Source organism: Aphelocoma coerulescens, chromosome 5 (genome assembly GCF_041296385.1).
Source record: "Aphelocoma coerulescens isolate FSJ_1873_10779 chromosome 5, UR_Acoe_1.0, whole genome shotgun sequence".
Lineage (NCBI taxonomy): Eukaryota > Metazoa > Chordata > Aves > Passeriformes > Corvidae > Aphelocoma > Aphelocoma coerulescens.
In genome coordinates this window covers 29262873-29381560 of record NC_091019.1, presented here as the reverse complement: position 1 = coordinate 29381560, position 118688 = coordinate 29262873, and the positions used below count along the sequence as shown (strand labels likewise).

Here is a 118688-nt window from a genome sequence, read left to right as displayed (position 1 = left end):
GCTAATTTTTCTTTTTTTAATATATGTATCAAGTTCATTAACTTAGTATTCAAGTGCCAAATTCCCTCCAATGAGAGGAACATAAGAAGAATTCACCCTTCTTCTCGGGAAGACTCTTCACACAACTCCCTGCAGCACAGAGCGCCACAAACTTATTTGGTTATTACCCACTTACCCTACTGTACAGTCTTGCTAATGCAAGTTATTTACTATCACATGCAAAACAGTTATTGCTACTAAAGTTCTATTTTCTTATTAAATCATCTTATGGCTTTGTTTGCATCAGGGATTCTTCCCCCTACATACTGTGCTATTTTGCATTCCAGTTTCAGAGGTATTTTTCAATTGATTCTCCCAAGCACTAAACTACTTTATTCAATGGTACAGCTACGTCCATTTAGAATTGAACCTGACTGTTAGCACAGGTCCCCCAGAGCTCTGCTGTAAATGGCCCACCTGTCCAATTTTCTCAGAAATTTATTAGATGCAGAGGGTTGTTTGGTTGGTTTTGTTGGGGTTTTTTTTCCCTGTTACATACATTAACTCTGCCTGGATTACTGTCATTGCACGGAAGTACATGCTTCTTGATTAATTACTTTAAAGATATATCGTACCAAAATTACAAAACCAAGCTACCCATTCCCTCCCTCCCCCCTAATGGCCATTTACAGGCAGGTCTCAGGAAAAAAAGATGCAGTATCCTCTCTAAGCTGAAAGAGAGAAATGGGTGAAGAGCAGCACTGGCACCAAATAAAAGACTTATTCCTAGGAAATCAGAGGATGCCATCCACAGAGCAATGCACATCTCAAGAATCATACCAGTCTCCTATTTGACCAGTCCAAGCTGCCCATTGAGTGCTAAATCATTTTAACTTCCCCAGTCTAAACTTTCCTTCTGAAAAAAGCAGAGGGAGAGACAGAAATCATTAAAATTGAGCTTAGAGCTGGAAAGCAAAACTGGAAGTTACCTAAAATATAAGATATTGAATTCTCAATAATACAGGGGTGGGGAATCTCTGATCCGTTGGCTAGAGACAGCCTGCTGCACGGATACAGTCTGCAACATCATTTTTCAACAGCCTTTGACCTTATCATATTCTCTCTTATTAAGATGTATGTAAATGCAGGATCCACCAAAGTTATTCTAAGATTCGATAGGACTTCAGCTAAAAAAGGTTCCCCATTCCTGCAATAACGGATAAAAGTCTTCTACGCATAATTAGCACATCACATTTTGCAACTATTAACTTATCACACAATGAGGGCAATGTTTTACTAGCTATAATAATCATATAGTCAGATCTGAAAAAAGAAAAGATTACTTGACAGACTTTGTAAATGATCTAAGGTAACAGAGATGTGTACAGAATGCACACAAACTCCTTAGCATATTCATACTTTTTTGAGTATTATCACAGGACAGGTAATAAATGGTTCAATAAAATTGAAAATGAAAAAAATATCAACAAATATTAAAAAGAAAAGAATCCCACTGATAGAGATGAGAATTATGGATGCTTGCATACTCTAGCTTACTACTGCAGTTGGACAGACAGACAAATATCAAAAAGTCAACTATGATTCTATGAAGCTCATTAAGTGAATGAGTTCCATTTCTAAGGATAGCATTGCCATTGTCAAAGGGAGGATACTGCATGTTTAGACCATGTTTGTGACATTTCTATTGTATCCTTTCTAGTGTTAATTACATTATCATCACTGTTTACTAATAAATTTGTCACTCTGAAATTGTAAAAATACTACTAGGCTCATGCACTGATCCTAACATGGCACTACAGTTTGCTACAAAGCACTAATGCTTATGGAACTATACACATCTCAAAATGGAAGACATTGGTGATTTTGTTGTTTTCAAACAACTTGTAACATCATTTTGTCCACAAGTATTAAAATATATATATGTATATATATATATGATCTATTGCACATGCCCCTTTTTTTTGTAATCTTTCACATGGGAAGATTTCCAACCAACATAAAGAAAAAGCGGCGCAAGAAATAGTAAATGAGATGAAGCAGCATTTCCTAACACAGCAGCTCTTTAAAGGTGCTGGCCAGGAAGGTACAGCAATGGGGGTCTTCTGGGCATGCACTGTTGGAGTATCACTTCTGGGAAAGCCACAGATCCTTAACCTAATGAAATCCTGATGTTCTAAAATTAAACTTGAAAACTAATGCTGCTATGCTGTCATGAATAGGAGTCAAGAAAAAAAATCAGTAATTCTACTTTTTTTCTTACAATGCGGGGTTACAGAATATTAAGGATTATTCCTACAGAGAAAAAAATTAAAGGTCTTAGATAATCAGCTCTCTTGTCAGACAAATTCATAATTTTTGTACATGTCCACAGAAAACAAAAATACCTTCCTGTCTCTCATGTATTTTGTCATCAAGCTATGCAAGAAACAACTGCTACCTCTAACATCAGAAGTGTAAGTATGGGCAGAAGGAAGAAAAGAAAATTCCCAGATCTAAAATCAGACATTTCTTATACCACATACTTCCCAACCTCGTGTAATCTTATGACATTGACAGTATTTTCCATCACTTAGAGACGGATCCTGCTTCTACAGACATCTCCATTAAATCCTATTGGCTTCAACGTACAGAGGCCCTAAAAGGAAGTGTGCTTTTCTAGTTGCCTCCAATGCCAGAAAGTTCAGGCCATATTCAGCAAAGAAATCCTAAGTTCTTAAAAGAAGTCAGGCCAAGCTGGTGGTGCCTCATCAAGATCAATGTTGTCACACAAGCTCTTATCACACAGCTCATCACAATGTTACACGCAATTTTAGAGCACCTCTCTGCTCATTACAGTTGGCATTACTTTTATACACAGTGTCCTGCCCTTAAGCTTACGTGACTGCTCTCTGCTTCATGGAAACAAAAAAAGGGTAAAGCTGTCATTAAATCTTATTGTTACAAAACAGGTCTAAACACAGACATTACTTTGAGGATTAGGATCAACATCAGTACTTGGCCTCATTCCACTATGGAACTTGGTCTCATAAAATGCCACCACATTTTAGATATTAGAATGCTGCCCTGGCAATCTATCACTAAGATTTAAGAAGGATTTCAGTTGTTTGCTTTTTCAGCCATTTTCAGGCTGTCTGGCTCTCTCCAGCAGTTTTCTAAAAGGAAAAACAGAACAAAACAAGAAATCTAGAACTCCTCCCCAACCATTTTAGTATCTCCCATATTTTAAGCTAGCAAATCACATTTTCTAAATCACAAGCTTGGAATAAGGTGCAGTAAGAAGAGTTTCAGATTTGAGGTGGAATATAACACATATCCCAGTTCTGGTAGTTTTTTGCCAAAAAATCTTATTTGTTATAGATAATCCCATAGCAGGGAGCACACAAACAATATATACTTCTATCTCAGAATGACAGAAAACATCCTATATAATCACGAATTATGTAGACAAAGAACCTTGTGTAAACATAAGAACAACCAGATTGTGCCTTAGTTTGGGAAGGAATAAGAAGAGCCAGAAAAAGGACTGTACTAAGTACTTCTGCTCTCAACTCACCCCTCTTACATAGCTAACGTTCCATTCTCTTGGGCCTATTTCTACCTAGATGATGGAAACATACAGGTCCTCTCAGTTCTCAGTCATGAAAGAATCAAAAAGCTGACTCCATCAGCAGTAGGAAAAGCTGAATTTGTGTCGAGGAAGCCAGGTGGATAAACTGCAACTTTACAGCTCTGGTCTCTTCCATCCCATCAGAAGTTAATTTCTACAATAAAGAAGTTCTGCCCATCATCTCTTTGACTGTAGAATGGTCTTGTTCCTTTTGATGCTAAGGATTCATAAAAAGCCAAAGGAAGGGAATGATTCAATGCAAACCTAGTCATTATCCTGTTATCCCAGAGGCCTTCAAAGCTTACTTTTTCTTTGCTAAAAATGAAATGGTGCAGAGTAATTTCTTCTTCAGGTGAAAGCTCTTCATATCCTGCACTTACATAGGTTCACACATGCAAATACACATTTTGATCACAGACTGGGATACACAGTATAGACAAGGTGATTCTGCATTTGTTCTTGTGCATTAGCTGCTTTATGTGAGTTGACAACTATCTACAAAGTCAAGCCTGGGACCTGGACTAGAAAATATCTGTATGAGATGACCCTAGTTGTTTGGTAAGTTTCTTCCTCATGTCAGAGAAGAAAATGTTCTGGTTTTCCTGCTGCAACTTTTCATACACATCAGGTCAGTCTGACACAGCAATGCATGCAGACACTTTATCTGCTAGGAATTCCAATTTGACACAGCAAGTACTTAACCCTCCTAAAATTAAGAAGGAAATATCAGTGAAAAACACCAGCTTCCACTTGCATCTGATTACAAAGTATTTTTCATTTTATAACAGAATGCAGAAAGCTGAATGAAGAGCTGGCACAGAAGACATTTTTCAGAAAACAAATGCTGATTTCTGTCACTCTGCTTTTGAGTTTTGATATAACAGTGGGCTCCTTCTGTGGGGGAAGTCATCTGGTGAATCAAATGTTTGGTGAGACAATTCAAACAGGAAGTGGACAGATCGTTGTTCGTTCAGCTCCATGGAAGTGAAGGACGGATTTTGCTTGCTAGAAGGGAAACACTTTATAGCCTTTGAGCAAGTAAGAGGAGCACCTTCTTGAATGTCAGGAGAGGATCTGGAATCCCAAATTAAAAAAACAGGAAAGGTAGTTTAGGAATTAGAATTAAATACATTGAACATTAAAATGCCCACCACTTCACTACTTTAAAAGCCTGACTAATGGATAAAATTATCTGGTTTCACAAATTGCAGTAATCCCTTGGCCTGTAAGATTTTATATCTAACTTTAGATGTCCATAAGCTGGCTAAGGAAATACTTCAGAAATGCTGAACTATACACTTACTCAGAAGCGATGCATCTAAAAATACAGCACCGTTAATTAGCTGTGGGGTTTCAGCTGGGTCTCCACCACAGAGCACGACGACGACGAGGTAGCAGCGGAGTGCACATGGCAAAGAGAGTGGACCCTGCTCCAGCAGGTCACAGTTCAAAGAGACGTCATAAACTACCACCTAACTAATTATCAAACTGCCAGTGCTGTAGAGGAAAAGAGCACTTATGACAGTTTTAAGATCACATACATTTGGTTCCTACTTTTACTCATTTCTCCCCACTTATCCACAGCCTGGCCTTCCTTCAGTGACACTCGCCTGGTATTACCTAGTCAGAGCAGCTGTTAAGACATGATATTTTTGCATTAAGTTGGAAGCTAGCATGGGTGCACTCCTGCATAGCCAGTGCCAGAAGTGTTTATTACCATTCAAACAAAAATTTAAAAAAAAAAAAAAAAAATCTTTCTCATATATAAGAACATGAGAACAACTAACCTCTTCCTCTCTTTTCTCTGTCTGTATTTATCTTATTTTAATTACCTTAACCATTCAGTTGATCAAGTTCAGAAATAGTCTTTCAGTGACAATTTTCAGCTCCTTTGTTAGAAGCAGTGAGTAGACCACGAAAATGGAAATATAGTACATGTCACTACTGATATCTCTTGAGTCACTCAAGTATTTCAGTTGATCATTGGGTTGACCATCCATGCTCAGACTGTTGGAAAAGTCTTATTCTCATGAAGGTGTGGAAAAACAGACCTGAAGAGCTGCAATAAAACATGCCAAAGGTTTGTGACAGAGCTGAGAACAGAATATAGCCCTTTGCTGCACACCTTAACTACCAGAATATCTTTATTTTATTCACTGGGAAAAAATAAATCAAAACTACAGAAGTTTACTGTAGTCCTTAGAAATTTTGAATGTACTTTTTTCTATTTGATAATTTATATTGGGTTGTTTTATCATTCTTCCAATCCTATCATTTAACAAGTAACACTTTTAAGAGAACAATTCCAAGTTAATAAAATGACACAATTTGTCTTTGTAGAACAAATGACATCATAGGATAGGGATTTCACAACTTTCAAAGCATTTATTCTTGTTAGAATATATAACAGTCAAAGCAATGTTTCTTTAAGGTGAAGCCTAAGCTGAAAGCTGACACTGGTAGAAACATTCCAGTTCTCTGAAAGCATGCTACAAAAAATTAAAATCTCAATGACAGATTTCTTTGGTCATGGAAAAGTGAACTAAATTAGCTGACAAACTTGATAAGTTTAGTACCTTATATTTAGTACATCAATAACCTTACAATTGTACTCACCATTATTTCTGATTATTCCACATCTTCTTCAGTGAGCTTAGAGAGAAAGAGATGAATAAACAAAATTAAATTTGCATCTAGGAAGCTACTCAGATCATACATAATTATCTGCACAAGACACAAAAGATCACCTGTACCTTTCATGAACCAGTTAAGATTTTTAGACTCCCTATATAAAACATGCTGATGTTGTTTTTCAAATTATCAGATCCACCCCCTCCTTTAGTTTAAATCAAGCAAATTAGACCCAAGTGTGGAAGACCCAGGACACATAAACTTTCACTAAGAGCAGGCACACATTTCAGTTTCACGGGAACTGAGATAGACACATATTCAGTCTCCAGTAAGGCAAGAAACTCTTTCACATTAGTAACAAACTACTGTAGCGAGGATGCAGAGCTGACAACCTAACTGGAAGAATAAGGGATTGCTATAAGCAGAACTATCTCATCACACAAAACTTAAATTATTCAAAATTCCCAGTATCCTCAGCAAAGTATTATTAGCTTCCACACTCCTGCACAACACAGCATTTCTACAAGCAACACGCACCTGGACCTTCAGAAAATCCCCAGTCATCAGACAATCCCTATTTCAGGGTAGTTACTCTGTTCCCATGTTGTCAGTTCTGACCCTTCCTACTCAAATTTTCCCTCAAGAACCAGCCAAGCACTATGTGAGTTTGAGAGATTCGGGAACCAACAGCAAATGCTTCATGAAAGAATTAACTTGAAAAGGAATGGTTACCAGGAGCTCTCCTAAACTGCCTTGTCAGAATAGAAACCACATAACAGAAACCAATCCAATCTTTGAAAAGCTGGGTCTTCTTTCACTTATTCTAAAACTATGAATTAACTAAACACTAAACTAAGTCTTATTAAAAGAAGAAAGCAGCTGGTGACATTTAAAGCAACTCAAGCAAAGGAATGGTTCATCCAACACTGAAATACAGTTAGCTTTAACCTACTTGTTTTAATTTTAACAAGTTCACTGACTTTGAATGTCCCAGTTTTTAACTACTCTGCTTGATACACTTTCTAGCTGACTTTCATCAGCTAGATTACGTGAGCACAGAGTTCACAGGAGTCCAACAAAACTTGCAAACGCAACTGGATACACATCAACGTTATTGAAAATTAGCAGGCACTGACACTGATGGTGACACTATCAACTCTTCAGATAAAAGCTAGTGGACATTACAAAGAAAAAAAATACTATTGCTTCTGTTTCATACCTTACTGAACATACAATCAATTGATGTGGAGCAAGAAATAACTGTGAAAGCTCAAAACTGCCTACATTCATAGACTCCTTCGTTAAGAATTCAGAAAATATTATTTCTATTAAGTCTTGACCTATTGCCCATTCATTTTTTTGCTCCACTATAACTAAAGATTAGTTTTCATGAACTTTAAATCTCACATTCAGATAGGTGCCTGTATCCAAGAAGTTTGCTAACTTCAGGAATTCCAAAGCCAAAGAGGTGAAGAAATATCTCACAAATAAATTTACTAGCAAAATTGCAATATTTTGCAATAGTATTCTCATATATATTTTATATATATATATAAATTCTTCTCATACATATTAACATACTCAATTACCAATCCACCAGTGGGGCAAAAAAAAAAAACCCAAAAAGTCAGTGTTCTGACATAATCTGCACACTGGAATTGGAGAGTATACTAAAATAATAGTGTACAGCCATACAACCAACTTTCACTCCACCCCCCACACTCTGTTTTAAGGTACAACAAAAACTCATATCCATCACATCTGGCTTTCCAAAATACTATCTTTGCCTCTCACACAGACACAAATGCTTCAGGGATAAGCAGAATTAAAAGGACTCAGAAGATGATTCCTCTTCTCTTGCCTAGAGCCTGAGAAGTATGAAGAAGTGAGGAAGTAAAGATCTAGAAACAGATTTATACACAAAGACCGAAACACAAAAAGTTGAAAGTATAGTGGAGACCTGTGGAGATAGGGAAAGCAAAATTAGCCCTACACATCACAAGTCCACTAAGGTTTTTCCTATGGCTTAAAAACTGCCAAATTTAACCTGGAAAGTGGACAATGACAAATGCTTAAATTATAAACAGAAAATACAATAGAAAGTAGGTTACAGTCTTAGCTGCCTTCATGCTCTTTTTGCTTTCTAGGCAACTTTGAAACTGCATCTAAATCCAAGCTACAAGGCAAGGGTGAGAACTTGTAAGGCAAAGTCTAAGACTGGTGTGACTGGAGAAAGAATGGGAGTGCCTGAGTTGGAGGCACCAAATAGAACACTGGGCTCTAAGAGACTTATGTTAGCAGCACCCAGGTTAGTAGGTCACATCCCCCTGCCACTTCAGAAGACACCCAGATCTGGAGACAAAGAACACTGATAATCCACAGAGTCAGGACAATATAGAGACACAAGCCAATGTCACCTCCAAAAGGGTAAACAAAGGCACATCAGAAGCCTACAATGGTTGTCAGCCTAGGAAGAGGCCAGGAGACAGTAAGGACCTGTCAGCTGATGTCCCTTGTCAACACAGACTGCCAGTTTGCTGGATCCATAGCACCCTGCTATGGTGCTTGGCTGCTGTAGAGACATCTCAAGCACCGCACACATTCTGCCCGAATTTTTTATTTCACTCTGTATTTTTAAATAAAACCCCTTTCCTCTTCTACCAGGTTTTCAATGCACATCTACTACATTGCTGGTACAATATTGTAACAGTACTTCCTACTGCAGCAGAGAAAACAGGGAAAACTGCTTAAAGATGAGCTTTCAATTCTGCGATACACACACTGCTCTAGGAATGTGCTCTAGGAATACTGTTCAGGCAAAGAAACGACCCTTCTTCCACATTCTATTTTAGAAAAATCCTTTTTTTTTCCAATCCTCCGAAGACTGTGCAAGCCTTGCTTCTTGCACTCACATAACCTCTAGCATGTCAGGACTGGTTTAAACACTGCTCCTTCTCTAATTTTTAAGAATGAACATGGGAGGTGTTCAAGTGATACTCCAGACTCTTCACATACTCTGTCGGGATTTTTTAGCTTTGGCTGGCCCACAGCTTTTGACAACCCTGAATAAGAGGTGGCCATCATGAGATGCATAGCCTGTTCATGCAAATTTCCACACTGCAGACTCACAGCACTGTGGGCAAGATTGTAAAGCAATGCATATTGATTTGACATATACCAGAGCAACAGGAAATTCTGATTTTATTTTTTTAAGATACTACTTCTCACAGCTCTTGTGCATTGAAAGCAATTAAGAATAAATATTAATCCAAATCAATTTCTTACTGCTAAAGTAGTGTACAACTTCACACAAAAGCAAGCTGATTGCTTATTATTCTTTTAATGATAATATAAAGCAGAATTATCTTTGTATGTAGTATGCTGAAGACAAATCCCCTGGCATATTTTAAAAATTCACACGAAGACATGTGTAAGTAGGAATATTCATCAGTAGCAGCATACTGTGCCTTAACATTACGTTGCTCCTAAGCTGCTATTACTGTTACTACATGAGTAATGCAGCACATGAAAATCGGTAAAATGTTCCTTAGGAAATTCTTCTCCTAAGTAGCTCCTGCTTGCAGAACTAATCCTGACAGTGCTCATATATAATATATATAAACATATATTATAATGCTTGTATTTATTTTGAGTTATTTCACCAGTTACAAACAGCTACTTCATTTTTAGGTCATGTGTGCTAACACACCATATCTTCACAAAATCTAAAGCTGTACTTTTCATTTAACCACTTCAACTTTTTTCTTTTACCTGACATGCAGATTGAAAATGCAGTCACATTTCTATCATGAACTCGAGATTTTAAGAACAAATATAGAACACAAGGAATCTCATGCTAGTGACACTAATTATTTTGTTTTCACTAAGAAGTGTTGATTCCGACCCCCAGGTTTTTTTTCCGAATTTAAACTAAGTACTATTCCCTAGTACAAAATACCACGGACAATTTTGAAGAATTCAGGACATACCTGGCCTGCATGGTACTAACCTGAAAAGAAGAGATAGTGGGTTTAGCAGTAGTTTCACTTGTTTCATCGTGTGTTAAATTCTTTTTATCTTATTATCAACGATCACATGAATTTATAAGGCTAAACCAAATTCCACTATAGTCTCTCCACTTTCCATAGAACTTGTTTTACAGGGTAGATTATTTGTATGTTCTGGCTTTGTCAAACAACTCGGAAGCCATTCCCTTTGTGCACTCCTGTGTCAGCACTAAAGACATCATAAAAGGATATAACCATTCCGATTTAACAGAATTCATCCAGCCCACAGATTGCATGAATAATAACGATAACAGCAGCGTAGCTATATTCAGCGTTAAGCTTGTAGCCACAGACGCAAAAGCTCATTTCAGATTATACATTTCGGTTTCCCATGCCCACGTCGCTGCCAGCCGCAGCTGTTCCCAGTCGGCTGCGGGATATCGCTGTGCAGGGAACAGGCTCTCCCGCTCGGCCATCTGCTGCAGCCCGGCGCTGGAGCTGCAGGACGCCCTCGTCCCCAGCTCCGAAGTTGCTGGGACTTTTCAGGGCGCCGGGTGGGTCGGACCGGCCCGGTTCCGGCTCTGGCTCCGGTCCGTCCCCACACGGCCACCGTCCCGCTCCTCGTTCAGGGCCGGCGCGGCGAGGGCGGCCAGCCGCTCCCGCCGCTCCGGCCCGGCGCCGCGGGAAGGAGCCCGGGCCCAGCCCAGCCACGGGGCGGGACGGGGAGGCGGGTGCGCGGGCGCCCCATCCCAGCCCAATCAGGGATCCGGCACCAGGCTCCGGGCTGGACGCAGCCGCTGCTACCGCCGCACTCACCTGAGCGCGGCCGAGGCCGCGGGGCCGCGGCCGGCCCGGCCCCTCCGCCTCCTCCACCCCTCACTCCGCCATCTTCCCCTCCTTCCCCCGGCCTCCCGGCGGGGGCTCGCTGCGCCCGGGCCCGCCCACCCGGTCGCGAGCCTATTGGGTGCCGTGCCGATGCATCAGCCGTCCGGTTGTGGCGGCGATTGGCCAACGGCGCCGCCCATCACGGAGGCTGCCCTCCCGCCTCCAAGGCGGCCCTCTCTGATTCGCCCGGGGAGGGCACAGGAAAGGGATTGGCTCGAGCGGCGGGAGCGGGACCGGCCCGGGGCGAGTCCTCCGGTGACCGCCCCGCGGATTTAAAGGGGCCGCTCCGGAAGGGAAGCAATGGGGGTGGTTTGAATACCCGCCCCGCACCACCTCGGCGGGAAGGGAAGGGAAGGGAAGGGGTGGGGGGACATGGGGTCCCGGTCCAGCGGCCCTGCAGCACCTGCTGAGCTCACCGAGCAGCATGGTTGCCCCGGAAGGCGGCTTTCAGTCATTCTGCCTTCAGTCCTTCTGCCGGGTTTGTGTCATCCGCAAAAAATAATTTAAGATTTTTTTTAGCACCGGTAATTTTGCACTTAAAGCTGACGGGTGGATGTACTGAAAAGTGTGAAGAGGAGTACGTACCCATTCAGAAAACTCTAGAGAAACACCCCCGTCTCACCGTGATTCATCACAGATTACTACAAGCCATTTCGCTTGAAATCTTAACACGTGTGTTAAACATTTAACACACACTTTTCTACCGCGTCACGTTTTAGAGCAGACAGAAATGAAACACTTCTGCCAACTTAAATATTATACCCACATCCTATTTACAACCAAAGCTGTAGTTTCAAAGAACCAAAAGCAGACTTTTATGTTCCATTGTAAAGTTACAGAAACTAACATAATTTTTACTCCTGCTCCTCATGAGTAAAGTCCTGTATTTGGATTCTTTTCTTTTGCCCAGAGTTGTTGCCAAGCTAAGGGGCCTACAGGTTTCAGTATTTATTAGATATCAAACCTATTTCTGCTTTCTACAGTCTTCACAACACTCTGGTAACTGGTTGCAATAACATACTGCTGCAGTCAACCATCCAGCCAGCCTCAACATAAACTCCTGGCTGCAGATTTGAAAACAGACTTTCTCTCAGTAAACTGGAGAATGGTTCATCTGTATTTAAAATCCTATCCCTTATACTACTTTTTCAAAAGACAAAGATGAAATATTAAGTAGCTCTGCCTCTGAGATGCCAACCTTATCCCTCTTCCACACTTTCACCTCCAAGATGACCTGTTCTCAAGACAAAATACTTCTATAAGCAACCAGGTATGCTAAAAATACTCCTTTTGTGGAAATCTGCTTGTATCTGTACAGCTTAGTTTTGAACAAGTTTAAATTTAACAAATTTAAGATCTCAGGCCTCTAAAACTTCTCTTACTGTCTACCACCTTTTAAACTAGATGTTACTTATATAGAACATTGAGTAAGATAGTTGCTTACATGTGATTTATTCTGCTAATGGCAAAGTTAGATTCTGATAGTTAGGGGTCTTTCATTTTATTGCAGGAAGGTTGGTTGTTCTTTGATTGTGTTTTGGAGTGGTTTTTTTGCACGGCATCTCTTAGATCATTTGTATTCACCTTCAAGCACGTTGGCAAAAATATCTGACATCGGAGGTGGGAGCTTGTAAGAACAGATGTCACAAACCAGCCCTGCATGTCTCTCTTCTGGAGCTCATGTTTGCACTGGTTTCTGCCAGCAGAATAAAGGATTATCAAGACTGAAAACAAGTTCAGTTATAAGAAACTGATCTGTAAGGCCTGCTAGCACCATTCTTACTGGTATTTAGCTTTTCCAGTAATTAAAGGATAGTTGGCTGCCATACAGGAATAGCTGGGGATTGGTTTGGTTTTGGTTTTTGTTTATACAGTGGAAGGTTTATTTATGGATTGATAAATACAATATCCAGTCTCACTGGGACAATAAGGCACAACTGTAGTATACAACTATAGAGCCAGAAGAGAACAACACCTACTTCTAAGCAAATCACAAAGCTTACAAGCACTTTCAGTCCATTAGCACTGTTACATTCTTATTTCACATGAGGTGGTTATAAATGTATAATGTTTCTTTCTCATACAGAGTAGACGCTTTCAATTTACATTTCTTTCTGGAACTGTGCTGCACTCTGAAAAACTATGAAGTGCAACATTTTACTTTTGAATTCCTTAATTTAAAACAAATCAAAAATCCTTCAGAGACTTTCATGTTATCCTTCAACAAAAGTGATGATTAAAGGAACTGAGAAAAAAGGAAACGCGCATTTGAGAGTAGTTTTGAGACTGGTAAGTATTTATAGAAACGTTAACACATGACAGAGAAGCAGTTACAACACCGATTCTTCAATAAAGAAGCTCCCAGGGTTTTTTGGTTTTATTGGAAGGATCTCCCATATTGTGGATTGCCCCAGCTGAACTACACGAGATCATTTGTCAATCTAGCCACAGTAAATTGTTACTATTGAACCTTCAAGGACTCTGATGTCTTGAATTTATCAGCATTATAGTAATAGTATTAATCATCATACACTTGCAAAGAGATTTGTATAGAAATACATTGTGAAATATCTGGGATAATATGAACTTTCCCAAATTGTATTCTTATGCCAGAGCTTTCTTAGATACAGCTACCACCCTCAACACAAATACAACAGACTGGGACTTTCATAATGGAAAATATAAATAATTACTCATTATGCAGGCCACTATAATTGGGGAAAAAAACCCCATTAAATCAGTTTCATGATTTCATGTTTCATTACACTATTACCAGGGGGCAGTTACAGAACTAAGATTTTGGCATGACTGGTTTTCTTGCATTTTGTATACTGGTAAACAAATTTACACTTTCAGAAGCAAAACCACCCTGATTAGGGGAGGGATCCTAGATGAAAACAATCTGGAGAGGACACTTCATGGTCCACTGGCTGTCAAGCCTGCAAGCTACGCAAAGGAAGAAACAAGTTTCTGCCTCTGCTACTTGAACAGTTCAAGTGACTTAGTGCAGAATTCCTATTCCTTTTAAGAACACCACAGCCTGTCCCCACCATAGATTCTACTATTGTCCCTGTGAATCCGTTCCACAAAGAACAAAATCTATTCACATTAATTTAAAGTACTCAAAGCTATCATCATGCATTTGTGCTAGTTGTACAATGAAGCCGTAGTAATTGAGAAGTTCTCCAGTAAAAGGCAGATTTAGAAGCAGCGAAGAAACAAATCTGCATATAAAGAGCCAAATAGGAAAGGGGCAAAAAAAAATTTTAAAAAAGGCAGCTGTAATGTGGCAAAAGTGAATCATTAGCAATGCACCTAGTATTTGAGTAGATACTTGTCTCCGAAATGTCTCAGAGGGCACTTCTGTGGCATGTTCCCGTTTTTCCATTCTCAGATTCAGAGCTCAGAAGAATCAGTTTGTAGATTAAACAGTAGTGTATAAGGAGAGACATTTTACTGAAACCGTAGTGCAGAAGGAGACAAGAGAAAGGGCAAAAAACCCAGGATGAACAACATTAAAAAAAGCTCCTTTTCCAAGTTGCATGGCAGCCATTTCCCTTTCTTCCTGTTGCACAGGGAATGTTCACATTGGTAGAACAAATCAGGGAGGGGTTGGAGATGTATATGCACCAGTGGCAATGCTCTGGGGTATGGTGCTAAGGAGAAAATGAAGTTCTATTCATTACATAGTTGGAGTAGAAAGGAATAGGTTCTCCATCCATCAGTGAAGAAATCGAATGCTCATTTTCTGCTCTACATCCACCTTCTCCAAAACCTGCAATAAAATTGAGAAACAGTTACTTAAGTTACTGGACATCTCTCCTACAAGGTTTCTTATTCTAATATTGAGGAAATGGGCAGGAACATGGGATGTCTTCAATTCAGCATGCCAGTCCTTCATCCAGATAGAGACTGCTGTTTCTCAATGTCAGCTAAGGTCCTTCTACGGGAAGGAACTTCAGCCATCAAAGCCTCAAGGCTGTCAGTCAAAATGTAACTAATGCAGTTTCAGTCTGCCAACAGCACAGAAAGGCCTGGACTTCCAAAACTAGATTGTGTGGTAATGCCTGGCCAGGAAACACAAGGGAGAACGGAGTAGAGAACAGGACATGACCAATCACTGAAGAGCAAAAATCGAGATCAGAGCACCACTAATGCAGATCACTGTAAGACTGGGGTGGCAAGTTCATTCACTAAATTGCTATTAACACTGAAGCATGAAGACATTACTCTGCTCCAGGCTGTTTCAGGCAGTAGACTTCAGTGCTCCAAGATGGTAGTAATTTACCTTTGAAGAGACCTCTGGAAGTCTTCTAGTCCAACCCCTCAATTCCTACTTAAAGCAGGACCTGCTAAATCAGGTTGCTCAGGGCCTTGTCCTGGTTAAACTTTAAGTATCTACAAGGGAGGAATTTCTACATCTTTCAGAAGCTATGACCATCCTCTTAGTAAAAAGTTTTCATTAAAGCAAAACACAGTTCCCCATGCTGCAACTTGTTTCTGTTCTTTTTGTTATCTCCAAGATAAGTCTAGTTCCTCTTGTCAATAGCATCCCATTAGGTAGTTGAAATTGTTCTGCTACAGGACAACTTTCTCCACTGATTATCTAAGGGCTCCCTCCTGTTACCTATTTCTGACTATGAAAAATGTAATTCAAAGTACCAGAGCTAGGAACTTCAGTATTGTAGCTGTGTTGCTAACAGATGAAATCTGCAAATGAAAACTGATCAGTGCTATTACAGCAGAAGAATTAATCTGTTCTAACTGTGCTAGTCAGGCTACTTGTGTAGAAAGAAGCAGTTGCAAAACAAAAAGTGAAAATTCTTCAGTATATTCAGGGCTGTAGCTTTATATAAGAGTATAAAGAAACATGTGGACTAATTATTAGCACCCTGACAGTATTAAAAAAAATACAAAATGTGACTAATAAAGGGAAGAAAAAGCTAGCAGAAGGCTTTGCCCAAATGCAGGCACAAGTATTTCAATGACTTCCTCTCTGTTCTCATTTGCATTTGTTTGAATGACTTGCTCATTACTGAGCAGTTTCATTTAGTCATAGTTTACAAACCTTTACAAATTCTGCAAAGGAGATGGCACTATCTCCATCTTGATCAGCTTCCTGGATTGTCCTGTCAGCAATGCTGCCCAGCTGTTCATCAGAAATATTTACACCAACCATCATCCGTAATACCTGCAGCATACAACATAACCATCACTGACATAGGAACAGAAGTATTCTTAGTGCTTTCTTCTCGTGTGTACTGTCAAAATAACCCCGCACAAGATTTTCATTGAAGTAATTTCTAGACAGATTTCTGTTGTTCATTGTACATTAAGTCTTTCAGGAAATACAGGTATCTTTTGCAGCCACCATTGACAAAGAATCCTGCTTTTTCACTAGGCAGCAGGAAGAGGCAGAAGCAAGAGAAATCTTTTGGAACTAGGAACGAGTCATTCTGTCCAATGCTTCTACTTTTTTTCCCCAGAAAACATACCAGCATTTGATTGAATATCTGCTGCTTGAGATGTTTACCTACAGGAATCACAGTCCAGTGACAACTGCTGTTACCCTCCACAGTCAGTAAAGCATTTTCTGAGCAGATAGAAGAGGGCAGTTCCAGTCAAAAGCAAACCTTTTTCTTACATCAGGAACCACAAATTGCCATGTGTACTTCCCAGGATTAGTAGCATGTAATTACTCCTAGCACAAGCCCAGTTTCATACATATGCAGCACTGATGAACTTTGATTACCTTTGCTGCAATTTCAAAAAGTTTTATTCTATTGAGAGGATGCACAGAGGATCAGGCAAACAACCTAATCCACCTCAGTGACTGTCCTTTTGAAATCCTTTTAGAAGCACCTTTGAAAGTTACAGAAGGTAGTTCTTAAGGTGCTTAGTGTATTTGTTGAATATTTAGGTGTCACTTCCAACAGGATCTGCCTAGCCTACCAAATAAGAATAAAGTCCCATACCATATATAAAGCTTTAAGGCAGAGGTAAGCAAAGCCACCACATTACTCCAGCAGTTCTTTTGAGGAAACTCTTGCAACTCCCCTCATCTAAGTGGGTATGAAGTCACAGAGAACATCATGATTGAGTCATTCAAAGCAACCCTGTGCTACTTACCTGGAGAAGCTCATCCCTGGAAATCTTGTCATCTTTATCTAGATCGTATAATCGAAAAGCAACTACAGGGAAGAAAGAAAGAGCAGTTGAATTCAAGTGCCATTATTTTTCTTCATAACAATAGATTTATCTAAAAGAAAACCAACAAAATTAAGTACTTGTAAATTATTTTATGAGAATTAGCTTAGAATTTAGGTCACCATAAAACTCACGCCCAGTTCCATAAAGTGTTATTACCAGACACAGGAACAGCATTATTGCCAATAATGGAAAAATTTTATGTTCACAAGCACTCTGCTTGATATTTCCTCAAAACCCCAAGTCATGGAAGAAAAATTATCACTAAGATACATTCAGTCCTTTAATTTCAGAGCCAACCATTTTTACATTACCAATCATTCTATTTGACTATATTCTGGATGAGATATGACAGAAATTTTAAGTGCTCTGAGGACTGTTGCCAACTTTGATTAGCAAGAAAGAGCATTCTGCTCATATACTGTAGGCAGACATCCAAATACTTAAGAAAGTACTCAGCCGAAGGTGGGGAAAAAGCCACTATATTATATGGAAGAACTGGAGAAATAAGAAGAAAAGCTCATTCATGTATGGGATGTGGCTTGTAAATGTGAAATAATTTTGAATACAAACCATTTTGAAACACTTCTGAGACATTTTGCAAAGCATATATACATTACTCAAGAGTCAACCAATTCCACCAAATTCTAATATACCAATGGCTCAATTGCTGACATTCTGAACAGATAAGCTTCCAAGTAAATTTTAAAAAAAAGTCAGGCATTAGAAGGTATCATTCCACAGGAAATGCAAAAGATCCCAAGTCCCTTTCCTCCCTTCCTAAGGGGAAAAAAAAAAACCAACACAACCAAAAAGAAGAAGGAAAAATAATTGATTCTATAGGAAGGTTCCCATTTCTTACAGTGGAGCTTGTTACTTCTGCTGTTCAGTGGTTCTGGTCCATTCTGGTCTTTGCTCTTTTCATTATCTTCTATGGGTCGGAAGTGGGCTAGCGTCCTCATGAATCCACGGAAATTCACCTGGTCCTCTCTGCGTAAGCATTTCAGCGGGTCAGTTTTTAGCATACCTTATACAGGCTCTTCATTTCAGTAAAGACTATTAGTATCTGAAGCATCAAGACCATGGGAACTCTTCCATTCCCACCTCCCCAGGGTTTGGCTGCCTATGCTGTTGCAAGCTGGGATTGTGCTGTTATGAAGTATGATGTATAAAAAAAAAGAAGCTCTGAGAAGTCTTACTGAGGACTCCCCTTCCCTTACCTGCAAAATCTGTTTAAGCTGAAGCCCTTACTCTTAGCCACTGCCTGAGCTATGCTGCTGCTATGCCGGAATGTAGCAATGTACCTTGCTGATCTGGACCCTAATTCCCTGGATTGACTTGATACTAGTTTCACCACTGTCAAGCACTGGACTGTTGGTTGACTTGACAACAGTCACTGGACCTCCTCTGCTCTTAGAGTTCAGGTGCGTGCCCTTCTTCACCAAGTACATCACCCTGTCCACCTTGGCTGTCACCCTTGGCTCCTGCCTGTGGGGCTCTCATTGCTCACCACTCTCTGACAACAGAGTTCTCTTTTCTAGTTTCTGTGGGAACCAGCCATGTAAATACTTCGCAGGATGCCTACTTTCTATTCAGTAAACCCTGCCTGGTTTTAGCTGATATTATGACTTAATTAGACAATCCGATCTCCATCAATCAGTAATGACAACTGTGTTCAAGAGGAGAAGCAGATTCCATAGAACAATCCAGAGAGGTACAATGAAGAGAGACAATACTGCAAATTTGATCATCTCTTTGGATTTGTGTTAGAAGTGTCTTAGTCTATGTCTTAAATGTAATAAAAACCTAAAATCAACCAACCAAAAAAGCCAATCTAATAACAATGGTACACGTACCATATCAGACACAATAAGACCAAATTAGTTAATTGTAATGCTGCTTTACACAGAATAGCATTGACACAAGTTTGCTTTAAGAACTAAAGTCCATACATGGCCTGGAATTTCCTCAAAAGTGGTCAGTAGTTTAGGAAGAAGAGTGGAAAACTGTGTCAGAAGCCTGAGTTTGTCAATAGATAAAGCACAAAAAAGTGTGGTAAAAAATTTCTCTTTAGAGAATTAAAATATGCTGAGGAAACAATGTACCCACACACATTGCATGGCAAATTTGAGGTGTTAGGTTATTAGCAAATTCAAATTCTGTCCCGTAATTATCAGCATTTCACTCCTATGAAAACTTCTGATGAACTACAAATTTTGTGCCTGCTCACAAATTCAGTTTGTTAAAACTCACCCTTCTGGAAAGAAGGCATTGATAATTCTGTCTCCGAGTGGATTGATGGCAAGCTCTGGAATCCGCTGGAAATCTTCACGGCTAAGTAAAGCAAGAACACAAGGAGTCAGCATAAAGTTGAAGTCAGAGAAGAAGCTGCTTAAAAAGAATTCACAGTAAAACATCCATGGAATTCTATTTCTGCAGCAAGACACTTGGTGATTTTGAAAACGTAACTTCTAAAATATTTTTTTCTTTATGATGAATGGCACAAAATAAAGCAAAAGACAATGCCAAACCTGTATTCCATTACAAACTAGAAGTGCTCATTTATCATGTTAACAACACTTCTCAGACACTAACATCATTTGTGCTAGAAACCTTACTGTAATGATGCCAACTAGTTTGCAATGTAAGGAAAGGAAAGCTTCTGAAGTTGCTTTGAAAGAAATTATGGCTCCAAGATGAAAATATTGATTGGGTTATTTTAATCATTATTTTGGTCCTTAATCATATAAGTTGTCATGACTTTTCCAGACTGCCTCATTTCAGATTCTGGAAGAATACCATACTTCTCCAAGCCTACTATAGGTCATTAGAATGTTCTAATAGATTTTTCTTTTGTTTGTTTATGCAACAAATCTGTATCTTATAATAAATGCCAAATTTCAGATTATTTTAGTTTCAACCAAGCAGTACTCCTATTTTGAAGTGGTAAATCTACGCTTTTACAGGCACCTATACACCAGATATAACTTCACCAGTACAGGCAAATACTCAGTTCTCTTGCCAGCCATTCTCTTTTCTGCTCATGATTATATGTACACAACACAATATAAACACAGCTATGCTTACACTTCTTCTGATCTGAAAGACATCATGAATTGCACAGTATACACATTTTAGAACAGAAGGACATGAACACAGGCTTCATTCTCCTATTAGAATTGCACTAATATTTTCTCTTTTCTTTCAACCTAACAGACTGTCAGTGACAGGAAAGTGGATAATCTTGGTGTGACCAAGGCAGACACACCAAATGTGTCTTAGTGAGCAGGTTTGGTTGGCTTGCTTTTCCCTACAACAGAACACAGCAACTTATCAGTTCGTACAAGATGTACTTCATAATAATTTAGATTTTAAATTGCATACAGTGAAGCGGTTAAGCTGTAAAAAACCCCCACCCTATCCTGTCTGGATGCATAACTTGACATTTCCTGCCCAATCTCCAGAAATACTGGCAGTTCCCTTCAAGTCAAATGCAGTCCTGCTGGTTTTGAAGTTGGGGTCAAAGTCTCAAACTTGGTTACTAAATGTTTGCTACTGTTCAAAACTATGCTCACGAACTAAACTGGCAACAAGGTCTGATTCATTACATTACTAAAGCAAAAAAGTGGCTTAATAAAGTAAATACATACAAATTTTGAGATTATTTAAATATACAAGCCCTTTATAATGCTGTGATATTAAAGACAGGGTAAAAAAGAAATTGGCTGACCTTATCACCAGTCTCACTCAGGAAAGGCAGAGAAGCAAGACGTTCTAGTTTTAAATGTATTCTAAAGCACTTCTTGCACCCAGTCACCACCACAGCACTGTTAAGACTCCCAATTACAGTGCATCTGTTACAACGTGGTTAAACTGTTTGACCCTCTAACAGAGAGACCTGACCATATTTTTAAGTTATCCCAGCAAAATTCTGCTCTGACCAGGTCTGTTTTTTTTAATAGGCAAAGTTAACATCTGTTTAGCACAAATAACTTGTTACCAGACCCTTCAGGACAGCTGCATTTTAAGCTACAGCTGAAGGTCAAAGTATGCATTAGTGATTTAAGCAGGAGATGCAATGATGTGGAAAGCCTATGTCCTAATAACAACATTTTAACAATAGAACTTCAGTATCAATGCTAACTTTATAACCCTAAAGCAGCAGCTACCCTCTCTTCCATGTAGAGCAAAATCCTAATGCTTCAAAATTTTTTACTTGCATATCGTGACTTTTTACTATTCAGCCTCAGTATACACTTGGCACTTCAGCCTCCAGTGATTCCGTTTTCTAACAGGAGATTAACAATTAACCACAAAAAACTCCCCAGGTTTCAAATCTATTTGTCCTGTCATTATTAGGATTGCAGTAGAACACTTTTGCTTATTAAGAGCACATTACTGAGTGTTATAACTGAAATAGCTGCAATAGCCATAAAAGCAAATGAATGTGTGAGGTAAATTATTCTCCACTTTATAAAGCTAAGCTTTCCTGCATTCATTAGGGACCAACTTCACTGGCTGATGCGGGAGCTTACACAAAACTTAATACCCTCTACTTCTTCTGTGTTCATGGGCAACAAGGCTCTTCTAACGTATCTTTCCATGAACCCGGCTCTTATGAAATCTTTGCTTAAATGCAACATACAAAGCAATCTTTAACTGCATGTGAACATTATGCAGGCCAACCATTTAATACATATGCCAGTGTATTCATAATTATATGTACTTTACAGCAAAGAATTTGTAGATTCTAAGCAAGGCAAGTATTCCTAAGCATAACTACTCCCTCCAAGGCACAGAGCAGACCCCTACTGTAAAGGTGGTTCTGCCTTATCCCAAAGGCTGCAAGAAGCCTGCAAGACCCTTTCTTCCCTTCCATTTCTGGTTGTTCATTCTTCTGTTACTTCTACATGGTAGCAAAGCACTGTTCCCTCAGCAGGGATGAGGACGGGTGTCTAGAGCTGAGGGAAAGTAAAATTATGGAAAGGAAAAAAAACCCACATACATGCACATCAGAAGTGGTAGAGGAAAGATGCCCAGAGGATATAGGTAACAAGAAATTACTTGAAGAAGGGAAATAATTAAAAGTAGCAAGGTGTATCATACAAATTGATCAAAAATATTTAAGAGGTGACTACTGAAGAGGTTCCATTGCTCCCTTCCATTGCTAACATCAGCTCTGTCCTTCATCTAACCTTTTGGCGGTCTAATGTATCCCCCATAAAAATCTCCCTACCTTCCTCCTCTCCAATTATCCTTCTGTTGAATTTGCAACTTGAGGCAGTCCCAAAACTTCAAAAAAATCTAAGAGCACCACAGCTGACAATGAAGTGCTGGAAGCCTGGAGAAGTTACAGGGAAAGAATACTAATATCCCCCTCTTTCGGGGTTGCATCAGCCATCTCATCTAACTCCATCCTTACACATGCTCTACACAAATTATAACTGAAATAGCTTAACTAACAGAGCACTAATTGGTTCATAAACATAAGGCCAAGAAGTACGCAAAAAGGTGATAATTAGATGAGCAATAAGGAAAGAAAAACGGCAGCATGCATAAAGTGTGGTTGAAGATGGAAGTATAGACTATTCTTGTATCCTGTCTTTTCCTATCCAAACCCATATCCTTCCTGTCTTTTCTATTTTAGATAAAGCTAAAAATGCTTTGCACTTTCTTGAGAAAAAGTCAAGAATTCCACATTCAGAGAGCTAGCTTTTATGTTTTACAATCTTGCAGTATCAGTTTGAACTAATAAGAACAAGCCTGACACCTTTCCAGACCCAGATGGTTCAGTCAGATGACAAAGACTGACAGATGGCCTGGCTGGCTCATGTTACCCTTCTCTCAGGATCAGAGGCTTTCTGAAGTTCTCCAGCAGACACGTGTGAACAGCTTTCATAAGCATGAGACCTGCATAAACAGCTCAGTGTGTCTATTCTCTGTATGTACCAGCTTTCAGAACATTTGCCCTTCCTTCCTTCTTCCACACTTACCAGGCTATACCCATTACTGTATAGTAAAAACTACTTCTCAAGTGCTTAACCTGTCTTTTCCCCAGTGCACAAGAAAATACTGTTAAGTGGGAGGTTCCATACAAAACTTACATACAAAGATAGCAGTTTAGATAAGTATCTCCCTTTATAGCTCTATACATGTCTGTCTAGAGCTACTTACTAGTAGATAAACTTTGGAACAAAGGTATTCTTGTGTGGTGTACAGTACAGTACCAGCCCAACAAGGAGACTCACTAAGCAATCACATACTTATCCTGTTCATGCTGTATTATTTCCTCCTATTGGAAATCAGCATGTAAGTAAGGAAACATGCACACTGGTTTCCTCCTGAGCTATAGTTAGGATGTAGACAGAACAAGTATGTTCCAGATTTCATCATTTAGATGTAGCTATGGACATCCAAGGGTGTCAATCTTTTATTTTGGCAACACAGCATATTGCAATATTGAAATCAAAGATGACAAAAGAGTTTCCAAGAACAGTTTTGTCCTGTCTTTTCCTGGTTTTGTTCAAATGGTGGAAGTCTGAGGGAACTTAATAATTTTGTTTAGCAAAAGTGAAGCTAAGGAAAAATATAAAAATTTTCTACAATTTTAAAGAAAGGTGAAGGTAAACCTTGTATTTTTACCTTTACAGGTAAAAATGGCTGTAGTCACTTAGAGAATAAATATGTGAGAGGGAAAAACGAAGCAAAAACCAAAAACATTTTGAAGACCAAGTTTTGTCTTTATCAGTAACCATCTCTAATATTTCCTTTATGTGACTCTTTAAAAACAAAGTGCCTTGAAATTACACATAGGTACACTGGATAGAAACATGTGGCTATGAAAGATTTCTGCTTTTGATTAATTTTATAGGTTTTTTTAATGGAACTTCTATAGTTCCATAACCACCAGGATTAATCATCATCTACCAGATCTTCTGTACAAAGCGCTCTTTACTTTGCCCTTCTTCAGAAGGGTGGTACACATTTAAAGATTTATTTCATGCCATAAAGAACTGCCTAACACTTCTTTTCCTAATCATGATCACATGAGTGATTTTGTCATGTTTGATTTATAAGTCAAGGTATAAGTCATCCTTACGGAAACAGTAATTCTTGCTCACAGGAAACAGACAGAAGACATACCCTCTAAACTGTTCAGTGGTAGTAAGCAAGTCAAAACTTCCTCTTACTTGTCTTAAAGCAGCAAGTTCTCTTTGAGCTGTAGCTTGGAAACCAACATCTATGACCTTCCAAGCTGTAGTTCTTGCTCTCTCCTCATTCTTTTATGTCTTAGGAAGCAGTTTTCTATTACTTAAACTTAATAGTTCCTACATTTTGTGGGTACCAGAACAAGTTTAAGAAATGGAATGCCACTAAAGTCAGACATGTTTGAGAGTGGGCTATGCTCAGGGGCCAAGAGTGCAAGTTAAGGGATCATAATAAGCACAGTTGCTGGGATTTTCCAAACAACCTCCACTTCCTTTCCTAAGTACCATATGATTATCAACAATGGAAGTCTAACTCCTCCTGATGCATAATACTGTGAAACTGAGCATTGTGCAACAGACATTTATAACATATTTAATCAATTACTCCTCTTACATAAACTGAGTACAAGCACTTTGCAGTTTATACAAGCCTTATGGAATCAGTAAGTGAATTCAGTGTTGGAGAACACGGAGGAGTTGAGGAAGAACACGTCCTGTGTTAAAATTGTGCTAGACTAATCTGATAGCCATCACCTTTATTCATCAATGAATATTAAACTCACACGTAAAGTTTGAAAAGGCTGTTAATGTTCTTTTCCAAATAATTTTAAACATAAGGAATATTAACCTTATCCACAATGTCATCAGTTGATCTCTACATCAGAATTGCCAGTGCTACAATTCATATAGTACATTGGCTTTAGTGTCAGAGTGGGCTTTTGGAAGTTCCTGCATATCCCATCCCAAGCCAATTTTTTACACGCACAATCCATTTAGTCATCCCTTCAGCTATGCAAGTCTAGAAATCAGTACAGCCACAGTTCAAATCACTAGAGTCAATCAGCTTCAAAACCTACACAAGCCAAAAGAGGAGGGAGAGTATTTTTAACCCAAAATAATCACTCTGTAGTTGTTTACCATACAATTTCACATCCAATTACTTAAATGCTGAGAAGTCAGCAATTTGTGGCACCAGAAGGAACTGCGCATTTCCTTCAGGAAAGGAAATTGCAGTAAGCCAAAAGTACTGCCAAAGACCATGTATCTTACAACTTGCCACTTTGATCTTTTAAGAGGTGACTCCAGCATTACAGTTAGGCCTATAGCTTTTCTGGGTTTATAGTGCATCCTACAGTCATATTTTACAAGATCACATACAAAACTTCAGGTGATGCTTGAATCACTGAATTTGACTGGGAGAGAGCTGCTATGAAAGAAATTAACTCCTAAGAGCCAGATATCACATTGTGCTACAACAAGGTCCCTTTCCCCTTCCTACTCTCTCCTGCATTCTTCTCCAGCTTTCCCGTGCACTGTGGCTATATGGTGAATGGGAAACAAAATCCATGAGAGTAGAAAAGGCTACAGAAAAACAACAGGAGGCAGAGATATATTTTAACAGGCCATGATCTCACCACAGTTTACCTTTTGGTTGAGACTACTCTTTCCACCAGACTTGGTCCGTCAAAATGAAAAATATTTTGCAGATAAAGACTCATCTTTATTTAATTGACTAAGCTGTAAGAAACCAGATCACTTCTGTAGTTTTTGAATTGTAGACAGGAAACAAACACTAAAGATCTTAGAATATCCTACACTACCACTTTAAAGAACAGAATGTTTGTTTAGTCACAGTGACTTGGTTCCAGCTCTTTTTTTATTTTTGAGCATACTAATAGATATGGGTGTTCAACAAGAGGGGCAAAGTTAAGTACAGTAAATGGATTGCAGATCCAAGTATTGTTAAAAGACACTGCATATCAGAAACAAGTAAGTATAGATCTTTTTTCTCATGAAAGCCAGGAGGAACATGACACAGCAGAACCATTCTCATAATAAATATTAGAAGCAACATATAAAGAAAGGTGAGAAAGAACACTCTGAAAGTGTTGTTTCACAATTCTGAACATTTTTATAAGACTTTGAATACCAAATCTGAACTTTCTCATATTAACTGCTACAAAACTTCAACACTACAGTAAAGACAGCTGGTACTTAGAGCACCTCAGTTCAACAATTAAACTTTCCATGTAGACAGTAGGTATAGAAGAACTTGTTACAACAGCGTCAATGATTTACCAATGAGAAAAACATGCAGACATCCTGCAACAGCAACCCACCAATACAGATGTGCCAATGCAAGTACAGCTGAATTACCCACCTGAGAGTGCCATTTTCTCCTTTGTCCAGACTGGTGAATCGACTGTACAAGCGGGTGATTTGACTGTGGGAGACTGAAGAAAAAAGGAAAGAAGATGACAAATTAGCATGTCAGTGATTCCTCATAGGAGCAGACCTCATTACACTGCGCTACACTGCTGCCAGAAGCTGTTCAAAAAAGAGATCACACAGAACCAGTTACATTGAAAGCACATGACAATAAGCATTTAGGGACTTTGTGAGCTATAAATCACAGCTTAATATTCAAGAATCTACAAATTAGCTCATTCTTCAAAAAATATGTCTAACTCCGTCTTCTACCCATTTCTATTTTTTATCTTTAACAATTTTTTGTTATCTGACTCCGTCAATTAAAAAGAAAAAAATATTTGAATCACAGTTCCACTTTATTTCCTTTAATTCCTTTATGGCTAGAAATAATCTGGACATAGCCTACACTGATGACCTCTATATCACTCATGACACTGAAGACCCCTACTATAGTATCTTTGCCTCTCTTTTGCTTATCTCTATTCCCATTGTCTTTTTTCCACCTAAAGATGGAAAGTGAACTCAGTTTCTCTGCATGTGGAAAGTGGTCAGAGAGGCTTTAATTTTTACTTTAGTTTTCTTCCTTTACAGGACTGGTGAAATCTAAACATTGTCGGGGTCATAGAATAAGAGAATAACCTGAGTTGGAAGGGACCCAGAATGATCACCTGAGTCCAACTCCTAGCCCTGCACAGCACCATCCCCAAGAACCACACCATGTGTCTGAAAGCACTGTCCAAACACTTCATGAACTGTGTCAGGCTGGTGCCGTGACCACTTCCCTGGGGAGCCTGTTCCAGTGCCCAACCACCCTCTGGATGAAGAACCTTGTCCTAATATCCAACCTAAACCTCCCGTCACAGCTTTATGCTCTTCCCTCAGGTCCTATCACTGATGACCAAAGAGCAGAGATGAAGAAGGCTTTGTTTCAGAACCTGGAGCCAAAGATAGATTTATTATTAAATTTAATAGTATTGTTTAGATCCTGCATTAGACCAGCAATACTTTGGTGCCCAGCCCTCTGTTGTGTTAAGATCTCTCTGCCTTCGAGAGTGTCAACAGCTCCTTCCAATTTAGTGCCACTGGCAAACTTACTTAGTATGCCTTAGAGTCCTATGTCCAAGTTGTTTAGAAAGATGTTAAGGAGAACTGGCCCCTGAAATGGAGCCCTGCACAACCCCATTAGTAACTGGTCACTAGCCTGATGTTACCCCATTCACTGCAACCCTTTGCGCCCAACCCAGGAGCCAATTGCTCATGAAATTAATTTCCAGGTTTCTAGGACATTGAATTAAAAATTTAAAAGCCTGTTTCTAAAGAAATTTGAGAAGGAGCTGGGATACAAAGCAAGCAGAAAGTTACTGCAGACTTTTAAAATCTGCAATTTGAAACACCAATTACAAAGGCAGTATTAAGTTCAGCATAACTGTGTCAACATTACCAAGATACTAGACAACCCAAGATATTAGACAACTAGATCTTTAGTCTGTGATGTGAGCGGGATGAACCTATACAGAATAGCAATTCCTTTAACACTGAAAGAACACTTATCCTGGTTTCAGCTGGGACAGTTAGTTTTCTTCTTAGGAACTGGTACAGTGCTGTGGTTTTTGGATTTCATATGAGAATAACAATGACAACACACTGTTGTTTTGGCTGTTGCTAAGTAGTGCTCACCCTAAGCCAAGGGCTTCTCAGCTTCCCAGGCTCTGCCAATGAGGAGGTGCACAAAAAGCTGAGGGGGAGTACAGCCAGAACAGCTGACCCGAACTGGCCAAAGAGATCTTCTGTACCACAGCACATCGTGTCCGGTGTACACGGAGGCAATTGGCCGGGAGGGGCCAATCGCTGCTTGGGGACAGGCTGGGCATTGGTCAACAGAGGGTGAACAGTTGTACTGTGCTTCACTTGTCTTTCTTGGGTTTCATTTCTCTTTCTATCCCCTTTTCATTACAATTAGCATTATCATTGTTATCATTAACATTTTTATAATTATTATATTTTACTTTATTTCAGCTCTTAAACTGTTCTTATCTCAACCCATGGATTTTACCTCCCCTCTCCCCCAGCTTCTCTTCTCCCACCTTGACAGGGAGTGAGCAAGCATCTGTGTGGTACTTAGTTGTCAACTGAGGTTAAACCACAACAAGGCCCTGCAGGAGATCTTGGCATTTCAGTCTCTTCTGATGAAGTTAATAAATACATGAAGTAAGACTGAACTGAATGTTAATGATTACTCAGTAAAGGTATGATTGTCTACAATGTTAACTAGGACTTAATGTCCTTTTCAGATTTAGTTTTTTATAAAGCCATCACCAGGACATGCACAATGCTTTTCTTACTTACTAAAACCTATTTGGGAAGAAATTGCACAGAAGTTGTTTGATCTGTGACAAACGAGGCAAATTTCTTTTTTAAGGTCTGCTCTTTCTTTCTCAAGGCTATTTGTTTAGGTTCCCTCCTTCAGCATGACCTGCCAGCAACTGGGTTTTCACCCCCCCCCCCCCGACCCCCCCCCCCCCCACTTTCTTGTCTCCTCGGCAACTTTCATTCTTTACATAGGATTGGGCAATTTGCTCAATTCACCTAAGGCAACTTCTCTACAATCAGACTAAGCAGCTTGCTCCCTTTCAAGTTAAGCAACACACACATAGAAAACAAGTACGGGTACTCTAAAGACTTCAAACTTCTGCATTTCTGATTTAGTGTTTTAGATACCATAACAACAACTGATGGTGAAAAAAAGAAGGCAGGAGTTAGATCTCCTATTAGAAGCCCCATACTCCCACTCCTCCCTGTAAACAAAGAAGGTGATGAGAATTCTGCTTAGCTACCATTCCCAAACTAATGTCAGCATCTCCATTTTTGGAACAGCTAGTATGTGAGAAATAGTACGTAGCTGTTGACAGGAGAAGTGGTATTTTCATTAACATCATACTAAGCAAAAAGCATTATCATAGCTCTGTGAGAAAGGAGGATGATTCAGGTCTACCACGGTGTTGTGTCATAATTTCTTTTTGGCTCTCATCCCTCACAAAAGCTGTGTCACTGGACATTTTTCAGTGCATTTGCATGCAAACATAAAGATTCTCCTGCATACCATAGAAGAATTAAGACCTACAATTTATGACTTTATGAATTTATGCTTCTTGAAAATCCAAGGTTAAGGCTTAAAGCTAGCTGAAACACTGTTTTATCTATACTGCTAGCCCACTAAGATACTTCAAAAATTTAGGGTCAAGACCTCTAAATTAGGAGTTGCTCCCTCTATTTTACTTATGTTAAATCATTGTAAAGTTTTTAGCAATTAGACACTCTTTTCTACAACAGTAGCATAAACTCATATAAATATATTTATATACTTAGAAAAACATATAAATATCCATCAGAAAAATCTATTATCTGCTACCATGCAAACTTTTTTTTCTCCTAAATTTAGGTATGAACATTAGTTTATTATTAATCCTTAGGTACAGTGCTTCAAAGCATGGAAACAAAGGGTGTGAACCAAATAGTTTGAATACTGTTACATTCGAACGGCTTTCCAAAAGCTTGCCACAGAATGTGGACAAGCAACATCTTAGGCCTCCCATTTTTTTTTTTTACAGTTGTTACTGAAATATCAAAGCAATTAGGATGACTTCAAGGTGTTTTCATGCTCAAATTTCAAAATATTTATATGCAAAGCAAACAATTTCCATACAACATCATGTGAGATTTAGGTCTGTCAACTTCAGGCTTCGCACCTGCTACTGAGAACCTGATGCCTTACCTTTGCAGATGTCTCTGAACTTATGCTACAAAGTCCTCTTCACTACAACAACAAAAAAATCTAGAATTTTAATCCAAGCAAATTTCATTCAAGAGATAGTGTCATTGCATAGCTTTTGAAAGACTATGCTTCAAGTCTCCTAAAACACATGTTCTTCAGCTGCTCTGCTAAGGAATATTAACATACAGTTTCTTGCTCATGTCAGTATCATTAGCTATTCAGTTTTGTGCTACATGAAATTGAGCAGAAGTTATATAATCCCACAGTTGAACTCAATAGAGTTGGTTAAGTATTCTACTCAGTGCTTCACACCTACCCCAGATGAACTGTAGAAAACATGTTTCACAGTAAAGAGGCCAAAAAAGAGTACTTGGGAGCACTTTATCAGACCACCAGTTCAAGACAGACTTGTAATGCTGCTGCCAGATTTTTTCACGTCTACGAAGTCTCTTTCTCAAACTCTTCAGTAGCTAAAGTACCATCAGCCTCAAGTTTCCAACAGAACACAGCAGTCTATTCAGTAGCACTACCTTAGCATTTGGCCTGTGAACTTTGATCCAGATAACCAGTGGGGCTTTTTCCCACCTTGTATAAGTGTTTTCACCTACATGAAGTGTATAACACTGCTAACAGCTTAGTGGAATTTTGCATCTGGCTAGAGAAGTATAAAAAGCAGAGAAAAATCATGTTCCTAAACAGCAGTTACAGACTGGGGACAAGAAGGAAATAATTGATAAATCAATGAGACACACTGCGATGACTTACAAGCAAGCATGAGTCAGACATTAGCAATGGCTGATTAACAAAATGGTATTACTTATAAAATTAACTAGATAAAAACATGGGGAAAATGAACAAAACTGAGGTCACAAAGCTAAAACCCACTGATCATAACTTCGATCCCACTCTGATCATACAAGAAAAGAATTTAGAGGCTAACTAGAGTCAGGGGGTTTTACTGCTTTGGCTGCCGATATAGGCATCTTAATGGTATTTATTTAACAATCATGTAAGTAAAATTTTAGGAATAAAACACCACAGACAATAAATCAAGTAGCAGCATGAGGAAAAATGTAAAACATTTTGGAAAAATATTCCAGATTTGGGGTTTGGCTTTTGAAGCATCTAAGTGAGAGGAGGCTACCTTTAGTCCATGATCTTTAAAGATTAAAAGAAAAAAGCCACAGTACGTTACTGCTAGATAAGCAGACTTTGACATTCCTAGGCTTGTTTATCACAGCCTTCCTGTAGAAGGTTTTCATGACAGACGGAAAAAGGATCATGGAAACTATGTTAGCTCACTCAGACTGCCACTACACTAGCACCAGTGATGTCTTAATATTGTTCTTTTCTGTAGCCACTCATTTTCCTGACACAAATAAACTAACATCTAAGAAGAATATATAACACCATTTATATTGGAAAGAAAACTGTGGAAAGCATATTCAAGTAGCAAGAACAGATAAGAAGACATATGCAGAAGAAAAACGTTAGCTGGGCACAGCATGTTTACTTGAGAAGTTTCCTGGGGAAACAAACAGCAAAGTGATACCTATGATGTCATCATGACCTCTGCTCCCAAACTAGTTAGGAGGGCATCCTCCATTTACTATCATTTACTATTTGCTAGAACTCTCAGGCAACCATTCTAACACACAAATTAACAACACTGGAGTTTCACCTTCTCTAAGATATTTTATGTTTATGGAGAACAACTCGATCAAATACTGTAGGCTAAAGTATCTAAATACTAGAGTCCAGGTTGAATAATGCTCTCCCAATTGCTGACTAGTACAGAAATTTTCACTTCTTTTTAGTTAACCACACCTGTCTCTCACAAGTTACTTTACTTCCTTTATGGTTTAAATGCCACACAACATTCACTCTGAATACCCTTACAGCAACTTTAGCACTAGCCCATGAAACAAATAACACCTGGGGGGAAAAAATTACTATCTAACAACAGTTTCTCTGGGCTAAAACCTGAGAGAAACTCCAGCACCAGACATCGAGACAGACAACTCTTCAAAACCCAAGGAGTTACCTCTGACCGAATAAAATACTGCACACACCAAGAGCACTGCTTCCCTTCCCTTCCCTTCCACTGGGATCTCGCTGCTGCTACCGGCAGCGGCGCTTCCCAGGTTTCCGCGGGCCTGCCAGACACGTCCGGCCCCGGGGGCTGTGGGTGCCTGGCACCGGGCACTGCCCCGACGCGAACGCCGCGGCCGCGCAAGGCAGGGCCCCCCCGGCCCGAGGGACTGCGAGCAGCCCCGCTCCGGCCGCCGATCCCGCAGCACTTCCCGCCCCGCCCCGCCGCACTCAGGCCCCCGCACTCACAGCCCGTCTCCTTCTTGATCTCCTCAATCTCCTCGTCCCGCAGCAGAGTGGACGCGCGGGAACCCATCGCAGCGGCTGGGCCCGAGGGGAAGGGAAGGGAGGGGCCGGGGGAAGAGTTACGCAGCCGAACAGCAGCGACGGCGGTGCCACAGCCGCTCCCGGCACAGGCCCGACCGCGGCCGCCCCGCTGCTCTGAGGCGGAAGGCGAACGCGCACCGATTGTCGCGGCCCCGCCCGCCGCCTCCGCCCGCCGCCTCCGCCCGCCCCGCCCGCCGCCTCCGCCCGGCCCGGCCCGGCCCGGCCCCGCCCCGCCCGCCTCCGCCCGCCCCTCACACGCCCGGCGGCCGCCCACGAGCGCCGCGCGCACGCGTGTGGAAAGCTCCTGTGCGCAGCGGGAGAGCGGCCGCTTAAAGTAACTGCTTTGTTGTTTCTTTCCCAAGTTAATAGCAGTGCCTGGTGCTACGGTCTTGCTTTGTTTTGCAAATCGCAGAATCACAGAACGGGTAAGGTTGGAAGAGACCGCAGTAGGTCACCTGGTCCAACGTCCCCGCTCAAGCAGGGTCATCCTACAGCAGATGGCACAGGATTCCATCCAGATGATTCTTGAATATCTCCAGTGAGGGAGACTCCACAACGTCTCTGAGCAACCTGTTCCAGTGCATGGCCACCTGCACAGTAAAGACGTTTTTCCTCATGTTCAGTTGCAGCTTCCTGTGCATCCATTTCTGCCCGTTGCCTCTTGTCCTGTTGCTTAGCATCACTGAGCAGAGCCTGGCTCCATCCTCTGACACTCTCCCTTCAGATACTGAGACATTGATGAGTCCCCTCTCAGTTGTCTCTTTTCAAGGCTGAACAGGCCCAGCTCCCTCAGTCTTTCCTCACAAAAGAGATGCTCCAATTGGCCATTCATCCTCACTGCACTCCACTGGACCCACTCCAGGAGCTCCATGTCTCTCTTGTACTGAGGAGCCCAGAATGGGACACAGCACTCCAGATGTGGCCTCCTCACCAGGGCTGAGTAGAGCAGAATCACCTCCCTGGACCTGCTGGCAATGCTCTTCCTAATGCACCCCAGGACACCATTGGCCTTCTTGGCCACATGGACACTGCTGGCTCAGGGACAGCTTGTTGTCCACCAGGACCCCGAGGTCTTTCTCTGCAGAGCTGCTTTCCAGCAGGTCAGATGTAATGATAAGTTTTTACCCCAAAGAATGGAACCTGATGTATGTCTGTATTTTTTTCCCCTCCTTCATTTCAGTGAAGAACTTGGAAACTGGCAGAAGCACTTCAAGATTAAGGATCATTTTTGGTCATGGAATAGTCAATGGTGAGGCTTTGCTTACTGCATTGGGGCAGGGGGGTCGTGCCCACCCATAGGTCAGCATTTTAAATCCTTTTTTGGGTCCCATCTGAATTATTCAGTTTCATTTTTTCTCCAAAAATCAGTAGGAATTAAAATGGTGTATAAATCACACAGCTTTTGTTCCCCAATTATCTGTAAGTGAAATAGTAATAATAACTCACTTTGGGAAGGTCTTGGGACTGTATTGCATTAAAGCTTACTGGTTAAATAATAATAGTTAATGTCCAATGAGACTGCTAATGAAAGTAACTATTCCAAAGGTAATCAGTTGAGATGAGTGCCCCCTGTTTATATCCTGAAGGCAAGTTCATTGTATATGTTGTTGTATATGTGCAAAACTTTCCCTTATGGATTATGCTGGGAAGTTAAAATGCCTAAAGTTCATATTAACTTGGTCTTACTTTTATTTGCTCAGGCAAAAGCATCTCTATTAAATGATCTGTTTATCTCCTTCACTAATGGCATAAATATGGGATTATTTAAGAAAAGCATTTCTAATGTACGAAGGTCCTGTGCATTTCTGTTGGCATCTGCTTTGCTTTGGGGACAGGAGAAAAGTGCTGAGGGGGAACTAGCTAGAAGGCATCTACTGGACTTACCAAGTGATTAACTTACTCCATTCTGCCTTTTTCTACATACTTGCTTTATGCTATATGCAATAGTCTGTAAATTAATTAGTTGTAGTTCAATACTGACTTTGTTCCTGATGGGATGTTTAAGTCATTAGTCTTAAGTAGTCTTTAACAAGTGTTCAAATGTTGGTTTTCAGCACTAGAATATAAATTGTTTCTGTCATTGAATTAACCGGATTCAGGGAGGGGAACAGCAATGCTTTTCAAGTATATTGAAATGCTTCCTGCCTTTCACACAAGGAGAAGGGATGGGATGTACTTGCTGGGGGAGCCACAACGTTGAGTATAATTTTGATTTTCAAACTCAGTTGTGCCAAGTTTGTTTTTCTCAGCTCTAAAGAGGTGAACAAGGTGGTGGGTATAAGGCTTCTTCCAAGGTAAAAGGTTCTTCCAAACTATTGTTTACCATTCTTATCTCTCACTTTTTTCTTTGGTTTTTTTTTTTTTTTTCTTTTGGTTGGTTGGTTGGTTGGTTTTGGTTTTGGTTTCCCAGCAGTATTCCTAGGTAGAATTTGCTTGGTTTGTTTCCTTGTCAGCTTGTGGTTTCAGGGAGAATTTCCTATGAGCATTTCAACTGTGGTGGAACAGTTCCAGAACAATTGCACAGGAAAGTTAGAGTTATATAGATGCTCTCAAAACATTTATAATTGTGCCTTCAGAAAGCTAGTAAAAATATGTTTCAAACTCCTGCAGACCCATGCTCCTAGATGGCTTTGCTTTGAGTCTTTTCACAAGACCACATTTGAATAGTTTATTCTTCCTTATGGTCCTGTGATGCTACCATTTTTTATGATTTTAATAATTTCCATTTGATTACAGTAAAGTTTCAGTGATGCAACTTGGTTTTTCATAGTGGTGAACTTTTATAATTGCCCTCCAATTAACTAACTAATGGATCAAATATTAATGATTCAGGGTAAAGACTTACAGATATTTAAATTGTGTGGTTCTTGGGCTCCGGTCAGGTACTTCATTCTTTGTACCTTGAACTCCACCTTACCTTAAGACTGTTGCTGATCTTTGCAGTGAGCATCTGTTCAAATTCTGCTTTCCTGTTTTATTTTCAGAATAAATGTGAAATTTTATCTGAGATAGGGGCTTTTTTGTGGAAAATAAGCTTATTGTTGGGTAGCTTCAGGATCTTCTGTAAGAACCATGCATGCTGAATTAAGGAGTTGCTTCATATACAGCAGTTAATTTTCTGAACAGACGTAGAGGGTATTGCATGAAATATTTCTCTTTCACATTTCACCAGCATGGACATTTTAATGATGTTTTGACTTCTGTGTTATGTTTGGTTGTCTTGCTTGTTCAGGTGCACTTAAGGTGTTGAAGTGAACAAACAGACACAGGACCGAGCAGATTGTGGTCTATGGAGTTCTCCCTGTGTTTCATTAGAGAGCCATCTCAGGGCCTCAGATAGCTCAAAATATTCCCTCTGAGATAGTGTGGATATTAGCCAAGCAATGTACTTAGTCTTTGTCAGACAACATTTTTCCCAGAGACTGTTATCTCTTGGTTTGTCTGAACAGGATGTATTTTGAGAGAACAATGGTAACACAAAGGTAGGTACAGAGCTTGTTATCTGCAGACATCAGAAGGAAACTGACCTGCTTTCCAAAATGTTTATCCTGTAGCTGTTATCAACTGTAAAAGTGGCTGAGCAGCACAACTGATCTTTTGGAGAAATCAAAAGTGCTTCAGCCAGTGAGCATTCCTCTTGGTTACTATTTTAATCTTACACTTGTTCCTGAAATGTACGTGGCATGATAGATAATTCAAAGCTCAATAAGAGCTTTGGCCTTTGGATTTGTGCTGGCTGTCAGGTGCTGATCTGATTGTGTGGCTCCCGCTCTAACACATACATAACACCTGAATAGGTGTTTACCTATTCAGGTACAGATCCAAAATCAGCTCGTTCTGTTCTCAGAGAATGGTGACAAGAGTGCAAAACCTGTATAGGCTAAAGAAAGGTTAGTTGCATTTACCTGGGTAGTGGGAAAGAAAATATAGTCATAGAATGGTTTGGGTTGGAAGGCACCTTAAAGACCATCTAGTTCCAGAGATACCTTGCACTAGATCAGGTTGCTCAGAGCCCCATTCAGCCTGGCTTTGAACACTTCCAGGGATAGGACATCCACATCTTCTTTTATATAAAATACATACTTTGGTCATTTTAGAATAGTCTGCTGTTTGTATATTCTCCACAGCTGAGATGCTAACTGTCTCAGCTACTTCACTGTCCATTCACTTTTATATTTAAAAATTCAAATACCAAAGGACATGAGTAAAAAAAGAATGAGCACGGGCTGATGTGATCTGTCTCTTAGTTTTGTGTTTGCAACAATCTTTTCCCTTCCCTAGACAAGCCTAGAAATTAGGGTGCACTCTTTTTTTAGTGCACGTAATATTTTATTTAGTGCACGAAATATTTTATTTCATTGTGCATCATAATGACAAAAAGTAATGCTGCAGCTCACTTTTAAACAGCCAGTTTTTTGTCAGAGAACAGAGTTGGGGTCACACTCTAGACTGTAGGCATTTAAATCAGACAGTTCATGCTTCAAGTCATGCATGGCTGCCAGTGTGTCTCAGACTGTCTCTTTCACCAGTACAGTGTCCTTCAGTGTCTTGGATACACAAGTACCCTTCAAATATTCTGGTTGGGAACAAAAATTTAACCAAGACAAACTTCAGGGCATTCTCCCAGAGAAGGTCAACATTGCTAGAATGCGACAGTTGTTGAACAAAGTAAATGTTGTGGCTTTGTTCTAGCTAGAAAGAAACCACAGGCAAGGCTGATAGTTAGTTAGAATCTTGTGTAGACCCATTTTAAAAGGTAGCTACTGTCTAATAATAGCAGCAGGTTTAATGTGCGGGGTTTTAAAGATGTATTAACTGTTCTTGATCAAACTCGGAACAACCTGAGGCTGCTGTGACTTAAGCAGGAGCCAGGTCAGTTTGTGCTTTATGTTCTTTGTTCTTTCTGCCCCTTGCACAAGCATAGAAACAGATTCAGATACAGGCATCCTGCACTGGGAAGCATCTGCTGGTAAATGCAGAGGTGAAAATGAGGGAACGGGCCAAGTTATCAAAAAATCTGATTTTGCTGGTGCTGGCCCTGGTGGTGTGGTGGTTAATGTGTAACTAACAGGAGAATTAAGAGCCTTTTGAGAGAGAAGAAAGTAGCATAATGGCTATAATCCTTCATAATGGGCATGGATATGTCATACATAGTTATGTATGACTTGTCCTTGCATATATACTAACTTTTCATGTCATAGATATGACTGCCTGTAGTAACTCCTCAAAGCCCTAACCTGAGCTATGTAGTAAGCTTTTATGGCACAGGTTTCTCTCAGTTATTTTCTAATCTTAGTTTGGCCTTTTGCCCTTAAAAATTATGTTATTTCGTTACAGATCAAATATCAGTCAGTGTTAAGTCTTGACTGTATGAAAAAGATAGAGCTGAAAATTCCCACCAGCAGTCCCAAAGGTACTGGCTAGAACATGTAACTGAAACAGTGGAAATAATTAACCAGAACTATGCACCCTAGGATCCAAGGTACACAGAACTGCACTCGTTGTTCTGTTGTCTTGGTATGAGCTGCCATGCCTGCTTTCCTCGCACTGATAGCTCTCTAGGCGGAGATTCAATTATTCTGATTCCTTGGCCTGAATCCTACTTCTAATGGACGTAAGCGACTGACGTAGTCTGATCTCAGGTAGCCCATAATGTACCTGACATTGTGGAATTAAGCTGCCTTGTCTTCTACTCTGTACTGCTGGAAAACTAACTGGGAGGTACTTCTGAGCAAATTCTCACAGATGCTTTTTGTGAAGCACTTCCTAGAGACAGCTTCTCAGTGTTGTTAAAATGGGAACAGGCTGGATGTCCAAGTGACACTCTGCAAAAAAAAATGAAGCAATGGAATTAAGAACTCTGGTTTACATGGAATCCTGCCTGCATAATTTGAAAAATGTTATCCCTGGTTTTGGCCAGTTGCTGCAACAGTTTATTCCTTACAATAAGTAAACTGATATAATTAAGACACCATTTAGAGTGTAGCAGTGTTCTGATGTTCACTGTCTTCCCTACTGATGTTCTTATAATACTTAAAAATCACCAGTTGAAGTAACTTTTGATAAAGTTTGTGGAAGTTTGATACTGCTATTTCACATTTTACTTCCTTGGGGGCAGGGGTTGTGTCCATGTTGGGCTGTAGCAGTCTAAAAAGCTGCATAGTGAGCAGGCAACTGGCTGTTGTCAGTGCTTACATCCCTAACCTTGCCTTTTGGGCATCCTTACAGTCTGAAACCCCTGCCTATTGTAAAATGTTGGTTGCATATCTGTGTACTACCAAAATAAATACTGCAATTATTCCTAAAGGTGTGTGCTGAAAAAAATACAGAAAATTTGACAGCTTGAGACTTTCCATAAGACAGAAGTCCATGAGTCTATGAGTTAAGATTTAACCATAAAATGCACAAGTGAAGAACTCACTGCTGCTATCTGATTCCACAGATCAATGCAAACAGGTAAAAAGGATGAAACTGGGAATAGAAACAAGCAAACACCATGCCATGCAGTTGCTGCTGGAGGCTGTTTCCTGCTTTCCTTCTGGCTCTGTGTGCTGTCAAAGATGAGTCTTACTGGCAAAATCAGGTTATAGGCAAAAGGTTTATGACAACTTATCTATTTTTTCTCTATGTTCTCCTTATATTCCATCATTATTTTAGGTTTTGGATAAAAGGCAAAACCATAAATATCCTGGGAAAGTATCACTGTATGTTTACTCTCTTCTGATACTAAGAGTACTGGGCTAGAAAGAGCCATAGACAACTACAACATAAAAATCATATAAGTAATTCTTATAACTTAATCTACCCCTTTACATAACAGCTTTAAGGAGTCAGATTGCTAGCTCTGCAACTGCATGCAGTCAGAATGATGATTAATTTGCTTGTAGCATACTTTACTCCTAATATGCAACACCACTATCAAACCTCCACATTCTTTGCCTTGGATTAATGGACATTGGTCATGGCATATTGATCCCTTCCATCACAGGTTGCTGATGCTCTGCAACTGTTCTGCAGTTTTCAGTGACAACTGGTGGCTTCCTTCTGCATCATGTCTGCACATTACAGGTGAAGATACCTTCCAAGTGGGATGCCATCATGAAGTGCAGACAGCTGGTAACTTCAGTGAATGATTCAGTGAGGCACCTTCTGAAGACTCAGTTGTGAGCTGTCCTTTGGCTCTCTTGAGATGTTTCTGTGAGGGTTTGTTTTTTTTTTTTTAAGAGCAAGGCAGTAAGCAGTGATTAAATTGCTGTAGTTAAGGACATTTTGTAACGCTGCCTTGGGAGACAGGTGCAAGCATTAGTTGGCATCAGTGCTTATGCTGGTATTTCCTAATATCTCATTTGAAATTCAGGTTTTGAAGAACCTTAAAGATTGTACAATACAGGATATATATATAACTCGGGTGGGAAAATGTTCTGGATATCTTAATATTTTTGACAAATTCTAAAACCTCGTTTTGACAGAGCAAATTGCTTAAAATGAATCCTGAGTCAAATGGGGAAAAGGGGAACTTTTACTGACAGCACTATTAGAATGAAAAAGTTCTTGTGCAGTTCAGCAGCCAAACCATCATTCTCTATTTTTCTTGGTTTTGTTAATCTTTCAGATGGGGACAAGCATGGGAAAACTTGATGGGCCAAGAACTTCTAAGATCTGGGGAACATAAGCTTGATTAAATAGACTATTTCATATGGAAGGGACCTACAGTGAGCATCTAATCCAACTGCCTGACAAGTTCAGGGCTGGCCAAATTAAAGCCTGGTATTAAGGGCATTGTCCAAATGCCTCTTAAAAACTGACAGCTTGGGGCATTGACCACCTCTCTAGGAAGCTTGTTCCAGTGTTTGACCACCCTCTCAGCCAAGAAATGCTCCCTAATATCCAGACTAAACCTTCTCTGATGCAGCTTTGAACCATTCCCATGTGTTCTGTCACTGGATACCAGGGAGAAGAGCTCAGCACCTTCTTCTCCACTGACCAGCTGGTGATGCTGTGTTTGATGCATCCCAAGATGCCAGGGCACACTGCTGACTCCCACTGAGCCTGCTGCCCACCAGGTCCCTGACTGCAGGGCTGCTTTCCAGCCACTTTCCCAATATATACTTGTGTCCCATGTTATTCCATCCTAGATGCAGAATCTGGCATTTCAACATGGAAAATTTCATCCCATTAATTGTAGCCCAATGCTCCAATCTATGTAGATCCCTCTCCAAGGCCTCTTGTTCCTCAAGAATCAGCAACACCTCTCAGTTTGGTGCCATCAGCAAACTTGCCAATGGTGCCTTCAACTCCTGCATGCAGATTGTTGATAAATATACTGAACAGAACAGGCTCTGGAACTGAACCACAAGGAATACCAATGGTATTCCTCAACTGTTGCCAGTTGCCAGCCAGATAGATGTAGCTCCATTCACTAGAACCCTTTGAGCTCCGTCCTTTGGCCAATTCTTCACCCAGAGCACCATGGACTTATCCCACAGTTGGGCAACTTGTCCAGAAGGATACACTGAGGGACAGTATCAAAAGCCTTACTAAAATCCAGAAAGAATGTGGCCAGCAGGACCAGGGCAGTGATTGTCCTCCTGTACTCAGCACTGGTGAGGCCATGCCTCGAACCCTGTGCCCAGTTTTGGGCCCCTCACTATGACAAGGACATTGAGGTGCTGGAGCATGTCCAGAGAAGGTCAACGGAGCTGGTGAAGGCTCTGGAGCACAAGTCCTATGAGGAGCAGCTGAGGGAGCTGGGATTGTTTAGTGTGAAGAAAAGGAGGCTCAGAAGGGACTTTATTGCTCTCTACAAGTATCTAAAATGAGGTTGTAGTGAGGTGGGGATTGGTCTCTTTCCTCTGGTAACAAGCAACAGGACAAGAGGAAAACGCCTCAAGTTGTGCCAAAGGAGGTTTAGATTGGATATGAGGAAAAGTTACTTCACTGAAAGGGAAGCACTGGAACAGGCTGCCCAGGAAAGTGGTGTAGTTGCCATCCCTAAAGGTATTTAGAAGATGTGTGGATGTGGCACTTAGGGATGTGGTTTAGTGGTGGACTTGGCAGTGCTGGCTTAACAGTTGGACTCGATGATATCTGAGATTTTTCTAAGATAAATTATGCTATGGTTCTATCCTTTTGCTGGGATTTTTTAATCGTGTGACCTTGCTTTTTTGTGCTGGGGAGGGGTTGAGGTGGGGTGAGAAGACTTCCAAAGAACCTATTAAATAAGGGTACTAGATACTTAATGAGACCTCACTACACAGGCAAGACTTTTTACTGAATAGGAACAATCTCTTTCCTACAAGAGCATTTTTTCTTCCTTCATTCTGGTATTGTAACTTCTTCAGTAAATACAAGTGGGCTTGCACTGCCTGTTCATAGACTTCAAATCTTTCTCAAAAGCCTGGATTAAATGTTATTTGATATTGCTATAAAAGCTACTCAGTGAAACCTCTAATTTGAACACAGCTTTATTTTTATGTAAGTTTTAGAATTCCAATAGTATCTCTCAAAATTTCTGTTTTGAGAATTCTGATGGCAAATCTAAGCCAAATGACAACATGCCTTCCTTAGTTTACCAGACCAAATCATCCCATTGCCCTGAAGACTAGAAGTGGAAAATGACTGTGTAATGTGCATGCAATAAGTATACCAGTGTAAACCACTCTGTAGTGACAGTTTTGCCCAGGGTATCATGCTCATGCTGTTTAACTGGGGCTTATTTTCATGTTCTCCTGGTTTCATTTATGATTGCTGATGATGTTACTATCCCTAGCTGCTTCCCCAACTCCCTTCACAGAAGTATTTTTTTTGCCTTTAGATCTTTTATTTCAGCTCTTAGGAATCCAACCTAAGTTTCAGAGATAGATGAGAGAGAACCTAGCATTAAATGCTGGAATAGGTGTGTGGTGGTTTTTGGTTTGTGTTTTTGTTGGCTGGGTGTTTTGCTGTTTTTTTTCTTTTAGGAAGCAATCCCTCCTTCCAAACTTCTGCTTCTCTAACCACCACAGGCTTGTACACAGATGGCCTTAGAAACTGAAAACATTCAGTTGCACAGAAAATAAAGATCAACATCAGGAAATATGTTGTAAACTCCAGAAATCTATGATGAAAAGCTTTCTTAAATTTTTATCAACTTAAATAACTGTCCTGGGACAGAGTACATTTTCTTCTTAGTAACTGGTACAGTGCTGTGATTCTTGGATTCTGTATGAGAATAGTGTTGACAACACACTGATGGTTTGGCTGCTACTCACTAGTGCTTACCCTAAGCCAAGGGCTTTTCGGTTTCCCATGCTCTGCCATGAGGAGCTGCACAAAAAAGTGGGAGAGCATGGCCAGGACAGGTGATCCAAACTGGCCAAAGGGATATTCCATACCATAGAATGCCATGCCCAGTATTTAAACCAGAGGAGATACCTGGTAGGGAGCTGATTGCTGCTCAGTGATGGAATATTGTGCATCACTTTTTCTCTTGGATTTTATTTCTCTTTCTCTCTTCACTTATCACTACTATATTATTAGCTCTTAAAAAAAAAAAATTAAACTATTCTATCTCAACCCACAAGGTTTGTCTTTTCTTTCCAATTCTCCTCCCTACCATGATGGGGGTTGAGGGCAGTGACCTCTGCATGGTATTTAATTTGTGGCTAGGATTAAACCACAACAATAACTATTTTCATTTGCGCTGGGATACACAGGAGAATCCTGACATATGGTTCTTGAGACCCTTCCTAGCTTCCCTGCTTAAAGCATTTGTCCTGAAGGCTATGTACCTTCTGCTGCTCCACTCATCTCTAATGGATAACTTGATGTCTGACCTAACAGCTTATTTAAACGCTTATTGGACTGGGTCTGGAGATCCCCATGTGAGTGCAAAGGTAGGTATATCTTTGCTTATTTCTCTGGATAGTGGTTGGATCTAAGGCTCTAATGGATAAACTCTGGAGGACCAAGTCACAGCAGCTTCCTTTTCTGCAGCTGTATACCCTGCTTTATGCTACATACCTTGTTTCCTGTGTGCAGCAGCAGAAGTGATGGTGTCTGTATCTCCTTAGCTCCATTTCCTGTTAGTTCAGCAGCAGAACCCACCCCACGTTTGCCTTGTGGATGGTGAGTTGCAGCTCTTAAGGCATGAGCACAGTCACCTGCACCTTCTGTTCACTCTCCTCAGAGATGAGAACCACTGGGCTCAATAGGGGCTGTGTACGTGTGAGGATATGAGGAGCAACAGGCAGATGTAAAGTGCTGGTATGTGGAGCTGACAGAGTTGCTTTGTTTTGGTAAGAGTGTTTGGTCCCCATATCTTGTTCTATTTTTCTCCTAATCTATCAACTTCACTGCTGAGCTGGTTTGCATATGCTGTCTGTTTCTGAATAATGTTTGTAGACCAAAGATATTTATTTCTATAAAAGTATCACTGAGTTATACTGGTCCTACTCATTTATTCTCACATTTGTTATCTTAAAAAAATAGTGAAGAATCAAGTAAAGTGACATTTTTCATCTTTGGTTACATAGAACCAGTAGTAGTGCATGCTCAGGTACGTTGGAGTGGCTGGATGGTGGACACTTCTGTAATTGCTTGTTAATTTTTACAGCAGAAAGTGGAGGAAATGAGATTATTGGTGAAAGAGCTTGACTTACTGCACTACCGGAAAGAACAGGACCATGCAAACCAAACAAGCAGTGGTATTGGTGTGGTCTTTGTCTGATCAATGAAATAACCTTGTGAGGGCTTGCACTAACCATGTAAGATATTGTTGGTATTAACTTTGGGTGAAAAGTGTATGGTCAAACATCCTCATTCATCAGAAAGAGACTGAACTAACATGATTAAAACGTTGTAGCGCCTCATGTTTGCAGTTGTGAATGTCTTGAAGTATTTATTAGAAGAGAGTACAGTTCTATCTTCATGAAAAAAACTGTATTTTTCTTTGCCCTGGTTTACAAAGCCTTGAAGCACAGACTTAAATTTTTTGGGAATTACTTAAGGGCTCAGAGCAGTAAATCCCATTATTGAGGATTTAGGAGTAGATTAGATAACCACAAGAGGTCATAGTTGCTTCACAGATATAAGAGGGGAGGTTATATGTGGAAACCTTTTCTCTTTAGAGGAAAGCTGCCAAAAAAATAAGGTTGTTCCTAGGTCATGGAAAAAAATAGCTTGACATGTGAATTTCCAATGTGAAATGCATGCAAAAGTAGGCATGACACAAGGGAAAAGAACAGTTTGTTAAAGGGAAGAGAATATAAATTCTGGTTTGTATTGGGCTATTTGTAGAATTTTTAAAGTGGTTCTCAGCTTGCTGAAGACAATCCTTTTGTAAATCCATTTATTCTATAAAATTATCCAAGAAATTAATTTGATCCTGAGTATTTCAAATGGTATTTTGAAGATCTATTTGATATCTCATCTGGTTGTCATACTTCCTGCATTCTAAAGCAGTTGCCTTCTGAAGTAATCACTTTAGAAATCTAGTATGGGTAGTAAAAGTAGCCATTTTCACTGTCATTTCAATGATAATAATTTTCTGTTGTTTCTATATCTTGTGAGTAGATCACATGAATAAAAGTATCTTCTACTTTATTTGAAATCTGCTTGCAATACATATTTAAACTCCAAATGTGGAGTGTGATTTAGTTAAATCTTGTCTGTTACTTCAGTTTTCTTCACTCAGTAAGTAAACAAAGTTATCTTTGAGGGAATCCTTTTCAAGGTGATGAGTTCAGCTAAATCTGTTCTAAGACAAAAAGGAAAACCAAACCCTTTGTTTGTGCAATTATAGGTTTTCTAGCTGTCTGTATTAATTCCTTGAATCAAAAAGCCTTAATTCAGATCTGATTCTCAGAATGAATAGTCAAAGTACTTACCCACATACCCACTCCCATTTATTGTAGTGCTTTTTCATGTTTACGTAGAAGTTTATTTACCACTAAAATCTGTTACGCCTTCATGCACTTCATGGAGCAACAGTTGAAAGTTACCTGGAAAATGCTTTTACTGGACTATTTTACTTTTTACATTGACCAGTTACAATTTACACTTGTGCCCCACCTTGGGCCCTTGGTGAACAGCAGTCTGGTGTGATGAGCTTGACTTCATTTGTTGGAGCCAGTCTCAAACAACAGCAACACTGGAATTCCTGCACTTGATGACTGTGCTCTCCAGATGTGATCTGATGCAGTTCCAACACTACTTCAGCAGAAGTAAGGGATCTCCTTGGATTCCAAAGTACATACCCGTGCCAGGGAAACATTTTGGAAACCTGAAATATGTTATCTACTATCCTGTCTCTGTGCTGGAGAACTGGAAGAGAGGCCTCTGTTGCTGAAGCAGGACTGCAGCAAAGCCAAATAAATGCTCTAGGGCCATAAAGGTACCTTGCACTATTTTAGCTGCTAAATGGGAAGGGGGACTGAACAGGAACCATGTGTGGTACATCAAGCCTTTACTTGAAAGTTGTGGGAATGAAAATCACTAGGAAAGAGAGTCTCCAAGTTACCATGGCCTCTTTGATTTACAGCCACTTGGAGGATATGACCAGATCTGGAAACCAACTAACTTCCATCACTCCAGGTAAGGAAGCATCTTCTGGGTCCTTGTCTATTCTTTTTTCAGGTCTTGGATTGTGCTGAATGAGCAGAACCACCAGGTCTTCAGGCTTTTGACAAAGGGAACTTTTCTTATGCAGACATGCCTTCTATTGTGCCTCTGGGCTGCAGAGGTGTTTGAGTACATCCTGCCTTACTAGAGCAATGAACAGAGCCCAGAGCCGTGCTTCCCTGGCCTGCTCTTGTTTCCTCTGGTCTTACTGAGTGACGTCACACAGAAGAATGCTTTTTTTTTCCTTCTCCCAATCTGCCAAATTTATGACGCTCCCTTGTAAACTATACTTGCAAAACAAGTACACAGATACAGTTTCAACCATGGGACTTCATTAAACATGGAGTACTGAAGTTGGATGGAATACAGAGCCACACCCCTTCCCATCTCTAGCTGTCACATGTTGAATCTTAGCTCCTGGATCAGCACTTACCACATTGAACTTCAGCTTGGACTCACATGGAAGCATTTGCCTAATCTGTCTTGGCTCACTGCCACATCTACTTCATAATGCCAATGGCTTTTGTGTATAATAAGGTATTGGGGTATACTTGGCGGAAAAGGTGATTTAGCTTTCCAGTTGGAGGTTGCCTGTGAATTGAGTAATGCTAAGTAACAACCAGTAATGTTGACTAATGACTACTGGGGCAATTACCTACTCTCATTCTCTTGTCTAGTCAGGGTATGCAACCTCTGGAAGCAGATTAGGAGCATACTCTCTTTTTTCTCCTCTTGGAAATAGCAGCAAGGAAAAGTGAATATGCATTATCATGGAGTAAAAGCCAATACTGTTCACTTGACCTTATGGATCACTTCATCCACTGAGAGCTGAGGAAAGACAAGTGTGAAGAAGGCTGATGAATATAATTGTCAATTGTCACCACCCTTTCTTCGGCTCTGTATGCCCAATCTCTGCAGTCAATTTGCCACATGCACCTTCTCTCTCTTAGTGGTAAGTTTCTATACTCTCTAACAGGCCTTCATTGGTGGCAAAATACCAGAATCACTTTCTGACTAAATGCACAGCTCCTGCTAGGGTCAGATCATCCTTGTGGTCTTCAACATATTCAGGAGTGCTTGATTTCAGACTTATGCATAATTTCATGTGCCTGTAGTCTGATTTACTAGCAACAGTAAAGTATTGCCAGTGGTTCACAACAGCCACAAGAGATAATGCAACATTCCTGTTGATGTAGTACTTGCAGAAGAGAATTAAGAAGAAAATAGAGAAAAAAATAATAAAAAGGAAGGAAATAAAAAGAAAGGCATCTCATTGGTCCTGGTATTTTTGGAAAGGTATGTTGACACTTTCTGTGGTTTCCTGTGTTATCATCTGCAAGTGGTAGTTGAGTCTTCTGAATGGTGGATGCTCCCTCCTAAGTAAAGGGAGGACGTTCCCTGACTTTTTACCCACAAACCAGATGCAAAGCAGTGACCTCTGATCCTTAGTGCTTCATTATCAAAACCCTCAGCTTCCCTCTTCCGTGTCTTTTAGAAACTGATAATCTTCCGTAGTGCTGAGGGGGAGGAGCGAACACAAACTTCCCACCCTGAAAGTCTTGGCAGTTTCCTGCATTTTCAGTGTAACTGTCTGCCAGCACTAATTGTTCTTCTTGTGGATGCACACACTTAGGAAAATGTGTTTCTGTTTCCCTGCAGCTCTGTCACTAGAAAATAACTAGTAAAGGAGCTATGTGTGCTACATTTTTAACCCTCCTTGTGGATTCATATTGACGGTTGTTACGTACTTGGAAATGCAGACATGTTCTCTTGTTTAGGATTTGAATTCAAAGAAGCAAATGCAGCCTAGGAACCCATTGGTGTAGGGAAGCAAATACTTTCCTAGAAGTGCAGAGTCCTCTCGTTTAAGAGGTGACAGTTCACATGCAGAGTTCTGGTACCACAGGGGAGCTGCACACCCATGTGCAGCACAGTTGATATCCCCTGTGCACTCATGGTAAAAGCTGCACTAGATAAGGTGCTGTGCTGTATACGATAGCAGAAGGATTGGTGCATTCCATTGGCTAATTACAGCAGGAGCTCACCCCTGGTTCTAACAAAAGTATAGTATGTGTTTTCATATAAGTATTGATTTGATTTCTTTTCTGGTTCTTTTTCTTTATTAGCCCATTTGCATGGAGCTGCCAGAGGAGCAGTGTCAGCTGGCAGACATCCAGAAGCTGAGAAGGAAGAAAGCAATAGAAGACTACAAAATGAATGAGGATGGTCTTTTGATCAAACCATGGAATTTAATAGAAAGGAACAATCCACAGAAGGATGGAAACTACAGAGATGATGGGTATTGCTTTCCCACAAAAAACAGCAGAGCCTCAAATCACATCCTCCAACAGTCAAGGATGTACTTTGTCAAAGCAGAGCTTGAAAATCAAATTTACATGGTAAAATCTGTGGAGGGACCTTAAACTGACCTTAGGCAGACTGTATGAATTTAATTTCTGACACAGGTGACTTGCTGAGCTTAGGCTGGGTGTTTGGAGACATCTAAGTGAAAAAAGGGACTATTCCCCTTGCAGAGGTGTCAAACAAAAGCTCCTGGCTTTACAATGGCAGGTAATTCAGCATTCCATTTTTGAATGGAAATAATGGTAGTCTGTCTTTTGGAGCAAACTCCTGCTATGTCTGACTGTTCTTCTATAGGTCTATTTTTGAGATTCATTTTTTCCAAGAGCTATTTTTGATTTTATAAGAGTGACTTTCTTGCATTGTTATCAGACCACTGTTAAACTGCATTGGTTCTTTTGTTACCTGTTGCAGTTATGTAAAATTCTCATTAGAGCCGTTTGCTGCTGAGAGTTGCAGACCACCACCACCACTGTTTGCCAGCACTCCCACATCCAACTCGTGTGGATAAGGCTGTAACACCACTCTGCTGTGTGTCTATAGACAAAGTGTGTGGAAATAGCAGTTTAGAAGGTGTATAGGAGTCCTTCCCCAAGCAAAGTAAGGTATTAAGGCAAACTACTATTCTATAACAGGACAAAATTAATGTAGGCCATGCCTGAGTCTTGGAACAAGTTTTCTAACCTACCAATGAACACTGATGAATGTAGAACAGGGAAGAATGGAAAAAGTCAAAGGTCACTGTGCCAACCAGACTGCAGTCCAAGAACAATCTGGGCATCAGGCTGCAAAGGTGGGAATGACACCAGGTTGGAAGGGATGTGACATCTGCATGCAAGTACATGCCAATACCTGCTTGAGTTGGTTTTCTTTGGATGTAAATTGGTATGATTGTGGTTATGATGTATCTGCACATTTTAAAAATTGTTTTTAGGGGAAACATGTTGGTTTTCTAGTGTGTTAGGTTTTTTTACCTCTCCCCATAAAGTACTGGACCAGCAGTATTTAAGTAAGTTTTTATTTGAAGCTATAGGTCGGACTTGATCACTTCTCAGAGTGACAGAAAAACAGTCAAAGTTTTCTCTTTGTCATTTAACTGAACCAAGATTTTTCCAAGCAGTGATGGGTTATCACAGATCAGTGGGGCACAATGTGGAACACAAAGGCTCTTCTGTCAGAGACACATCAAGAGCACTTAGCTTGTATTTCCACAACCAGAATCAGATTCTGGGTCCTTCCAGTCCTATTACCAGACAGAAAATGATGATACATCAGATAATGGAAGGAGGGAGGGAAGAGGAGCTGTGATATGAAGGCACCAAGTCTGGGATATAGAAGAGTGGTATGGAATGTCTCTACCAGATACAAAGTAATTGCTGAGGCCACCCTTCTTGGTAAGGGACTGAGCTGCTTTCTCAGACTCTTCCAAGGACTAAATTTCTGACTGGAATGGCATTATCATGGAATAAGGATTTCCAAGAGGGACTTCACAGTCTAATTGCATCTGTGCCACTATAATGATTCAAGTAGCAAAACTTTCTTGGGCAAATATGGGTGCAGCTTTCCCTTTGGTTCTCTTTTGGGAATGGCACAAAGAAAAGAAATATATTGGAATGGAGTTATCACTCACTGATGCACAAGACTGGAAGTTACTATTTTCTTAAAGAAGAAAAAAGAGGGGTTTTTTTAATGGTCCATCAGCCATAGTGATGCTGCTCAGGGCCAGCTCTAAGCGTGGTACTAACATGTAACCAAATCACGCACGCTTCAGCAACAATGCAATTCCTGTTTGTAGTTAGACGTACAGTTAGCATCACTAGTTAAGGACAACTCTAGTGAAGTTTTACTGGGGCAGTAGCAATGGTCTTATTTTTTTTTTCCTAGTAACTGTGTGTGGTGGTTTAAGCCCACTTGGCAACTAAGCACCACAAAGCTTCTCCCTCCTGTTCTGCCCCACTGGAATGGGGCAGAGAATCAAAAGTAAAACTCGTAGGTTAAGAACGGTTTAATAATTGAAAACAAAGTAAAATATAGTAGTAAATAGTAAGAATGATAAAAAGGGAAGGAAAAACAAAAGTGATGCACAATACAAATGCTCACCCCATGCTGACCCATGCCAGATCCCCTTCCTGAATCCAGATTGGCCTCACTTCCAGGTAGCTCCCCTCAGTTATGCTGGGCATAATGTTCTGTGGTATGGAATATCCCTTTGGTCAGGTCGGGTCAGCTGTCCTGGCTGTGCACCCTCCCAAGATTGTTTTTCCTCCTTAGTGGCAGAGGATGAGACACAACAAAAAAGTCCTTGACTTAGGATAAACACGACTTAGCAAAACTCAGAACAGCAGTTTTTTATTCTTAATGCAAAACTCAGCACTGTCCCAGCTATTCAGAAATTAACACCATCCCAGCCAAAACAAGGACACTGGTACCTACTGAGCGCTGGATTGACACAGCTTAGTCATGAAATACAGATTTTTATCGCTATGCAGTAGGTGATTTGGATTAATCATCCATTTAAGGATTTGCTATTAGTGTACTAGTTAATGGGTTTTGGAAGGCAGCCGTGCTGAACAGCTGATGGCAACACCGTGTTTACACTCCAAAGCATCTTCACAATTAACATTCAGGCCTATTTCGTCCAGAGCTCCTCTGATGCAACTCGTAGCGCATGACAAAGCGAAAGCGGTAGAACTCACGCAGCCTCACCAAATTCCCCCGTGTGTTAACCCTGACGGCAACCGGGTTCCAGCTCCGCCAGCCCCTCTCCGCTCTCATCGGCTGCGGGGGCTGCCAGGCCGGCACAAGCTGCCTGGCTGCCGTGGGCGGCCTCCGCGACACCCAAACACCCACGGCACCGGCTCCCCCGGGCCCGGGGCCGGCGGCCAGAGGATCCCAGGGCCCGAGCGGGTCCCGGCCCGCCCCGCGCCCCCCACGGCGCCTCAAGGGCGAGCGCGCGTCACTTCCGGGACGCACCCGCCTCCCCGCGCCTGCATCGCGAGACCCCGCCCCGCCTCGCGCGAGACTCGCTGGCTCACCCGGCCGCCTGGCCGAGTCCCTTCGGCAATTTCCGTCACCGCCAGACCCTACCAATCGGCCGCGGGAGCGCATCGATGAGCAAGGGCCCCCCGCGGGGTCCCTGCGGGGCCGAGCCCCGCGGTGCGGGCGTGGGGTCCGTGCTGCGGCCACGGCGGCGCGGGCGGGGCGGTGGGGCCCAGGCACTGGGCCGGGGCGGCGGGGAGGCATGCGGGGTTCGATTGATCAGGCCTGGGCATGGCGCCTCTCCTCCCCCCCGCCATGGCTCCCCGTGTCCCTGCTCCTCTCCTCTCAGTGAGCGAAAGTGGCCGCCGCCGCCGTCCCAGCGCCCGCAGCCGCCGCCTCCTCCTCAGCACCAGCGCGGGCGCCATCTTGGCGAGGCAGGAGCCGGGAGCGCCCCGCGGCAGGAGACAGGCAACGCCAGCCCCGGCAACGCGGGGCGAGAGGCCGGGTGGAGCAAGCGGGGGAGCGAGCCCGGGAGACACCCCCAGCCCCCCGCCGCCGCCGCCGCCGCGTCGCCGCCGGGCCCGCTACCCAGGTTAGCCACCGCCGCCACTGCGCAAGGGCACGCCGGGCCGGGGCTACTGGAGGCGGCAGTGGGGGTGCCGGCCGGCCAGGCCGCGGCTTCACCCCCCGCGCCGACCGGCGGCCGCAGCAGCCGGGCCTTTTCTTAAAGAGACAGGCCCCTTCCCCGCCCTGCCCGCCGGATGCGCCCCGCGGTACCGGCGGCCGTGGAGCTGCCGTTCCCCCCACCCCCCGTCTGGAGCGGCCGCCGGGGCCCGGCGCGCGCAGGGGGGGGCCTGGGCGGGGGGGGGTTGGCGGGGGGGGCGGGGGCGCCGCCGCGCACCTGCGGGCGCACGTGCGGGCGGTGGCGCGTGCGCGAGGCGCGGGCGGGGGGTGCGGGGGGGGGGGGGGGGGGGGAAACGCGCGGCGAGGGCGGCGGCGCGGCCGGGCCGGGAGCGCCGCGTCACCGGCGGCAGCGCACGCCCGCCGCCGCCTGCGGGGGCGCGCCTGCGGGAACGCGCCCACCTTCCCCCCAGCCCCGGTGCCGTCAGAGCGCGGCCTCCGCCCCGCGGCCGCCCCGGGAGCCACGGCCGGGCCCGGCCGCCCCTCCCCTGCGCGTGAGGCCGCGTGTCGCGGCGCTGCCCGTAGAGCCCGAGGGGGCGGGGGCCGCGGCCGCGGTTGCCCCAGCGCCCCCGGAATAGCCACCGGCACCTGCAGGAAGGGGCCGCCTGCCAGACTCGTGGCGTTGTTGATGGAAAGCGTCTCCCGGGTGTACACGAAACGTAGTTCAGTGCTGTGTTTGCGCTGGTGAATGCGCACTTCTTTAAAGCCGCGCTGTAAAGTCTGCTCCTGTTTGACTGCAAACAGGTAGCCTAGTGCAATTTCTGTGTGTGACTCAATACAATTTCTGTTAATGATTTAGCGTTGTACGTTCTGATGCTGTTACCGGTATTCTGTGGAAAATTTCGCCCTCTGCGCTGTTGCAGATAATAAAAAAATTACTTAGTTTATTTTCGCCTTTGCGTGAAGAAAATGGTGCAAGTAAAGTTAAATTTTTATAGTGAAATGTGTATAATTCAAGTTTTAGTTTCCTCTGTTACCAACAAATCTGCAGGGATTTGTACAGCACATCTGATGTGCCTGTATGTATGTGACCAACATATTTTTTAACTTACACGAATCATTTGTGTTGTCACTCCTTTAGTGTGTATGTGTAAGAGTGTTGTGACACTGAAAGGTTGATAAGATGGTGAGGGAAAAGTACAAGAAATACAACTGGAGCTTGAACCTTTTTCCAGCACTAGAGGATATTGCCTGTAATTCTTATCTTGTTTATTTCTCACATGTATCTTGTTGAAATTGCTGAAAGTACTGCCTCCTATTTCTTGATGGTTCTAATGAGCAAGTTTTGTTCTATTTGGGTCTAATGCAATAGGCTGTAAATTCTGTAATAAGCATGCTCTTCGACAGGCTAGACTACATGCTAGAGATTGGTTTATCTGGAAAGTCCTCTTAGAGCTTTTTTTTGACATAGTTCCCTTTTCGTTTTCTGGGGTGGAGGGAGTAAAAACCAAACAGAACTGAAAATATCCATGCAGTTGTTATTTTGTGTGTTACAGAGTGGCAAAGTGTGAGGGTAACTGTTGGTGCTTCTGTGTAGAGCAGAGAATATAAATGCATTTTCAGAGGCCTCCATAAATGCTATTGACTGCTCTTTTGGGACAAGAATTACTCTAATTGAACAATTAAATAGTTAGGTTTGTTTTTCTGCTAGTTTAAACTTGGAAGTGGAGCTCTCATATGCCAACTTCTGTGTTCAGTATGTTTAAAGGTATTCTGCTGTTTACTATGTATATGCTTCTGATACACTGCTGTATAGTTTTTCTTTTAAATAATACATTAGGCCCTATCTGTAAGTGGGTTTTTTTGGGAATTGGAAAATCCAGAGCCAGTGGCCCACTGGCTTTTCTCTGTATTTAAAAGTGATTAAAAGGTGGAACACAGATCAGTGAAATGCTGTCTCATTCCTTGGAAAACAATATGAAACCTTACCACAAAAGCAAAACAGCAAAGTAAGGCATTTAGTTTACCTAGATTTCATTACTCAGAAAAGCAATTAAAATGGCTTTTTAAAATTTCAAACTCAAATGATATGAACTCAGACTTCAGTTGTATAAACATGAATTTTATTTGTTCAGTTTGAGGTTAGTGGAGGGCTCTAGGTTCATATGAAATATCATATTTGCTTTTTTAAAAGCCATAGTGTCTTACATATCCAAGTTATATTTAAGACACTCCCATAAAAAAAAAAAAAACAACCATATGAGAATTATGTTTTGCTTTAGAACATGGTATATAGCTCTGGGAAATGGTTGTTAGTGTAACTATACATTTGCCAAAGCCACCTAAAATGTGAGTGGGGAAAGGAAAGCATGTAATTCTTCAAGCAAAATAGTTCTTCAAGGTTTTTATACCACCACAATTTTCTCTATTGGAGATTTTATGCATCTAAAGAAGTCTGACAAAAATGTGCCTAGCTGCTATTACTATGCTAGTGTACGTTTTCCACACAGACCTTTACTGAGTGAATCCTCTGTTTGGATATATTGTGTCAGGAGTTATTCTGGAGAAACTACCTCTGGAAAATCTCACAGCATGAACAATTCTGCTGCTCCAATGAGAGCTGTATGTCTCAAGTCTCAATTTCTTCAAGAAGGAAAAGTATTTTAGGTGTTTGTATAAATTTAGAAAATCTGTCTTAATAAGTTGGTGTCGAATTGCAAAGCACAAAAACCCCATGTTTGGGAAAAAGCCAGAAAACTGCTAAAATTGCAAGGCAACTAAGGTGTCATAGAAGATTGTATTCTTGTGCAGCATTTAATCCTGGACTATGGATAAAACCTTCAATGCTATAAATAAATGAGGAATACATACTTTCTATAATTTCAGGTTTTTGTCCACATGGATGTTTTGTCTGTATGCTTACAGTGATGGGATGGAGTAGAAAAATGAAACTACTTCTGTGGGCTGAAATACTGGAACAAGTATTGGTGCTCACCTGCCAGCTGGTCGCACTTCATATCCATGCACTTAATGTGTGGCTGGTGAGACTGAATTAGTTTTACCTCCCTGATTTGCCTTGCATTTGTCATAGGCTAAGAAGAGATGCTGTGGATTAGCTGCAATCCAGTACTTTTTACTTCTGTGGCAGCTTGTGTTTGTGTATGTGCCCTCAGCTAGGAGTGGAGTTGCTATCATTATTTTCTATGATGGTTGATGTGAGTCATAAAGAGCAGAAAAAGTAATCCTCTGAGCCTTATCTGAGGTGTAGAGGTGGCAGCTGCTGAAGGGAAATAACACAAGAAACTCCTGAATGAAAAAGTACTGTTTCAAACAGCTCTGCAAAGCAAGCCCCATCCCGCTTGCAGCTAGGCACAACAGCCAAATTTTGCAGTTACCACTTACAGGGTTCCTGGGTGATACCCAGGAAAAGCTTGCTGGACTTCCATTCAGAAATATGCAGTGGATATTTGTTTAAATTGGAAGACTCTACTTTTAAAGCTCAGCTGCTTCAGGAGACCACGATTTTGCTGTTTGGTTGGTGCAGGCCAGTGGGCATAAAATTTAGAAACCTTGTTATAAAACCTAAATGCTCTCAGAAGATGTCATTGGAGGATTCTTCTCCAGTCCTGGATATTTGCTTACTGACTGGATGCTATAATGGGTAGACTTAAAGAAAACAAGAGTGAGGGAAGAAACCCCACGCCTACATTAACATTGAACTAAGCAATGTGATTTAAAACAGGATAAAGAAGGCTCTTTCAGAACTGAACTTGGATATTAAAAAAATACAATTATTATGAAAGTTATTTGCATGAAGTTACTACATTCCTGCTGATATTTTACCAGTGCTTTTAATAATTCAGTTGTCCACATGATGCAATTAAATGGCTTCAGTGTGAACTCCTGATTAAGAATGCTGGAAGATTCAAAGTGCCAGCCAGGCAGTGCAAAAGCTATTTATTTCTAAATGCTGTTTTTTTAAACTATTAGAACTCTAGGGGAAAGGAAGGGAGAAAGCAAATAGCTATTGAATTTGATACTGAAACTTAACATAAAATTGGTATATATCGATAAGAAAGTCATAATGGCACAAGGATTACTCTGCAGCTTCTGCTCATTTTGCCCCTGTAACATACAAGTATTTGCTTAAATGTTACCATCAGTAATGAAATATTTTCAAAAATCTGTGTTTTGTCCTTAAACTGAGTAAGCAAAAGGATAGATTTTTTTTCAAAAATGTGAAAGAAAACTGGAATGAATGTCATCACCATGTAAATCTGCTGAAGCAGTATGATGGTGATGTTGTAAACGGTTACATACACTAGTGGATCAGGCTGTGTGCCTCTCATTTGTTTGTTCCTATCTTCTCTCACTTCAGTGTTCAAGAAGTTTTTGCTGTTGTAAATCTTTGTTTCTTAAAACCTAGAGTGGAATTGAAAGAACGCAGAATGGAGAATTATCTGTCACTTAGCCTTCTGTATTATTACTTTGATCAGCAGAGAAGCACTCTGTGACTGTTAGCATATAAATAAATGAAAGGCTGAATTAAATTCACTATTCAGTATGCTTGTGTAACACTTACTAAATTTCTTTGGGCATTGTAAATACATTTTAAGGATATTGTTAGGCTCTCCTGTGCTTATTTGTTTATTTGGTAGGCAGGATACGATCCAGTAACTGTTTTGAGGACAGGAGTAATTAATGTTGTATGTACAGGAGCCTTGTGGAGCAATTAAAATAGGAAGACAAGCAAAAACCTGTCTTTTTATATGGGCGAAATGCAGAGTACATATACTACGTCAGGTCAAGGAGGACTTTATTAAATATGGAAATACAAGGTTTCTTGATCTGGAAAGTAATATTTAAAAATAGATAATTGGAAAAAATGTAAGGATAAGACAGGTCCTCAGCACGTAAGTGTGTACCTGCTCAGCACTGTACACAACAAGGGGTTTTAATGTGTTGAAGTGTGGAATGCAACCTCCCCTTCACAGTTACTGCAGTCAGTGCAGACAGATACTACCACTTGCTCTGATATTTGTGTGGGAACCCTGTGCAGTAGCAATGAGCCACTACTGAGAAAATATATTAGTTTTCTACTTACTAAACACATCTGTGAGCATCTTCTTTTCCTGGGGTCATTTATATCCTACGAGTAAAGAAATAGCCTTCTGCTGGGTTATCTGCTAAACTATATGAACAGGGAGCTGGATAAGCACCACTGGAGCAGGGGCACTGATCCAGTCTGGTGGATCCGCGTAGACCAGTGCTTAGGCAAGTGTGTCTGGGCAGAAAGAATAACATCCACTTAGTCATTTTGGATCAGGAAGATGATTGTGTTTGATTTTTCCTCTGGCCTGTTTGCTATCCTGTAATTAAGAACTTGACCTCAAATCTATCTTAATTCTTCACCTTTATTTTGCTCTTAAACTTGTGTAGTTCTGTGAGGGCAAGGCTCATTGTGGGGCAGTAGAGTACATTTGGTTTGTGAGCTTCCTCAGAGGCAGCGAATCCAAATCAAGTCCTGTGTGCTTTGTGCCCTTTGGGGCATGTTTTTCCCCCCAGAGTGCCCAGAGGACAGGTAATGCCACTAAATGTTGAGTTTCGGGAATGTGGTTTTCTGCGAAGAACAGACAGATGAAAGATGCCATGTTGTTCTGAGTTAACCATGTTAATATAATACATGCTGTTGTTGATAGATACATTTTGAAATGGAATGATAAAAGGAATCACCTTACTTTTTTTGCTATGCTACTAGGGATAGATTTTTGCTCTTGTAATATATGTAATTTTTACTGGTGCTCAGAAGGAAAACCCCTTTCACCTTCAAGGTGTCCTTTTCTACCACCTCATGAACGATCTCTTCCATTACAGACACAAGTTTCATGTTTCCTCTCATTTTTTAACCCTTTTACTTAATTTCTTCACAGAGGGAGTTGCCAAGCATTGGAACAGGCTGCCCAGGCAAGAGGTTGAGTCACTGTCCCTGGAGGTATTTAAAAGGTGTGTGGACGTGGTACTTGGGGACATGGTTTAGTGGTGGACTTGGCAGTGTTGGATTAGCAGCTGGACTTGATGATCCTAGAATTCCAGCCTAAATGATTTTATGGTTCATACCTCTCTTTCTTGGAAGACAGTTCTTGATTTCAGTTTTTTGGTTGATTGGTTTGGTTTCAAATGCCTGTTAAGTACTATGACATACATAGGTGAAAGTTGCTTGAACAATGTACATCTTACTACCCTTATCATAGGAAAAGCTTTCAGGTGCTGTTCTGCTAAGTTCTGCTGGAAATTAGTGTTTGTTGACAGAGGTCAGTCATTCAATTGCCATCAGGTATGGGAAGAATTAATATGTAGAAAGCTTCAGTATAAAAATAATTTTTAAATCAGAGCTGTTACCTTGTCTAACAAATGCTGTGTGTTATTGGTTATTCTCTCTGGGTGAGGATGTTAACTTAAGACTCAGTATTTATTAAGAAATAATAAAATTTGCTCTTGTTCTACCACAGCCATTAGTGTTAAGGTGAGAATCACTTATCAGTTTATTTTAACTTCAGAAGTTCTGAATCTGTTCTGCAATTTTGGAGAATAAAAGACTTAGAGAAGGTTATAAACGCTGGGTTTTGGACCTATGTGAAGAGAGAACAACTTGAAGATTGGATACCCAATCTGCATGTTCACTTACATAAGCATAAAACAATTTAGTCACTGATTTAATAACTGAACAAATATAAAATGTCTTGCAATAAATTAATGTGAAGTTTGCTTCAGGTTTTGTGGTATTTTTAAGAAATGATAGAAACCAGAAGAATTTTTCAGAAGAACAATTAATCTAAGTATGACTGGTTTTAATTTGAGCAACCTCTTCTAGTGAGAGGTGTCCCTGGCAATGGCAGGGGGGTTTGGAACTAGATGTTCTCTAAGGACCTTTCCAACCTAACCATCCTATGATTTTTGTCCTCCACCAGAATATTTATTTATTAGTAAATATTTAAGATCTTGACAGCACTTCCATTTATACAGTGACAACTCTGGCTTTGGCAATCGTGTATCTTTCTCACTGTTACTATAACAGTGATGGCATCTTTTAGAGTCAAAGAAAAGTAAAATTTCAGTTGACGGAGCTATTACTGTAACAGTTGTTATGACATCCTTTGTAGTTGAAGGAAGAGAAAACCGCAGTTGACAGAGCAATAAAATGTTTTGATAGCTTTGTTTTTAGAGTATGTAGTATGCAAATATTGCAGGGGGATGCATTTGGCTTTATTAAGAATCTTAAATCCAGAGAAGAAATAAAAAGAGATAAAATCAGGTGGACAATTTTTACTAGTTGAAAAACATAATGCTAGAATATGTTCTAAATTTTTAAATATTAAAAAGTATGTTGAAAATTGCTTTTTATATGTTACTTTTTCTTTAATAACAGTTGCACTTTAGAATTAAAGGGTTTTTGGTCAAGTATTTGTAGCTTGTTTGCCAACAGGTGACAGCTATATTTTCAGTGCTGAAAGAGTAGCATTGCTTTAAGATAAAGGAGGAATATTACAAGTATTCAGTAGACTACAGCTGTGAATGGAATGGTAAAAACAGCAGAGGAATAATATTTTTAGTAATTCTTCCTTTTTGGAATAAGTTATTATATATATATATATATATATAGGCCCTCTGTTCAGGGTAAAACATGTTATCTTTAATAATAATGAAAGCTTATTTTACATGCTTGAGGACTGTCTTCATAATACTTTGCATTTCTATGTCACCACTTGGATTATCATACTAGGTTAAAACAGTGCTTGTTCCTATCAAACAGCAATTACAGAGTCATAAAGCAGAAAACTAAGAATCTAGTTTTTGGCTGTGGTAGTACTGCAGTGGAAAGTTGAGTGAAAATTTCTGTTTACTATACCTATTAACTGCAACTTAAGCTTTTGCCCAGAATTGCCTTGGTAGATCTGTCTGCTCCCCAAGTTTGCTCCTTTCAGAGGAGTTGTGTTGCTGATGGCCGTTGTTTCTTTTTACAGCTGTGTGTTCAGAGGCACCTGTGCATGAGGAGAAGTTTGTTCTATGGCCTCAGAGCTGGGTGCCAGGGAGGATGGCAGCTGCTCAGAGCTGGCAAAACCCCTCTATCTGCAATACCTGGAAAAAGCTCTGCAACTGGATCAGTTCTTACGACAGACGTCTGCCATCTTTAACAGGAGTATATCCAGGTACCAAAAGCTTTTCCACTTTCCCTTGGGAATGCCAAGGAAAGAAAGGCATTTTTATTATATTGTTCCCAGCCAACACCATCTTAAGAATTTATTAGTGACGTGTTCATTAGAAACTCTTCTGCTTTAAAGGAGGAGAGGTCACTTGGATTGTTCAGCCTAGAGAAGAGGAAATCTAAAAAATACTAGTAAATTTAATAATAAATCTAGCATTAGCTTTGAGTTCTGAAACAAAGCCTTTGTGTTTCTTCTCTGTGGTGACCACTGAGAGGACCTGAGGGAACAACATGGAGTTTTATCAGGAGAGATTTAGGTGGTTTATTAGGAAATGCACCACCACTCTGGTTCTCTATCCAGAGGGTGATTGGGCACTGGAACTGGCTCTCCAGGGAAGTGGTCACAGCACCAGCCTGACAGAATTCAAGCAGCATTTGGACAACATTCTCAGGCACATGGTGTGATTCTTGGTGTGATTCCTGTGCAGGGCCAGGAGCTGGACTTCATGATTTTTGTGGGTCCCTTCCAACTTGGGATATTTTGTGATTGTATGAAAGATTTTGAACTGTGCTTCTCTCAGTTCATAGTGATAATACAGTGTGTTACCAGCTCGTGTATGAATTAGCACAGTGTTTTAAAGCTCTTTTTTGTAGCTGAGTGGCCAAAACTCTTTGTCTGCAAAAAGTAGGATGAGGAAACCCTAAGTAGACTTTCAGTGACACTTACAGCCTTTGGTCATAAAGAAAATAGGAAGACTATTGTCAGATGCAGAATTTATGTGTAAATTGTTGCAATGAGGCATCATCAAGGTATGTTTCTGTCCCAAAACAATTACATATTTAATTTCATTGGAATTGTAGAGTTACAGAACTGATAACTGAATGGGCAACAGATAACAGGTATATTTACAAGCATGTAAATATGAGAATAAGACCCTCACAAGGATTAGAAAAGGTATAGCTACATTTCTCACATGTCCCAATGAGTATGACAATATTGTGCTTTGGTTTGACTTGCTTAGTTCATGCTTCTAAAACTAGATACCTAGTTAAAGACTGGAGGTACAGTTTGATAGTATAGCCAGGCTGATCTGATGATTAACTTTTGCTAAGGGGCTAATGGGAAATTATTGACAGCAATATTTCTGATGTGTAAAATTACATCTGAAGCTATCTCAATTCTCAAACCTTAAGACAAGTGCCTACATGTAAGAAAGTTGGATGGGCATCTTTGAGTATTTTCCTGTCATTGTCACTGTATTATGGATCTTCTTGCAGTGATGAGAGTGAAGATGGATTGGATGACAATCCTTTGCTGCCTCAGTCTGGGGATCCCCTGATGCAAGTTAAGGAAGAGCCTCCAAACACCTTGCTTGGAGAGCCTTCTGGAGCGGGGAATTCTGGGACGCTGAACACACATTCCCTGAATGGAGTACTCCAGCCAGGTAGGCATGTAGTAGGTTGAATCTCTGCTTTCTTTAGGTTAGGATGGAAAAGCATTATTTCTTAAGAACTTTATTTTTTTATTTTTTCTCTAAACAGAACCAAAGTCTGAAAAAGGGAGCTTGTATAATTTTTCCAAACTGAAGAAAAGCAGAAAGTGGCTGAAGGTAAGAATATTGGAAAGAAATGCAGCTATTGGAATCTGTGAGTAGTTACACATCTAGCCATTCTCAGTCATTTATCAGCAGTCCTGGCTAACCAGGGAGGTCCCAGTTGACTGAAAGTTTGCAAACATGACACCTATTTGCAAGAAAAGCTGGCAGGAGGATCTCGGGAACTACAGAGCTGTCAGCCTGTCCTTGGTGCCATGAAAGGTTATGGAGCAGATCATCCTGAGTGTCACCTGGGAATGCAGTTTAGTGGCAAACTTGGCAGTGAGTATACATTCAGAACCTGAATTAATTTTAGTACACTGTCTAAATTAAACTAATCTGTTATAAAATGTATTAAATGGTGATTTGGGACTCGTCTGAAAATTGTTTTTAAGTTGCGCTCGGTAAGTACAAGGTCTCAAAGTGAGGATGGCAAAAGAGAGTGGAATGGTGGCTTTATGCCATCTTTGCATTTTCACTGTATTGTAGCCATCTCAGGTTAGCAAAAACATGTTGCCAAGAGGTCAAACGAGCCAAACTTGCAGAGACCGATGCAGGTAGAAGTGGTAGAATAGCGAGACAAACTACAAATGGGGTAGGGAAGGACCTGCAAACCACACATCACAAAATGCCCCTGCTGTTATCCTGGCTTTTCTCACTGCTGCTTTCCTGAGACCACAAACAAACGAAGTGGACTAAAATGATGTAACTGTCACAAACTAACAGAAAACTACTTTACTGCAAATCAGAAAATGTGTATTGAATTCACTGCTACACAGGTCTGCTCCTCAGAAAACTCTTTTCTGAGTCATTTTAGATGGGAGACACTTTGTAAGTGCTACATATTGTTGGGCCGCACTCCTTTATTAGGTAAAGGCTCAAGAGTGTTTTGCATTAATAAACAATTCAGTACAGAGACTTGGGATTGTTAAATTAATTCCCATTTATTCTTGTTAGAGTATCCTTCTGAGTGATGATTCCAGTGACACAGATTCACCGAGTGATGAGGATGGAGAGGAGGAAGAAGAATTTTCCCTTTCGAGGGAGGAACTTCACAATATGCTGCGATTACACAAGTATAAGAAATTGCATCAAAGTAAATATAGCAAAGACAAAGAGGTAAAAATCCAGAATTTTTACATTTCCTTGATTTTTATTCTTTCCTTTAACTGCATTATTTTAATTGCTGTTACATTTTTGTCACAACTCATTTCAGGGACTGGAAAATACACTTTTATTTGGTAGACAGTAACTGTCTAACATCACTTTTAGACAAGGGTTATTTAATCAATTACATACATAGATTGAAAGATGCTGCAAATCTGTCAGTACTGGCACATGTTATATATAACTTCAACAGTGCTCAGTCCCAGTCACTACTGGGCAAATACTGGGTGTTAGAATGCAAGATTTGGATAATATATACAAAATATATATGAAAACTGAGATGCTGCAAGTTAAATTCTAGTACAGGTAGTAATCACTGAAATGATGAATAGTAAGGTGGTGTTTACAATCTTGAAAGAGTGTTTTCTACCTTGTTGTTTTCTGCCATGGTTTGAGGTTTTACTTTACTCTTTTACCTTTTTTTTTTGTTTTGGATTTTCTTCTTATATTCTCCTTCTTTCCCTTAGAAGAAAATAGTCTGCTGCACTTTTGCATTTTTCTTAATATTAAGCCAAATTCTGTGGCTGCTTTGATTCTAATATATTTCTTCAAATTATAAGGGTTCTTGCAGAAATTTTTGCTGCTGATTTGAATTGCAGCAGAAAGTCTTAGATATGAAGGAGGTTATCCTATTCTGTTATCAGAGTATGTGCCTGAAGTTAAAATTTGTCTTCCTGTTTTATCTTCTTTTCAAATTTCTCCAGAATAGTGAAGAAATATTTTCCTTCACAGCTCTTTGCTTCTCTCTGCTTCTTTCCTTTGTTTACTTGTGAAGCTCTGAACCAATATTGTGTTAGTTTCTTGAAATACTTGATGGCTACACAAATATTCATACACCAAATTTTTACACAGGTTATAATTTTGTTAGATTTTACACAAATATTTATTTCCAGACTAGCAAGAAGTAATATCCTGTGAAAGTAACCAGTGTATTGTCAGATCAGCAGTACACAGTTGTGGGGGGATACATATCTCAGAAAGTTTGTTTATGCTCATGGTCTCACTTTTCAAAAATCTTCTATTAACTTAAAAATATGCTTAGGTTTTAAACAGTTAATTTCTGAGCTGTACTGTCTTTAATTTGCCTATTTATATGTAACCTGTGTGGAATTCTTCAATACTTCATTTGAATAATGCTGGTAATATACTGGCTTTTTCGATCATTTATGGGAAAAAGTGCTGAGGCAGCTATATTTTTACTTGACAATCTGAGTGTTCAAGATTTTTGTCCTTGTGGAAGTCTTTTAAATGCTTTTTCTTTAAACCTGTCCTTTTGCATCCTTTGGAATGATAAAGTAGAACATGTATTTAATTTGGGAATGCAAGCAAAACAAATACTAGGTCCATAATTGGACCTCTCCATGTAATGTGTTGTCTTGCTGGGCATCACCTGTGTGGAAAAGACAGAGCAGTATGTTTTGAAAGCGCAACCTTCACTGCTGGCTCTTCCCTCTTACTTAACTGGGTGGGCTTGCTTCCCTGTGCAGAACTTGGAGGCTACCCTGGGAGCAATGGTTTACTTCAGACACTCTGATGCTGATAACAAATGCAAAATATGGAGAACTGCATATTTCCTGATCTCTTATTTATGTTCAGGATCTGAGCTTGTTTAGGGACTGTCATTGTTACCTGCTCACTTTCACCCTTCAGTTGCAGCAGTACCAGTACTACAGCGCGGGGCTACTCTCTACCTACGACCCCTACTATGAGCAGCAGCGCCACCTGCTAGGGCCTAAGAAAAAGAAGTTTAAAGAAGAGAAAAAAATAAAAGGTAAAGTCACTAACCTCATGTTTTGAAATGGCTGCTGTGGTTTAACTTCTTTCCTACATAATTTCCTTTGATTAAACATAGGTGTTCAAAACTTGTGGGTTTTGCAGGGAAATACCAAGTTCTGACAAAGAAAAGTGTCTTCAGAAAATATTGTGCTTTATTGTCTGGCTTCTAGAAAGCTAGGGTGGAAAAAAGGTGTGTGACTGGAGAGTTCATGGCTTAAGATTTTCTTTGTGAACCTTATTCAGTGGTTTGGAATCCATAAATACTGTTTCATATCACGGTCTGTTTACTCGAGAGTTTTTTGAAAGCGCAGTAGGTCCTTGAAAAATGTGAGAACTTAGCCAGTACCTGCTGCAGTTTTTCCTGAATATGTAGTTCTAGTGAACAGGAAGTTACAGGGAGTGAGAGTGTTTTCTGGAAAATAGAGGGAACTTGGAATTGATGTTTCATATGAGTTAAAATGGAATTGTATCTCTGATGTAACAGCTGGAGTTTCTGAGGTGCACTTTGCCAGGAAGTGCAGTTTCCTCTCTTGTTTGGGCTGGCAGTAGTTGTAAATCTGTAAGGAAGTAGAGAAGGCTACGAACTGTCAGTGTAAGGTGAACTCTCTTACTGCAAGTACTTTATTTTGAGCTGTGTTTTAAAGGGGTTATTTCAGGCTGTCTTCCTTTCTTTTTGCAAATTCCTTTAACTGTGGTGGTTTTTTTCTCCACTGATCTTGCAGGATCCATAATTTTGCATACTCACAGTGAATATTTTTAATATCTGATACCAGTATCAGTTTCATCTGAAGGCTGGTATGACATGACAACATGCCAATCTCTTTCAGTGCTTTCTTTTCTTTGCTAAGAAGTTTGCTTTGAGACTTATGGTACCAAATGATAATATTGTCACCTTTAAATGTATTACCTTTACATAGCTTTAAGTAGAATTTTGCCACAAAGCAAGAAACATTGCACCAAGTTCTAGATATTTTAACTCTCAAAGCATGTTTCCCTGGGTGGAAGTAATTTCATTTCACCCATCTATTAACCAGGAAAATCTTTCCATTATAAAGTAGTGAGGAAATATCTAATAGTATAAATGAATTGTACCAGAATTGGCAAACATGGATAAGTTCAGATTTTTTGTTGGTTCCACATATAAATTGACTAGAAGAGTTTACTCAAGAAAGATGCCTGACTAAATGTACCCAAAAAATAGAAATGTATTTTTATGATTGTTGTTGTCATGCAGGCAAGTTGAAAAAAGTAAAGAAAAAGAGGAGACGGGATGAAGAACTCTCTTCAGAGGAGTCACCACGACGCCACCATCACCAGACCAAAGTTTTTGCCAAGTTTTCCCACGATACACCACCACCTGGGTCCAAGAAAAAGCATTTTTCTATTGAGCAACTTAATGCACGTCGGCGGAAAGTGTGGCTTAGCATTGTTAAAAAAGAGTTGCCAAAGGTGAGCTTGGATAATGGCAGTGGATCAGTGATGATACAAGAAAGTGAAATAGAAAATTAACTTGGTGGGGAGTTGGCACTTAGAAAAACAGAGTAAAGTGAGACCTGATTTTTCTGTTGGTCATTAATGACCCAACTGGAATTCTGTAATTGCTAAGCAATGTGTAGTTGAAATATCACCAGTGGTATCTAAATGGATCATGCAGTGCTTTGCCGTGGCTATTCAACCCTTGGCAATGAAAAGTGCAGTAAGGTCTGGCAGGTGCTCACACTGATCTGCAGGATGGCAGTCTAGAGCAAACCAGTATCTAGGTTTACCATAAAGTTCAGGAAAGGAGTGTTTCAGTCAAATCACCTGTCTTTTTCAAACCTTACCTCAGAAACAAACTATTGTATTGTATTGTTTACAGGACAAGCTTCAGGCACATTTGAAATAGAAAGCTGGGTTCACTGTTGATAATTTTCTGAGATGGTCAGAGTGGACCTTAGAACCTGCTCTTTGAGTTCACAGTTAACAGACTTTGAATTCTAGGAAGTTAAAACAAGTCATGACTGTATCATCCTTTATGAACTTAAAAGCCAAACAAAGGATATGTGCAGTGAGATAGACCGTATTTTTTCGAAAGACTGATTTTGATCATGTGAAGAACATGATCTACATTAATTCTTAATGTCTTTGGAAAACAGTGGAAAATATTGTTTGCTTCAGTGATACAAATGGGAGAACCTTGCTTTGCAGTAGTAGTAATTAAAGAAACAATTGTGAAAAAGGAGGCATTTTGCATGCTTCCTCCAGGATTTGGAATACGTTTATGTATGCCTTCAGTAATTTGATGAAAAGCTGTTTCAGTCAAAATGAATACTTACAATACCTATTCTCAGTTATAAAACTGTGCATGGCTGAAGTTGGCACATGTACCTATTGAAGACTAGATAGTGATCTTTTAAAATACTGTGAAACCATTACCCTTTAACTCATTTACAAATGGTGTTCTTTTACAGGCCTACAAACAGAAAGCTTCAGCCCGCAACCTCTTCCTAACCAACAGCAAAAAGGTAGGTGGTGTTTAGTTTCATATTGTTACTTGTACTGCATATAATAAGCAAACTGTAACCTCTATGTTTCTTCTGTTTCTTACAATACTGGCTATACTAGCAGGGCAGTGTAGGAGAAAGCATTGTATACAAGTAATTGTCATTTTTTATAGGACTTTTAATTTTTTAGATGTGTCGTTTTGTCTTGTTTCATAAGCAACAGATGAAACAAGCAACACGAGTTCCTTTCATGAGATCTTTCTGGCTTTTGAAAGATTTAGTTTGTAAGTTTTAAATTTACTGACCTTTCATACTGTACATTAGTGGCTTTGGTGCACTTTGACTTTTGAGCTGCCTGTCTATTCACTATCTAAAGCTCGCTGGCTTTAAGCATTCTGGTTGAAATCAAAGGGGCTCTTGGAATATTAAGTGCTTTAATTTAGATAAATATATAGAGGACCTGAGATTAAAAATAAAGCAGTTTTTGGCTTAAGTAGTTGCAAAAGCAATCCATCTTCTCATCCATCTCTGAGAAGTGGCATTGTTTGTACCTAGAAAACATTGCTTACAAACACTTGGTAATAGCTTTCTGAGCATTCTTCAAGTGTTATGCTCGAGTGTCTGATTCACTCCTATGGCTAATGATGAAAAGGTAATCAAGTATATGACTGTGGGTTGTTAGAGACAAGGTGATGTGGGAAATTTCCTGTTCTGTGTATACGTTATTGAGAAAGGGAGCATTTTCTTTGTAGGGGATGCAGAAAATGGGACTTGCTGGTGTATGTTTAAGAAAGTTGGTTGTAGGACTTACAGATTTTAAAATTCCGCTTTTTTTTCCCCCTTCATTTTATCATTTGAAATCTGTGTTAGAATTGTTGATGTGCAAATTTTAGTGGAGGAAAATAATCTGTCACAAACAACAAAAAAACCCAGCAATTTTTACTGTTATGACAATGACATCAATTTATTTATACTAGAACAAAAATTACGTTGTCTTATGTTTTTTTGTGAAATGGTAGCAAGACTGTAGAGTGCTCCCTCACTTTTCTTTGTATTAATGTGAACAGCATTGTGTTCCACCAATACTGCTATTGCAGTATTAAGTATATTCTTATTGAAAAGTGAGAAAAATAACTCCGGAGAAGTGTCAAGAAATAGGTGAGTCAGAGCTGTAGAGGCAAGTCTTGAATTTTGTTCTTCTGAGTCCCTTTCAAGGACTTACCCTTCAGATCAGTCTTTTGAGTATTATGCCATGCTGAAACTGCCTTCAGGTTTTGTCTTCTCCATCATCTCAGCATTTTTTTGGAAGATCATATTCTCTCACACCATTTCAGAAGCATTGCTGCTGAGTAAAGTATCACAGTTTTTTCTCTTTTGAAGGATCAGACTTGGTTGTAATTAAATCCTGATAAGTTTATTGCTGGCTTTCTTTACAATCTGCCCATTTTACCACTGTTCCCAAATCTTATTCCTGTCTAGCTTGCCCACCAGTGCATGAGAGAGGTACGTAGAGCTGCTATCCAAGCCCAGAAAAACTGTAAGGAAACTCTACCACGAGCACGTCGTCTCACCAAGGAGATGCTTCTCTATTGGAAAAAGTATGAAAAGGTGGAAAAAGAGCATCGGAAACGAGCTGAGAAGGAGGCTCTGGAGCAACGCAAGCTGGATGAGGAGATGAGAGAGGTATAGCAAAATAACAGATTGCTGATAATTAATCTGCTGAGGAGACACAGAAGTGACTAGATAATTTGAGTTTCTAAATCCAAGCCATGAAATTCAGTTATTTGTTCTGTTTCAGTGCTATTCCACATATTTCTTCTGCCATCTTATTTTTCTTTACATAATTCTTCTAACGTTAGCAAGAGGTAATTAAAAAAACACCTTCAAACTGCATAAATTCTTTATAATTGAGTGAAATTGAGGAAGGAATTAGAGAAGCAGTGCATGTCTCACAGACATACACAGCTCAATGTTGGTAAGGGCCAATGTGTTGTGATGGTTTCTTCATCTTTCTGGGTCCAGAAGGGAAGACACTTTTTCATTGACATTGAATTTTTTTCTGGTCCTTTTTTTCCACTGCTGTAAACTGATACTGCCATTTATGTATGGGTCACAGAATTTTTCAGGGTTTGCTTTTTTGTTGGCCAACTGACAACTTCCAGAACTTCATTACAGAGTAAAAGGGATTGAATTTATGAAGGTTTCCTTGTAAAAGCTCTCTAGTGAATCTGTGGTTGTTACTTTATATGGGTATACCTTATATGAGGAAAGGTTGAATCTTTAGAATGCCTTATATTTAGTTTTATGCTTAAATTATGCTTGTATTTCTTGTGTTCCTCTTACTCTTGCAAATTCATAAGCATTTTGTGAAGTTTCTTGCTCACTTAGATTAATAGACAAATTTTAACTGTTGCATTTTTTGCCAGAGCCTACGGGTGAACAGAGCTTCTGCAATGTCTTGCTGAATGCTGAGTAATGATAATATCTCAACTGTAGTACCTATTGATGTATTTCATGTGTACTACCATAATTCCCTCTACTACTAAGTAACAGAATGTGGGAGTCAGGTTGCCATGAGAGCATTTCTTAACTGCTGAGTTCTTGTACTACAGACCGCTAAAATCCTGCTATTTTTTGTTGATATTTTAGTTCTTCAGTGTAAACAAAACATTTAAATTTTCTTTTATTATAGTTTTTTGTCATGATTACTGAATTTAAAAGAATTTTTTATTTACAACAATTTTATATTTTAATATAGATATTTATGGAGGTGGTCAGTGTTCTTATGTGCAGCTAGTAATATAGCACTTAGCACAGTGGTGTGTTTAATATAATCTAGATGGATTAGTTGTCGATACATTATTAGATGAATTTCTTTTGTTTAATTATATTTTTTAACATTGAACTGTTGTCCTGTCTTTTTTTCCCCTTCATCTGTTTTTGGTAAATGCTCTTAGGCTAAGAGACAGCAGCGAAAACTTAACTTCCTGATCACACAAACTGAGTTATATGCCCATTTTATGAGTCGTAAACGAGATATTGGACATGATGGGATACAGGAGGAAATCCTGCGCAAACTGGAAGACAGCTCTACCCAAAGGCAGATCGATATTGGTGGAGGAGTAGTGGTCAACATCACCCAAGAAGATTATGGTAAGTGATTCATTTATAGTCCTTTCCTTGCACTCTTTTGAAATTTACTGTATTCTGTGTGTTATGGTGCAAACGTAGCAATTTTAAGTGCAACATCCTTCTCTGCAAGAAGGACTACTGCAATTACTGGGATTTATCTGTGTGTTTGGGTGGTTACTGCTGCAGAGCTCTAACATGGGTGTGTTATTTTCAGATAGCAACTATTACAAGGCCCAAGCTCTGAAGAATGCTGAGGATGCTTACCAGATTCATCAGGCCCGGGTATGTATTTTTTGGATCCATGAAGTAGAAGAGAAAGCAAAGTAATTGGCAGAGGCCAAAGTACCAGGATCTTTCATAGCAGCCAAGTCAAATAGATTAATTCTGGGGGCCAGACTCAAATTTAATTCATTTTGTGCTAAACAAGTAGAAAACCAGAGTATAAAGATTGGGCTATAGGAGCAGGCTCATTTTCTCGTGGTTTCTCGTGAGTATTGTGTCTTAATGTGAGTTGTAAAGCCTTTTGCTTTACAGTTTCTTGATAAGGTAGTGTATTCACCATCTCATGCATACCTTCCTCCTCCTGTTTAGACCAGATCATTTGATGAAGATGCAAAGGAGAGCCGGGCAGCTGCTCTACGGGCTGCTAACAAGTCTGGTACTGGATTTGGAGAGAGTTACAGTTTGGCAAACCCATCTATTCGAGCAGGAGAAGACATTCCACAGCCTACCATTTTCAATGGAAAACTGAAAGGTTATCAACTGAAAGGCATGAATTGGCTGGCCAACCTATATGAGCAGGTATGTTAGTACATCTTGCAGATTTTTAAAACTTCTGGGATTATTTAAGTCAGTAGAGTAACGTTGGCCAAAAGAATGTACTGTTTTTAAAAATAGACTGTTTATAGTTGATCTTTAATGTATTTGGAAGAAAGGAAAATACTAGGTAGGCCGCATGCCAGTGTTCTTGATTATTTAGGACATAACAGCTTTGAATGGGGCATTGAGTTCAGTATTCTTTGTGTGGTTTGTACAACTGTTCATCACTTAGATCATACATGGAGGAGACTTTTGCTGTTTGGAATTGCGTACTGTTTCAGGCTTGGGTCAGCTGGTAAACTGCAGGCAGTCTTGTCCTTAAGAGTCTGCCCAGGTCACTATGGGATCATGAAGTACAGAGAGGCTTAAGGGAAGAATTGGACTGAGGGATGAAAGAAATACAGTTGAGACCAATTACCTCTCAGGAACAGATGTAAGAGATGATAATGTTTCGGAGTGTCAGAATTGTTACAGTGGGGCTGTTCCCCCTAAATCTAGTGGCAGCTGTTCTGCCAGTCCTTTGTGGATTAAAAAGTAGTAAAGTGAAGGTGTTCGTTTATGGATCTTTTGCAGGGCATCAATGGAATCCTGGCAGATGAAATGGGTCTGGGTAAAACAGTACAAAGTATTGCTCTCCTTGCACATCTGGCTGAGGTAGGTGGATTATAGCTTATTCCTGGGTAGTATGCTTGACAGAAGATGCATACTTTTCACATGTTGGAAATGAATTTTGGATTACAAAGCTTAAATGTCTTAAAAAGTGTTTTAAACATTGTTTTCAAGTGAGCCATTGAAATAGTTGTAAATATGTGTGTATGTCTGTACTTTAGAGTTTTCATTTATTCAGAGAGTAATATCTTCTCACTTGCACTGAATATAAAAGCCTCAGGAGAGAACAAGTTGTACACTTGATGGTTCACTGAGTTTTACATATCAAAGGGCTCAAATTCTGAGCTTCATGACAATTAGCAATAATTTCCATAATTCAGTGGGGTTTTTTAGGAAGCATAGTGATTCTTCTGTGCCAGGGCAGACAAACAAAACAAAGTAAGCAACAGGAACTTGCTTCTTCATGCAGAAATATGTACATTTATTTCAAAAAAATAAAGGTCTTGGTTGCAATCAAGTCAGTTGCCCTAGGTAGGACATATCAATGAAGGGATGCTAGAAGCAAAATTAGTTGCACTAGTGACCAAGTGACAATTGTGTGCATTTCTTTATGTTCCTGGTAGTGTTGGCCAAAATACTGTAAAGGTATGCAGAGCTGAAGGCTCTTAAGCTCATCTCTATGGAAGGAATAGGAAGATAAGCTTGTCTCCCTGTGACACTGCACCTTGAAGTTTTTGGAAGGTTACACACAGCTTTATTTTTCCTGCCTCTCCCTTATGAGGGCAAGCTTGTAACTGCTAATATATTAATGGATCAGCTCAGTGGTTCACCAGAGGGTATTGAAATGTGTGATGTGGCAGAGCAAAGCTTTTCAATGCCATCTGAAGGTCTTTTCCTTATGAAAATGACAGGGGCTGTTTGTAACGTGAAGGTGGCCACTCTCAGAAACAAAGGAGTTTGTTCTGGGAACAACTTCGCTGTTATGAAATAAGTCTTGGTTAAACATTAGATCTGCTCTGATTTTGTATCGCCCTGCTGTGCTGGGACAGTTTTGCTAGGTTGCATACAGTTCCCTCTCATGTAGCCACTGTCATTCAGTAGGTGTAAAGCCCTATCAAACCATCTCTGTATCAGTTCCGTTCAATTATTTTTTTTTAATTTAATTTTTTATGTGTGTTTTACAGAGAGAGAATATCTGGGGACCTTTTTTAATAATTTCACCTGCCTCTACTCTGAACAACTGGCACCAGGAGTTTGCCAGATTTGTACCTAAATTTAAGGTAATAAATGTGTCCAAGGAAGTTCTTTCTGTTTTCTCAAGAGCAGACCGTTTTGTTCTCCTGAGTTCTGTGTCACATCTGGGTGCTTACTGACCTTGGAATACAAAACTCTGTAATGAGCCTGTTTCTGATATTTTTTTCCATCATCCTGTTTTTTTTCTGGAGTGTTCAGTTATCTAGGGCTTAAAAATATTCTTACTTTAATCACATGATTTTCAAATTGCATCAGCTTAACGACACCTTTTCAGTAAGGAATTGTAGTAGGTCAGCAAGTGGATGTATAATTTTAACATATGGGTCTGGCAGCAAACCAGGAATTATATACCAAGTTTTATATAATGTCTTTAGGGTTAGAACTGTGTTTTCAGTCATTCATATGAATTTGAGTCAGATAAAGATTGTATGTGAACAAACTCTAAACAGGTAAGAGGGAGGCAAAATGTAGTTGTTACAGAAAACCAGAAGAACCATGAACATACAAGTTAATAATCAACAAAAAGGAGAGAAGTGAAGCACAAATAAATAAGAACAAAAAGATTAGAAGAAAACAAATTGAGTTTTTCAGGTATATTGTGAATGTGAAAACATAGTAAATAGAAATAATAAATAGTAAATTAGAAAGCAAGGAAATACCAGTTACTGAAAAACAAGCTGCTTACCTGTCTCCCACTGGAAAACGTTGAAGTGTTGCAGAGGAAAATTTGAAAATAAATGTGTACTGCTAAATCAGTGCTGGAATTTCAGAATTCAAGATAGACAAAAGTGTCAGAAGCTTGCAGTTACATCTGCGAAGAGGAACAGATCATAGTTTAAGTATTTGGGTTGTTAACATAGTAACCTTTGATATGAAGAAGTCTTGATTGGGTTCTTTTTAAACATCAGATTTTCCTTTTTACAGAAAACAGTAGAAGATGCCTAGTTATGAGCAACCAGTATACCAGTAACATCAGGCTAATTGTTGAATGTCTTGGCTACTTAAATAAGTGCAGGAAAAAAAACTTGAAAGTATTACTATAGGTGATATTTGATTTCTTGATCTGGGGCAGGGCAGTGTTAAAGGAGTTAGCTTTTACCAAATAGAGAGATCCCTCATCAGACTTACGTTGGTTGTGGGTGTGTATAGTTTGAGGTATCTGCATGAGGAGAAGTTGTGCTAGAGCACAGTTCAATACTGGATTGTTCAAGTGACTTATATTTTGGAATAAAATGGCATTATTGAGCCTTTGAAGCAACTAACGAAGAAATACAAACACTTCTGTTATTGAGGAGGTACTCAAAAGAAAAAAAAACCCAAAACAACCTAAAAATAATCCGTTCATGTATTTTCATAGCCCAAAATAATAGGGGCTCTTGATTAGAAAACTTGAGAGCTGTTGGACTTTCTATATACTTTCTCTCACTTCCTTTGATCAGTTCATTATATAGAATAGGCAAGCAACTGTTTATGCTTTCTCCTTCTCAGGAATGAAATACAGAAAATGTTTGAAAAATGCAGGCAGGATGCTTGTGAAAAGACAGTTTTCTCTTTTTTGACTTAAACCCCGAACTGTTTATATCATAGTATAGCTGTTCTTTCGCTTGCTGATCTTACTGCGTGCCAATATTCACCTCATCCATGGAACAAAACGTGTTTTAAAAAGAAATTTTCTAAAATTACTGTCACACGTTTACAAATTCAATCAATCTTTTTCAACCAGGTTTTTTTTCTGCCTCTAATCAAACAGAAATGTGCAGTCAGTTTTGCTTGTAGTAAATCACAGTGAATTTATGTCCATGGCAGAATATGTAAACTAAAGACAAATAATTTCTCGATGCATCTTGTTTTTTTGCAAGCATCCTTATTTTAGAACAGTAGGAAGAATATTCGATTAAAGGCTTTTGGAACCTGTCAGTTGAAGCTGTAGGACTTTTTACCACCTCAGAAAGCAGCATTCTTCCTCCCTCCCAGACCTTCCCAGTGTTAGCTGACTGTAGTCCTTTTATCAGGCAGGAGATGGCAGTACAATGTTATTAACCAGTGGCAGGAGTCAATGCTCTGCAGAGGTCTGAGTAATAGGACCCATGACATTTTGAACGGTAGATAGTTTAACAGATTTCTCTGGTAGTAGTGCTTGCTTTTAAAATTCTTATATTAAATATATCCAGGCCAGACATTTTAACTTCATCTCAGGTTTTTGTGGTCAGTTCTGAAATACAAAATACGGGGTTGTTAAACAGGACAACAAGCCCTCTAGTCCTCTAAGTTTAATTGTAGCAGTTAAGTGCAGACCTCTTTCTTACATAAGCAAAGTATTATTTTTAACTTTTAGAAAAACCTAACTAGAAGGTATAACATGCTAATGGGCATTTGTAGATTCTCAGCATAGCTTGATCAGGCCACAAGTTGCTTGATACATTTTCCTGGAATGCTCTGTTTCAAAGTATTTTTAAATGCTTTCTGGTTTTTCTCTGTGGTGAAAAAGATGATTTCCCTTTTTGTTGTTTTGGAGAAAGAGATATGTCGCTTTGTAGACTACAGATGATAAAATTTTAGAGCTAGTGTCTTTATTTGAAAATAATGTCTTTCTATTTATTTTACTGTTTCAGGTGCTACCTTATTGGGGAAATCCTCATGATAGAAAGGTGATCAGGAAGTTCTGGAGTCAGGTAATACCAGCATGAATGTGTGCTTTGGCCATCTTTCTTTGTGCGGGGTAAACCAAAACCTGTTGCTACACATCACCAAACTAAACGATGTGTGGATGCAGAGTTTTTTCATCCCTGTAGTAGCATTTTCATTAAGATAATGAGGTGGAAGACTTCTCTTGTGCTGAAGAGCAATACCATACAGGACAATTCAATGCAGTGTGGAGCTGAGATGAAGGAACTAGAGCTCTGTAAATGAAGCAGGAAGTTTTGGTGTCAAGGACTGTTTATTCTGTTCGAGTAACCTAACTCAGGGTGCCATAATCCAGAATCCCTGCAGGCCTGTCAGATTGTTCCTGATTTAACAATAGCATTTTGTAGGGTTCAGTACCTGGGTCTTGTCTTGCATGTTAAGAAGCATCTGAAATTGTTCAAGGGCTGAAGTCCAGGTCCACTAGTTGAGTAACTGTGATATAATTAATTTAGAAAGTCAGCTGAGGAAAGTGTAGTAGTAATGAGAAGATTGTAAAACAGAATTCTGAAATGACAGTGAACTCTTGACCATGTATTCACGTTGTGTGGGCATTTGTTTCTCCTTTTGCGGTTACAGAAGACATTGTATACTCAGGATGCTCCTTTCCATGTGGTAATCACCAGTTACCAGCTGGTAGTGCAGGATGTGAAGTATTTCCAGCGAGTGAAGTGGCAGTATATGGTGCTGGATGAAGCACAAGCACTCAAGAGTAGCTCCAGGTAATAAACTAACTGGAAAAAAAGTCTTCTCTCTGCATCAGCCTCTTGGAGGAATATCAAGAAAGCATCAAGAGGAAATAAACTTATAGGAGTTAAGATTGACACACATAAGATCCCTTAAGTACCTAACCTAGTTAAATATCTATATAACTCTCTGACACTGGATTGATTCATTAGGTTTTTTGCATTTAGATTTTCCAAATATGTAAAATGTAATTAAAAAATAGCTGTGGAGCAGAAACTTGTATAGAGTACAGGAGAGTTAAACAAAACACTGAAACGCTGTTCACTTTCCCTCCTGACTGCTCACAAAATTCCACCTGGTGAATGGTCTGTAGTCTTTAGCTTATATTGCTTATATTGGCTCCCTTAAATGCAGTGTTTTGATTCCTTGTTCAGTGGCACTTCCAGACGTGAATGAAGGTCAGAACCCCATGAATACTGTTGGCTGCAATAAAGCCCAATCTGTCTCATGAGACTCTATGCCAGAAAATTTTCTGTTTGTTTTCAAGTAATGGATTTGTCCGTCTTTACTTCTGCAATTGCTTTCCCATAACCTTTGTCCAAGTTGCCACTGTACCCAGTAAGTTGAGGACTGCTTTAGATGCAGGCTCATTCTGACTGAAGTTTGTCTCTTCAGCATTCTTGGGAAACCACCCCTCTAAGAGGATTTTAATGAATAGCTCAGCACTCCTGCCACAGTAGCCTATACATGTCTTCTTGTAAAGTCTGAAAATTACATGACATTCTGATTAAAAATAACTGTTTCTTTTGCAAAGTTAATTATTCTGATCATGAGATTTTATTAGTAAGCATTTGTTTTAAAAATAAGTAAAAAGGTACTTAGAAAAATAAAATAAATTATGCTTATTTTTTCTTTTTTTTTTTTTTTAATTGGAAAAAGGCTGCTTTTTCCTGTAGTTGTCTTTTGAAAGAATGGGGAACAGCTGTAGTAGTTTTGTCCAGTGACTTCCAAAGCTCATTTGGGAAACTCAGTGAAAGCAATTGGTCTTAAAATACCTTATGCTTCATATCATTCTACAGTTTTCTCTAGAAATGATTTTTCCTGCTTTTATTCATCAGTGTTCGTTGGAAAATCCTACTGCAGTTCCAGTGTCGAAACAGATTGTTGTTGACTGGGACCCCAATCCAGAACACGATGGCTGAGGTACTTGGGAGCTCACAAGAGTGGATTTTTTTTTTATAACAAGAATACATACTAAGTATATGTGAACAGTTGAGAAACTTGTTGTATTTGTGTGGTTGTGGGATCCTGCTTGTAGCAAACCACTGGCAAACAAACATAAGATCAGCCCTGGGAGGGAAAAATATGGAAACTTGCTACACATTCAAATAAAACTAAAACTAAAGATATTTGAAGTAATACTTAGATTACAGGATGAAAGCTAATTGTAGTGACTTTTCCTTTTGTTGGCTGAAGTAATTGTGCTGTGTTTCTTACTGCTTTCTAATGGGGTTTTGTTAAGTTGATATTTGTGGCATTTTGTGGGGAGGTGGGAAGAGAATGCAGCTGGGATTTTTTTTAGTTTTGCCATGTCTCATGTTCTAGTAAAGTGATTTTGAGCTGCAAGGATTTGGGATCCCCAGTTACCTTGTCTGCCGTAGGATGACTTGATGACCCAGTGTTTTCTCCTTTCCTTTTAGCTGTGGGCCCTGCTGCATTTTATCATGCCAACACTGTTTGATTCCCATGAGGAGTTCAATGAGTGGTTTTCGAAGGACATAGAGAGCCATGCAGAGAACAAATCTGCCATTGACGAGAGTGAGTGCAGTGTGTAACTGCTGTCATTTTTATATTAAGAATCTGTTACCTTTTCAAGCTAACAATGGCTAAACTTCCTATGAGATACGACATCTAAAGCAGAAGATGCATAATGGGATTGGAACATTATTGGATTGTTGTTGATAGTTTATGTTAAATTTTGTGTTTCTCACTGTAGTATTGCATGTGTAATGAATAGAAAAGCAGTGTAGCACAGCACTCATTTTAAAAAAAAAATCAACAGAGAAGTATCAACTCTATGCTGTAAGAACTCACATGGGGGGAAATGTCTGAGCAATAAGGGACTGCATTTGTGGTAAAACACCATATAATTTTCTTCCTTAATGAAGTAATTGTTCTTTCTTGCCCCTTCCCTTTATTTCAGACCAGCTGTCCCGCTTGCACATGATCCTGAAACCTTTCATGTTGAGAAGAATCAAGAAGGATGTGGAAAATGAACTGTCAGATAAGGTGAGAAAAAGGATTTCTCTGGAATGAGTATTACAGCTGTATTGTCATGGCTCTGTTCTCTAATCTGGTTTCTGCTAACTTGTTTGTCAGTGTGCATACTTGGAATTTCACTGTAGACTTTTCTTGGACCTTCACTTTCTTACACCACATCCCAGCAATGTCATTAGATTTGAATGTAACTGAAGAACCCCTAATTAATAAACTTCTTTTCTAGGGAAAGCATTTTGTTAGCAGTTAAAAAATGGAATGGTTAACTTGACAGACGTATCACTAATGGCAGTGAAGGAGATTGATACAGCAATGACTGGGTGATAAACATTTCCAGTTGTCTTTGTGAAGGATTTGGCATGGGTTTAGGAATTTTTTTTGCTTGCCTGTACAGAGTGAGAAGTACACAGTGGCAACATCATATTCTTCTCTCTTGCCAGTCTCTTAATTTCACACAGATGTTAGCAATACTAGATGATCTTGTAGCCAACAGTCCCCAGGTTTTGGCACCATTGGCTGAGAGACATCTGGTTTGTTCTGATGTGTTTATTAATTTCAGTGGACTTCCCACAGCCACTGTTGTTGTGGGATGCACCCGTCGCTGTTGTTGGCTGCTGACACTCCTTATCGCTGCTCTAAGTGGAGAACTGCAGGATGGTAGAATTGAAGTCAGATTTTAAACTGATCAGCTGCAGAGGTGTGATGTTTTCACAGCTTCTTAAGAATCTGTCTGTTTTCTTAGTTGTGTTCACGTACTTTTAAAGGTCTGTCTCCTACATCGTTACCTAAGCTGTCCAAAACCCCCCTATCATTTAAGTCCTTTCCAAGTTAGATCCTGAAATGCAGATCTGAATACAACTGCCTATAAATGTATTTTTTGAGAAAGCTGTGCTTTTCTCAAGGTGTTTCTCTCAGCTTTATGTACATTAATGTCACCATCCTCTATTTCAGAGATATAAATGGCTAAATCTTCATTATCACTTTGCAGATTGAAATTCTTATGTACTGCCAGCAGACAAGTCGACAGAAGCTCTTGTACCAAGCTCTGAAAAACAAAATCTCTATTGATGACCTCCTGCAGTCATCAATGGGCACTACTCAGCAAGCACAGACCACCACTAGTAGTCTCATGAATCTAGTCATGCAGTTCAGGAAGGTAAGGCTATTTTAAATAATAATTTTTGAGAAGTATAATCATTTGTTAGCACAGAACTAAAATATGGCTTCTAGAAAACACCATATAGAAAAGTTTCTGGCATAGGCAAGCAAGTTTGCATGCAGCTCAGTTGTGTTTTGGATGCAGTGTAGCATGATGTTGGGTGAAGAAGAGCTTTAGCCAAATGGTGCATGCATCTGCTGACTTGTTTGGTTACAAAGGTTGGTTTGGTTACAAAGGTTGGTTTGGTTGAAGGAAGCCATTCACTTGGGAAGAAGAGGCAGTAGGTGTTATGTGAATAGGAAAAGGTATGATGCCATATTCAAATTTGAACTGATACACTAAAATAGCCATGCAATATTAAGCAATACTGTTTTTAGTGATCATTGGTCATGGTTGATTTGGGATGTAGATGCTGCAAGTTGATTCCTCTCAGCTTTTGACATGCTCTCTTCCTTACAGGTGTGCAATCACCCAGAGCTGTTTGAGCGACAGGAAACTTGGTCTCCATTTCACATCTCCCTAAAGCCATACCAGATTTCCAAGTTCATCTACCGTCATGGACAGATCAGGGTCTTTAACCACTCACGGGACAGGCAAGCCTATTCCACTTCCTATCCAGTTTAGCTTATTAAGTATTATTTTTACACTTATTTCATCTTTGTAGGTGCTAATTAAATCCCTTATCTGGTGTATTTAAATGACATTGGCTGAGCAGTCCATTTCCTTTTAGTCATTCATCTGATATAGATGCTCTTTCTTGGTGGAATCCTAATCACAGAATATCCCTTTGATTAAGTAAGAAAGCCAGGAAAAGGAATTTAGAGTTGTTGCTGATGATGTGTGGTAGAATTAAGCTTTAAAAGATTCTTAAAACAAAAAAACCTCACGTGACTTCCCTTCAGTGAGTTTTCACATACAGGGAAGCTCTCAGTATCTGTCTGTTGCAACATGGTGTAACATGAGCGTCTGCTAGTGCCTTGACAGCTTTTAAGGCTCACCTTGGATGAGGAGAATCTGCCCAAGTGCAGTTTGCTGTTTTCTCCAACCATGGCAATTCTTGATTAATTTTGTCTGCATTCAGTTATGAAAAGTGCTCAGGGAAGAGATGAGAAAGACATGTATGAAGACTCGGTCAGCTTTTCTAGAGCATGTAATGCAGTTCCACAACAATGGTGTGTCTCAGTGTCAAATTAGCAGCAGTGCATGTAGACGGATGACACTTCCCTTCTACTGCCATGCAATTCCACATATTCAGAGTGCAAAAATACTTACAGTGAAGAAGTCAATGGCTACTCTGTATCTACTGCTGATTGTGTGATTGAACATGTTATGTTTTAACACCTTCTTAATGATGTTTGCTTTTGTTGCTTTCATTTTCAGGTGGTTACGGGTTTTACTTTCGCCATTTGCACCAGACCACATCCAACAGTCTCTCTTCCATAGGAAGGGTAGGTTTACAGTCCTGGGAAGCAAGCTGGGTTTTAATATGTCCTCTTCAGGGAGAAGGACTGAGAGGCCAGATTAATTAGTTCTCTGAGATAATCTGATCAAAACTTGTTAGAATTTTGTTAGTGTTTATACATATATTTCCTTTGCACAGAGAGGAAAGGATGGAAAGCAGCTGGAAGAACAATCTGTGGATAACTTGTTGTTTGGTTACTGCTTAATCCCAGTGCAGTATCTTAATTCAGTCTGTCTTGTTTTAACTTGCTTCAAGACATTAGTGCTGCCTTTTTAGTCTAATGTGAATTTTTCACAGATTCAATTCTAAGAAATCTTGGATTCATTTCAGTACATTGAGTGTAGTATCTTAAACTGCCAGCTTTCTTTCAAATGCAAACTAGATGAGATGCCAGTGACCCAGAATCTATCAATGAGCAAAAGCCCCAGAAAAGCTGCTTATATTGACAGATACAATTTATTATAGATGATTGAATATTTTTCCTACAAGAGCTAATTAGATCACTCAGCTACTGGGATGGGAAAAACTTCCCATGTAAAAAGCAAGAGAGGTAGTGGCTGCATTACTGTGCTGAAATCTGTTAGCATGGACCTGTTCAGCTGGTACTGGGGCTATGCAATGCACATGGGTGGGCCAGCAAGGCTTTTCTCTACCAATTCCTGCATCTCCTTCTAACCCGTTTGACTTTCTGGATGAGAGGGAGCATGTGAGACAGGCATCCAGAGACATGCATGTTCTTGTCAGCTGTCTGGAAGATATGTGTTAGAATTTGCAAATATGCACGCTGCCTATTGATTCTTAATAAGTAGAACAAATGTTCTTACTGTCTGCACTTGGGCCTAGAATGTATTTTGCTTTCTTGGTAAGCACTCTTCTCTTGCCCACACTGGAAAATGAGCTGGAATGTGGGGTCAGGCAACAGAGATTCAGATGGAGTTTTCAGTATTTCTAAAAGATCTAGGTTAAATTAGAGTCTTCTGTTTACTTGCCTAAATTTGCCATGAGCTGTAGAGTGTGTATCCTGAATTTACGAAGTAAGTTTAGTTTTCAGCTGTGAGTGTCTGTGAAATGTGTTGGCCTAACTTCAGTTTTTTGGTGACCTAGGCATCAACGAAGAAAGCTGTTTTTCTTTCCTCCGATTTATTGATGTCTCTCCAGCAGAAATGGCAAACCTTATGAATCAGGGACATTTAGCCAGGTGAGGACAACTTTTTTTTTTTTCCTCTTTCAGTAATTACAAGAAAAGTACAGATGATATCAGATGATACCTGCGTTTTCTATGCCTCCTAATATTATAATTTCTCTGTCATTATCTAATACTAGAACATTGTCTAGAGTGTTCCTCCAGGTATTGGGCACCATTAGGCAATGCAATTTTTATGCCCCTGTCACAAGAAATGCTGCATTACAAAGAATTGACATTATAAATACACAAGATGGTCAAAGGACAAAAGGAGAGTTTGCTTAGGGTCATGCTGCAGGTTGCTGGCATTAACAAACTCAAAATCCAGACTTTGGAAGGTCAGTTCAGTGCAATTCTTACCAGTTGCAATTGAGCATATGTTTTAAACACGTGGAATAAGCTTGTGGTGTGGTAGTTGTTCTTCAGCCCTGAGCCATATTGCCTACTTTCCACATGTCTTTTTTTTAATATGGAATGGAATTCTGAGGCGTAGGCTTAGAACTGTGGATTTATAGCATCATGAACTGTATTATCTTGAAAGGAGAGGTGATCTTTTTAAGTTATAGTGTTCTCTGTAAAGGACTCTGAGTCAAGTAAGATAGTGACTGTAAGAAATTGGAGATTAAAAGCAAGTCTTTATTAATAAATAGAGATGTTTTGCTTAGGGCTTTGTAAGTGTAATATTCTTTTCTTGTTCTGGTTATTTTGAATTACTGTTTCTTGACTGCACTACAGCAACATAATTCAGATTTCTCTTGGTATATCTCAATAGTCTTTATGATAAATTCTGCATTCATTATGCAGGTTGTTATGCATAATTTATATGTAGAGCAATTTACAGAGAAGTCAGAGTGCAATTTTAAATACTAGTGGCTAACTGGGTCTTGACCCTTTTAGATAAAGTGCTTCAAAGTGTATCTTGATTTAGTCACTTAGATTCAGTTAAGTCACCTCAGAAAAAATTGAAATCAGGGTAATATAATTGGATGATGTCTAGCAAAAATTATTTTAAGTCAGGACACTGTAAGCCTGATATTCTGAAAAAAACCAAAACATTTCTGTCAAATAGAGTTATGCTGTAAATATATTCAAGCCTTTCTTTCACAAAGCAGTGAATAAATGTTTCTCCTGTGTTTTGTTGCAGATGGTTAGCTCTTTTCCTGTCTCTGAAAGCATCCTACAGGCTCCATCACACGCGCTTCTGGATGGAGACTGAGGAGGACAAAGAGCAGGGGTCATGGTTTTTGAGGAACAGGGATTTCTTGCTTGATGTAAATTTCCCACTGTCTTTCCCTAACTTGCACAGCTGCACTTTGCTGCAGGTAAGCAAAATTTCTGTGATCTGGAGACAGTAACAAATCCTCATGAGTGAGAAATGGTGAAAACCATTCTGTCCTTACAAAACAGGGAAAACAAACTTGGAAACAGGATGATGGTGGTGTCTGCTTTTTTAGATACAGTTAAGAGACTTCAGAGTGCTAACCAGAAAAATAGTTTAACCTCTGTCTCCTTCCTATCTGGCAATACATTTCAAAATTTGCTATAATGAATAAATCAGTTGACTTTAAAATATTACTGCAGCACCAAAAGTAAATACAGGAGCAACAGAACTAGACTCATGATTTGTCAGGGATGGATTCTATATGTAAGCTTCAGAATTTCTTAATGTTTTTTGCATGCAACATGCTCATTTTCTGGCTGAAACGACTCTTTTCTTGTCAAATTCAATACATTGTTGCAGCAGCTGGGGAAAACGGAGACCAGCCTGACAGTGTTTTATAGTTGGTGGACAACCATTTTCAGTGGTGTGTTTCTACTCTGAAATTTGCTTCTGCTGCTTTCTAGTAGACTCCAGATGTATTCAAATTACTGTGTAATGCAAGATCATTTTTGCTAATCTTATGCCTAGGATATGTGTGAAGATTTTGCCTTTTTATGACTAAATTGCAGTTGATTTCCTGAGTTAGGTTAAGGCTCCATTGATTCAGTTCACTGGGAAATAAGTTCACAAAAGTGCTAGCGTGGAGTCAGGAAAGCATCTAGGGCAGTTAGCAGATATGCAGTAAAAAAAAAATCTTTTCTGAAACAGTGAGATCGTGCCAAATTTCTCTAGGGAATATTACTTCTGCTCATGAGTCTGGAAGGGGAAAGGAGATAGCCAGAATTCAATTGAATATTGTGTAGAGGAAGTTGAAATTGAAGACGCATAAGCAGTAGGAAACCAGCCTTGGACTTGGTGTCATGTTTTGCAGCGTTAACAGCAAAGCCAACAAAATGAGTCCTCCTAGTTATCAAACAAAGAGCCAGCCAAGTGAATGTGTGTGCCTGTTAACTCTGGCTGTGCTGGTATTTCAATATTCAGTGTTTCTATGTCTAGCTTAATAAAATGTCTATGCTATATGAATTTGCTTTCAGTTAGTTTTTTGGAGATTACAGTCAGCTGTTTCTGTAGTGCCTGCAGTGCTTATCTCTGAGACTGTACTGTAGCTCTGTCCTCTTGGTATGGCTAAGGAGAATTTCTGTGGTGTCGTAAGTGTGGCAGTAAAGAAAATGGTATCAGAAGTGTGCACTTAGAGGAGGTAGCATTCATTTTTACATATGTAGAAAGACAGTCTAACTCCTTACATAACCCTTGGTTTGGTGTGTATAAATATCAAAATCAAAAGCATTAAACTTTCTGAAGGACAGAAGATGGATTAAGATTATAGATTTTAAATATAAGATGTGGAATATGCATGTGTAGGTTTTAATATTAGCGATTAAATGTAAAGCATTTGAATAGGCTACAGACCTCCCTATACCACAGCCTGGCAAGATTTAAATGTGAATTTGGTTTCTCCAAATAATTTCTGTTCTTTGAGGATGTCATTACTTGTGTCTCAGGGCTGTTGACTGTGTGTAACTAATGACTGTTGCAACTAATACGTTCAATACAGAAAGCAACCAGCTGAGGAGCAGAGTTCATCAGTGTGTGCCATACAGTGCATTTGTGATAACCTCAGTAAATCTAAAGGAAGAATAGCCCTGCAGTTATGACAGATACTTTAGAGCTGTTTTCTAACCTGCCTGTTAGACAAATTACCACCTGAAGTCACTTTAAAATAAGCTGTATTTACAGAATTGTTAGCAGAACTTACATTTGGAATGCCTTAAAAAAAAAGGGGTGGTTAGAGAGTGCAAAACCAAAGGGAGAGTTGAAAACAAACTGCCCTTTATGTGCCTGTCTTTTAGCACCACACATTATTGTGAGTGAAAATGAACTAACATTTTCCTTAGCCCAAACTGGAGAAGATTTCAACGTAGCATTCCCAAGGCTTCCTCTTGGGGTTCATAAGATAGTAACATGTAGGGAGTGAGGAGGGTGAGAAAAGAGGAAAAAGGAAATGGTATAAATCTGGAAAGGCTTTTCTTAACTGCTCAGATCAGCATTTCCGATGCAAGAGACAAAGTATGAAAATAAGGCAGTAGACAAAGAAACACATTTATTTTTAAGGGATATTTCTGAAATTGAAGTAACATCTATCTAAAGATAGTGTAAGTTTCGTCATGTAAACACAGAAATCCCTTTCAGTGTGAGGTCTCTTCATTGCCCTTGCTCAACACCTCCACACGATATGTATTAATTTGTATACATTGAATTAAATTAATATGAAATCTGCTCTGTTTACATGAACCCTTCTCTCCTTTCCTTTCCTAATTTTATTTCTATTTAAAAATTTAAGAACGTTAATGAGCTTAAGATGAGCATATATATTTACATAAATATACACATATTTATGTGCAGCTCTGTTTGCAGTATAGGAGAGCCTCTTTCAAGATTTATTTTGGATTGCATAGTTGTAGTGGGTGTGTACGTTCTTGTTTTTTAACAATCTTCCACTTTGGTTTTTGGCTTTGCTGTACTAAGGTATGTGATCCAGTTCAGAGCTGTGGCTGTGTTCAGTTCTGTAACCTTACCCAGTCTTTTCCATGTTTGTGGTTGATGGGAAGCTGGTTTCCACTGTCCCTGTTATATCTGGTGACTGCTCCATTCATGAATTCTTAACAGCTGCATATGTCAGAATTCAGAGGGATGTTTCTTATGTGACCTGCTCATAATTTGCACACAGAAGTCTAGCACTCAAAGCGAGGTTAATGCCCAGGTACAAGTATTTTTGTCTTATTTTGGATACCTTCTTGAAGCTTTATTTATGTTTTTTCCTGGGTACTTCAATTGCCCTAAAGTCGTCTTTATTAGGTCTTTGATAGTTTTTTCCAAAGGAGAATTAAGTAACAAACTTGCATAGGTTTGGAATTACAGTTTGTTAACTTCCTCTTTATCCATTTCTTGTATTCTCACTTTCCAGGAAATAATTACTAAACCCCTCTATTGACCAGGGCCACAATCAGTATGCCAGTGCTTGCTGTCATAAAACTTACTGGAAAGCTCTTGTGACTGCTTGCAATGCTGATTCCTCTTCAGAAAATCAGCTGTACTCACCGTTTGGGGTCCAGGGGTGGGGAAGAGAGGGGCTTTGAGCTAAAGCAGTCGTTCACTCTTCCCCCTCTAACTCTTGCTGTCCTTTCTCTACTCTCAGCTGTGGAACCCTGCCTCTGCCAATGTGGGCATACCCTGACACATCCTTTTATGAGCCAGCTGCAGAAAACTGTCTTTTCATGGCTGTTGAATTTGTTGTTTGATTAGATGTGTAGCCAGATAGGCTTCTGGAGAGGAGCACAGGAAGTGGCACAAATATATCATGGGAAAGGACTCACCCTTTTCAGCAGCAGCGTTGGTGCTCTGTTGCCACTATTTCTGGTTCTCAGATGAGTAAGCCAGCATTCATACCCATTGTCCACAGGCACGTATTCCCAGCCCTGTGATTCCAACACTGCTGTTTCAGCATGCAGTCTGTTTTACCAGGTGGTGAAGCATGCCACAAAACTCACTTGGAGTGGAGGGGCAGGGGTTTGTTTTCATCTTGATCAGCATCTTAATGAGTACAGACGACTAGGCCAACAAGAAGGGGCTCTGTGGGGACAGGAGTAAACATGTGAAGCAGTTGTTGCTTAAGCCAGCATTACTGATTAAGAATTGCCAGCTGAGTAAGAGGCTGGTTTTGGGATCACTTTACATTATCCAGTGTGGCCCAAGCTTTGACCTGTGCTTTTTAGCCCTGCTGGATGTTAGTGAAAGACTACTGTCAGCTCTTTCTGTGCTCACCTTTTCTATAATAGAGGAGCAGATGTTCAGTCAGAGTATGAACTTCATTTTAGCGAGCTCCAGCCCATGAGTCTCACTGGCAGCAGCTGAAAGATGCACTTACAGGCTAAGGTTGAGTGTGGGTAGTGCTGGCATGTATGTACAGTCAGACTGTTTTCCTTCCTTGTCAGCAGGTTCCAAATGATACGTGCTAGCCATCTGCATCTCACCCAGTGAATGGAAAAAAAAGGGCCCAGAATGCATGATCTGCAATAGACTCTTACTGTGGATGTTTTCTAGCATTTCTTGACATACATAGAAAAGCAGCTATCAAGTGTATGACATGTTATACAGGGTGTCTGCTTCTATCATGTACCTGAATGCTTAGAACTTCAAATACTGGGATTTCGGAAAATTGGGAGGGTCTGTTAATTTTGGTGCACTAGGAACTTGGGCAGAACAATACCAAAACTTGAGATCCTGTTTACCTTTTGCTTATGCGAACTGCTGGAATTGCCAGGAGGGCATATCCTGTGGTCCTATGGCTGTGAGAGGTATACCTCTTAATGCTTCTAAAATTATTGCTAGTTTCCTACTGTGTGCAGGGTAATGCTCTGTGTACTATGGGAAACAAACGTAATAAAGGACTGTTGATCTCTATGAATATAGAAAAGTCAGAATAAAAGCTAAGTGGCAGAAATGGCTTAGTCTCCAAGCAGTTTATTTAAATGTTTGATGGAGATAATTACAATAAAAAGGAGCTATAACTGATGCAAGCAAAGAAAATTAAATTTTTTGTTAGCTTTCTGTGTAGAGTTGGGCATCTTCAAAGAGCTTTCCTTTCTTTAAACTGCACTGTCATCCAAATGTCTCCACTTCTGAGTCAGTATATTTTTCTGTATCAAAAGGACATTGTGGCAAATTCCAGGTTTTAAACAGGTGTTTGTTCATGCGTATAACCCTGCTAGCACTTTCAAAGTCTTCAGGATAAAATTTAGAGCCCTTTTGCACAGGAAAGAAGGAAAAGATTGGAAAAGATGCAAGTCTAAAGATACCAATCCAGCCTTATTTCAATTCTTAATTTTTTTCTCTCTGTGAAATTTCATTTTAATCCAGAATAGATAAATGAGTAGCTAGAAAACACCCTGAGGGGCAGATCTACTAGAATATTCCTTTACTTCCTTCTTTAGAAAAACTAAGGTCAAAAGGTTCAAAGGCGGAAAAACTTGTTTCTGGTTCCAACTGAGTGTCAAGACAAGTTATTAGTATGATCTATTCTGATTGCAAACTTGTCTGAATTTGAATGTTCTGATAATTACACAAAGATATTTACATACTCACTGCAGAAGATGTGTGGAGTTTTCCTTATTCAAAGAGATATGTACGTAATGTGCTTTGTCTGTCTTCCTGGGTGGAAGATTTGAGAGGAGTATTTCTTTATAAACATAGTAACTTCTTAATTTTAACTTTTTTTTCAGAACCTTGTGTTCAGCAGCCACTGTAAAGCAGTTACTGGCTATTCAGATCATGTCATATATAGAAGGAGATCAGCTACCTCATGTGTACGATGCTGCCAGGTGACTGAGCTGCCGTCCTTCCTGTGCATAGCCAGTCCACGGGTAAGTCCAAGTAAAGTTGTAAATTATGTATTTTCTATTGTGTTTTAAATCTTGGTTGAGTTGTGTCTTAGGAACAGAATGATGTATTACTTTCTTTTGGTTGGGTGAAACTGTTGTGAGGATATCCTTTTGCTACGGTATTCAATAGAGGGTTTTTCATAGGGGAAGTGACTGTAATGTGTTCTGAAGGGAAGAGGAAGGTTGTAAGATGCACCCAACAGGAGTTGTTCTGAGATTTCACTTTCTCTCCTAATACTTAAAGCAATTATAGAAGAGATTTTAAAGTAAGTTATTCAGTGAGAAGCCAAGGGGAAAATTTAGGTATGATATGAACAGAATGAGGTGGTTGTTTGCTCAGCTCTGATGACAAAAGAGGGCTGGGAAGCAATGCTTTTTTGACAAGGATGTTTGTTTCCTCTCTTATGCTCCAGTAAGGGAACACCAGATTGCAGTGTATAAGGATTACTCAAGCTGGCATTTTCTAGGGCTTTTGGATGTTAAGTGCTACTGCTTGGGGTTGTCCATCATCTTTTAAATGAATTTTGAAATTACTTTCGTTGAGGTTTCCTGGGTTGGCACAAGAGACTTTCATTAGGTCTATGGCTGTTGTGTTCCATGTTGTTGGATCTTGACAAACCTGGACAAAATAAACTTATTACCAGACCATCCAGATGTTATATTCTGTAGTCACTGTTGAAGTTATTGCTGTAGACCTCATCAAATGATGTGCAATTATACTTTTGCATCTGGAGAAGGGTGGATGGCAAGCAGGACCTCACAAATGGAAGCTCATTACCTACCTGCTGCTGCTCAAGCTGAATTTGTCTGTGTCAGCAGCTCTAGGGGCCAGGAATCCAGCTGATCTGCTCAAAGTCACAGGTCACCTCCCAGTTACAAGGTACTACCTGGCTGGAGAATAAGAGGTTGGTCTGAGAGCAAGTTGTGAAAACCACCTTCAGATTCCCTTGATTTGTCACTCTTTGTGCTTAAATTTGCATAATGGATGAAGGATATGCTGAATTGCTCCCCTACAGCAGAAAGGGTGGAGAGGGGCTTAGAAGGCTACATATGAAGGGAAAGGCAAGAAGAAGTCATATCTGATGTTTATTCTAGTGAATAAAAATTATTTGTTTTGGCTTGGCTGGTAAAAAATGATTAAGTGTAGACATGGCTTTTTGTTTCTAGGAGTACAAAAACTTAATTTTATGCTTGTTAGAAACTTTTGGCAGGAGTGTAGAAGACCTGAAAGAGCAGAAAGAGCACATATGTTCCCAGAAACTATAGCCTTCTGTTGTTGTTTGACCTGTGATGAATTTTGGGAAGTTAATGGAGCAAATGATAGAAATAGGAGCGTATGTTTATGTAGCAGCTGGAGGAGGGGGTCAGTCTTTTTTTTCTCTGCAGGCAGTTTTCATGAGTACAGATAGGTCTCAATCATAAAAAATACAACTTGGAGGATGGGTCTTGCATTGTCATTAAGATGCTAATTAATTAAATTTTCAGTAATATAGTTTGGTTTAGTTTCAGTAGCTCTCTTACACTCTGGAATATTGTGTGAAGTCATTTTGGTCATCTCGCAGTGTCTGAAAGGTTAACTTTGCATGGAGAAAAATTGAGGAAGCATTTTACAATTGTCCTAGCTAAACTAAGTTGTTTAATTTAAGGTGGAAATGCCTTTATACATCCCTGTCACTATATTTTTGATGTATTTCTGAACCATGACTCTTTCAATAAGTTTGACAATAATGGTGTTGAGAGAGGAGGGTTTAGTTCTAAGGACTGCTCTACCTTTCGTTACAAGTAAAACCACAAAAACAAACCTGTGGGGAAAAAAATTTGAAAAAATGTGCCATGACAAAAAGGAGTGTGAACAAGCTTGAATGAAAGATTTTTTTTTTTTGTCTGTTTCAGAAAAGCATTGTTTTCTCTTGTAAGGGCATGTAAAAGATACAGGACCTTAGAAATACATGCCTGCATTTAAAAAAAAAGGAACTGATGGTAAAGATAGTCTTAGGTCCTCAGATGTCAGTCAGTTTTACATGGGATATGTAGGAAGATTAGTTCTTGTTAATGTAGAAATAGCACTGAGACACACAGAGTTTGTCTCAAGATTGTCTCCTACTAGTTCTTCCTTAGGGTGAAGTGTTACTGAAACGTGGCTTGTAGAATCTTCTGATATGATTTCATTTGTCTTGTAAAAATCCTGGTGTACAAATCTGTGTATTGTTTTCAGTAGATAAGCTATGTTTGTATCAGAAGTTAGTCTGCTCTGTTTTGTGTGTAGTGGCTGCCTGTTCTAGGGGTGAAAAATCTAGGTCCTGGAAATCAGTATGGCAAGTTGTCTGTGCTTGAAAAGAGTATTTGTTCCAGTCTGTTCAGTGTAGAAATATGAACTGAAATGTGATGGTGAATATTGTCTCTTAAACAACCTAAGTCTGTACCATCATTTGTGGTTTACAGCAAGGGCAGAACTTTTTTTCAGGTGGCAGAACTTGCTTGCATTTTGAATTTTTTGTGCTTTGAGAGAGGTTTTGCCCTCTCTCACAAAGGTCAGACATACACTTTGACTGCAGGTGGCAGTACAGGATAGCAGCAACTCTAAAAGGACCTTTTAGGTAGTGGAAATGTGTTCAAATTCTTAACACAGCCCCTTTCTCTTTGCAGTATTTTGTGTGGCTGTGTGTAAGACCTATAGACAGATTTTAAAACAGCTCTTGGCATCTGGAAAAGCACTGGGTTTACATTTTGCAATGATATTGTGTGCTTTTTTTGTAGGTTTTTTTTGTTGTTGTTATTTACTGTAACTGTGCTCATTAATATGTTTAAACAATTGTTTGGCCCTTGTAAAGAGAAGTCGCTATGAGATTAATTTATTCCTATGAGAAGAAAACTCATGTAAAACTGGTCGGAGCCACAGTTCCAGCTAGGAAACCTTGCTTAGTACCTGTTACTTTGAGTTAGCTGACAAATGTTCAGTGAGGTACAGCCAACATCTAAGATACCAGGTGGTCCTGAGGGAGGAGTTGCTCTTTTTACCTTACAGTTCTAAAGTGCCCTGTTTGAAACTGGTGGTAATTAAACTGTCTATTGCTTAGCATTTAGTTAAGCTGTTAAAATGTTTTTATTTGCATGATACAATGTTGTATATATTATTGTCAATATGTAGCAGTTACATCACACCAGAGTAAGCTGGAACAAAAATTTAAACCCCCTTCAAATATAGAAGCTTTTCATCTGCAATACAAAGATGGTTCTTTTCTTGTGTTTAATGTTTCAGATGTCCCATTATCACGCTAATTCCCACCCCTGCTCAATTCTGCAGGAAGTCCACTGTTTACTGTTCTCCATGAAAACCTATAGACTTCAGTACTGTTTCTTCCTATGCAGCCCTGCTGCCTTTTTTAAATGTGAAAACTTTCACAAGCTTGATTTTCTCTGTTGTTCATTTGTTACATTGCTTTTCATAGTCTTGGAGGAAGTGTTATTTTGCACACTGTTAGGATTCATGACAATGTTTTTAACTTCTATGACTTTACATGGAGGATTTTTTTCATTGTACTTCTAAAATAAAAGCAACAATGACTTCTAAAGTAGTGATGTATTTGCTTCTTATATTGGTGAAGAAATTGTCATGGCATTTCGAATTTCTCTGTTACTACCCTGTACTGTAAGGTTAGTTGTCTTAATACTGCCATTTATTTTCATTTCTGTGTGAGTTTATAACACATTATTAAGTTTTTAGATAGTATGTAAAAGCTTCTACTTGCTTTCTTTTGTAAACTTGGTTATAAATGGTTTCTGTAAACACTCCAGAATGTTTTATTATATTATAAATATATATATAGACTTATATTCAAAAAAGTTAGAAAGAAGTTGGTTATCTGCTTTTTTTTTTTTAATTCTTGTGCTAGACAGTGAATTATTCTGCATTTATATTTGTGTTAAAGTATTGTAATTGTGTTTACTTTGGATCATGTGATTTAACTCTTGGTGAAGTATCTGAAGTTAAATCCAGCAGAGCAGCCTGTCCTGCTGTGTACCATGGCTCAGTTTCACTTTTGGTTGTTGTCCTTTACCATGGTAAGGGAGAGATAAGAGAAAGCTGCAGATTTTACAAAATGCAGCCTTGTCTGCTGGAACAGAGTTTGCTCAAGCACCTTGCAGCCACTGGCATTCAGCTGTTTGGCTCATGTGCGCCTTCCACTCTGTACAGATTTGGGCGGATGGGGCAGAAAAGGGGGAGTGAAACTGATGGAGTTGTTCCAGAACAGCTCACATGGCATGAAATCACACTTCCCTTGTTTGCAACACTGGTCTGTCCAGCTGGATTATATATATTGAAACAGGTAATAGGGCATAGGATTCATAGAATGCCACAAGAAAATGACCACTATTTCTGTGGCCCACTTCTGTTCAAAGCAGCTGTAAAGCCCAAGAAATATGCTGTTCCTTTTTTTTCCCCTTTCTAATTTATGCATCTCCCGAATTTTGAATTATCAAATGAATTTCTGTTAAGGACAATGTGTAAGTGTCATTTCTGCTAATGAGATAAATACTTACTTGATTGTGAAGGGTGGAACTAAAAATAAATAAATAAAAGAAATCTTGGCAAAAGGAGAGGTACAGCAAGGATATTACTCTTCTAGCTTTGCTGTCAGTTGTGTAGCAGTTGGCACAGTTTAGGCATAGTTTATCAAAAGGCAGGTTTTCTGTGCCTGGTTGTTTACATGGTGTTTTTTGTGGTGTGGAGAGGTGTTGCATCTTTGCTTGGTTTAAGCCAAACAAAAGATTGCTTTCTGCTTCTACATTTCATAATGATATGACTTTTAAAATTTGATCCCGTGGTAAGGTACTTGAACTGGGGATTTGGGGATGAGGAGAAATGTGAACAAGAATATTGACTATTATTATTTTACTTGTAGGTAACAGCTGTGCCACTGGAATTCTACTGCAATGACCGAAGTGCAGAATACGAGCGCAGGGCACTAAGGGAAGGAGGAAGTCTTGAAGCAAAGCAGTGTGTACTCCATGGATCCCCTGAGCTAGCAGCTGACTGGCTGAAGCAGTGCTCCCAGTTCTTCCCAGAGCATCCAGGAGGGCTCTTAGGGATCAGGCCTCAGAACGGCTGGTCTTTTATCAGGATACCAGGTAAGTCTGGAGGTTGTAGTGGAACAGAGATAAGATAAATAAGAACATCTGTTATTTTGTGGTAATTTGTGGTTAGTTATGGGCTTTTTGAAGGGTTGGGGGTTGTTGTGTGTTTGCTTTTCCTTCAGAGTGAAAGCGAACCCTGATATCTTAAAATGCACCATGATTTTGCATCCTCTGTCTGAAATAAATCTTTGATGGATACTGAAAAGTCTAATACAGGTTTTTCTAATGCCTGCAAATCTCTCTTTGCATGTCAGTCTTCCAAATGACTGTAAAGAGATAAACTTGCTTACTAGAGCACGGTCTGCTCTCACAACCAAATACTGTTTTGAGGTTGGAGATAGGAAGATTGGATGAAAAGTTAGAGATATACCTTGCCTCCTAAGGTGTTGGAAGAGCTTCATATTGTCCTTAAAGATCTTTTATTGGTCTACCTAGTGAAAAGGTTAAAATTACTTGTAGCAGTCTACCATGAGAAGGATGGGTTTGAGGACCAAGTTCAGAGGAAATTGGCCTGGAAAATAAGGCATGAGGGGTTTACTGAATTTTGGTTGAAATAAAGAAGACTTATTCATATTTCCCTGTAAAGTGGGAAAGAGGTACCAGTGTACCAGTAAAATAAATGTACTTCGTTTTTTCTTAGAATTAGACAGAAGCAATCCAAGATCTCATAGGGTTTGATTGCCAGCACTGCAGTGACTTTCATGGGCTGGACGTGCTCTAGCTGTCAGAAGATGGTCCTGAGCAGCGAGCAGAATTCTGCAGAAAGTACTAGAGATCTGATAGATAGCCAAGAGGAAAAACAGCTTACACTGCCAGATGCAAAGTTATTCCCAGACCCTTTTGGGTCAAGGATGTTTGGCAGGGGAAGTTAATACAGTAAGAGGAAAATGGCCTTTTGCTTGCTACAGTCCGGTTTAAGAAGGTACCTTTTTAATTGTTTGAAGTCATTTGAAGCACATGCACATTTGTACCTATGTAATGGAGAAACCATTTTTCATGAGCTTGCATTGGATTAATATTCAGTGATAGTTGATGATTTTATAGTTTTTCTAGGAATTCTTTTAGTTGTTTGCCAGTTATTTGGAAAAAGAAAATCAATCTCTGTAGCAGAAAATCGGGAAGTATTGAAGGGATAAATTAAAATAGAAGACATGGATAGAGAAATGCAGAAAAGTAGCCAATGCAGAAAAGAGACAGGGCTGCATTCTCTTGAAAGACTTCCATTTTAAGCTGGGGACTGTTACCAGAAAAAATTCTAGAGGAATAAAGGTGAGGTACAAGAAGCTTACAGGAGTGAGAGAATAGGTGCAGGGGTAGGCAAATTGTTGTCAAAGCACAGCAGAATTTGGTTGAGAAGGAGGTTGGAATGAGTGTGTTACGTAAAGCTGGTTTAATTTAGGAGGTGTTGGACCTAGAAGTGGGTTAAAAAAGTAGTTTTGTACAGCTGTGTTTTAATTAAGTGGAAAGTAGCATTCAAACCTAAACTTACTCTGAGAGGAGAGGGCACACACCACAACAGGACAGCTGTGTTCATAGGTGCAGAAACAGGCCTGGTGCCTTACAGAAAGTGAGTGATGTGCTGAAGGAGCCATTTGCAAGGCTAAAGTCTAGCAAATGTCAAATGGAACAGTCGCTGTAAAGGTCTGTGGCAAATAGGTGACAAGAAGGAAAGGGGGACACCTCTCTTTCCTAAACCCTGATCTATCCTCTCCCAGACTCAGCGTTCCCAGTACCCTGGCAGCAGGCTCAGCTGTGATCACTGTGGGAATCTCTTGAGGCTTTTCCTGTTCTTTGAAAGAAAAATGGTCCTGGATTAAATGGCAGGAAGTGTCTGAGTCCTTTTAGTATCGATAAAAAGCACCGGCCTCACTGGCTGTTTACTGTGAGAGCCAGCTAGCTCCTCACTGACCCCATTGTGCCGTCAGGAGGGGAACCAGGGGTGTCAACTGGAGCCCAGGCTTTATCTCTCTTTCCTCTGCTTTTTGCATGTCCAGAGGCACTTTTTCTCATTCTCCAGAGAGCGCTGAGCCCAGCTACAGTCATCAGCCAGAGCTCCTGACAAGGGTTATTCTGAGTCATAATCATTTTTAACTATTCTTCCCAGGCCCACTGTATCCCCTTGTAGATAATTTATGTCCATATCCTTGCATGGCTGGAGGCAGTTGGGTTTGGGTTGTTTTCAGACTGAAAGCCATTTGGTCTGGTTCCTTGTTTATTTCATACAATGCAGAAGAACCCAAAAACTGTGTCTTGGGGAGAGCTCTCTGACAGTGCAATATAGGACCTCTATTTCCTGACTGACTTAAAGTTTTAAAAGTTCCTTTTAAACAAAAAAAAATCCAAATAATTTGTCATTGGAAGTTGTTACTGATCATTAAAAGTAAAAAAATGTAGAACTGCAAATTTTGGAAATCCCCTTTAAAAAAGTAATAGGCTGTCATTTTCTTCTCCTAGTTAAGAGAAAATTAGAAATAGAAGTGAGAGAAACTAGAGGTGGAAGACATTTTTTTTTCTCTTTTAAATAATTGTGGTATTTTCTGAAGATGGCATGAGTAAAATACATTTTCCGTTACCATTTTCCAGAATTTGTCGTTTGAAGCACTAGGTGGCAGGCTTTCAGCATGGAAAAATACTTGATCTTGGCACACACAATGGCATCAGGATAGCATGCTTAAAGGTGCCAGGTTAAGAACAAATGGTTTTCTCTTTCAGAGATGATAAATCTCTTTTTTGGTAGTACTGTTTTGCTCTCCTAAAAAATTCCCCAAAAACTTTCTCACCAGTGCAGTCTGCCTTGCTGCTGAGATATTGGATGAATTATGAACTGTTAACAAGTTGCTAACTTTTCAGACCATCTGCAAATAAATTCTTTACTTCTAATTTGCATTTCATTGCGATTTAAAAATAGTTACTTACACAATGGAGACCTCAGGAGCCAGCAGCAAAGGATGCGCATCATTTCCAGTTAGCAAAGCTTAATTCTACCTATTCATGCCTTTGTGAGAAAAACAGAAAGCATTTTGCTTTTGGAAACTTGCTATATGTTAATCTGATCCTGTCAGGACTGACTTTTGAACAGACCCTGGTGGTTCTCTGAGTTTTTTTCCAGTCAGGCGGCTTTTGGTTAATAATTGTGTTAGTTTGTCATGTATATCTAGACTTTTCATGTAACTTCACTCAATTTAATTCATTCTGAAATAGCAAGCTGACCAATTAGAATAAAAGCAAAATGTCATGGCTGTATTTATAATTAAAGGAAATAATAATATTTTCTGTAAAGAGTAAACACTGCTGTGCAGAGGTTTTGGCTTCCATAGGTGTATTTTAAACCTAAATAGCTGTAAGTCATTTCCATTTTGCTTAATGGCCTATGCTCAAAATTTGTTTTTCCTTTGAAGAACACGTGAAGCTATTAATGATTTATATGTAATTGAGACTGAATTCTGTTCTAGAGATGAGTGCATCATTATACATTATGTTGCACTTAGAACAAATGCCAGCCTGATGTGTGGGCTTGAGTTTTCCTTACAGTATTTCCTTGGCTTGGCTCTCCAGTTAATGGATTCCCTAAGGTAGTTGCTAACATTTCAAGCAATGATGTGCTGCTTGCTCCTGGCAGAGCAAGATCATTACTGCCAAAATGAAGAGCAAAAGGGAGAAAAACAGATAGGCAGACAAGCAAGAAAGAGCAGATCTGTCTTGTCTTGGGTTCTTTGCTAGTGAATTGCAGGTGCATGGCTCTAGAATGACCATAGGAGAGAGCATTCACAGCATTGATTTATAGAGCAAGTGGAATACCTAATTATTTTAAACAATATGGAAACTCACAATTTTTTGAATTTCAGAAAGGAGACTGTTGGTTGCGTCTTCTGGTATTCTAATGTAGATCCCACTAATTCCAGCATCAAATCCACTATTTATATTTAAACTAAAGGATATTTTTGAAAGAGACCAACTACATTCCTGCTTTTCTCAGCAAGTCCATAGTTGTTCTTGCAGGAATTGCTTACTACTCTGCCACATCGCTGTCCACCTACCACATCACCTTGGTACTCATGAACTGTGTTGCCTGCTGTGCTTGTAAGATCTTTTTAGGAGTGCTGTTGTGTGATCTGTGCTCCTCTCTTCCACTGGTATGAACCTGGTTTTGGCTATATTAAAATGCATGGTGGTCAGATGAAAGAATTAATTTTTGTATATAACTTTTTTTTTATTGGGATATTGGGCAAGACAGTTAACTGCCTTACAGAAAGCTGGATTTTCTTCAGCCCATGAGTTAATTCTGTGAAGCAGGAAGTGTGCAAAAGTGTTACCTGCTAGACATTAGAGAACATTACCTGCTAGACATGTTGAAAATACTTGGGTTCTGTACTAGCCTGCACCATCTGCAGTTGTCAGCTTTCCGTTTTGGCTGTAAACCTAAGTTCAGACATCCAAAAGAATAGAGAATCATCAATGGCCTTTCCAACAGATAATTTTTTGGAAGAAAATTTCTCTTCATCCTCTTTAAACAGTAATGTATTGTTTACTGAAGTTTATGTACAGAATGTACAAACAGGAAGATCTCCTTCCTGAAAAATACTTCATGAGCAGTGCTGAAATAGAGAGGACATGAAGTATAAAATCTGAAGTGACTGAAAAGATTGCCATCTGGAAACATTTCTTAAACAAAACAAAAGAGGAAAAAAAAAAAAGGAGAGGACAGGGAAGAACAAGGCAGTTCTGTGAGGGGACTGTTGTTTAACAGTGACCTAGAGAGCTATTCTTCACTTTCTGTGTTGGTGAGGGGTGTGATCTGTGGAGGACAAGTCTAAAGCTCAGCAACAGGTAGCAGCAAATGTGCAGAGGACCCCATTTTCATGTGTGAAGTAGAAAACATTTCTTGAAGTGTCAAGGCATATAGTGCTGGTTGATCTGGTCAGAATAAAAGCTTAATGAGGGATATGGCTGTCCAAAAAAATGATTGAGCCCATACTTGAGAGGAGATCAATCTGTGACAAGATTTTGCCAGGTGGGTGTATTCATATTGCTCCTGTCCCAGCAAACAAAAGTTATTGTTACCATTGTGATTTTAAGTATCAGCCAGAAGGGATGTTGCAGTTTCTTCCATCACACCTCCTTACTTCAGGGATTATAATGCAGTGAAGTGCTAGGAAAACTTAAAAGTTAACTTGTTGCATGTATCTGGGTTTGCTTTATTAGTTACATGCTTTTCTTCTATTTCTTTTTAGATAAAGAGAGTCTGATCACTGACAGTGGAAAACTTCATGCTCTTGATCTTCTGTTGACACGGCTGAAATCTCAAGGGCACAGAGTTCTCATTTACTCCCAGATGACGCGGATGATTGACTTACTGGAGGTAGGAGAGCTAGAGCTGACAGAAGACAATTTATGAAGATGGAGATTTAGCAACACTGTTTTGGATAAAGTACTAGAATTTGGATGCAGCAAACCTGACATAAAATTGCTTACCAGAGGATACCCAGTTAATGCATTAATATGAGAATATAAGAACTGCCATACAAAGTTAGACCTAAGGTCCTACCTAGTGTTATACTGATACCAGTGTACAACAGCAGATGGTAGGAGGAAAGTGTACAAGAATAGTGATACTTCACCCTTAGTCACTCAATTTCCAGCAGTTTGCAGTTCAAGGGGTTTCTGAACCAAATGTGCCTCCTGCATACTCAGTAGTCCAACATGGATTCTTCTTCCATGAAGTTGTTCATTTGCATCTTGACACCTTGTTAGGTGTTGGCATTTGCACTGCCCTGTGGCAAGGGGTTGCATGGCTTAATTATCCTCTTTTGCTGGTTTTGAACTGCTTCCTTCTATTTTCATTCGATGCCTGCATGCCCTTTTATTGGAAGGAAGAGGAAAAACAGTGGTAAATTTTAGTGTTGTAATTTCACAGACTTTTACCCTTTCCCTCTAATATCTGATTCCTCTGCAGAAGTTTGGTAAACATTAAGAGGTTCTCTGGCATATGGGATAGGAAAGAGATAAGGAATGAAGTCATAACTCATAATTTAAATACAGGCAGTCTGCCTCTGAAGAAAAACAAAAAAATCATTATTTGATGAGCAGCCATGCCATCAAAGAGCTAGGATACTGTTTTCTCCACAATAAACTGAAGAGAAAAAGTGAGAAGCCTGAATCAATAGCTGCCTAAGTCATGAGTTTTGTATGAACAGGAGAGTATTTTAAGGTCAGCAGTTAATAGTTCAATAACAAATCACAAGCTGAATTTTGTTTTTGCTGCTGTGAGGAAAAACAGAACTTGCATGGTTGCAATTCCGTATTTTGGCAGTTTGCCTAGCATTGCTTTGTATGCCTCTTTTTTTGGCAAACATTGGACATGGTGTAAGTTTGTTGATACCCTGCATTACACCATGAAGCTCATAAAGCTGAGTGTTTAGTGCTTCTGTCTTTTCTCTTAGCATTCCATTTTAAAGGCTTGTGAGCACAGCGTTTTGCTATTCCACCTCTTGAATGTTCAACTTCACTTGTGTTTTGTTATCCAAATAAGCCACCTACTAAGTCCTCTGTTTTTCTCTCTCTCCACCCAAGTAACAGAAGCTGAAGTTAAGCAAGCTAAAAACCAAGTAAGGACTCAATTAATAAGAAAATCCTTGCAAAAGTTGTGGATCTGTAGATATTTTTCCTGATCTATCAAAATATATCCCATCTGCCTACTTGAATATGAAAAAACATAAGATGTCTTTTTTAACAGTATTTGGACTATATTACACTAACCTAATCTACGCAGGGCAGAGAGCATAAAGCACATTGTTTACAAAGTTATAAAACCTTGTTTGTTTTATGTAGCTTCAACTGAAGAACTGCTGAGTAGTTCAGCCATTATAAAATGGCAGCTATAAATACAAAGAGGCAAATTATTTGCTTTCAACAGAAGAGAATAAACTGTAATTTCAGTATTGTTATTTCATGCAGATGTGTATTTCATACTTTTTAAGATTTTGTTTGTTTTTCTCCATATGATTGCTGTCTTCTTGAAGAGCAATTGTCCATGGTTTCACTGGGAATCAGATTGTATTCATGAGATGAGGGGTCGAATTATGTTCTGCATGAAGTAAAATGTTCTACTTTTGGTTATACTCTACCAAAAGTTAATGAGTTGTGTTAAAATGTAAGAGTACTCAATTTAGACTGTGAAATAATATGAAGGGAAAACATTTTACTGCGAAAGTATCAGTGTGGAAGCCCAGAAGAGCACTGGCTTTAGCAGGCACTGCATTCTTACCATGCTCAGGTCATCGTGTGTTGTTTGTTTCCTGTGTAGGTGCTCTGTTGCAAGGGTTTCATTATTTGTCCTAGGCTGATGTTTCTGGTGGCTTGGTGACCCCTTACACTAAACAAGACTGGCAGGTAGATTTTTCAAGCAGGTCTAATATAAGGATCTCTATATGAGACTGAAGCCTCCCTCTGAGGTTTCCCCACCCCACTCCATCGTTCCTTGTGGGGAACTAGAAAAGTGAGCTGTCATCAAGTGCCTTCCACAATTACAGTAGAGACCAGGTATATTTACTCTTTAAATATCTTCTTTGCCATCAGGGTTCTCTCTTTAGCTGAAAACATGCCATTTCTATGGTCAGAGCACTGAACTGCTGAGAAGTGTAGTATGAATTGCAATGTGGATTTTTTTTTTTACTTATTTTCTGAATTGAAAGGGTATACTGTTAATATTTGGGAAAGTACTGAACAAAACCAGTTCACAACAAAAGGATGTTTCGTATGAGCACTGTTACACTACTGTGAAGTATCCACCTTGATCAGAGGAAGGTGGATGGAGGCAGACCAGAACCTGTTAGATGATTAGCTAAGGGCTAATGTACAAAGCTAATTCGCAGACCTGGGGGAACAGCCCATAAATGCCAGTACTGCAGGTGTAGAATAACTTGTTCTTTTGCACTCTGTGCCTTTGTGAAAATGTCTGAAGTCTGGAATAAGGATAAATGCACCTGGTGGAATGAAGGAAGTTGTTTTCTGTTTGTGCTGGTTTGTTTAGAAGACAGAAAATGAAAAAGATGGTTAATAGATGAGAGAAGACTAAATCAAGATCAAAAGGTTGAATCATCATAAAGGCAGATAAAGACAGTAACAAAGAAATGAAAGGAAAAGGTTCTTGTGATGATAGTTAAAAGGATTGTTCAAATCTGGAGAAAAGGTGGCATCATAGTGCCTAACTGACAATTCTCTCTGGTTTTAGTTGGTGACAGAAACCTGTCACAGAAATTGAATAAATCAACAGTAAATTAGGACTTGTTTGTCTGTGTGGTGAAGTTGCTCTTCTCTGCTTTGAACTTCTGTTGTTGTGCTCCCTCCAGAAATCCTACTAGCCATGAGCTCTGTTTTGAAGAGGTGGTCCAAGCGTGGATTTGGCCATTTCCACAGTTTTTATTTACCTAATTTTCTCTTTCCTCTGTCTCACATTGAAGCTTGCTTCCTCCACATCAATTTTTTCTCAGTTCCTTATAATATGGCAGCTCTTTCACCATTTCTGCAGTAGTGAAGCAGAACACAAAGGGATCAGGAGCCCTGAAGGATGGTGGAAAAGGAGAACTGGGTGCAGTACTGTCAGAAGGTTCACTGGAGTGCAAGCACTGCAAGCACCATGTCTTCTCATAGCATATCAGTTCTTTGTCAGCTGAGCACTGTGGTTTGGAGCAAGATGAATCCCATAGTTCTTGCTGCTAAAGCATTATCTGTTCCTTTCTGTCTTCATTTGCACTCACAGCATCTCAAAAAGACTCATGCATCAGTAGGGTTAAACCTAACTCGTGTAACCAGTAGGTGTTGCATCTTGTCAGCCAAGCAAGGATCCCATTGTTCAAGCACCCCAGAGGATAGCTTTCCAGAGAAACTGTGGTTATTTGAGCTTTGTATGTAATTCAGATTTTATTGAAAGTTGCACAGGTATCAGAAAATGCTGAGAACCTTAGAGCATGAAAAATGTGTCTCACTGGAAAAAGCCTTTGCTTACAGCATTCCTAGCTGATGCCATTTGATATGTGTCTCAGGCAATGGTTTCAGTTCTGCTGCCTGGCAGGAGCTGTGGGCTGACACACCAGTGTAATGTTCAAGGTATTCTTGTATGCAAGAGATTCACAGGTTCTTCACTGCTGAGATAAAACCTGGACAGACATTATACAGCAACAGGTTTTACAAACCACCAGTCAAATGGTATAAAATCGACAGGGAACAGGTGCAATTGGTTTGTTTGGAAAGGTTTGCTTGCACAGTAAAAGCTTGGGATTTAGTAAAAATTTAGACTCTGTGAAAACAAACTTCCCATTTTAGTGATTTTTGTTTCCCTATTTATTTATAGGAAAAGGCATGTACCAGGTCTGTAGTGCAGCAAATATATACCCAACTCTGAACTGACATTGTCATTTATCTCTTACATGGAATGCAAAAGCCAACATATGATGGAGTAGTTTTAATTTCTGGATTGTATTATTACCAAGTATTGCTTACAGAACATTTGTTGATGATGTTTAGGGAACCGTGTTGTAATTAGCAATCCTGCTTTTATTGTGGTGGTTTTTTTTTTTTCTGAAAGAATCAAGATTGGACAGTTTCAAGAACAACTGTATTTTTTTGGTGCATGTTCTTTGCAGGAATACATGGTTTATCGGAAACATACCTACATGAGATTGGATGGCTCTTCAAAGATTTCTGAACGAAGGGACATGGTAGCAGATTTTCAGAACAGGTAATGTATTTTGCAAGGTGTGTTTGTGATAAAATACATGTACCTAGGAAGTTGGTGTAAGATGTAATGAAATAAATGAAGTCTGCACTTTTCTTTCCTTATATCAAATTGACGTCATTTATTTGAAACAGTTTCTAGGTGGTTTGCTGACCAGTAGTCAGTGGTGTTGATATGAATCTGTGAAAGAGTACTGGAAACAATTTTAGTGTAGCCACCTATTGTACTTCTTGCCAATCCAAATAGGCTGCTGCTTAGAAAGAAGCTCAACAGAAAAGCAGCAAATGTCCATTGGTTATTAAATGCTTTGACAATTGACACTGTAAAGATGAGATTGAAAATCTTGTATATGCTAGAGTATTGAAAGTGACCTGGTTTTCTGCAAAACAAACCATTTAACCATATTTTACTAAGAAACCTTAAACTAATAAACAAAAGATAAAATGGGGATGGGGATTTTATTAGCTACAGAGGTAGGGTAACTTCTTGTGTGGTAAACCAAAATAGATCCTGACAGGTTTTTTAAGCACATCAGGGCACATTATTTATAATCATTGAGTTTATGGTTATTGAGTTTCCTTTTAATCATGAGGTATGACTTGATACAATATCATTTTGGTACAGTAGTTCACAGTAAGGTTATCCTTCCTGTATGTTGACATGAGCTTGTAAAAAGGCCACTTTCCTATTTCAGTGGAGTTAGGTTCATAGATGTTGCTTTCACCCTGCAATAAACAACTATTCTAAACTAGAGAAGAGTCCTTGTGTCAGTGGTCCCAAAGTATTGTAGCTGAAAATAGGAGTCAAGGCCTTGCAGGTCACTGGTTTGTGAGGCTGACGGACCCGAAGGACTGTGTTGCAGTGATGAGTCTTCTAGTGAACTTGAACATGTGCAGAAGTAAGTGAGAGGACCATGTAGTACCTTTCTTTCTGCCTATTTCCAGGTGTCAGAAACAGGTTTCTTGCAGGTTATGATGTCCTCCTGGAATCTTGATGCTTCCTCCTGTAAGATTCTTAACCAAACAAAGTAAAAAACCCCTAGCTTTAGTAATGAACAGAATTTGTTTTTATTAATGAATAAAACAACTGAAGAAAAATAGTAATTTCAGCAAGAAATCCCTTTGAAATGTAGTTCAGCCAGTCTAAACAAGAATTCCTGTTAAAATGTTAGTTGAATTCCTCTTATACGTGATTTACTCATGCGAAATATTTCCAGGGAAAAAAGCATGACTGAGATTAAGCTATTCTACAGGATATCCTTGCAAGGTGCTGAAAATATATAGCTATGAGATGATAATTTGTTCATGTAGTCTGTGGTTCTGTCCACTTTCCTTCCCATATGGCACATCGAGAAGCATTTCACAGCTGGATGTTCAGGTGACTGTCTATACATACATCCCACTATTGTTACAAGAGAGCAGATTACCTGGCCAAGGATTATCTTCAGTGCAAACAGGCACCTGTTGACTCCTTTGGCTTTGTTACCTGCAAGATAATGTCTGAAGATTTACAGCTTGGCTTTAGTTCCTTCCAGTTCATTCAGCAAGAGTTTCTGGTACTTTACTGATTTTACATTTGCCAAGTTGTTCAAACAGTGTAGTACCAAAAGGATGTGACGTTCCAGACTGTCTTCTCTTAAGCAGAGAAGGACAGTGTGTCAATGTCTTTGGAGTCTGTACTAGTGTACTGTCTGCTTTGTTTGTCTCAGCCTGTTCACAGATCCATAAGGTGTTGAACACTTCTAAATAATGCTGACCCTCCAGAGATACTAGTGTAGTTTACAACCTTAGCAGAAATTTTGATTTTGCTGTTATCACTTAAGTTTTCATCAGTACTTGGTCTTGCCACGTATAGGCTTGTCTCCATGTTTGTTCTGTTCAAAGCACCAAATTTAGAACACAACTTGCATCTACAGAGTTTTGACATTTATTTTTCTGTTTTTATCAATTGAGCATCATTAAGGCAAGATTTCTTTAACATGGGGTCAGTTCTGTGAAACAGTAAATTGTTCTTTGTCCATATGAAATCTTAATTTCCAGTGTGGGCAAGATAAACAAGCCCTGGTTTGTTTTGATACAGATTAATAAACTGCAAGTTGAATGTTTACATGTTCAGACAGTCCTCACTTGCAGATTAACTTCTTTCACTCTTTCATACATTTTTTTTCCTTGACCATGAATGAACAGCACAAAATGTTCTGAAGTGTTCAAGTAATAGAAATAGCTCTGATTGCTTCATATAGGTCAAAAAATTGCTTCTGTGGTTATTCCCTGTTCATGCACAAAATAAGGGGATTTAATCTCTTTCCTCTACAGGAATGATATTTTCGTTTTCCTGTTAAGTACAAGAGCTGGAGGCTTGGGCATTAACCTTACAGCTGCAGATACGGTAGGTGAAATTTGGTAACAATTTATGTGGGAAAATCGGTCATTCTGTGTGAAAGTTGGCACTCTCTTGCCCGTACTGATCAATATTTTTAGTACTGCCATTCACATTGTGAAATTGCATAGCCTTGTTTATTTAGTTATTATTCACAATGTAATATTACTTTGATGATAAAGTTGTAGAATATTGGACATTTTGGTACACAGTTTTTGGTTACAGTTGGAAATTTCTACCTATTCCCCACATACTTGAGTACCAGAGTCCAGAAAGGAGTTGGATTACTGAAGGAGTCTAAAGGTGCAAATGACACTTAGATGTAACAGCATTCACTGTATGAATGATCCTTTGCTCCAAAGGTTCAGTTGCAAAGGAACCAGTGGAATAGTTATCAGGTACCCTTTTTTCTGTGCCCAGAAGAATGAAACAATGCCTATAAAGGTAGGAAGCCATTTGTATTTGAGTATCAGCTACTCAGGAAGGATAAATTTCTTCCCCTGAGGTGTAAGGACAGACCGATTTAGGTGAATTGCAAGGATTTGCACTCTGGAGCAGCTGCCACTAATCACTAGGGAAAAAATACTGATGAACTATTCATCTTTTCATTAACAGCTATTCTTGTGCTTCTAACCCACACCTGGTGTGCATGCAGATTTGACCTCAAGTCTGTAGCCACACAAACCCAAAGATCTCTGAATCAAAAAAATGCTACGTATTTTTAAAAAAGAAATTATCATGTCTTGTTGTCAGTCACATGAAATCAGAAGAAACCAAGTATCTGTAGGATTTTCAGGGTTTAAAAGAAGAAATAAACAGATGGAAGCTCAGGCAGGCTCCTTGCATGAGCATTTTTAGGTCTGTATTTTTCTGTGTAACTTTGTTAATACTTCACTTTGCTGTCTAAAATTTTTTAAATGCCTTTGGTTTTTATGCTTATTATGCATAAAGTACTATTAGAGTGATAGTGCAATGTGAATTTAATGTGGCATTTCAGTTTTTTATAGTCAAAGTACTAGAAATGTTAGACTTCATCTAAGTTTTGAATAAAAATTGGAATATTACATTTTGCATGAAATTCTGATATGATGGTAAGTAACAGTAAAATGTGCCCATGATGTGGTAAGTCTATAATTAATTGCATGACAGTGGTTTAATGTGATGGCAAACTTTGGAATTCTGTGTGTCCCAGACAGGTCTGTTTAAGAGGATATTAAAGATGTTCTGTAGAAGTTGAAGCATTTGTAGTGTCAGGTAGTTTGAATTCACCTGAAACGCAGTGGAAGAGATTTCATGGGACTGGGCAAGGCTATTTAACACAGCCTACAGTGGGGCTGTAATTCTGTGAAACATGATTGAATTTTATTGTTACCATATATTGGATTTTCGTTTGTTTAATCACCAGGGGCTCTGAATGTATGTTTTTATTTAATCCTTTTGTTGCCTTGCAGGTAATTTTCTATGACAGTGACTGGAATCCAACAGTAGACCAGCAGGCCATGGACCGGGCCCACAGGCTCGGTCAGACCAAACAAGTCACCGTGTACCGCTTGATCTGTAAAGGCACCATTGAGGAGCGCATCCTACAGAGGGCAAAGGAAAAGAGTGAGGTAGGAATAAGGACCTTCATCTGGAAGGAGAAGTTACAGAGATGGTATCATAAAGCACCTATCAACATGAGTAAAGAGACAGAAAAAGTGTCTGCAGGGAGACAGAAGAGAAGGCAAAAGGAAGTGTCTTTGTTCACACGTACAAATCTGTGTCCCTAACACAGCAGCAGTCCAGTGACATTATGTGAACTGGAAAGAAGCTAATTATTTACAACATGACTTCATGAAAACTTTTTCTTATGCTGCAGTGAAACAACTCAGCCTTCTTTAAGACTAGGGCTTCTGTCTTTGCTGTGTCAGAGTTACTGATTCCCCTCATGTTACACAGCAGCTGATTTTTTTTTTTAAAGACATTTGGAAGGTAATCAAGTGGAAATTATTTGAGGTGTGATGATTGCCAGAAAAGCTCAGTGTCCTGCAGCATCAAGCAGTAAGTGTACTAGGAACTTCAAAACTCATGACACTTAATTGGCAAGAAAATAACTAAGGAGAGTCATGTTTTTCAGTAGCAGTAGGTACACTATATACAACATTCAGATGTTTTGTGTACTTGGGAGTTTCCTTTAGCTTTTGTCTTACTTGGATGCTGCTCATGATGTTGCAGCAACTGAATGCATTCATATTTCCCTTGTTGAAACCATTTTTTCTGAGATACTGCACTAGAGTTACCTGAAATCAGCCTGAAAATCAGGTGTAGTCTTCTGTTGGTGATGCAAATAATTTAAATTGCCATATGTTAAAGCTTGTTCTCTTCTGCTAAATTACAACTCTTTTTAGTTGTTGCATTTTTAAAGATATAGTTGTAGTAATAGAGGCTGAGTGAATTGCTTTAACTACAACACCGACTCAGTATGGAGATACAATTTTCAGTCAAGGAGAGGAAAAATGTTGCACCCTTTAAGAATGTGGTCTGCATGATCCTCTGTGCAGTTTACTTGAAAACTTGAATGGGTAAATTATACTTGAGAGGGCTGTTGCTGTATTTTTGTTTTGTTTTCTTCAGCAGTATATCAATTAATACTATTACAATTAGTAGTTTATTACATGCTGCTTCAGAAAAAATGTATCCTTCCATAAGGGATGGTAGTTTTTTGCTGTCTATCTCAGTTGGTTCTCATATTTTATACCCTGAAATTTTACTACTAACTTTGGTATGATAGAGAAATTGGATCAAGTCTGACTTTGATGTACTTGCATGATTTTTGCAGCTGGCTTTCAGTGATGGGTAGTGAGAAATGTTTCATGGATGCTTTGACTTTCCTTTTCTTCACTCATTTTTTTCCTTCTAGATTCAACGAATGGTAATTTCAGGTGGCAATTTCAAACCTGACACCTTGAAGCCAAAAGAGGTGGTCAGCCTTCTGCTGGATGATGAGGAACTAGAAAAGAAATGTATGTGAAATTGGTGTTTCAGCAATTCCCCCATTTTCCACTTCATTACCTTACGAAATCTGTGTTTTTATCTCTCTGAACACATGTATTGCTGATAACAACTTCTGTTTGCTGTCTCTTTTTGTATTGCCAACTCTTGTTAGTACAAACTGGTTTGATATCACTGCTGAGCTGAATGAAGTTGTGCAAAATGAGACATGATGATGTGATTAAGTTTTTATTGGCACTCATTCAGGATCATTACATTGTTCCTGAATGACAGAGCTCTGACAAGAATTATGTAGGTCATGACAAGAAAAGTATTAATAAAAGTGCTGTATTTCATCATACTTTTGAAGTTAGAGGCATACACTTCCATGCTGCTTGAAAGAAGAATTTCCCTGTAAGACTTTTTAGTGACTTGGAAACAAATAGTTTTAATAGTGTTTTCAATGTGTTTTAGTTTCAATACAACTGATTTTTCTTCCCAGTTCTGTTAGAACTAGAACTTCATAAGTAAGATTCATAAAAGGATATGAAATAGCTTTGTATTTCTTTTCCAACAGTGCGTCAGCGTCAAGAAGAGAAGCGACAGCAAGAAGAAACAAATCGTGTGAAGGAGCGTAAACGTAAAAGGGAAAAATATGCTGAGAAGGTATTTTGATACAGAGAGGCTGCTGTGTCAGTGATAGAGCCAGAAGAGCTTCAGGATCACTGTTATGGGATGTGGAACATGTTATGCCAAGGCAGTCTTAAGGAGTAAACCTTCTTGCCTTTGCCGTTGAAAGTCAGTCTGTGGCAGTTCCTTACACAAAAGAGGGATATTACAAAATAAGTAATGCATAGTTACCTGTATTTTACTCATTAGCAACTTCAGTAATAGGGGAGTACTGCCTATCCAAACAAACCTTACAATCAACTGATCATTAAATTGGTGACTTTATCAATATTTTGTTCTGCAAGGACAAAAAGGGGAATGTAAAGGAAGCACCAACCATGGATAAAACCCATATAGCTATGAGGCTTCTGTGGAACTAGGGAAGATCAGTTTGTTTAAAAAGCATCACTAAAACCAGGTAATGAAAAATCTGAGTTTTTAAGGCAGGGAGGCTTTGCATTAATTAATTGAAATTTTGGGTAATGGTAAAGAATTTCAAACTCACTCCAAAAGGTACTGGAAATCAAAGTAATTTTGTAAGAGTAATACTCCATTATTCCAGCTATTTTATGAAGAAAAAGAAAACTCTTCTCAAATCTAAAGAAGGAGCATTTAAGGGATCTGTTACCATATCCTTCAGAAACTTGTTTTGGGAAATTCTGCACGTGGCATTCCTTGAGTTAAAATACTGAGCTAGGTTTTGAGATTTTGGGTTGCTTGTTCCCATTCTGCTGTTTTATTGCCTTTTCCATCCTGTTATTACTTTATTTATTTCAGAAGAAGAAGGAAGATGAATTGGATGGGAAGAGAAAGAAAGAGAGCATGAACCTTGTGATCCCATTTGTTCCCTCAGCTGATAACTCCAACCTGTCTGCTGATGGGGATGATTCTTTCATTAGTGTAGACTCTGCCATGCCCAGTCCTTTCAGTGAGGTGAGACTCACCTCTGCTTTAACCTACATACTGTTTCAGTTGTGGCCCTACATCTTGTAGGATTCTTGTCTGTTATTTTAGCTATTGTAGAGCTTTGAGGGTGTGGGGAAGTGACGTGTCTTAAAGGTGAACCATGGAAATGAAAATAGATTATTGAAAATGCAGCAGCTCCTTACAGCTGCTCATGTTATTTGACATTCCATTATTCCCCTCTTCTTCACTCTCTACCTCCCTTTTCTTACACTGCGTTTACGCCCTGACTTTCCTCCCTTCCAGTCTCTGAAATTTTTCCATTCTTACCTGGAGTCCCACTTACTTTCTTCCTACTTCCTTGTCCCTTTTCCTTGCCTTTGTTACGCTCACACTTACAACCATGTGCCCTCTCCCATACCAATACCTTCCACAACAAGAACACTCTGCTTCTGAGCCAAGCAGTATCCCTCAAATAGCTCCTTGACATTCAGTTTCTTTCTAAGTACCCCTCACTAGTCTTATCTGCATCTCTGCTTCCTCACTTGCTTCAGGTTCTGAATTATTGTGATTTTTCTCCTCTGGAATTTAAATTAAAAATTCTCAGTGGCACACATTTTGCTTCATCTATGTGTAAAGAATTGGTTTTAGCAGCAAATGTCTTTTGTTCTTTGCCATGTTGATTAAGATTTCTGTATTCCTTTATTGATCAAGATTTTTATTAGCAGTAGTAGTGGATTAAGAATCCTATTTTCTCTCTTGCAGTTGAAAATGCACAGTTGAACAACAATTTACTTAAATCTGCTGAGCCCGTTAGTCTTTTGCTTCATAACTTAGCATGTATTTTCATGAACTGAAATTAAATAGTGGGTGGAGGTCTTTACTGCTGCTCAGCATGTAAATAAAGTGTGGTGTGATCAGGCAGATGATGTATCCTGCTCATGCTGCTATTCTAGAGAAAATGGGAAAGAATAAGTACCAATTACTTGTGATTGTAGAGCTTTTGAAGATCTTACTATTTTTGTACCTTTTCTGAACCTGAGAAGCTAATGGCTTTGTTCTCTGTCATGTTTAGATATCCATCAGCAGTGAATTACATATGGGCTCTATCCCTCCTGATGAGAGCAGTAATGATATGCTTGTGATTGTGGATGATCCAGCTTCTTCAGCACCTCAGTCAAGGGCAACAAACTCTCCTGCTTCCATTACTGGCTCAGTTTCAGACACTGTGAATGGTCAGTACTCTTGCCTTGATTTACTGCTAACATTTATTAAACCTTGACTTTGCATGGCTAAGTGATATGTTTTCTGCATTTTACCCAGGATGTATGAATGGTTGGCAAGAGTTGGGGGGAAAATAATTGCCTTTTCATTGGGAAGTTGCTTCTAATTTGATAGGAAATCTGTTTATAGTCTGTCATTCACCACACTTACCTCTTTGCTGTGTTAGTTATTTCAAAAAGTTGTGTCCTTTGTTCCTGTGTTATAGAAGGCTCTCCTTCCCGTAAGTTTGTTACCAAATTACAGACTACCACAGAACTATTAATCTCTAAGCTTTTCCTTGAATTTACTGCTGGGTTAATAATTAGTTCTCTATCTCCAGTGGGTAGTTGGAGGAATTTTTTAAGTGCAATGTAATTTTAAATAATGTCAAGTGTTTTTAATTACTGTAGTTTTCTACAGTGAAATAAGTAGAATCATAGTTCTTGATGAGTTTCTTCAGAGATGGAAGATACTGCATCTCCATCTTCAAATAAGAAAAAGGATCATCCTGAAGTAGAACTCAGAGTTCTCCACCTCTTTGTAGTTTGGATTCATAGTAATACAAGTAGTTGCAGTTAATAGGATACTCTTGCTGAAGAGTGAAGTCTTGTATACATAATTTCTTTTTGTGAGATGGCTGCTTGCTAACAGTGTCCCTGTTAATGTAAACGCCACATAGGATTACAGTATTAATGTAACTGGTGGGCAGCTTTGATGCTGCACTCACTGTGAAAACACTGTAGGAGTTACTGTTTTAACATTCTTTCCTTGTTCAGGTGTTTCAATGCAAGATACATCTCTCGCTGCGAGAGGCCAGTCCAGTCGAAGCCGGGGTCGCCCCAAAGGTGGCTCCAAAGGCGGCACTGGCAAAGGCAGGAGCCGGAAGTCGATAGCGGGAAGCGCAGCGGCGATGGCGGGGGCCAAGGCGGGGGCAGCGGCAGCCTCTGCGGCGGCGTACGCAGCCTACGGCTACAGTGTCTCCAAAGGTACGGGGGGCAGGGCAGGCACCAGGCTGCCCAGAGCACAGCCAACCATGTGAGCTTGTGTGACGGCTGCTCACAACCGCTTAAAAGTGTTGTGTTGGTGGTATTGCTTGTCCATTATATTCTGAGATCCAGGCAGTACACAGTGTGACATGGTGTAAGGGTGTGAGAGGATAGCCAGTTTCACCTCAGATGACCTTGAGTTTTTTGTCTGCCCTGTGAATTACCTCATACCAAATATTTTTCCTTAACTTTTTGTTGGTTTTGGCATTTTTTTAATGTGGTGTTCAGACAGATCAGATAGTGTTGTTTATGCCATGGCTGTGGCTGTGGTTTTCCTGCATTGCATCATGTTGAGGTTACTGTATCACATTCCAAAACCTTCTAAACTGATGGTGATTGCAGCTTTACACCAGCTGAAGATAGCCCAAGGTATAACTGTAAGATGTTTTGTATCTTAAGGAGATCCCTCTTCATTAAACTGTCATAAATCATGAATACAGAGTGGTCTTAGGACTGGCTGTTAATATATTGTTTGCTGTTGAAGGACCACAAGTGGAATAATATGCTCATGTGGAATTTGGTTTTCTTTTCCGTTGCTAGGCATGTCTGCAAGTAGCCCTCTACAAACAGCAATCATTCGACCTTCTGGACTTGCAGATTTTGGACCTTCAAGCGCCTCTTCTCCCTTGAGCTCCCCTTTGAGCAAAGGAAACAGTGTTTGTGGGACCCCCAAAAGTTTAAACCTGACCAGCAGTCTCATATCAGAAACTTCAATTCGGAAGCAAAGCAAAGGTGCCCACACCTCAGGTGGTCGGTAGTGATTTTGAACCCCCAAAGCTTGTCTGAACTGCATTGGCTTTCAGAGTAGACCACCCTGCCAGTTGAAGGCATGCTAACAAATGCCTTGTTGGTGTCCAGCATGTGTGGAAAGAAAATCAAAGCACAATGGGAGCGGGTGGTTGATGTGAGCACTTTGATTATGTGTATTCCAAAAAACTATCTTTGCAGACACTGCAAGAAGGAGGGAAGGGAGTCTGGGGTAATTGGGAGAGTGTCAGCCTGTTTTATTGACACATCTGGCAAAGATTCCCAAGAAAGCATCCAGCTACTCCATGCAATATCCTGCAGCTGTGTGTGCTTGAAGTCACACCAGTGTACTTCCTCTCTTGTAGCCTGAGATGGAGCCCAGCATTAATTTTGTCCTATGAAATCAGTATATGAACCCCAGGAGTATCCTGTAGAGTCACAAGACATTTCTGTACTGGCAGCTGGTCAGTGAACGTGCAGGAGTAATTGGGGGGCTATGCTGAAGATGATGTGTAATCAGAAAAAATCTTGGGTTCCTCTGGTGTGGGTCTCCGGGTTCTTTAAAGACTTGAAATTCAAAGGAAGGTGTCTCAGGTGGTTTCCAGGCAGCAGACTCTCTTCAGCACCATTTGTCAGGAAGATGCTCAGAGCTGCAGAATACAGGGAGCACTGTCAGGCCTCGTGAGCGCAGCAGCACAGCCTCTGCTTCACACAGTGGAAGAAACCACAGGCCAGTGATTGGTTTGCATTTCAGAATTCTCATCAGCATGAACACTCACTGTGTTCAGAATGATTTCTCTCATTTTTGAGGTGTGCAAAACTCTTAAAAGCTTAGAAATAAAATAATACTCTATTAGTACAAATCTCAAGAAGGAGGAAAACTGAAGTGCTGAGGAGGAGTTTGTGCTGCTCCTCTCACCATGCCATAGCAGAGCGTGGATCTGCAGCTCGCCGTGCTGTGAGAGGCGCAATGAAAAACAATCCTGAGAGAGAGGGAACTGTGCCATTCCCCCTTCCAGGCAAATCTGGGGAAAAAATTATGTAATATCCCAGCCATCCCATTGACTGTTCTTGCAGTGTGTTTTCCCTTCATCTTTGTGATCATCACACATACTGGCGTGGTTGAGTTCACTGCAGTGTGCGGGCAGTAGCCGTGTCCCATAAGGCTGATAGAAGGCAGTGCTGCCAGTACCCATCCATGTTCTTGTTCCCTTCCTCCTTCCTCGTTCTTGATGCACAAACCCCGCCCGTAGCCCCTTGCTTTGCTGTAAGCGTTGTCTGCATTGCACTGAGATTTAGGTGTGGGACAGTTGTTCTGTCTCACACATTGAATTAAGAGGCTGTTCTGCCGGGGCACTTTTATCCCTTGAGAGAAGCAAGTTGAGTTGCAGGTCTGGGCTGTGACAGTGGAAGATGATTTCCTTTTTTATTATTATAATTTTTTTCTGACCCCAAATCCTTTGCCTGGCGTCCTACAGTGTAGAGCGAGTGCTTCCTGTCGGTTCTGCCTCTAATTTGCACACCTGAAAATAGCAGAACTGAGCTTAGTTAGATTGATTTTTGAACAGATTTGCAGGGGATAATTGAGGGGGAGGTGATGTTTAATTAACTCATGAAGACTTCCCCCTTCCCCTTCTATTCACATGTATATATGATATTTAGAGGGAATCAGACAAATGCCAAGCCTTTTTTTCTCTTTGAATGTGCTGTCTATTTTTGTAACTGAACTTGTACATATGTATAAAGAGAGACACATCTTTCTTTTACTAACTGGAGGAGAAAATCTTAAATAAAATGGAGTGAGATAATTTTATGTAAATCAGTGTCTTTGTGGTTTTTATGCATGTAGCTGTATGAATGAGAGGATTAGGGAAGAGAGCATGGAGGGGTGCGCATCTGGAAGTGCTTCTGGAGACAAACCCTGCTCAATGTAAAGCTCTAGAGTGTCTGTGCTCTGCCAAGTATCATGTTTGTAACCTTCTTCAGTTACAACTGTACCCTTATCCCATGTTTGTATTCACTGATTATCTCGTAATCTATTTTGGAGTAAGTGGGCAGCAGATCACAAGGAAACAGAAGCAACTATAGTATGTGTGATTACACAGAACCTGAACTTCGGTGGTTCAATTTGATAGTTGATTGTTTTGAGACATCATTCTCTACAGTTATTTCTTTTTTTTTTACTTTCTTTTCTTATCAGTGGGTGTTAAAAGGACTTTTTAATGCACAGTCTTGATCTCCAAACTGCTAGGCAGTTGCATTAATTTATAATCCAAAGTGGAGAGAAAAAAACCAAAATTGTAATTTGAAAAGCTTGCAAAAATGTAATATGTACTGTCACGTGCTATATTTTTGGAAGATTAAATTATTGATATTTGAAACACTGATAAATATAAAAATAAAAAATATGTATTTAAGAGTATAAATATATTTAGAATATATTTATAAAATAAATTATAAAATATATTTAACATAAGATAAAAATAAAAAATATTTTAAATCATTTAATCCTCAAGAGAAACACCAAATAACATCACAAGTTGTGGCAGAAGCAGTGGTAGCCGATCTGCTTGCACAGTTTGTGTCAGGCCAAGAAGTTCAGAAAGATCTAACACAGTTGTAAAATAAGTGAACTGCTAGATCACATTCAGTTCAATTTCTGTAAGACATTAAATTTCAACATTTCAGCATAAATTTCTTGGTATTATGCATCATAGGGGAACAGATTCTGTGATAGTAATCAAGGAATTGGGAAAAATTCATGTGATGGCTGTCCTAGTCTAATTTCTTGGTTTGGGGAAGGAAGCAGTGCTATAAAGACAAACACTGGGAATTTTTTTTTAGAAGGTAGAGGTAGTTTTGTAATCCATACCTGGGGAACACTTCAGTTGAAGTGAGCAAATGGGTGTGCGCACTGAAGCTTTGTTCTTTTAAATTTCACTCTGAGCATCTTTTCACTCTGTGTTATGCACTTATATGGATTAATGGCAGAGAAGGTCATTTTACTTTAAGAGATCAAGGTATTTGCTAGAGGTAGAAACAACGAATGAGCTAAGTTTGTGTTTTAAGCTGGAAAGGTGAAATAGCTGTCAGTATGGTTTGGGGGATGTTGGCAGTGCTGTGTATTCATCGTGCTAGTTGATTATAGCATTTTACTCACTGATTGCTACAGAACTGTTAAATACAGTTCACTGATCAATGCTACTATTGAAGACATTTAAAGGTGATAATTTTCTTAAGTCCTGAGAAGTTAGGACTTAAATTAAGAGTGCTGTTGTGTCCCAGCCTCACACACATTTTTGTAGTTTAGCCTACAAGGGTTGTCTAGTTCAGAAGGGTCCCTAGAACACCCTTTGTCTGCTAGCCTGCATTTTCTCTTTTCTATTATGGCTCAAGTCTGCTGTCCTCTCCATTTAGCCAGCCACTAAATTTCCTTTCGTTATTCTGCAAAGAGATAAAGAGGTTACTGCAGGATGGTGTGAACCTGGAACTGCTTTAATTCTTCACTTCAGGATATTATTGCTGCACTGTCCAAATGTAGTGTTATTTCTGTGCCTTCTCCCCTCTCTGTTGCACGCTTTCCCCACCAGCGTCCCTGCTCTTTGCTGTCCTGTGTTCCGTTTGTAGAAAGCTGCTTGTCTGCCTAGAGCTGTATCTTGCTTTATTTCCATATTCCCCAAGTATTTCCTTTAGCAGCATTTCCCAGTGGGGGAGGCACACAAAGCTCAGTGGGAAAAGCTCCATGCAGCAGGAGTAGGGATCTGCACTACTTTTATTGTAGCTCAGGAACAGCCAAGTTACAGCTGAGGGGAGGAAGAGCACAACTGATAAAATCACTCCGGGGCAGGATGTGGATCAGTGTAATTTGGGAAGTGCTGCCCTGTGACCACTGCACTGCCTGTCCTGTCCTGCTCTCCTCAGTGGAGCAAGCTGGCCTGCTTCTGCTCCAAGACAGACTTACAGCCTGCTCAGCTTCTCACTTCTGCCTCCATCTTTCTTTTTTTGTCAATTCTTCAGTCTGAAACACAC

General features: G+C 39.7%; 2 protein-coding genes and 2 long non-coding RNA genes across 7 annotated transcripts; 2 read left to right on the top strand and 2 right to left on the bottom strand.

Annotated features, from left to right (window-relative positions):
* Positions 1 to 13405: 13405 nt before the first annotated feature.
* On the bottom strand, positions 13406 to 33097 carry CHP1 (calcineurin like EF-hand protein 1). Its single transcript, XM_069017368.1, has 7 exons — positions 32869 to 33097; positions 26707 to 26779; positions 19591 to 19671; positions 18200 to 18327; positions 17260 to 17321; positions 16199 to 16321; positions 13406 to 14905 (listed from the first exon to the last, which is right to left on the bottom strand). The coding sequence occupies exons 1-7, from the start codon at positions 32933 to 32935 to the stop codon at positions 14852 to 14854; spliced, it is 588 nt and encodes a 195-aa protein (XP_068873469.1). The 5' UTR covers positions 32936 to 33097; the 3' UTR covers positions 13406 to 14851.
* Positions 33098 to 33355: 258 nt separating this feature from the next.
* Positions 33356 to 39948, top strand: LOC138111486 (uncharacterized). The gene is made up of 3 exons (XR_011151379.1): positions 33356 to 33371; positions 34127 to 34195; positions 39935 to 39948. It is a non-coding gene; the product is annotated as an uncharacterized lncRNA (long non-coding RNA).
* Positions 39949 to 52392: 12444 nt separating this feature from the next.
* On the top strand, positions 52393 to 116478 carry INO80 (INO80 complex ATPase subunit). Of its 3 annotated transcripts, none has more exons than XM_069017364.1 (37): positions 52393 to 52477; positions 58437 to 58509; positions 60528 to 60713; positions 61988 to 62154; positions 62252 to 62319; positions 63262 to 63423; positions 65122 to 65242; positions 66482 to 66696; positions 67698 to 67751; positions 69210 to 69413; positions 70688 to 70883; positions 71077 to 71144; positions 71454 to 71663; positions 72255 to 72335; positions 73475 to 73570; positions 76157 to 76216; positions 76806 to 76948; positions 78032 to 78116; positions 78614 to 78731; positions 79117 to 79202; positions 80179 to 80346; positions 80809 to 80942; positions 81730 to 81797; positions 82916 to 83009; positions 84139 to 84316; positions 89655 to 89795; positions 94718 to 94943; positions 100181 to 100308; positions 104591 to 104685; positions 106998 to 107070; positions 108513 to 108671; positions 109961 to 110063; positions 110609 to 110697; positions 111478 to 111633; positions 112679 to 112838; positions 113643 to 113852; positions 114453 to 116478. In XM_069017364.1, exons 3-37 carry the CDS (start codon positions 60571 to 60573, stop codon positions 114668 to 114670), a joined length of 4677 nt encoding a protein of 1558 aa, XP_068873465.1. In that variant the 5' UTR covers positions 52393 to 52477; positions 58437 to 58509; positions 60528 to 60570; the 3' UTR covers positions 114671 to 116478. The 3 variants fall into 3 exon arrangements, with proteins under 3 accessions (XP_068873465.1, XP_068873466.1, XP_068873467.1); XM_069017365.1 differs by lacking the exon at positions 52393 to 52477 and adding an exon at positions 52911 to 53310; XM_069017366.1 differs by lacking the exons at positions 52393 to 52477; positions 58437 to 58509 and adding an exon at positions 58820 to 58840.
* LOC138111485 (uncharacterized) lies at positions 68705 to 97991 on the bottom strand. 2 transcript variants are annotated; one of them, XR_011151378.1, is made up of 5 exons: positions 97866 to 97991; positions 90596 to 90704; positions 87750 to 88005; positions 74230 to 74355; positions 68705 to 69072 (listed from the first exon to the last, which is right to left on the bottom strand). It is a non-coding gene; the product is annotated as an uncharacterized lncRNA (long non-coding RNA). The 2 variants fall into 2 exon arrangements; XR_011151377.1 differs by having other exon boundaries at positions 90596 to 90700.
* Positions 116479 to 118688: the final 2210 nt, after the last annotated feature.

Excerpts from the sequence above, each read along its gene's own strand:
- CHP1 (XM_069017368.1), bottom strand. The coding sequence starts at position 32,935 with ATGGGTTCCCGCGCGTCCACTCTGCTGCGGGACGAGGAGATTGAGGAG. Across the intron at positions 18,328-19,590 it reads AATGCCTTCTTTCCAGAAGG|AGAGGACCAGGTGAATTTCC; the intron begins GTGAGTTTTAAC and ends ATGCTTACGCAG. Across the intron at positions 14,906-16,198 it reads CCTTTGCAGAATTTGTAAAG|GTTTTGGAGAAGGTGGATGT; the intron begins GTTTGTAAACTA and ends ATTTTATTGCAG.
- INO80 (XM_069017364.1), top strand. The coding sequence starts at position 60,571 with ATGGCCTCAGAGCTGGGTGCCAGGGAGGATGGCAGCTGCTCAGAGCTG. Across the intron at positions 67,752-69,209 it reads TCCTAACCAACAGCAAAAAG|CTTGCCCACCAGTGCATGAG; the intron begins GTAGGTGGTGTT and ends ATTCCTGTCTAG. Across the intron at positions 70,884-71,076 it reads CATCACCCAAGAAGATTATG|ATAGCAACTATTACAAGGCC; the intron begins GTAAGTGATTCA and ends TGTTATTTTCAG.